At 51.8% G+C, this 106,114-nt stretch overlaps 4 protein-coding genes across 4 annotated transcripts; all 4 read left to right on the top strand.

Annotated features, from left to right (window-relative positions):
- The first annotated feature begins 9,626 nt into the window (after positions 1-9,626).
- On the top strand, positions 9,627-22,019 carry LOC126014052 (cytochrome b-c1 complex subunit 1, mitochondrial). Its single transcript, XM_049777367.1, has 13 exons — positions 9,627-9,740; positions 9,987-10,127; positions 15,730-15,816; positions 16,610-16,739; positions 16,931-17,129; positions 17,928-18,007; positions 19,396-19,511; positions 19,696-19,839; positions 19,928-20,088; positions 20,180-20,265; positions 20,481-20,569; positions 21,343-21,418; positions 21,810-22,019. The coding sequence occupies exons 1-13, from the start codon at positions 9,672-9,674 to the stop codon at positions 21,872-21,874; spliced, it is 1,443 nt and encodes a 480-aa protein (XP_049633324.1). The 5' UTR covers positions 9,627-9,671; the 3' UTR covers positions 21,875-22,019.
- A 4,163-nt stretch (positions 22,020-26,182) lies between these two features.
- On the top strand, positions 26,183-56,895 carry COL7A1 (collagen type VII alpha 1 chain). The gene is made up of 118 exons (XM_049777291.1): positions 26,183-26,267; positions 26,659-26,839; positions 28,314-28,473; positions 28,554-28,647; positions 28,727-28,888; positions 29,046-29,209; positions 29,285-29,414; positions 29,518-29,634; positions 29,707-29,853; positions 29,926-30,042; positions 30,121-30,270; positions 30,354-30,482; positions 31,064-31,207; positions 31,292-31,417; positions 31,496-31,639; positions 32,529-32,642; positions 32,797-32,946; positions 33,247-33,372; positions 33,465-33,611; positions 33,822-33,944; positions 34,211-34,357; positions 34,940-35,074; positions 35,154-35,300; positions 35,377-35,513; positions 35,707-35,827; positions 35,914-36,060; positions 36,145-36,305; positions 36,397-36,432; positions 36,512-36,538; positions 36,613-36,657; positions 36,731-36,784; positions 37,158-37,238; positions 37,332-37,367; positions 37,474-37,509; positions 37,645-37,716; positions 37,814-37,891; positions 38,175-38,201; positions 38,276-38,329; positions 38,441-38,494; positions 38,578-38,637; positions 38,724-38,750; positions 38,938-38,979; positions 39,061-39,096; positions 39,601-39,645; positions 39,918-39,953; positions 40,045-40,080; positions 40,343-40,375; positions 40,513-40,566; positions 40,645-40,704; positions 40,782-40,817; positions 40,914-40,994; positions 41,081-41,116; positions 41,270-41,314; positions 41,758-41,829; positions 42,297-42,332; positions 43,005-43,031; positions 43,231-43,260; positions 43,384-43,464; positions 43,722-43,757; positions 43,835-43,870; positions 43,948-44,028; positions 44,239-44,274; positions 44,599-44,652; positions 44,738-44,782; positions 45,606-45,641; positions 45,765-45,800; positions 45,899-45,994; positions 46,089-46,124; positions 46,204-46,239; positions 46,760-46,807; positions 47,088-47,123; positions 47,209-47,301; positions 47,370-47,570; positions 47,663-47,698; positions 47,773-47,847; positions 47,979-48,047; positions 48,126-48,170; positions 48,294-48,356; positions 48,466-48,510; positions 48,732-48,767; positions 48,866-48,901; positions 49,029-49,073; positions 49,396-49,428; positions 49,503-49,565; positions 49,650-49,685; positions 49,755-49,835; positions 49,936-50,004; positions 50,112-50,147; positions 50,229-50,270; positions 50,367-50,411; positions 50,484-50,528; positions 51,277-51,312; positions 51,399-51,458; positions 51,552-51,659; positions 51,786-51,857; positions 51,966-52,001; positions 52,111-52,170; positions 52,258-52,302; positions 52,484-52,519; positions 52,608-52,643; positions 52,706-52,762; positions 52,869-52,940; positions 53,264-53,335; positions 53,448-53,483; positions 53,649-53,729; positions 53,928-53,981; positions 54,057-54,110; positions 54,185-54,247; positions 54,633-54,695; positions 54,797-54,913; positions 54,996-55,073; positions 55,159-55,212; positions 55,324-55,372; positions 55,689-55,721; positions 55,875-55,964; positions 56,081-56,170; positions 56,253-56,450; positions 56,837-56,895. Exons 1-118 carry the CDS (start codon positions 26,183-26,185, stop codon positions 56,851-56,853), a joined length of 8,751 nt encoding a protein of 2,916 aa, XP_049633248.1. The 3' UTR covers positions 56,854-56,895.
- A 1,125-nt stretch (positions 56,896-58,020) lies between these two features.
- On the top strand, positions 58,021-58,341 carry UCN2 (urocortin 2). Its single transcript, XM_049777434.1, has one exon. The coding sequence runs from the start codon at positions 58,021-58,023 to the stop codon at positions 58,339-58,341; it is 321 nt and encodes a 106-aa protein (XP_049633391.1).
- Positions 58,342-64,218: 5,877 nt separating this feature from the next.
- PFKFB4 (6-phosphofructo-2-kinase/fructose-2,6-biphosphatase 4) lies at positions 64,219-93,529 on the top strand. Its single transcript, XM_049777371.1, has 14 exons — positions 64,219-64,380; positions 70,553-70,669; positions 70,819-70,915; positions 75,251-75,317; positions 78,682-78,756; positions 79,064-79,120; positions 80,008-80,129; positions 85,641-85,848; positions 87,052-87,198; positions 89,956-90,060; positions 92,161-92,290; positions 92,398-92,460; positions 92,780-92,844; positions 93,067-93,529. Exons 1-14 carry the CDS (start codon positions 64,284-64,286, stop codon positions 93,124-93,126), a joined length of 1,410 nt encoding a protein of 469 aa, XP_049633328.1. The 5' UTR covers positions 64,219-64,283; the 3' UTR covers positions 93,127-93,529.
- The last annotated feature ends 12,585 nt before the right edge of the window (positions 93,530-106,114 follow it).

Genomic DNA, 106,114 nt, shown 5'->3' with positions numbered 1-106,114 from the left:
TGAGCTCAAACTCCACCCAAATAGAAAAAAAAAAAAAAAACAACTGAGGTTACTAGAAGTTGAAGGAAACGGAAACTGTTGAATTTTTGCTTAGTATATACGGATTTTCGGGGCCGGAGAGATAGCATGAAGGTAAGGCATTTGCCTTTCATGCAGAAGGTCGATGGTTCGAATCCCGGTATCCCATATGGTCCCCCGTGCCTGCCAAGGGCGATTTCTGAGCATAGAGGCAGGAGTAACCCCTGAGCACTGCCAGGTGTGACCCCAAAAAAAAAAAAAAAAGTATATACGGACTTTCTGTACAAGATCATGAAAATTTTCTGGAAACAGAGGTCATATAAAATTGTAAAGATAGAGGGCTGGAGTATTTAGCAGTAGGGTATTTTTCTTGCATGCAGCCGATCTAGGACAGATGGTAGTTCGAATCCTGGCATCCCATATGGTCCCCAGATCTGCCAGGAATAATTTCTGAACATAGAGCCAGGAATAACGCCTGAGTGCACCGAATGTGACAAAAAAAAAAAAAAAAACCACCAACCAGCCTTCAAACAAAAACCAACCAGATAGGAGTTCCTGAGTGCAGAGCCAGGGACATCAGCCACATATAATGTAAATGCCTTAGCCTCTGTAATACTTCTCTGGCCAGCAATTTCCCATGTATTTATTTATTTGTTTAGCAGAGTCAGGGATGGAAGCCAGGATCTCACACACAATGCAAGTGCTCTGCCAACTAACAACAACCCCAGCCTGTACTTGACCTTTAAGTAAACATTTCCTTTTTGAACACCCTTGAATCTGCCCTTCGCTGTGAGTGAACAACATCACAGCCCTGGTTTCACCTTCCTTCTCTCCTCTGGCAACTTGGGGGGGTGGTGAATGGGGTACCAATAATATTGTGAGCCTAAGCAAGTGGGTAACTGAGGTGTCCTTCACTTAAATAAATTTTTTTGTTTTGAGGCCATACCCAGCGGTGCTCAGAGGTTACTCCGGGCTCTGCACTCAGAAATCACCCCTGAAGAACCGGAGAGAGAGCACAGTGGTAGGGCTTTTGCCTTGCATGTGGCCAACCCACGATGAACCTGGGTTTAATTCCCAGCATCCCACATGATCCCCTCCACCCCCACAGCCTGCCAAGGGCCAGGAGTAACCCCTGAGCACTGCCAGGTTTGGCCCAAAAATCAAAAATGAAAAAAATGAAAAAAAAATTGGGCCCGGAGAGATAGCACAGCGGCATTTGCCTTGCAAGCAGCCGATCCAGGACCAAAGGTGGTTGGTTCAAATCCTGGTGTCCCATATGGTCCCCCGTGCCTGCCAGGAGCTATTTCTGAGCAGACAGCCAGGAGTAACCCCTGAGCAAAGCCGGGTGTGACCCAAAAAACAAAAAAAAAAAAAAAAAATTGCCCCTGGAAGGCTCGAGGAACCATATGGATGCCCGAGATTGAACCCGGTTCATCCCTAGTTGGCCAGGTGCAAGGCAAAAAAACAAAAAACAAACAATCCCCCATAAAAAATTCCTGTGCTATGGATCTCACCAGCCCCTCCCCCACATTTTTTTTTTACATTCCAAGTCTCCCTCCCCCAAATAACCTAAAGTCATGCCAAATAGCACATAAAATCTGAGATAACACTAATATTGTCTAGGAAAAGCAGGAATGACGGGAAAATTACAGATATATATCAAGTGGTGCCGGAGAGATAGCGCAGCAGTAAGGCGTTTGCCAGACAAGCTGCTGATTCAAACAGATGGTGGTTTGAATACTGGCCTCCCATATGTCCCTGTGCCTGCCAGGAGCAACTTCTGAGCGAAGAGCCAGGAATAACCCGAGTGGGATCAGGTGTGACCCAAAAACCAAAAAGAAAGAAAGAGAGAGAGAGAGAGAGAGAGAGAGAGAGAGAGAGAGAGAGAGGGAGAGAGGGAGAGAGAGAGAGGGAGAGAGGGAGAGGGAGAGAGGGAGAGAGGGAGAGAGGGAGAGAGGGAGAGAGGGAGAGAGGAGAGAGGAGAGAGAGAGGAGAGAGAGAGAGAGAGAGAGAGAGAGAGAGAGGAGAGAGAGAGAGGAGAGAGAGGAGAGAGAGAGGAGAGAGAGAGAGGAGAGAGAGAGGAGAGAGAGAGGAGAGAGAGGAGAGAGAGAGGAGAGAGAGAGGAGAGAAAGAGAGGAGAGAGAGGAGAGAGAGGAGAGAGAGAGAGGAGAGAGAGAGAGGAGAGAGAGGGAGGAGAGGGAGGAGAGGGAGGAGAGGGAGGAGAGGGAGGAGAGGGAGGAGAGAGAGAGAGAGAGAGAGAGAGAGAGAGAGAGAGAGAGAGAGAGAGAGATCAAGTGGGTTCTGAGGAAGAAGCTTAGTCATGTTCTCTGGCTCTCTCAGTATCTGTTTCCTGAAAAATAAACACATCTTGCTTTTTAATTTTTTGTCATAAAATTGAATATCTGGGGCCCAGAGAGATAGCACAGCGGCATTTGCCTTGCAAGCAGCCGATCCAGGACCAAAGGTGGTTGGTTCGAATCCCGGTGTCCCATATGGTCCCCCATGCCTGCCAGGAGCTATTTCTGAGCAGACAGCCAGGAGTAACTCCTGAGCACCGCCGGGTGTGGACCAAAAACCAAAAAAAAAAAAAAAAAAATTGAATATCTGGTAATAATATCTGAAGGCAATAGAGACATGGGCCAGGAGGAGCAGTCCATGGTAGGAAACTTGTCACAAATAAGAGTGCAGTTAGGACAGCTAAGGAACCACTATGACAATGATAGCTGGAGATGACAATTCTGGACAAGATCTGGGTGCTGTGCCAGAGAGTTAGCATGAAGGTAGGGTATTTGCCTTGCATGCAAAAGGATGGTGGTTCCAATCCCGGCATCCCATATGGTCCCCCGAGCCTGCCAAGAGCAATTTCTGAGCGTAGAGCCAGGAGTGGCCCCTGAGCGCTGCCGGGTGTGAACCCCCCAAAACAAACAAAAACAAACAAAAAAAAGAACTGGGTGCTGAAAGGAGGTAAAGGGACATACACGATACCCCTTCGGTTACGATATTGCAAACCAGTGTCTAAAAGAAAAAAAGAGAGAAGAAAAAAGTCTGCCACAGAGGAAGATGGGGTAGGGCAGGGGATGGCAGGAGGGAAACTGGGGACATTGGTGATGAAAAATGTGCACTGGGAAAGGGTGTTGGACTCAGTCATGAACAACTTTGCAACTGTGCATCTTATGGTGACTCAATTAGAAAAACTTTTTTTAATTTTTAATTTTTTTATTTTGGGGTCACACCGGGCAGCATTCATGGCTACTCCTGGCTCTGCACTCAGAAATCACTCCTGGCAAGCACGGGGTACCACATGGGATGATGGGGGATTCGAACTACCATCCGTCCTGGATTGGCTGCTTGCAAGGCAAATGCCCTACCACTGTGCATCTCTCTGGCCCCTCAATTAGAAAATGCATTAAAAAATAAAACACCAAAAAGAATTAAAATATAATAAACATATCTTTTATACTGTGCAGCTATAATAAAAATGAATATATCTGGTGGAGAGATGGTTCAAAATTCTGGGGAGACTTGGGGTGAAGGGTGGGGGCAGGATTATATTCCAGGCACAACATAGCCTAGCTCTGGAGTAGAATTTAAACTGGGAGTAAACCCCTAACACTTAGCCAAGAACAGCCTCTGAGTACTGCTGGGTGTGACCCTCCCAAAACAAAGTAGAGAGCCTCTGGATTTCTTGGTCAGGACAAATAAGTTTAGAAGAATCTTTTGGAAAATATAGTTGTTGTTGTTGTTTTTTTAATTTTTAAACTTTATGGGGCCGGTGAGGTGGCATAGAGGTAAGGTGTCTGCCTTGCAAGCGCTAGCCAAGGAAAGACCGCGGTTCGATCCCCGGGCGTCCCATATGGTCCCCCCAAGCCAGGAGTAACCCCTGAGCATCAAACGGGTGTGGCCCGAAAAACCAAAAAAAAACAACAAACCCAAACTTTGTTTATTTATTGATTGGTTGTGTTTTGGACCACGCCTAGCGGCACTTAGGGGTCACTTCTGGTTTCTGCACTCAGAAATCGCCCCTGGCAGGTCTGGGAACCATATGGGACGCCGGGATTTGAACCAGGTCTCTCCTGGGTCAGCTGCATGCAAGGCAAATATCTCAGCGCTGTGTTATCTCTCTGACCCTGTCTTTTTTTTTTTTTAAATTAAAAAACTGATTTATAGGGGCTGGAGAGAGAGCACAGTGGTAGGGTGTTTGCTTTGCAAGCAGTCAATCCAGAATGGATAGTGATTTGAATCCCGGCATTCCATATGGTCCCCAGTGCCTACCAGGAGTGATTTCTGATTGTAGAGCTAGGAGTAACCCCTGAGCACTGCAGGGTGTGTCCCAAAAACAAAACAAAAAAACAGGCGGAGCGGTGGCGCAAGCGGTAAGGTGTCTGCTTTGCTGGCACTAGCCTAAGACGGGACCGTGGTTTGATCCCTCGGTGTCCCATATGGTCCCCCAAGCCAGGAGCAATTTCTGAGTGCATAGACAGGATTAATCCCTGAGCGTCATCGGATGTGGCCTCCCCCAAAAAAACAAACAAACAAACAAAAAACTCCCCCCCAAAAAAAAAACAGATAATAAAAACTGATTTACAAAGGTTGCATTTTGGGCATATATTTCAACATCAATTCCACAACCAATGTCAAATCCCCACACCAGTGTTCCTTTATTCTACAATTTTCCATGCCTCCACCCCTGCACCTTGATAGGAATGCTACAAAATCTGGTGATTTCAGCTTAGATCTCATATTTTCAGAGTTGTTGAGTTTATAGTTTAACTATATCTGCTTTATAATGCATTTTTTTGGAGGGGGTTTGGTTTTTGGGCCACACCCGGTGGTGCTCAGGGGTTACTTCTGGCTGTCTGCTCAGAAATAGCTCTGGCAGGCATGGGGGACCATATGGGACACCAGGATTCGAACCAACCACCTTTGGTCCTGGATCCGGTGCTTGCAAGGCAAACGCCACTGTGCTATCTCTCCGGGCCCTTTATAATGCTTTTTAATCTGCTTTAGCAATACAGGTCTCCTACATCATCAGAATAATCAAAGCCCTGATCCCCATTCCCCAATTACTTCCCTTTCTCATTTTCTTCCTTCTTGTCTTTTTTTTGTTTTTGTTTTTGGGGGGGGTCACATCTGGCAGCGCTCAGAGGTTACTCCTGGCTCCACACTCAGAAATTGCTCCTGGCAGGCTCGGGGTACCATATGGGGTGCTGGGATTCAAACCAATGACCTTCTGCATGAAAGGCAAATGCCAGGGCCCAGAGAGATAGCACAACGGCGTTTGCCTTGCAAGCAGCCGATCCAGGACCAAAGGTGGTTGGTTCGAATCCCAGTGTCCCATATGGTCCCCCGTGCCTGCCAGGAGCTATTTCTGAGCAGACAGCCAGGAGTAACCCCTGAGCATCGCCCGGTGTAGCCCAAAAACCAAAAAAATGCCTTACCTCCATGCTATCTCTCTGGCCCCCTTCCTTCTTGTCTTAGTGGAGTTCTTTTTTTTTTTTTCTCCCCACACCCACCCCATCCCCCTTAGTGGAATTCTTAATTTAGAAAGGTCTGGACACTTAGATCCACACTGCCTTCTAAATCTTGCCTTTTCCAAGCCAAGGAATAGTATTCAGGACCTTGTGCTTAGCCAGTCTTCCTTTTTTTATTGTTGTTGTTGTTGAGAGCCACACAGATTGTGCAGGGATTGGGGTAACTAAGGGCCTCCTGCAGTTTTCAAGGGACCATATTGTGACAATTACCAAACTGGGCTTCCAGCTCTGAGCTCCATTCTTTGCATATTTTTTGTTTGTTTTCTGAGATCATATCTGGTGGTGCTCAGAACTTCTTCCTACCTCTGCACTCAGAAATGACTCTTTTTTTGTTGTTGTTTTTTGTTTTTCTTGGGTCAAACCTGGTGGTGTTCAGGGATTCCTCCTGGCTATGCACTCAGAAATCACTCCTGGCAGGCATGGGGGGCCATATGGTATGCTGGGATTTGAATCACCCTCTGTCCTGGATCAGCTGCGTGCAAGCAAACACCCTACCACTGTGCTATATCTTTCGCCCCAGATCACTCTTTTTAAAAAAATTTTATTTTACTGAAACCATGTGGTTTACAAAGTCCTTCATAGTTGGGTTTCAGACATACAATGAATCAGGGCGACTCCCACCACCAGTTTCAACATCTCTCCACCAATGTTTTCAGAGTGCATCCTCTGTGCTACCACCCTTTGTCCCTACTCTGTACTACCCTACTGCTGTGCTATTGTTCAAGGCTTCCCTATTTTAATTTTTTGGTTTTGGTCACACCCGGCAGCGCTCAGAGGTTACTCCTGGCTCTACGCTCAGAAATCACTCCTGGCAGGCTTGGGGGGATCATATGGGATGCCGGGATTTGAACAATTGTCCTTCTGCATGCAAGGCAAATGCATTACCTCCATGCTATCTCTCCTGCCCTAGGCCTCCCCTATTTTTATCTTTTACATAGGGTACCCCACCTTTTTCATAAAACCTTGGGACACACATTACTTTGTTTTACCTCATATTTTTGCAATCTTCTATAAAATTAGTCTTTGTGTGTGTGTATGTGTGTATGTATGTGTGTGTGTATGTGTGTGAAAGCCACACAGGTTGTGCAGGGATTGGGGCCCCTAAGGGCCTCCTGCACTTTTCAAGGGACCATCTTTTATAAAATTAAGGGACAATAAGGAAGAAAGAATGGGGGCAGGAACCAAATGGTCTCAGGTACACTGGTGGAGAAAAAAAGGACAGAAGAGGTAGGCGGCTGAACTGAACTGGAAGCCATTGAATTATTTAACCCACACTATTCTGCACTTTGTATGAGACTGAGAGCAGTGATGATGATATCTGCAAACTCAGTGATGATGGCAATGTCTGTGTTGATACCCTCACATCAGCTACAGTTCAAGCTCTGTTTGGACATACAGATGATGATGAGGAGGAGGCATCCAGTTTTGAAGGATTTTAACCTTTGTGATTTAGCTTAATTACATGCTAAGCCACTATTTTATGCACTTTATTTAACGTTTTAAAGTTATTGTTGTTAGTTTACAGTTTTTCTTTAGCATTAAATATTGAAAAACATTTAACCTACCGCCTCCTCAATTATTGTAATTGTTCTGGGTATATGTTTTAATTTTTGGAATTTACCATTGGCTGCTGCATTTTCCACCTTGGTTTATACTCAAGTCACTAAGTTTCCCAGTTTTTAGAGTAACATTGGGGGGTCGGCTTATACTCGGGTCAGCTTATATGCGAGTATATGTGGCAATAGGGGAAGGACATATACAACATAGACATTATGTGCAACACAGATAGCGATTAGACAGACACAGTGGTGGTCTACACACACACAGACACTGAAGATAGATCCATAGGTTGGAGTTGAAAAAGTGACCCAGATGGAATGGGTCAAAGCACTTAAAATATATAAAGCTGGTAGGTCATATGGAAAGGTTTTCCAATTCCTAGGGAAATCATCATTCGTGATGGCAAACTTTGCTGAAAAAAGGCTTCTGGGGAAATAAAAGACTTCTGGGTTAGAATATAGAATATTCTTGGGGCCGGAGAGATAGCATGGAGGTAAGGCGTTTGCCTTTCATGCAGGAGGTCATCAGTTCGAATCCCGGCGTCCCATATGGTCCCCTGTGCCTGCCAGGAGCAATTTCTGAGCCTGGAGCCAGGAATAACCCCTGAGCACTGCCGGGTGTGACCCAAAAACCAAAAAAAAAAAAAAAAAAAAAAAAAAAAGAATATAGAATATTCTTTAAACAATCATAATTTTTCAAGTATAGACTACTAAGTAATATGGCGCTCCCTTCGGCAGCATATATACTAAAATTGGAATGATACATAGAATACTAAGTAATGTGTAAGTGAGCACTGTAAAAGAGTCTACACCATGAAGTATCATCTAATGGGTCTTGAGACTTTTTCTAAAAGCAAACCAAAAATGTGGGAATTATTATATAATAGTAAACTAGCTGGAATTGAAAATAACTTGCAACAACATAATTAATGATTGAGCACTGTAGCAAGAGTGTATGGCATGCAGTTGTCTTTTCCAATGGTATCTATGGACATAGACATTAGATCATATTAGCAGGCATAGTCAAATAATAAATAAATATATTAGAATATTTGTCAAAACCTCAAAATGAGTACTGTATTTGGAGTTTAATATAGCACTCTAGTGCGAAACTAGAGCATCCAACTTATATCTCCAAGAACAGCTGTGAATAAAAAGATTAAAAAGTTATTACAGGAGCCAGAGCGGTGGCATAAGTGGTAAGGTATCTGCCTTGTCCATGCTATCTAGGACAGATGGCAATTCAATCCTCCGGCATCCCCTATGGTCCCCCAAGCCAGGAGCGATTTCTGAGGGCATAGCCAGGAGTAACCCCTGAGTGTCACTGGGTGTGGCCCAAACCCCCCCAAAAAAAGTTATTACAGAGAAAAAAAGGTATTACAGGGGTCGAAGAGATAGCACAGGGGTAAGGCATTTTCCTTGCATGCGGCCAACCTGGGACAAACCCGGTTCGATTCCTGGCATCCCATATGGTCCCTCAAGCTTGCCTGGAGCGATTTCTGAGCACAGAGTCAGGAGTAACCCAAGAGCATCGCCAGGTGTGGCCTAAATACCAATTAATCAATCAATAAACTGCTTTAAAAAAGTTATTACAGGGTCGGAGCGGTGGCACAAGTGGTAAGGTGTCTGCCTTGCACGTGCTAGCCTAGGACGGACCGCGGTTCAATCCCCCGTGTCCCATATGGTCCCCCAAGCCAGGAGCGATTTCTGAGTGCATAGTCAGGTGTAAACCTTAAGCATCACAGGGGTGGCCAAAAAACCAAAAAGTTATTACAGACATATTAATATTAAGACACTAAAACATTCTTATAGTGAGAACTGTAGTGGAGCCCATAGCTTCCAAATGCATTCTGCACCTGTGGTTAAAAGCATTAGTACATTATTATAGACCTCTATAAATAAAAAGCAGTTATTTGAATACCTGCTCAATCTAAATAGCTGTATTCATTGCTGCATGTCTCTTCAAGTATAAAAAAGAATATAAGTTGCTGGAGATTTCACAGATGAGGTGGAAAGTTTTGAAACTTTTATTTTTCTTTCTGGTTTTTGGGTCAGACCTGACCCCGTTCAGGGCTTATTCCTGGTGCTAATTTAATCCCAGGAAGTTCAAACTGTAGCACCCCTAAACCGATGAGAGGGGGGCGGGGAGAGGAGGGGGAGAGGAGAGAGAGAGGAGAGAGAGAGGAGAGAGAAAGGAGAGAGAAAAAGGAGAGAGAAAGGAGAGAGAGGAGAGAAAGAAAGGAGAGAAAGGAGAGAGAGATGAGAGAAAGGAGAGAGATGAGAGACAGACATTCGGCCTCCTATCTGTCAAGTAAGAGTGAAGTCAACCCTAGGCCTCCAGCCTCCACCTCCATCCATCCTTCCCTGCCCCTGGTGGACCAAGACAAAAAACACACCAACAGCCGCACGAACCAATACTCCCATCTTCCGCTAGGGGGCGATGACAGACCGCCCCCAGCTTTTCTGCACTGCGCCTGCGCGAAGAGTGCACTGCGCCTGCGCGGAGACGTCGCGGCATTGTCTGCGCGTGCGTGGTTCGGCTTTCGGCCCCAGGACAGAGAAAATGGCGGCCTCCGCTGTGTGTCGGGCTGCAGGAGCCGGGTCGAGGGTATTGCTGCGCACCCGCCGCTCGGTGAGTCTCCGGGCGAGATCGCGGGGCTGTGGAGCGCGGGACTCGGGGGGACGGGGTCCGGGAACGGGCTGTCAGCAGCCCCGGGTGGAGCATGCAAGGGCTGGCGAGGTCAGGCTCAGGGCCGTGGGAAGGTCAAGGCCTGGGGCCTGCACGGGCATCTGTTTTTTGGGGCGCGCTGGGGACGATCCTCCTTCTCGGGGACCCCGAAATCACTCTCAGTCCCGACTGTGTCTCCTGACCCTGCAGCCGGCCCTGCTGAGGACACCCGCCCTGCGCGGGGCCGCCTCCTACGCCCAGGTCCTGCAGAGCTTGCCCGAGACCCAGGTCAGCCTGCTGGACAACGGGCTTCGAGTCGCTTCGGAGCAGACCTCGCAGCCCACCTGCACGGTGAGTCTAGGAAGGCACCTCCATCTTGGGCCCAGGGGTGTGTGTGTGTGTGACCTTGGGCTAGTCCTGGGTGCATTCTGCTGGGCTCATCTCTCACCGCTCGAACCCTGACCCCCTCGGATCCTAGAGTGTTGGGCCAAGGGTGTGTGTGTGTGTGTGTGTGTGTGTGTGTGTGTGCGCCAAGGGTGTGTGTGTGTGTGTGTGTGTGTGTGTGTGTGCGCCAAGGGTGTGTGTGTGTGTGTGTGTGGGCCAAGGGTGTGTGTGTGTGTGTGTGTGTGTGTGTGTGCCAAGGGTGTGTGTGTGTGTGTGAGAGAGATCGACCTTGGGCTAGTCCTCGGTACATTCTGCTGGACTGGTCTCGAGCTGTCCGAACCCTGTCCCCCTCGGCTTCTTCTTGAGGCCAAGAACACAGAGATCCTGTATTCCCTCCTTGACAATGAGGAAAAGTGGGTACAGAGACTTGGAAGTGGTTGCCAGTTTCTTCAGAGTCCCAAAGATAAATTCTGGTTAGACCAGAAGTCCTCACAATTGGGGCCGGAGAGATAGCATGGAGGTAGGGCGTTTGCCTTAGCATATAGAGGGACGGTGGTTCGAATCCCATATGGCATCCCATATGATCCCCCTCTTGAGCCTGCCAGGAGTGATTTCTGAGCGTAGAGCCAGGAGGAACCCCAGAGTGCTGTTGGGTGTGACCCAAAAAAACAAACAAAGAAAAAAGAAGTCCTCATAATTGACTCAGGAATTAAAACAAAACAAACTTCGCGATCAATAAACAGATATAAAAATTTTTTCAGAAGTAATCCTTTTTCAACCTCAGACTGTGTGAGTTAAATGGTTTTATTGATAAACTCAGATTTTTAGGAAGAAACAATGTCCCATTGATATAGCTTGGTACTAAACAACAAGAAATTATAGACATTTGCCTTACTACCAGAAGGTTGTGTAAACAGACACTTAAAGAAGCTTGGTGAACAATGCTGTCTTTTGTGAACCTTCAGGTCGGGATTTTACAGGGCCTGGAGTGATAGTACAGCATGATGTGGTGCCAAAAATAAACCTAGGTTTCCAGGGCCAGAGTAATGGTAGGACATTGCCTAGGACATGCGGCTGACCTGAGATTAATCTGAAGCCTCCCATAATGGCCTGAGTACGGCCAGGTGTGACCCAAACGAAAAAGCAACTGAAAAACCTCCTAATTTTCCAGCATGCAAAACATGGGCTCAGCCCTTCAAACTATCTCTCAGCCCCTCCACGTCTGATTTTTTTTATATACAGTATACATATAAAAAACTTGTTTTGTTTTGGGGCCACACCTGGCATTGCTGAGGACTTACTCCTGGCTCTCTGTGCTAAGGGATCACTCCTGGCAATGCTTAATGTGAAACCAGTGAATTGAACCTAAGTTGGCCATATGCAAAGTAAATGCTACAGCGGCGCAAGGCTGAGAGGGCCCTGTACTGCAAGGCTCACAGGGGCCTGTGGGACCCAACTGCCGAGTAGAGCCTCAAGCCCTCCCAGGGATGCCAACTTATAGGAGAGAAAAGAGAGAAGCGAAACTAAAAACACCTTTTATTCGTCCTGGAATCTGAAGCTTACTACTGCTGACCAGTGGTTTCAGAAAGAGGGAGAAAGAGTTACCTGGAAATTCACCAGCCAGAGGTGGTCGGGGGAGGCCCTGGTACAAAAAGGAAAGACTAGGAAGTAGATATAAACCACACAGCATTTCTCTGATGCTTTATCTCTGCCTGCGCCAACCTCCCTCTCCCCCCATGAGCCAGCAGGCACCGCCCTGGTTATTTTCTCGGGCCCCCTTTCAACAGTCCAAGTTTTTCTTTTTATAGTGGCATGACAAGGGGGCATGTCCGGGGTGTATGTCCAGGTTCAACAGTAATTATACTGGGGGTATTCAAGGGCGTGTCAAAAGCCCAATTGCCATAAAAATGCCTTACTCATTGAGCTATATCTCTGGCCCCTGGTTAAAAAAAATATTGGGGGGAGAGGTTGGACCACACTGGTGGCATTCAGAGATTACGTCTGGCTCAGAAATCGCTCCTGGCAGGCTCTGGGGACCAGATGCCGGGAATTGAACCTGGGTCTGTCTTGGGTCGTCATTGTGCAAGGCAAACGCCCTACCACTGTGTTATCACTCTGGCCCTAAAATATATTTTTATTAGCTATGAATGAATGAAGACTGACTCCTTAGTGTGACAAAATATTCAATGGATACACCAATAGTCTCATTTCTTAATTCTTAGGATAAAGTCACCAGAATAAAAAGCTTTTAGAAAGGAGTAAATAACTCAGTTGCCTACAAAAAAGGGGCAAAGAATCAACTGAATAACCTGTAAGAATTTCATACGGTGACTGGAGATACTCAGTGGGTCAGGCGCTTGCCTTGCGTGTGACTCACTGGGGTCAGTCCCCAGTACCCTATACCTTAGTTTTCTCAGGACTGCCAGGAATGTTTCCTGAGCCAAAACCAGGAGTAGCCCAAACCTCTGTTGGGTGTGGCCCATTGTCCCTCCCCCTCCTTTTCATGTAATGATGGGACCTTGTGAACATGCTAAGGTAGAGATTTCCATAGGTTTGCTTGATAACCAGCTAGAATATAGAGCAGGGGTCTCAAACTTGTGGCCCACGGCCGGCCTTCAAATATCGCATTATTCATGATTAAAAATCGCATTAGTAAGAAAAATATCGCATTAAACATTCGCATACCCCGAGCAGTTTCATTCGGGGTATGCAAATGTTTAATGCAATTTTTTTGTGATTTTTTTTTTCCTTACTAATGCGATTTTTTTTTTTTTTTTTGGGTTTTTGGTTTTTGGGCCACACCCGGCATTGCTCAGGGGTTACTCCTGGCTGTCTGCTCAGAAATGGCTCTTGGCAGGCACAGGGGACCATATGGGACACTGGGATTCGAACCAACCACCTTTGGTCCTGGATAGGCTGCTTGCAAGGCAAACGCCGCTGTGCTATCTCTCCGGGCCCAGTAATGCGATTTTTTATTGCGAATATTCGGTAAGCGAATAATCGCAAATACTTTGCACCTAGCACGGACGTCATTTCTGCTGCTCCTGCCCGCTGTCCCTTGCATTATCGGAGGCCTATGGGAGAGAAGGGAGAGAAGTTTATTACAGAATTAGATTTTGTCATACCTTCATCATGACTTCATCAAAGCCTGTAGTGAAGAGAAAGATTGATGATGAGCACAGACAATTTCAGGAAAAGTGGGAGACGCAATATTTCTTTGTTGAGCACAGGGGCATCCCCACATGTTTTATTTGCTCAGAGAAAGTTGCGGTGCACAAGGAATACAACTTGAAACGCCATTATTCAACTAAACATGCTGAGAAATGTGCAAAATATCAAGGAAATGAGAGTGCCAAGCGGGTTGTCAGTCTTAAAGCATGGCTAATGAGGCAACAAGATTTCTTCAAGAAAGCAACCAAAGAGAATGTTGCATCCGTCAAAGCTAGTTACATGGTTAGTGAGATGATTGCTAAGGCAGGGAATCCATTCACAGAAGGAGAATTTGTTAAAAAAAATGTATGTTACAGGCTGCAAGTATTATCTGTCTGTAAAAGAAAGGTCAGTTTAGCCAAAATCAGCCTTTCTGCCAACACCGTGGCAGAGCGCATTTCTGACATGTCAAGTGACATTTATCATCAACTGTCTGAGAAAGCCAAATGTTTTTTTTTTTTTTTTTTGGTTTTTGGGCCACACCCGGCAACGCTCAGGGGTTACTCCTGGCTATGCGCTCAGAAGTTGCTCCTGGCTTGGGGGACCATATGGGACACCGGGGGATCGAACCGTGGTCCGTCCAAGGCTACTACAGGCAAGGCAGGCGCACCTTACCTTTAGCGCCACCGCCCGGCCCGAAAGCCAAATGTTTTGATGCATACGCTTGACGAGGGCACAGATAAAACAGACACTGCACAACTCACAATTTTATGTCCGTGGTGTTGATTGCAATTTTGAATTGACAGGAGCTGCTCACAATAATTCCAACGCATGGCCAGACCACCGCTAATGAGATATTTCGGCATCTGTGTGATGCCATTGAGAATGCAGGTTTGCCATGGAAGAGGTTTGTTGGAATAATAACCGATGGAGCGCCATCGATGACAGGGAGGGAAAATGGACTGGTGGCACTTGTTCAAAAAAAAAAAAACTTGAAGAGGAGGGTGTAGAGAAGGCCATTGCTCTTCACTGCATTATTCATCAGCAGGCCCTTTGCAATAAATGCTTGCCATGTGAGAATGTGATGCCTGTTGTTGTGAAATGCATCAACCAAATAAGATCCAGGGGCTTAAAGCACAGGAGGTTTTGTGCTTTTTTAGAGGAAAATGGAGTCAGAATATGGAGATGAGCTCTATTTCACCAAGGTATGTTGGCTCAGCAGGAGAAATGTCCTGAAAAGATTTTTTGAGTTGAGAGAAGTGAAAGCCTTCATGGAGAAAGATGGGAATGCTGTTTCTGAGTTGAGTGATCACAAATGGCTCATGGACTTAGCTTTTCTTGTTGACATCACACATAAGCTGAATGTACTAAACAAGATGTTACAAGGCCCGGGGCAGCTTATCAGTACTGCCTATGACAACGTGAGAGCATTCTCCACAAAACTTGTGTTATGGAAATCCCAGCTCTCTCAGACAAACCTTTGCCATTTCCCAGCATGCAAGGAACTTGTGGATGCAGGCATACCATTCAGTGGTGAGAAATATGTCGATGCTATTTTTAAGCTAGAGAAGGAATCTGATCACAGATTTGCAGACTTCAAAAAGCACAGAGCCACTTTCCAAATTTTTGTGGACCCCTTTTCCTTTGATGTGCAAGATGCCCCTCCTGTGCTTCAAATGGAGCTCATTGACCTGCAACGCAACTCTGATCTCAAAGCCAAGTTCAGGGAGATTAGTGGAAAAGCAGACATGCATGGGCAATTTTTGAGAGAATTGCCCCCAGCTTCCCTGAGCTTTCCCGAATGTTCAAGCGCACCAGGTGCCTTTTTGGGAGCACATATTTGTGTGAAGAGTTATTCTCCACATTGAACTTCAGTAAGTCAAAGTACAGGTCTAGACTTAATGATGATCATCTTCAAGCCATACTGAGGGTCTCAACTGCTTCCTCTCTAAAGCCAAATGTGGTTCAGATTTGTGAGAAGAAGCGCTGTCAAGTCTCTGGCAGCAAGGAATAGGCAAAAGATGCCATGTCAGAAGAACTGTTCATGATCTTCATTCAATATTCTATTCATATTCAGAAGAAATAATTAAAACTGTTAATAATGATGTTTGAGGACTTTTTTTGTGTGAAATCCCTTATGCGGCCCTACCTCACCCCGACTTTGCCTCCTGCGGCCCCCAGGTAAATTGAGTTTGAGACCCCTGATATAGAGTTAGAGAGGTGACACCTTGTTAGTCAGTGTTCTGTTGCTCCATGCCTAGGACACATCTGTACCTCCAGTGGAAGGATGGCACAAAGATACTTCTTCTTCCAGAGCCCAGGAGATTCTGCTTGGATCTTGTGCGAGTCACCCAGAATGGGAGAGGAGTGGGGTTCAGGGTGGTTGGTTTGTTACCTTTGTTGGTGACTTCTTATCCAGGTGGGAGTATGGATTGACGTTGGCAGCCGTTGCGAATCTGAAAAGGAAAATGGAGCTGGTTACTTTGTGGAGCATCTGGCTTTCAAGGTGAGCCTCCTGACATATTCCTTTTCCCTAGGAGACAGGACAACTATGCTCTTTGCTAAAATGCAGGTCAAAGAACTTGGCCTCTTAGTCACGGGCTTTAGTTGGGGCAGTCTGGCTGGCATTTCTGGAAGGAGCCACATGGGTTTAGTCTTCTGGGTGATGTAGGGGTGTAGGAGATGTAGAGAGTGTGGCTCCGAAATAGGCATTCCTGTCACTCTAGCTTTGCCAATTTCTCAAGCACAAATTCATATGTGCCCCAGTGTGTAGCAGATGGTACACGTATGCACACCTGGGACCAGGTTTAGGTCCCGGAAAAAGGAGGCCACTAGAGCACATTCATGTGAGTTGTTTCAGGCAAAAGGAAGTGATCTTGCCCAATCCTCTTGATAGAGAGGGAATTCGAGTCTAGACAGACCGTTGAGGAAACAGCCCAGTTATAGCTTTTACCTCTTGGCCCCTCTCCATCCCTATTCTGTTGGCCTCAGTCAGCTCAAATGCTTAATGAGGAGACTCAGAACCTTTCATCTTCAGAATTGCTACCTAGGAATATATCTGTGGTCCAGTTTTGCTGGGACCTTAGCTGTTTATAGTGGTTTTGGGGGACCACTCTCAGTGCTTAGGGGTCACGCTTGACTGTTCAGGTGATCACAGAGGTACTGGCAAGTGAACTTCGGCCTCTTGTTTGTCTGTAAATCATGTGCTCCCTGGCCGTTGTTGGAACCTTAGACTGGGTGGGTGGCTTTCTGGGCCCCCCAAGTGTCTCTCATTGGTCCTTTTGATCATGTGGTTCTAGGGAACAAAGAACCGACCTGGCAATGCCTTGGAAAAAGAGGTAGAAAGCATGGGTGCCCATCTCAATGCTTACAGCACCCGAGAGCACACGGCGTACTATATCAAGGCACTATCCAAGGACCTGCCAAAAGGTAACATTTGGAGGATGGGGCTAGGACCCCAAGGGTGCAGGGATGGGTTCTCAGGAGCCCCTGGTCAGGCCAGAGGATGATGTTATCCTCTATAGGGGCTTAGAGCCAGAGGTGCTAGAGCAGGGTGTGGGGTGGGTTGTGCCATTACCAGTCTCCCGAGGCCCACCTGCTATTGCAAACCTTGCATCCAGCTGTGGAGCTACTGGCGGACATCGTTCAGAACTGCAGTCTAGAAGATTCCCAGATTGAGAAGGAGCGTGACGTGATCTTGCGGGAGCTGCAGGAGAATGATGCCTCTATGCAGAATGTGGTCTTTGACTACCTGCATGCCACTGCCTTTCAGGGCACGCCTCTCGCCCAGGCTGTGGAGGGGCCGAGTGAGAACGTCAGGTGAGGAGTGTGGTGTAGGGAGCCTTTGGGGTTAGGCATTGGTTTGTAATTGTAATGGCTGGTGCCCTGCTGCTCTCTTAATCCCCACATGTGGAGGCATTTTTGTTTTTTTTTGTTTTTGTTTTTGTTTTTGGGCCACACCCGGTGGTGCTCAGGGGTTACTCCTGGCTGTCTGCTCAGAAATAGCTCCTGGCAGGCACGGGGGACCCTATGGGACACCGGGATTCGAACCAACCATCTTTGGTCCTGGATCGGCTGCTTGCAAGGCAAACACTGCTGTGCTATCTCTCCGGGCCCTGGAGGCATTTTTAAAGATGCTATGTGATCTTTTGAATCTTTGTATTTGTTAGGGGGCCATATCTAGCTCCCGTAGCTCTGGGAGCTACTGCTGGCATGGCTCTGTGCTCAGGGCCCACTCCCTGGTAGTGCTGGGGTTGAAACTCAACTATCTGTATACAAAGTACGCACTGTAGACCTCTGAGTCTTTTAAATGCCCATGATTTTCACTCAAATATGGGGCTTTGTTTTAGGCTGTTTCCAGGTGGTTCTGATAACCTGAGGCAGGGAGCTGGCACCTCCATCCAATGCTGCTTTGTCTTCTTGCCCCCTCCCCCCCCCCAAGAATTCAAATGTTACCTGAGAGGACTCACCCTGCCCTCCTGACCCAGAGATGGGAAGGGAACCAGGGTTATGCTAGGCTGTGCTCTCCAAAGAAGTAGTGTCTTTCCTATCTCCTCTGTGCTGCTCTCTGACCCGAATCACACTTGGAGGAGGGGTAAACCTCTGTACGTCTTGCAGGAAGCTGACTCGTGCCGACCTGACTGAGTACCTCGGCAGACACTACAAGGCCCCTCGCATGGTGCTGGCAGCAGCTGGAGGTGAGAGGAGAGGTGGGACCAGCTCCTTGAAACCCTGTGGTGAAGGGCATGCGGAACCTGCCTTGGTCTCCTGGTGCTAAGCATGGGGTTGTTCCCTGCTGAGACCTCTCTTCTGTGTGTGTGACCTGGGCTCACTAGAACCAGTTGTAGTGACCTTGCTGGCATTGGCTCACCAGGTGAGGTAGGAACCTGCGCTGCCACCCATGGTTTGGCCACATGAGGGTGCTGTTCCTCTGCTGTAGTTGGACCTCAGCGGGGGTTCTGGGCTTTCTAGGCCCAATCCTTTATTGGTCCCACCCTTGCTGCAGCCTAGGAAACCCATTTTGCAGGCTTGGGTCACCCAGATGTGTGACACTGACTGTTTGGTGCCTCACCTGAAAGTTCCTTGAACAGAAGGCACAAGAGGGAGGGGGTATTTAACAGGGAGCTCGGGTAGAGGTTGGAAAGAGCCTACATTTGAAAGATACCATTTGGAAAGATCCCCTGCCACATGGTGGCAGCAGACACCAGAAGCGGAAGGGTTGACTAGTTTATAGAGGGCAGGTAGGTATGCATGCCCTGTGTATGGCCTTGGCTGTGGGGAGGCTGATGAGAAGAGCTGTGTTTGTACCCTTGAGGACAGCAAACCTATGATAAGGAGTAGACTGAGCTACTGGTGGGTCAGACTGTGTTGAGTTCAACCAGACTCGCTCAGTGAAGGAAAGAACAGGCTGAGGCACCAGCAGGAATCACAGTGCTCGGCAGCCAGGATGGGAAGGTGTCGTGGATCCCTGCAGACTTCAGATTATAAATGTCCTTAGCTCTCAGGGACCCCCGGGATGAACCAGAGTCCTGCAGTAGCACCTCTCATTTGCCAAGCACCTCAGGAGTAGCAGCTAGGACCTGAGGGGAGAGTAGAGTGACGATGAAAGGCAGGGCAGGTGGCCCAGTTAGTGTCCAGGGAGCTGGGACTGTGCCCTGTGGGAACCTGACCGGTCAAGAACAGCATGCTTCTGCTTGTGGCAGAGGGGTTGGCAGCTAGTCAGTCAGCCTTGCACAGAGTTTGAGACTTCCCCCTCCCCTCTCGATGTTGTGGTTTTCTCATGTTTCCCACAAGACTGGACACAGGGGCACCTCCCCTTAGCCAGTGCCTTAAACTCAGCTGATCTTTTTTTTTGGGGGGGGGATGTCAATTGCTCTGGGCATTGTATCTGTATGTAAAGCATGTGCCGTGCCACTGAACTCTACCTGGCATGCTCAGGACTTCCTCCTTCCTGGATTGTGCTCAGGTGTCACTCTGATAATGCTCAGGGACTTGGCAATTCAAGGGGTGGAAAAGGGTTAGCTAGGTAAGGCCAGCACCTTTACCCCTGTGCTCTGTCTGGACCCTACATCGTGTGTTTTGACAGGAGTGGAGCATCGGGAGCTTTTAGACCTGGCCCAGAAGCACTTCAGCAGCGTCTCCGGTACATACTCAGAGGACGCTGTGCCTGCTGTGACTCCATGCCGTTTCACTGGCAGTGAGGTGAGTGGGCTGGTGGCCAGGCATGGTGGTGTGCTAGGAGGACCCTTCTGTGTGATGCTTGTCCCTAGGACTCCAGTGCTGCCGCCTGGAGGGGCCCACTGCTGCACCACATGCATATGCCTTGCCCCAGACTTTCCTGGTCACCAGGCAGTCTTTCCCTCAGCCTTGTCATGCACTGTTTCAGATCCGCCACCGGGATGATGCCCTGCCTTTGGCTCATGTGGCTATTGCGGTAGAGGGTCCTGGCTGGGCCAACCCTGACAATGTGACTCTCCAAGTGGCCAATGCCATCATAGGCCACTATGACTGTACCTATGGGGGCGGCAAGGTGAGTGCAAGTATTTTGCCTTCAGCAGCAGGGTGCTATGGGTTCAATGTGGACATGGAGCTGTGCTGAGCACCCTTGTCCTTGGCAGCACCTGTCCAGCCCCCTGGCTTCAGTGTCCGTGGCAAATAAGCTGTGCCAGAGTTTCCAGACCTTCAACATCTGCTATGCTGACACTGGCTTGCTGGGTGCACACTTTGTCTGCGACGGCATGAACATCGACGACATGATGTTCTTCTTGCAAGGCCAGTGGTGAGTGCTTAGTACTGCTGGGGGCCTGAGAGACAGAGACACGCTTTAGTATGGGCCCAGTGCCACCATGTCATCCCCTTCTCCGCTTTAGGATGCGTCTTTGCACCAGTGCCACGGAGAGCGAAGTGGTCCGGGGCAAGAACATCCTCAGAAATGCCCTGGTGTCTCAGTTGGATGGTGAGTCCTGTGACTCTGTGGCTCTGTGGGCAGGTGGCAGTGGCAGTTTCATTGGGGTACATTCCTGAGACTAGAAAAGATAACTTTGAGTTAGACCAGGCAGGGTGGACTAGAGCAGCAGCTGGTGTTTGCAGGAGTGGCAGCTGGGGCCAGAGCAAGGTTAGCAGGGGTTCTGGGTAGGCTGTGGACCTGTACGCCTGTCCTCATCCTGATAGGCACGACTCCCGTGTGTGAGGACATCGGACGCAGTCTCCTGACTTATGGCCGTCGCATCCCTCTGGCTGAGTGGGAAAGCCGGATTGCGGTAACACGGGCTTCTGGGGTGTTCTGGAATCTTCACCTGACAAACTTAGAGGGCAAGGAATGCGGCCCAACTGCATAGCGGCAGCCATGTTGCCCTGGCAGCCATAAGGCACAGAGGTGGCATAATGGGAGGGAAGGGCCCAGGCACTTAGGGTTGGGGTCTGGGTGGGATCTGGGAGTCTGCAGCTGGAAAAGACTAACCACCTTGCCTTCTGGGTGAAGGCCCCACATGGTATACACCAGAGGTCCTCAAACTTTTTAAACAGCATAGTTCACTTCCTCCAGTCTGTTGGAGGGCCAGACAATGCTTCTAAGAAAAAAAAAACTGTGAGCAAATTTCTATGCACACCACACTTATCTTATTTTGAAGTAAAAAAAAAGGGGGGGGGTCAAATACAATGTTTAAAACAAAGAACAAATTAAATCAACAAGCCAGTATTTCATTGGGAGCTATGGGCCTGATTTTGATGGGCCATAGTTTGAGGATCCCTGCTGAGACTGCGAGGAGGAGCCGAGAGACAGAAAAAAGAAGGGGAGTTGGAGCATGTGGGCACACATCCCACACGGGCACTGCGGGCCAGGACGAGTCTTCCGCTAAGCGGGACAGGCAGTGGCAACGAAAACACTGGCTGCTGCATAAATGTCCTCAGTGGGCCGCATGTGGCCCGCAGACCCTAGTTTGAGGACTCTTGGTATACACGAAAGTTTTTGGTCCACTAATGTTGGCTGGTGGCTCCCTAGAGGCCCATGACTCACTGTGCCCCTGTTCTGCAGGAGGTGGATGCAAGTATGATCCGCGAGGTCTGCTCCAAGTACTTCTATGATCAGTGTCCTGCAGTGGCGGGATACGGTGAGTGGCCTACAAGCCTGCTCTTTGTCCTCTTTGGACCCCACCCCAGCCAGCATGTTGAGGCCCCCAAGAGTCTGAGCCCAAGAGCCTGGCTGCCAGGGAGTTCTTGCTCAGAAAACTTGTCCCAGCAGCTCCCTGCCTTCCTGCCAAGGTGCCTCCATCAGTGCCCCACTCCCGCCAGGTAACGGATACCTGCACAGGTGGGGTGGGGCTCCAAGGGCAGAGCATGAAGGGACAGGCTCGGCAGCCCTGCGGGAATGTGATCTTCCCTCTTTCCACTCAAAGCCTGTCTTGTACTGCTCTGAGCAGCTCCGAGTTGGGTGTGGCGGGGGGCCAGGTGTCCCTGCACAGGCCAGGGGCCCCACCCTGACGCCCTGCCCTATCCCTACAGGCCCCATTGAGCAGCTTCCAGACTACAACCGGATCCGCAGTGGCATGTTCTGGCTGCGCTTCTAGGCATTCTAGGCAAGAAGCCTCTGTAGGCAAGACGGGGGCCTGGGTTGGTTACCCCTGCTCCCCTCGGAATGAGAAACCACAGCACCTCGGCTCCTCAGACCTATGCTGCAAGGGTCTACACAACAATAAAGCCTTGTGTTAAGAACCGTGTTGTCCTTCTTAGTGTTGAATTGCAATCTCCAGGCAGTGGTTTGGGGTTCAGGGACTCCTGGGTCCTCACTCCCTGAATGCTCTGCCTTCCTGAGGGCTGATTCGGCCTCATCAAGGGGCAAGTGCGGGGGCTGTACCACCAGGCAGGAAGCCTTTGATGCTGCAGGGAACTAAGGCCAGATGTTTTCACTTAGCAAGGGGGTTGCTCTTAGTTCTGAGATGATTTGGTTGTAGGAGAGATCTCGATGGGCACTGTGGGCTCATCCCTAGAACTTGGGCTCAGGAGGGAAATAAATCCCTATCTCGGCACCAAGTAATACCCTCCCGTGGTCCTTGGTCCGCCTGGATGGAGCAGAAGACCTGAGGGCCTCCCTGTCTGTTGATACTCTGGATTCTGGGAGGAGGGTAGCCCGGGGCATAGTGTTCCTATTTGCTTTATAACTGCTGCCTGCACGGGCAGGGCAAGAATCCTTTGCCTTCTTGCTGCTGACTCAGGCTCCAAGAATATCTCTGAGCTCAGTGGGGCCAGAGCCCCCTCCCTTGACTAAAGTCTGTCCCTGACAAGTCCCGAGCTGCTGGCCCCAGCGATCCCTTCCCCATCTCCTGAGGCAGGACCTGTTGGAGCTCAGCTGTCTAGTCAGTCCCTCTGCCACCTTGGACCCTGGTTTTTTAGTTGATGGGCAAAATATAGGTGTAGCCCTTCACCCCTTCCCCCAGCTTTTCCAAGGTCAAGATACCTAAATATCTAGGTAAGGCTGGAAATGAGTCAGTTCTGTGAGGAAGGTGCTTGCTGGCAATTATAGTGTCTTGGGATGTGGGTTGGGGGAACATGGGTTCAGAAGTCCTCATAAGACCCCAACTTCACAGTAACAATAACTAAACCAACATTTTTCAAACAAGGGCCTGTAAGGTATCCTGTGGATCTCCAGGATGATAGCCAAATGTTCTAGTACTAATGTCTAGGGACACTAGAGTAGTATGATGAGATAAGGTCGAAAAAGGGTTGAGAAGCTGGCTAAAAATCTCTACAACAGGGCCCGGAGAGATAACACAGCGGCGATTGCCTTGCAAGCAGCCAATCCAGGACCAAAGGTGGTTGGTTCGAATCCCAGTGCCCCATAAGGTCCCCCGTGCCTGCCAGGAGCTATTTCTGAGCAGACAGCCAGGAGTAACCCCTGAGCACCGCTGGGTGTGACCCAAAAACCAAAAAAAAAAAAAAAAAAAATCTCTACAACTCTCATCTCCTGGAGAGATAGCATGGAAGTAAGGCGTTTGCCTTACATGCAGAAGGACGGTGGTTCGAATCCCGGCATCCCATATGGTCCCCTGAGCCTGCCAGGAGCGATTTCTGAGCACAGAGCCAGGAGGAAAACCCTGAGCGCTGCCGGGTGTGAACCAAAAACCAATATATATAACTCTTCCTCTACCCCAGGGCTATTTACTCATATCTACCGCCTTGTGTTGTCAATTAGGAAATATCTGTTGGTGCTTTCTAGAACCTGCGGCCTTTAGTCATTCACTTACTGACCAGACAGAACACAGCTGTGACGGGCCTGGCTTTGGGTGCTTGTAGAGGGGGTGCAGCAGAAGCCAAGTGTGGCCCTGAATTGAGCTGGAGGATGAGGCCTGCTCATTGCACAACTATGCTGCTCTGGGAGTGCTCTTTGAGCTGTTGGGGATGGGGAGCCTGGCCAGTGCAGCCAGGAATGCACCCCCTTTCTCTGGAGACTTGTGGAAGAAGGCCCGGAAGGTGACACAGTAGTGACAAGAATCCCAAGAGTCCATCCAGGGATCCTTAGGCTGGTTTCTGTGGTACCTGGGGGAGCTGCAATGGCAGAACAGCGATCAAGACTATAGGAAGAGCTGGGATGAGCTGTAGAGGGCATAAGTGGGGGCTGTGAGTTGCGCCCTAGACTGCCTGCTGGGAGGCTGACACCCCTTTCTTTAGGGGAGTTCTGTGGTTCTGATGTGGTTTGTCTGGTACTCCCTGAATGACTGTCCCTACTCCAGTGAGAATGAGTGTAGGTTTTGGGCTTGGCCCATTTCTCATACTGTTGCTGTTCAAGAGGAATTGAAGGTCTTGGGGGCAACTCTGTGTCCCTCCCCTGGAAGTTCACGGTGTGGGGATTGGGGTCTTGGGGAATGGCCAAGAAGACAAGGACCTTTAGGTCTAGGTCCTGTGGGTGATAGGACAAATTCAGGGTAGGGGGCTGTTCTGGAGCTCCAGCCTGTGCTTCTGGACATGGCAGGACACATACCTCAGTGTTATGTGGTTATGACTCTGGCCATAACCAGCCACTCTTTTTTTTTTAACCAGCCACTCTTACGGGACATGGGGTCTGAGAACCATTCCTCCCTTCGCCATGGATTCTCAGGGAAAAGCTATGGGGTCCCCTGGTGGCAGTAATGAGTGCATATGCTCTCTGGTCATCCTAGAATTATTCAGGATTTGGAAGATGTCACCTTGGTGTCAGCCCCTATCATGAATGCACATACACCTGCAAATATATTCTGCCCTGGGAGATGGAGGTGTCTGTTGAGTTCCAGGGATGGAAGTCAGGCCAGTTAAGGGCAGAGTCATACAGCAAAGGCAGTGAAGAGTAAGGCAGGAAAAAAAGGAGGGTTGCACTAACAAGCAGAGTAAGGCAGTAAGGAGGGAAAGGAATGAGAAGGCGATAAAAGAATAAAGAGGTGGAAATTACAAGTAGGGCAGGAGGACAGTGACAAAGAAGGAGGGAACCTCTGGATTTAGGCGGGAGGCTGGGTGGAAGGAGAAGGAGAAGGTCAAGAAAAGTTTAAGCTAGTAAAGCAGAGAAAGATAAACACGGTATGATTTAACTCGTGTGGGTACAAAGAAACAAAAAGGAACTAAACAGAATAACAAACTTAGACCAGGGGACAAATAGTGCTTAGCAGAAAGGTGGGGAGACCAGAGGAATTAAGGGTATGGTGTAAGGACTGCAAGAAGAATTCTAGTTGATGATAGGCTGCATAGACAGGGGACACCTGCCCCATCTGTGAAAGTGGAAACCAGTGTCCTTCCACTCCAAAGGAGAGAAGGGATTCAAGGAAGGGTCTCTGGTGAGTTAGGGGTATACCCCGGAACAGTGCAGATCCACCAGTGGGGACACAGATGGAGCGGGTGGGTTCCTGGGACACAAACTGTCCTTGTGGGTGGTCCCCCTCCACATATGGACAGCCCCCTCCTCCTCCACCCCAGCGTTTCATTTTAGGGCTTGGTAAGGGTGCGGGTAGGCAGGGATGAGCATGGAGACATAAACACGACAGATTCCTCCTGGTCTCGGGAATGCTCCAAGGGGGTGGGGGTGTGGGCATGGCTTGGAAGCCATCCAAGGGTGCCCTGGTTTCCCGGCAATGTCCCCCAAAACTCTTCAGTTGCTAGGGCTGGTGACCTGCAAGGAATTAGAAGGTCCCGGAGACAAGAAAAGTCTGAATCAGAGGAGTGGCCGGCGGGACACTTGGCCCGAGGGCTTGTCTGGGCACCCCTATGGGGAGAGCTGTGAATCATCTCCAGCTGCTCCCTCTCTCCTGCTCCCCACCATCCCGTGTCCTCTTTTCCTTCCCCAAGAACCCTGCCCAGTTCCAGTCTCCAACATGGGCTTTACTTGGTGCTCAGGCAGCCAAGAGAGCTGACCCCGAAGGAGGCAGGACAGGACCCCTCACCCATCTGTCTGCCTGCAGGGAACTTCTGGGGATTCCCAGGACCGATAGATAGATAGATAGAAAGTGGGGGGCTTGGAGGGGCCCTAAAGCAATAGTACAGAGGGTAAGGAAGGAAGGCACTTGCCTTGCTTGGGGGCCCATCAGGTTGGATCCCTGGCATCCCATATGGTCCCCCAAACCTGCCAGGAATGATCCCTGAGCGCACTGAGCGCTCTCCCCCCCCCCAAAAAAAAAGTGGGACTTATATTAAAGTGCATTCAGATCCCAGTGGGGGGCGGCGACCTCTGGGACTGTGGGCGGGGGCGTCTTCCCGGGTCCCCGCCTGCAACTCCGCCTCCCGGGTCCTGGGACTTTTTCTGGGCTGCAGCTGCAGCGGTTTGGAGCAGCTGGAGCCGGGGAGCGCGCAGGCAAGTTCGGGTCCGGGTGGGCGCTGGCGGTGCCTAGGGGGGGATCTGACCAGTCCCCAAACACAGGATGAGACTGCGGCTGCTGGTGGCCGCTCTCTGCGCCGGGATCCTGGCCGAGGCGCCCCCCGCGTGGGCTCAGCCTCCGGACCGAGGTGGGCATGCATGGGCAGCTGGGATGCAACCTCTGCGCCCTATAGCCCACTCCCCAACTTCCCCACCCCGACGCCCCAAACCCTCTGGGCGCGCACCGCCTTGCACCAAGCCGCTTCTGTCCTCTTGGAACCCCAAGTTCCAGGCGTTTCCGCACGCCCTGACACCCCACCCCGCACCGATCCCTCCAGGCCCACTTTATTCCCGGGTCCTCATAAGCGCCGGCGACCTCTCCCCATTCAATGTGCGCAGGATGGGGTGCTCCCAGACCCCCTCTCCCACCCAAGCTGGCTCTGGCCTTCTCCCCTCCACCCTCCCAGGGGGTCCCCCACAGTGGGGCGGGCTGGGCTGGCCTCTCCGATCTCTCCCCCTCGTCTCCCCCATGCGCCCCAGTGACCTGCACTCGCCTTTACGCCGCGGACATCGTGTTCCTGCTCGACGGCTCCTCGTCCATCGGCCGCAGCAATTTCCGCGAGGTGCGCGGCTTTCTGGAGGGGCTGGTGATGCCCTTCTCGGGGGCAGCCAGCGCTCAAGGGGTGCACTTCGCCGCCGTCCAGTACAGCGATGACCCAAGGTCAGTGGAGGGGTCCCCAAGAGCACCGCGTCTCCAGCCTCTGCTGGAGAGGCAGCAATCTATCTACCTCCTAGGTGCAGCCAGACTGGTGCCGAGAGGGGAGTTCTGGCTCACTGGATCATTTGGGAAACTCTATTTCCAGTTTTTTTGAGGAATCTGCATATATATATTTTTTTTAAATAAAGGCTGGACTAGATGGCATTCCCACCAGCAGTTGAATGAGCGTTCCTTTCTCGCCACATCCCCGCCAGCACTGATTGTTCTTGTTCTTTGTGATGTGTGCCAGGCTCTGTGGCGTGAGATGGTACCTCATTGTTGTTTGGATTTGCATCTCCCTGATGGTTAGGGATGTGGAGCATTTTGTTATGTGTCTTTTGGCCATCTGTACTTCTTCTCTGAGGAAGGGTCTGTTTGTTTCTTCTCCCCATTTTTGGAAGGAGTGTGTTCTTGCTTACGGTTCGCTCCCCCCCCCCCCCACCATGTTCCAGTCTCCTGACTCATCTCACCGGAGAGCCTGCCTGTTCGTCAAAATCTACATTCACTCACAACTGGTCCATTCTCCTTCCACGATTAACTGCCAGACATATTGTTCCCCAACCTTCACACACGTCACCAACCACCACCACACCAACACTCCAGACCTTTGAAGGACCCAGCCATAGGCAGGGCAGAAGGTAGACCCCGAGGGCCAGAGGTCTACATTGCGCAACTGACCCAAATTTGATCCCCTAGTACAGAGGCAGAGTAAGCTTTGAGCATCGCCATACACACACACACACACACACACACACACACACACACACACACACACACACACCACTTCTTGAGTGGCTGGCTAACCTCAACACTCTCTCTCTCTCTCTCTCTCTTTCTCTCTCTCTCTCTCCCTCTCTCTTTCTCTCTCTCAGGTTTGGTCCCCTGAGTACCACCAGGAGTAATTCCTGAGTGCAGAACCAGGAGTAACCCCTGAGCATCACTGGGTGTGGCCCCCAAACCCCCCCCAAAAAAAAAGAATGCTCAACTTCTATACCCTATTTTTAATTTTTTTTGGGGGGGAGCCACACCTGGCAGTGCTCAGGGGTTGCTTCTGGCTCTGCACTCAGAAATTACTCCTGGTGGGCTCCATGCTCCATATGGGATGCTGGGAATTGAACCTGGATTCATCCCAGGTGGGCAAACACCCCACTGCTGTGCTATTTCTCCACCCCCTATACCTTATTTTTAAATTTTGGGGGGGCCACGCCTGGCAGTGCTCAGGGGTTGCTCCTGGTTCTGAACTTAGGAATTACCCCTGGTGGGCTCCAGGTACCATAGGGGACGCTGGGGATCGAACTTGTGTGCAAGGCAGCAAGTGACCTATTCACTGTATTATTCCTCTAGCCCTGACCACCTGTACCCCGGAGGGGAGGCTTTCTGGGTACCAGAACCAGGACCCAAGCCGGGTCCCAAGCCACTTATACCCTCTTCTCCACAGGACGGAGTTTGGCTTGGATGCCCTTGGCTCTGGGGTAAACGTGATCCGAGCCATCCGGGAGCTCAGCTACAAGGGGGGCAATACACGCACAGGGGCTGCCATTCGGCATGTGTCAGATGAGATCTTCCTGCCCCAGATGGCCCGGCCTGGCATCCCCAAGGTGATCGCCTTCCCACCCACACCTCTCTAGGAGCGCCCCTGCCCCCAGGCCCCCCTAACCCGAGCCCCTGCCCCCCCCAGGTCTGCATCCTCATCACAGATGGCAGGTCCCAGGACCCCGTGGACTCTGCTGCCCAGAGGCTCAAAGAACAGGGGGTCAAGCTGTTCACGGTGGGTGAGTGCCACGATGGGTGATGGGAGGGCTGGGCTAGGTCACCTGTGGAGCTCAGGGTGCTGATGGGGTGTCCCCTCAGGCATCAAGAACGCTGACCCCGAGGAGCTGAAGCGAGTGGCCTCTCAACCCACCAATGATTTCTTCTTCTTCGTCAACGACTTCAACATCTTGCGGACACTCCTGCCCCTCATTTCCCGGAGAGTTTGCACAACGGCTGGTGGCGTACCAGTCACCCTGCCCCGTGAGTGTCCCCTGCTTGTGTGGCCCTAACACCCCTAACACCTCAATTCCCTGCCTCCACTCCTGGCCCTAGTCCTAGCCATGCACCCTGTGTCCTCTTGATCCTTCATCCCACACTCAATGTTACCCCACCTCCGCCTGCTTCCCTCCTTTCCCAGCCGATGGCTTGCCCTCTGGCCCCCGAGACCTGCTGCTGTCCGAGCCTGGTAGCCAGTCCCTGCGAGTCCAGTGGACGGCAGCCAGTGGCCCTGTGACTGGCTACAAGGTCCAGTACACGCCTCTGACGGGGCTGGGACAGCCTCTGTCCAGCGAGCGACGGGAGGTGAGGACGCCAGGCCCGGCAGCGGATGTGGAGGGACTTGGCTGGGCAAGGTGAGGTGACCTCTGACTTTGGCAGGTGAGCGTCCCAGCTGATAAAACCAGCGTGAGGCTGCAGGGCCTCCGGCCACTGACCGACTACCAAGTGACTGTCGTCGCTCTCTATGCCAACAGCATCGGGGAGGCTGTCAGCGGGACAGCCCGGACCAGTACGCAGCTCTGTTAACCCTGACCCCACCCTCACCCCTCAGCCCCATCTGTCTCACCTCCTCCCTCCTGACCCCACTAATCTGTGGCGAAACCTTCCCTCAGCTGCCCTGGAGGGACCAGAAGTGACCATCCAGAACTCCACATCCCATAGCCTTCTGGTGGCCTGGCAGAGGGTGCCAGGTGCCACTGGCTACCGGGTGATGTGGCGAGCACTCAGCGGTGAGTGAAGTGTGTTAAGGGTTGTAGAGTGCTAAGGCTTAGTCCATTGACCCTTTTGTATGCCCCCCATAGGTGGGCCCACACAGCAGCAGGAACTAGGCCCTGGGCAGCAGTCGTTGTTACTACGTGGCCTCAAACCTGGTACAGACTATGAGGTGACTGTCAGATCCCTGATTGGCTATAGCGAGGGGCCTGGCTCTTCCCTGACAGCCCGCACTGGTAAGGAGGATCTTCAGAGTGGGTGGGTGGACAGAATGCAGCAGCCACTGACATCTCCTGTGTCCTGGGCAGATGCTTCTGTGGAGCAGACCCTCCGTGCAGTCATCCTGGGTCCCACGTCCATCCTCCTTTCCTGGAACTCAGTGCCTGAGGCCCGTGGCTACCGGCTGGAGTGGCAGCTTGAGAGTGGTCAGTGGACCACAGGGAGGTGTGGTGGGCAGGCAAGGTCATAGTTGGTGCCCGCTGAGCGACCCTGCCATCCTGCAGGCTTGGAGCCATCACACAAGGTGGTGCTGTCCCCGGATGTGACTCGCCACCAGCTGGATGGGCTGCAGCCCAACACCAAGTATCGCTTCACGCTCTATACTCTGCTGGAGGGGCGCGAGGTGGCCACACCTGCCACCGTGGTCCCCACTGGTGAGTGCGCTGTGGGGCTGGGCCTTATGATGGGGGAAGCCATGAGGAACCCCATACTTGCTCTCATGCTATTTCTCCCACAGGCCCAGAGCTGCCAGTGGGCCCTGTGACCAATCTACAGGTCACCAAGCTGCCTGGGAGGCGGGTACAAGTGTCCTGGAGTCCGGTTCCTGGTGCCACCGAGTACCGCTTCACTGTGCGCAGTCCCCAGGGTAAGGTAGTAAGGTGGGCGAGCCAGCACCCCACCCACTAATGTTCCATCTCTTTCCAATTCTAGGTTCCTAGGTCTCTCCCTGTTTCTCTGCCCACTTGCCTCCCAAGATGGCCCTGGGTGCATGGGGTCTGTCCACCTACCCACCTCTCTGCTCCCAAAAGCTCACCACAATTACAAGCTCAGTCACTTCCCTCTTATCACCTTAGCTGTGACCATAGTCCATGGCCTCATCCAGTATTGACCTTGTCTCCCCATCACTGTCAGTAACCTGTAACTTACCTCGCTCTCCACTGACCACTGTAACCTCAGATTGCCATTTGTCATTGGCCTTTGTGATCCTGTGTTTTTGCTTCCTTTGCCCCTTTCACCCCATCCTCAACCCTCAGCCCCTCCATCATGCATTGTCTTACTGTCTCTGGCCCTGTCCATGCTCCTGTTGGTGGCTGGCCACCTGGCCTCATCTCTCTCTCTCTCTCCTCTCTCTCTCTCTCTCTCTCTCTCTCTCTCTCTCTCTCTCTCTCTCTCTCTCTCTCTCTCTCTCTCTCTCTCTCTCTCTCATGGTGCCTATCTTGCCCTTAGGTGTTGAACGGACTCAGATGCTTCCTGGGACACAAACATCCTTAGACCTGGATGTTTCTTGGGCTGGGCCTAGCTTTACAGTGCGGGTGTCTGCTCGAGTGGGCACCCGAGAAGGCAGTGCCAGCGTCCTCAACGTCCACCAGGGTAAGTACTGCTGGGAGTTTAGAGGACAGCTTCCTGAGTCACTCCAGACCTGACTTGATCCCTGACTTCTATCTTTTTCTTCAGACCCAGAAACCCCACTTGCCGTCCCAGGGCTGAGGGTCGTGGCATCAGACGCTACCAGAGTGAGGGTGGCCTGGGGCCCCGTGCCTGGAGCCAACAGATTTCGGGTTACCTGGAGGACAAGTGATGGTTCGTTAAGGAGTAATGAAGGGGTTTGGAGGACTGAGGGGACAGGCATGAGCCGGGACAACACTTTCTCTATCTTAGGCCTTGTGTCCAGCCAGATGTTGCCTTCAGATTCCAGCAGCATGGACATAGCGGGGCTCCAGCCTGGAACCTCCTACCAAGTGACTGTGTCAGCCCTGCGAGGGAGAGAAGAGGGGACCCCTGCAGCCATCACGGCTCGAACTGGTTAGGGCCTGGCTCAGCCCCTTGGTTCTTTACCTCTGGTGCCCCTGACTTCTCCCAGGTCCATTCTATCAGACCCATGCTACAGGCCATCCTTCTCTTTAGTCTTCTTACCTCTTCTTTTTTCTTTTCTTTTCTTTTCTTTTCTTCTTTTTCTTTTCTTTTCTTTTCGTTTTGTTTTGTTTTTGGGTCACACCTGGTGGTGCTCAGGGGTTACTTCTTGCTCTGCGCTTAGAAGTCACTCCTGGCAGGCTCAGAGGGGGGTGCATATGGGATGCAGGGATTCGAACCAGGGTCTGTCCTGTGTTGGCTGTGTGCAAGGCAAACACTTTACCACTGTGCTATCGTTCTGGCCCTTCTTGCCTCTAGTTAAACCTCCACCTTCTTTTTTCTTGTGGGAGGCCACACCTTGACTTACCCCTGGTTCAGTGCTCAATGATCACCCTTGGCAGGCTCCAGGGACCATTTGGGGTGCCAGAGGGTTGAGCACAAACAGGCCATGTGCAAGGCAAGTACCAAGTGATCCCTGTCCTAGGAACCACTGTAATTGCTCTTTGGCTCATGTCCCCACCTTTAGATTCCTCTGTCTCCCCACTGAGATATTACCCTTGAATTTCCACCACCTAATTTCTCAGGCACCTCCTACCTTTTGTGCTGAACTGAGACTCATATGTATGCTTTCTCATACTCTGAAAAATAATTCTTTCTTCTCCATTGCATCCTCATATTCCCACAGTTCCTCTGTCATGACCCCTGTCTGACTTATTTACAACTTTGCCTCTCAGATCTCTCCTCCTGTGAGACCCCTGGCCCCTTCCTTAGATGGCCCTGCGTTCTCCATTAGATTCTCCAACTGCTTCCTTCATCAGACTACCATTGCCTCTCCCTGCAGACCCACTGGACTCAGTGAGGACTGTCCACGTCACTCGCACCAGCAGCTCATCTGTCACCATTGCCTGGAACAGGGTTCCGGGTGCTACAGGATACAAGATCTCCTGGCACTCAGATGGTGAGGACCAGGGGTTTTGGACAGGACCAGAGGTTTAGAGGGTTGTAGAGATCAGGTCTGGATGGAATAAGTGCTGGGGTTTCTTATAGGTGCAGTAGGGGATTGGGGCAAAGTTTGTTCCTAGACTTGGAGCTCTCTTCTCCTTTCCCACTCTCAGGCCAAGAGAGATCCCAGTTAGTTTCTGGGGATGCTACAGTGGCTGAATTGGATGGGCTGGAACCAAACACTGAGTACACGGTGCATGTGAGGACACATGTGGCTGGTGTGGACGGAACCCCGGCCTCTGTGGTTGTCAGAACTGGTGAGTGATCGGCTGCCAATCATGTCTCCTAATCTCACCTCCCATCCTGCTGGATCTTTCTACCTGTTCCTGTTGCCCCTCCACTGCTCCAAGCCTCTCCCACACCTACCATCCCCACACTCCCATAGCGTCCCTCAGCCCGCTCTCTGGGCCGCACCATGCTGCACACAAGACATAGGCATCAACCCTGTTCATACTCGCTCCACCTGACCGCCCCAGCTTGAGTCATGCCTCAGTGGCCAGCCTGCTCCTTGCTAGTCTCGCGGTGACCTTTGACCCCTTCTTCTGCTCTGTCCCCAGACCCTGATCCTGTGGGCAGTGTGTCGAAGCTCCAGATTCTTAACGCCTCCAGTGATGTCCTGCGAGTTACTTGGGTGGGGGTCCCTGGAGCCACCGCCTACAGACTGGCCTGGGGCCAGAGCGAGGGTATGTCCTGGTCTTTGTATTCCTGTTTGGGAATACCCCTTCGATCTAGTTAGCCACCCCAATCTCAACTTCCCCTATGTTCTCCTGGCCAGGTGGTCCCATGAATCAGAAGCTACTCCCTGGAAACACGGACTCAGCAGAAATCCAGGGTCTCGAAGGAGGAGTCAGTTACTTTGTGAGAGTGACCGCCCTCATTGGGGACCGTGAAGGCGCACCCGTCTCCATTGTTGTCACCACCCGTAGGTGGAGCTTGGGACTTGTCTTGAATTGGTGACCTGAATAGTGGGGGGATGGAGTTTAGATTTGGAATTAGAAAAGGGACCAGGGATAGGTAGGGAGACCCTGGAGGTGTGTTGGGGTGGGATGGGTGCATTGCAGGTCTGATTTGGGATTGGTGCATGGGTTGTGAGTCATGAAGCAGGCCCCCCTAATACCTTGCTTCTCTCTAGCTCCTGAGGCTCCACCAGCCCTAGGGACCCTTCAAGTCGTGCATCGAGGGGAACATTCACTGAGGTTGTACTGGCAGCTGGTTCCCGGTGCACAAGGATTCCGCCTGCGTTGGCGCCCTGAGGGTGAGAGGTTTCCCAATAGGGGGTTAGGGATGGGAGAAGGAGGGCAGGGCAAAGGGTGTAAGTGAGGTCAATGAGAGTAAACAGGGTCAGACAATGCGGGGGTTCCATGGGGTCAGTTAAGGAGGTGGGTGCAATCGGTAAAGGGCATTAAACTGGGCAGGGTCAGATAGACTACTCCTGTAAGAGGTGGGGGCTACTGAACTGAGTGGGCAGGGGTGGGTGCTCCTCCCACATGCTTCCCACACTCGTTCCAATGCCTGTCTCAGGAGGCCGTGAACAGTCCCGAGTGCTGGGGCCTGAGTTCAACAGCTATGAACTGGACGGGCTGGAGCCAGGTACTCAGTATCACCTGTGGCTGAGTGTCCTCGGGCCAGCTGGCGAGGGGCCTCCCTCAGAAGTGACTGCGTACACTGGTGAGCCCTGGGGTCCCATCTTTGCCTGGTTTGCTTCTTTACCCTGAAGCTTTCTATGTCCCATCCTCCCAAGTAACCCCACTTCCACTTTGACTCTGGGGTGTGGCCACCATCATCTCTTGTTTTTTGTTTTTGTTTTTGGGCCACACCTGGCAATGCTCAGGGGTTACTCCTGGCTGTCTGCTCAGAAATAGCTCCTGGCAGGCACGGGGGACCATATGGGACACCGGGATTCGAACCAACCACCTTTGGTCCTGATCGGCTGCTTGCAAGGCAAATGCCACTGTGCTATCTCTCCTGGCCCCCACCATCATCTCTTACTTTAAGCAACACCCAGCGACGCTCAGAACTCAGACACTCTGCACTCAGAAATCACTCCTGGCAGGCTCGGGAACCCTATGGGATGCTGGGGATTGAACCTGAGTCAGCCTCGCACAAGGCAAATGCTTCTCTGTTGTGTTATTGCTCCTCTATCATCATCTCTATTGGCACTTGCATCCCTAAGATGAACCCGCCCAGGATGTCCTTTGATCTCTTCCCCTTGGGTTTCAGACTCTGACCCTTGGTCTTTTATTTCTTCAGAATCACCTCGGGTCACAAGCCCTCAACTACATGTGGCGGAAAAAGCCATTGATTCAGTGACTCTGGCCTGGACCCCAGTGTCTGGGGCATCCAGCTACATCCTATCCTGGCGGCCCCTCAGAGGCCCTGGCCAAGGTGAGGAAAAGCTGGTGTGGGTGTAATCTGGAAGCCTGGGCTTCATCGAGGCCTGCTGACTGCTTGTTGTCCTCCTCAGAACTGCCTGGGGGCTTGCAGACAGTCCCAGGGACAGCCAGCTCCTACCGGGTGACCCAGCTCCAACCCGGTATCTCCTACAGCTTCTCCCTGACACCCATCCGTGAGGGTGTGCGGGGTCCAGAAGCCTCTGTCACCCAGAACACAGGTCTGGGGACACAGCCAGGGCTGGGCAGGGGGAGCTGGGCAGGCTGAGCCCGCCAGTCACTCTGCCTTTCTTGCAGCATGTGCCCAGGGCCTGCTGGATGTGGCTTTCCTGCTGCATGCCGTGCGCGACAAGGCTCACCGTGCCGGGGCCGTGAGACAAGCCCTGGAGCGCCTGATAGCTGCACTTGGGCCTCTTGGGCCTCAGGGGGTCCAGGTTGGACTTGGGGCAGCTAGCCCCCTAAATTCTCCTTGCCTTTCCCCCTCCAAGGCTTATACCCCCTCCCTGCACTATTGTCCTTGCAGGTTCCCCTCCTCTCCTCCAGTGCTGTCCCCCTAATCGATCGTGTTCAATGACACCCCCAGGCTTCATGTTTCCTCTGCTCAGGCCCCGTGTACCCCCTTCCCAGATTGGCCTCCTGACCTACAACCACCGTGCTGCCCCCCTGTTTCCGCTGAACAGTGACCCCGGAGCCCTGTTGCAGAAGATCCACAACATCCCCTACACTGACTCCAGTGGGAATAATGTGGGTGAGTTACAGCGGTGGACACGGACTTTCGGGGTTTTCAGGAACTTTGGAACCTGGCAGCCCTGAATTCTGATGTGACCTTCCCAGGTGCTGCTGTGACTTCTGCTTATAGAAACCTGTTGGCTCCTGATGCTCCTGGCCGCCGCCGTCATGTGCCAGGGGTGATGGTCCTACTGGTAGACGAGCCCTTGCGTGGTGAAATCGTACATCGTGTCCGAGAAGCCCAGGCCGCTGGTGAGGAGAAGGACTGGGCCTCTGGAACTGGGGTGCACAGCTGGCCCTGGCAGGGCTGTCATGTTGCTGCTGACCCCTTTATAGGGCTCAAAGTGATGATCCTGGGCCTGGCGGGAGCTGACCCAGAGCAGCTGCGCCGCGTAGACTCGGTCCAGACCTTCTTCGCCGTGGATGACGGGCCAAGCTTGGACCAGGCGATCAGTGGTTTGGCAGTCGCTCTGTGTCAGACAGCCACGACCACCCAGGTTTGGAAGAGGCTGGAGGGAGGGCCTTGGTGGTGGGGAAGAGGGTGCTGTGGGATCTTAGGCCTCAAGGTGGTTCTGTCCACAGCCACAGCCAGAGCCAGAGCCTTGCACAGTGCATTGTCCAGCGGTAAGTGTCGGGGTGGGGGTGGGGGGGCACCTCAGGGACTGTCCTTCAGGCTCAAATCTACATGATTGTTTTTCCCCAGGGCCCAAAGGGGGAGGCCGGAGTGATGGTGAGTGGTTCTGGTCGGGGTGGGAAAGGAATTTGAGGTCTCTGCAGCCCAGGCTCATCCATCACCCTTTCTAGGGCCTGAAAGGACAAGCTGGGCTTCCCGGCCCCCCTGGACCCCCGGTGAGTGTCTCCTCATCCCTGACCTCCATACCCTGACTGGCTAGTGGCTGCCTCACCTGTTGTCTCCTCACAGGGCAGGATTGGTGCTCCTGGCCCCCCTGGAAGTGCCACTGCCAAGGGAGAAAGGGTGAGTGAGGTGGCCTCTGAGGTTCCCTAAGACTGCCTAGAAGCTTCTACAGGGTGCTGAGGAAGAAACTCCAAGTCTAGCAGGGGAAAAAGCAGAGCCAGAGTCCCACAGGGTTTCCCAGAAACCTTAGAAAATGGTGGAGCCAAGATGTGAGGAGAATGGGAAGGAGATTGGGGTGTGGGCCTTGGTTGCATCCAAGGCTGCAGGTAGGAAAGGTGTCTCTTCACCGTCTTGGTTCTGAGGATGAAGCTTTGCTGATTAGAGGGGGTCAGTGCTGTCCTCGTGCCCCACTGTTCAGTAGTGTGAGGATGAAGAATCTTCTGGCTCTTCCAGCCAAAAGGGCCTGCCCCAAACTCTCTGCCTCCTCTCCCAGGGAATTCCTGGGCCAGAGGGACCTCCAGGCCGGCCTGGCCACGATGGTACACCTGGCCCCCCTGGCCTCCCTGGCCTAAAGGTGAGCGAGTCTTTTCCTGGCAATCTTGGGGTGGGGTGCTTTGCTGGCTTGTGGGCTAGGCAGAGCCTTCCTGACTCCAGCTTGTATTTTTAGGGCTCCCCCGGATGGCCTGGCCCTCAAGGAGAACCTGTAAGTTGCTTTCTCTTCTTTGCCCCCAGCACCGTCCTTTAGTTCTGATTAAAGGGGGTGTATTGTGGGAAGACTGAGCCTAAGCATCGCCGTGTTTTATTTTCAGGGGGAGCGAGGGCCTCGTGGCCCGAAGGGGGAACCGGTAGGTGACTGGAGATGGGGGGTGCTGAGCAGGGCGGGTATCCCAGACTGCATCCATTCTATAGAGACTCAGGATGGGCTCAAGAATATAGGCTCACACTGAATCTTGTCCTTGTCCTTTGCTCTGTCCTCACAGGGAGAGCCTGGACATGTTTCCGGGAGTGGCGGCCCAGGGATCCCTGGACGGAAAGGGGAACCTGGACCAGCGGTAGGTTCGGGGCTGTGTGATGGGAGGCAAGAGGGCCAGCAGGAGGGGTGCTGAGAATCGAAGTGTGAGGGGCTCATTTCCTTTCTGTCTTCTTCAGGGGGCTCCAGGATCTCGTGGCCCGCCAGGGGATCCAGGACCTCGGGGTCCGCCAGGTTTTCCTGGCACATCTGTGAAGGTGACAGCAAGTCCCTCCATAGTCCCTTCTGGTTTCTCTGAGTCCACATGTCCCCTTGACCCCCACCCAGGCTTTTTAGTTCCAGGAGGTAGTTTAAAGGTCCAGACGAGCATGTGGGAGTCCCAGGTTCAATCCCTGGCGCTGTACCTTCTTTCCAAAAAGTGAAGGAGTTTTCGTTTTGCCCTGACACTTGTAATGCACTTTGACCTCATGCCCTTCTTCCCTGCGGCACCTGGGGAATGGAGGTGCCCTTCAAGTGATGGGATCCTGATCTATCTTCCAGGGTGACAAAGGTGATCGTGGAGAGCGGGTAAGTGAGGGGCAGGGACCCTGGGCCGGTCTTGAGTCTGGCTCCCCAGACACCCTGACTTGCTTCTCTCCTAGGGTCCCCCTGGAACTGGTGTTGGTGACAGTACAGCTGGCGAGCCTGGGCTGCCGGTAGGGAGTCCCACATATCTGCTGGGGACAGTGGGGGCTAAACTCAGGGGTGCGAAGAGGGGACACTAATGGGCCTCATCTTGGGGGCTCACATTCCTGGCTTCTTCTTAGGGTCTTCCTGGAAATCCCGGACCAGCTGGCCATCCTGGAGAGAAAGGAGAAAAGGTAGAACTGAGTTCTGGAGCCATAGTGTGTGTGTGTGGGGTCTTGAGTCCTGGGACAGCCTCCACCATATCTTTCTCCTTCAGGGGGACTGTGAAGATGGAGCCCCAGGCCTCCCCGGTCAGCCTGGAAGTCCAGGGCAGCGAGTAAGTGAGGGGTCTTAGCATCAACCTCTCCCCTGTTTCTGCCTAAATCTACATTCCTGTACCTTCAAACTCATCTTTTCCTGCAGGGACCTCCAGGAGATGCTGGCCCCAAAGTAAGTACCATTTTAGGAGTGGTCATGCAGCAGTTCATCCTGGGATCCCTGTAAGATTTAGGGGGAGCCAGTGGACAGGAGATGGGGTTCCTTCTGGATCAGAGGTTATGACCTCAGAGGATTGGAGAGGAGGAGGGTTTCTTATTTGTGGCTGATGGCCAAGGTCCCTTTCCCTCCAACTCCTTAGGGTGAACGGGGTCTGCCGGGGACCAGAGAGAATGGAGAGAAGGTGAGTGATGTCAGGGATGGGGGCTTTCAGCGCCCCAGTGGGTTTGGTATGGGCTCAGCTTTGACTTGTTTCTCCTATTAGGGTGAACGTGGACCCCCAGGCCCAGTTGGACCCCAGGTGAGCCTGCTGATCCCAGTGCAGCGTCTCCTCCTGGTTTAGACTTCTCGTCTTGAGCCTCACAGCCTCTGCCCCAAGCCTCTCCTCACTAACCCTTCACCTTATTTATTTATTTATTTATTTATTTATTTATTTATTTATTTATTTATTTATTTATTTTTGGTTTTTGGGCCACACCCGGTGATGCTCAGGGGTTACTTCCTGGCTATGTGCTCAAAAATTGCTCCTGGCAGGCTCGGGGGACCATATGGGATGCCAATGATCGAATCTGGGTCCATCTGAGTTGGTTGCATGCAAGGCAAATAAATACCCTACAGCTGTGCTATCGCTCCAGGCCCCACTAACCCTTTAACTTAATCACCCGCTCTGACTATGACCTGTCGATGCCCACTGCCAGACCAGGCTCCATCCTGCCTCTGCACCCCCATCCTCCCTGGCCTGGAGCCCCTTTGGGCCATATTCCTGGGCCACTTCTGTGTCAACAATGCTGCTTCTCTTCCCCAGGGGCTGCCTGGAGTGGCCGGACGTCCTGGAGCCGAAGGTCCTGAAGTGAGTTTGTGGTGGGAACAAGAGTGGGGTTTGGGGCTGGTGAGGTGGCGCTAGAGGTAAGGTGTCTGCCTTGCAAGCGCTAGCCAAGGAAGGACCACAGTTCGATCCCCAGCGTCCCATATGGTCCCCCAAGCCAGGGGCAATTTCTGAGTGCTTAGCCAGGAGTAACTCCTGAGCATCAAACAGGTGTGGCCCGAAAGACAAAAAAAAAAAAAAAGAGTGGGGTTGGTTTGTGGCCCCCAACCCCAGACTCACTCCCCCTCTGCGTGCAGGGCCCACCAGGACCTGCCGGCCACCGAGGAGAGAAGGTGAATACTTGGGGCCTCCCTGGAACCAACAGCATTGGCAGGGGGGGACTTGGGACCTTGGAGCCCTCTCAGGCCTGTTCTTTCTCCACAGGGGGAGCCTGGTCGCCCTGGGGAGCCTGCTGCTGTGGTGAGTGAGAAGGGGGCTGCTCAGCAGAGCTGTGAGAGCCCCTCCTGGGACCCTGCACAGGCCCTATAACTCCATGGTCACACACATGCTGCTTGGGGCCAGATCCTGGGGACCACCATGGGGTATGGGTCAAGAGCTCTGCATGTCTCCTGCCCTGCTTCCAGCAAAAATTGGGGTGCCTCTCCCAAGTTCTCTATAACCCCAGCCCCAGTCATGGCTGAGGTCCCGGCAGCCAAGCTGTGTTTGTCTTGTTTCTTCTCAGGGGCCTGATGGTGCGGGAGCCAAAGGAGAGAAGGTATGTGTGAAGGAAAGGAAGGTTCAAGGCACCATGCGTGATCTTCTCTGGAGAGGCCTAGAGGGCCTGTGGGGTGTGGTAAGAGTACCGGGTTGCTGGAGTCTGGGACTGCTTTGGAAGGTCTCTGTCTCCTCTAGGGAGAATCAGGGACCCCTGGACTCAGAGGACCTGTTGGAGTCAAAGGGGAGCGGGTGAGTGGAGGGGCAGTGCAGGGGTGAGGGGGGTAGGTAGAAGTTATGCCCACTAACCCCTGACCTTCCCACCCAAAGGGCCCACCTGGACCGATGCTTCCTGGAGACCCTGGCCCTAAAGGAGAGCCTGGAGACCGGGTGAGAATATGGGATGGGAACTAGAAAGAGGGGTAGAGAGCCCCAACTAAAGCCCTGCCCTTCCCTGTGCCCCGCAGGGTCCCATTGGCCTCACTGGCAGAGCAGGCCCCCCGGTGAGTACTGTGAGCTCTGGCATAGGCCCAGATTTCTGGGGCCCCCTCCTTCAGAGCCGATGCTCTATGCTGCCTTCTCTTGCCTCTCACACACAGGGGAACTCAGGCCCTCCTGGAGAAAAGGGAGACCCTGGGCGACCTGGCCCCCCAGGACCTGTGGGTCCCCGAGGACGAGATGTAAGCACATGGGGAAGAGGGGGAACAGTGTGGGTACTGGTCTCCTGGCCTTGTCCTGGGCCAGGGCTGATGTTCGTGTCTCACAGGGTGAAGCTGGAGAGAAAGGTGACGAGGGGTCCTCGGTGAGCTCCTTCCCGCTATGATTTCTCACCCTGGCCCTGGAGCCATGGGTCAGAGGTCCCCCAGCCTTCCAACTTTTGCCCTGAGTCATCCAGCTGGTGCCTGGGTCAGCTGACCTCTGCCCATCATGCTCACTGCAGCTCCCCTTTCCCTAGGGTGACCCGGGTCTGCCCGGAAAGACTGGAGAGCGAGGCCTGAGGGTGAGCCCTGGTGGAGTGTTGGGGTGTTGGGGTGTTGGAGAAGGAACCTGTGGCAGAAGGCACAGAAGTGCCAGGATGCTCTTAGGGGGTAAAGATGACAGGACAGTCTGGAGGGAAGCATGACGTGATCAGAAAACTCTGGAGAGGGGCTGAAGAGATAGCACAGTGGTAGAGTGTTTGCCTTGCATATGGCTAACCCGGGACAGACATGGGTTCGATTCCCAGCATCCCATATGGTCCCCTGAGCCTGCCAGGGGCAATTTCTGAGCTCAGAATCATGAGTAACCCCTAAGCGCCGCTGGGTGTGACCCAAAAACAAAAACAAAAAAAAGGAAAACAAAACTGGAGAGATAGTTGGGGTGATGGGGGACCTGCAATGGTGTAGAGGTCTGGGGGTGTTGTAAAACTCTGGGAGGGGCTCTCAGACAAGCTGTTCTTCCCAGGGTGCACCTGGAGTTCGGGGTCCTGTGGGTGAGAAGGGAGACCAGGGAGATCCTGGCGAGGATGGACGAAATGTGAGTCTCAATCTTGAATTCTTTTTATTTTTGGGGTGGGTGGTGGCCACACCCAGGGGTGCTCAGGTATCTTTCCTGTCAGGTTCATAACCACCAAGTTCTAATCTAATCTCACTTTTATTCTATGTAATAGTTTTTGGTTTGGAGGCTGTCCCCAACAGTTCTCAGGAGTACTTCCATCTGAATATTTGGGGGTTGCTCCCAGCAGTGCTTGAGGGATCATGTAGTATTGAACCTGGGTTGAACCTGGGTCTCCTACATGTGAGATGTGTTCCTGCCAATCCAGTTCTCAAACCCTGATTCAGCCAGCCCAGCTTCCAGTGCTGCTTTTTCTTATAACCCTCACATCCTGGGACCCCTTTAACACAACCTCCAAAGCCAAGGGGATCCCCAGGAGTCCTTAGTGTGCTTCCAAAGTGCCTCCAAACCACATTGTATGCTGAATAGCCATGACCCCCTTTCTGCAGGGCAGTCCTGGACCTAAGGGTGACCGTGGGGAACCGGTGAGTAGAGCCAACATTCTGGGGAGCACTGAGATTTCTTTGTCCTCATCTTTTTTTTTTTTTTTTTGGTTTTTGGGCCACACCCGGTGATGCTCAGGGGTTACTCCTGGCTATGCGCTCAGAAGTCGCTCCTGGCTTGGGGGACCATATGGGATGCCGGGGGATCAAACCGTGGTCCGTCCGAGGCTAGCGCAGGCAAGGCAGGCACCTTACCTCTAGCGCCACCGCCCGGCCCCAAAATGGATCACAGGCAGTCAATGCACCAGACTCGATCATTGTTTTTTTTGTTTTTTGTTTTTTGTTTTGGTTTTTGGGCCTCACCCGGCGTTGCACAGGTGTTACTCCTGGCTGTCTGCTCAGAAATAGCTCCTGGCAGGCACGGGGGACCATATGGGACACTGGGATTCGAACCAACCACCTTTGGTCCTGGATCTGCTGCTTGCAAGGCAAACGCCGCTGGGCTATCTCTCCGGGCCTCTTTGTCCTCATCTTTTAGTGCCCAGTCTCTTCAGGGGCCTGAAGGCCTCCTTTGGGGGGCACTGAAGATGACTCCCTAGCCTGACTCACTTTCTTGGGATCAGCCTGGAGGTGGCGCAGGGACTCTGGGGTTGGGGTTGAGCCATGTCTTGGGACCTCAGCATTCCTGTCAACCTTAGTAATTTCCTTTCCCAGGGCCCCCCTGGATCCCCTGGACGGCTGGTAAGGCTTGAGCTTGCTCTGGTCCCCTCATGTCCCTCATAGGCCTCTGTTGGCTCCACAACGTCTCCTCTTCTGCCCTTGGGTTCCCCCTTCTCCACCTCTCCTCGGTAGTTGTCCTGATCCCCTAGCATCTCTCTTCACCACCTCTACTTCCACTCACTGACCCATACTTCCCACTGCCTGTGCCCCCCCCCCCCAGGTCGATTCAGGACCTGGAGCTGGAGAGAAGGTATGGACCTATGGTGGGATATTGCTGTGAACTGGGACAGTTCCCCAATGTCCCCAAGACAGATGTGCCTCGAGCCTGCCTGTGCCCTGTGCTGTTCCCCCAGTCAGCTTCTCTCTGTCATAGGGAGAGCCTGGGGACCGTGGACAAGAGGGTCCTCGTGGACCCAAGGGTGATCCTGGCATGCCTGGTGCCCCTGGAGAGACGGTGAGTGTGGCTGGCCCTGAGGGAAGTGGGGATGGGAGAGCCTGTTATTGATTGGACCCTGGGCCACACCGAGTGACGCTCAAGGGCTACTTCTGGCTTCTGCATTCAGAAATCACTCCTGACAGGCTGGGGGACCACATGGGATGCCGGGAAATGAATCGGGTCCCTTCCGGGTCGGCTGCACGCAAGGCAAATGCCCTACCACTGTGCCATCTCTCTGGCCCCTATTCTGATTTCTTTCTCCCTCTTGTCCTCAGGGCATTGCTGGGCTTCGGGGGGTCCCCGGCCCCCAGGTGAGTGATGCACTGTACCCCAGTCACCTAAGCCCCCTTCACTTGCCCTCTGTCTTATCTGGCTGTGTTTCCTGTAGGGGGACCCTGGTGTTAGAGGCCCAGCAGGAGAGAAGGTGAGGGGCAGGGTTTTTATATGGAGAAATGAGACTGTCAGAAGCTCCACCCCATCTGATCTCTCTGTCTCCTTCAGGGTGATCGAGGCCCCCCTGGGCTAGATGGCCGGAGTGGGCTGGATGGGAAACCGGGAGCCCTCGGCCCCCCTGGGCTGCCGGTGAGTTAGGGTCACTGCCTCGTGGTGCCCCTGTCTTGGCCCCCTTGGGGGGTAATAAGCTCTGGGCTGTGAGATATCTGAGTCTTCTCCCAGAACTTCCTGTGGGGAGCCCCCCTGTGGGCTGCAAGCTCCAGAAGCTTATGGCCCTACATGTGTAGTTCTGTTGGCCCAATGACCACTCCAACTCCTTGACTTGAAGTTTCTCTTCAGGGTACTACAGGCAAAGCAGGGGAACCAGGGAGAGATGTAAGTGATGGGTCCGGGGTCCTGCATGACAGTGGGGGTCAGTACAGCCTCAGTGCCAGGGAGCCGAGCATAGGCTGGTCTCTGGCAGCAGATATTCACAGAGTCCCACTTTCTCACCTGTTCTGCCTTGGGGATTTCAGTACCCCCAAAATTCTGGGGTTCTTCCCTTGATGGATTTAGCAGGGGATCTCTAATATATGGGGTTCTGTACTTGAGGAGACCTCCTATTGGCTTGGTGGGGAAACTCAGGGAGTCCCCTGATTTGTGAGGTATATCCCAGGGAATATCCGGGGCCTTCTTAATCCTAGCAAAGACTTTTCCCAGGGCCTTCCAGGTCTTCGGGGAGAACATGGCCCCACTGGCCCCCCAGGAGCTCCGGTGAGTGGAAGTTTTGGTGGTGGTCCCTGTTCCCTGCCTGACCCTGCCTCAGCCCTGACTTTCACCTGCCGCACTATTCCCACAGGGAAAACCAGGTGAAGATGGCAAGCCTGGGCCAAGTGGAAAAAATGTGAGTGTTCAGCACAAGTGTGGCCTCCTCCCCGCTGGGCCCCACTATGTGTCTAGGGTAGAAAGCTGCACAGACCCTAGCCACTGAGGTGGGCAGTATAGACACATAGGTGGGAGGTCACGTTCAGGGGTGCTTGGAGACCGGCTGCCCCAGACCTCTTCTGTGCTAAGACACAGATGTGGCCACAGAAGAGGGGAGAACCTCCTCATTGGTTCTGACGAATTGCAGCTGCTGGAATAACAATGCCCAGTTTCTCACACACGCGTGGCCACATGTCCCAAGAGCTGGAACTTGCATGCAATCATGACTCATAGGCGGTTATAATCAGCTGCGCCCAGCTGTGCTCTAAGCTTTGCTCTCAGGCACACACTGACCTAGCCAAGAGGTGCCCTGCGTGGACACCCTTACTTCAAGTTGACTTGCTCCCCATCTAGGCATGGAGACATGTTGAGGGAGCCAGAGGCAGAAGGCGGGTGCAGTTAGAGGGAAAGGCAAGCAGTGTACTCCAGCACAAATATGTCACCATGGAGTGATAGCACAGTGGTAGGGTGTTTGCCTTGCATGTGGCTGATCCAAGATGGATTCAGGTTTGATCCCCGGCAGCCCATATGGCCTCCCTAACCTGCCAGGAGTGATTTCTGAGTGCAGAGCCAGGAGTAACCCTTGAGTGCTGCCAGGTATGGCCCTAAAACCAAACCAAAACAAAACAAAACAAATATGTGACCAAACACTGGGATGGGCTAAGCTACACTGCAGGTTCCTAAGGGCTTCAGTGCTGAGGCTGGGCCCTTGGGGCTGTGAGCTGACCTAAATCCCCCTGCAGGGAGAACCTGGTGACCCTGGAGAAGATGGCAGGAAGGTACAGTCCTGATAGGAGTGTGCTTTGGTCCGGTGGGTGGGGGAGCGGAGGGCAGCAGTGGAGAACCTGGGGGGAATCTGGTGACTGGGCCAAAGTGCCATGTCTGATGCCCTGTCTTCCTAGGGAGAGAAGGGAGACATGGGTACCCCTGGAAGAGAAGTGAGTCAAGTCTTTGCATCTCTGAACCTCATCCCAACCCTGTGACCCATTCACCACTCCCCGTACTCTCTGTCTTGATGCTGCTGCTTCCTTCACAGGGTCCCGAAGGCCCCAAGGGTGAGCGTGGGGCTCCTGGTACCCCAGGCTTCCAAGGCCCCCCAGGGCCCTCAGGACAGGTTGGCCCTGCTGGTCAGGTAAGTGCATTTTGGCTTCTTAGCCCTTCAGTGACCCCTGACCCCACCTGGGCACCTCAAACCCTCTCTGAGCTTCTGTCCTACTCTCCTACAGGGGTTTCCTGGCCTCCCTGGAAGTGCAGGCCCCAAGGTAAGTGCCAGTGGTGGCCAGGTGTGGTGGAGGCTGACCAACCCTGAGCTGCTTCATGACTGGTCGTGCTTTTCTTTAGGGTGACCGTGGGGACACTGGACCCAAAGGGGAACAGGTAAGGCTCAACATACCCAGGTGGCCCCCCAAACCATGTCGAGTACCCATACACACCACTAGCTGCTTGTGTCTTGCTATCTTCAGTGTAATGTATCTTCGCTGTTAACTTTGCTGGGTATTGGTGAATCCAAGAACAGTCCCCAGAATGAGAAATTACTTTCCATCCCCTTGTCCCCTTTCGGGGGAAGACCTTGGTAAAATTTATTCGCAGCAAATAATAATTTGACCAGCATGGAGCCCAAAGGGAAGATGGCTGAAAGGAGTTTAGATGCAGGGCCAAGAATAACTAGTGCTTGAAAGGTTATGAGTAGGCCACACACATGTGGTGAATAGGGCATGAATAAAGCTGATGGTTCCTAATGCCTGCCTGTGAGTGAGTGATTTCGCCTTTCACCTGGGCCTGGGACCCGCCGGCTGAATGGGGTTGCAGAGCCACGTGGCCTGGGGTGGCAGAGAGAAATCCTTCACCATCCATCGCCATCCAGCCCCATCGTTAATTATTTGATTCAACACTTCAGGGCCTCCCTGGAGAGCGTGGCCTGAGAGGAGAGCCTGGGAGTGTGGCGGTGAGCATCTTGGCCTTGTTCACTTGCCTTGGGGTCCCTTCTCTCTGCCCTTCTCTTTGCCATTGGATCCCACAATTCTGTATGCTCAGTCCTGATCCTACTGGGGGTTCCTGTAGCTTACAACTGGGGGGATCTGGGTGATGAGAACACTTCTGGGAGTGCACCCAGGGCCCTGGAGCTACCCTCTCTAAAGGCTGAAGGTCGTTTAGGGGGGAGGCGTGGTGTGAGCAGAGGCAGGGGCTTCTCCTCTGTGGCAGCCCTCAGCCAACTTGTGTTCCAGAATGTGGAGCGCTTGCTGGAAAATGTTGGCATCAAGGTAGGTGATTTGGGGGTTGGGGGGCTGGTGGGATATGGGCCAGGGCATGGGACTGTATTAACAGGTCGTGCCCCTGACCCCTTAGGCCTCTGCCCTGCGGGAGATCATGGAGAACTGGAGTGACCTGCGAAGTGGCCCCAAGGGAGACCCTGGCGATCGGGGAGCCCCAGGCAAGGAGGTATGTGGGGCTGTGGGTTTTGTGGGTTATGTGGTTGTGCCCCAGCATTCACTCACCTGTTCTTCCAGGGTCCCATTGGCTTTCCTGGAGACCGCGGACTCAAGGGAGAGCGTGGGGACCCCGGCCCTCAGGGCCCACCTGGCTTGGCTCTTGGGGAGAGGGGTCCCCCTGGATCTCCGGGCCTTGCCGGCGAGCCTGGAAAACCTGGCATCCCTGGGCTCCCAGGCCAAGCTGGGGCTGCGGGGGAGGCAGGGAGACCCGGAGAGCGGGTGAGTCTGAAGGCTGGGCAAGAGAGCAGGAGTGGGGCCAGGGGTGCTGGGTACCCCACGGACATATCTTACCCCCACTATTTGGCCTTCAGGGTGAACGAGGAGAGAAGGGAGAACGAGGAGAAGAGGTGAGCTGAGGGGCTTTCCTAAGGACAGCCTGAGTCCTGGCCAAACAGATACCCCATTTTCTTCTTCTCTGCAGGGCAGAGCCGGCCCCCCAGGACCCCCTGGTCCCCCTGGACCTAAGGTGATTGCTGCAACCCCTCCTGGCCCATTGGTCTTCTAGAGAGATAGTCTCAGAAACTTCATGTGGTGCCCAGGACCTAGTCTAGTGTCTGGGACCCTCGTTTTAGGGGGATCCTCCATGAATCTATGCCAGACATACCCACATGCACCTTGTGCCTGTAGGTGGCTGTGGATGAAGCAGGCTCTGGACTCTCTAGAGAGCCAGGACTCCCTGGATTCAAGGGTGCTAAGGTCAGTATGGGTGGGCCTGGACATCACCCCCCCCCATATGGTGGTGCTTGGGCCTCATTGGACTTGTTTTCCCTACAGGGGGAGCCTGGCAGTGAAGGCGACCGAGGCCCCAAAGGCGACAGAGTGAGAACTACCTGCCCTATCCCCTCCCTGGGGCCTGGCCCGGGGTGCATTTATGTTGCACATACGGTAACTGGGGACTCACATACAGTGACTGGGGACTCAGGGGTGACACTTTGCTTTCAGGGAGCCCCAGGACTCAAGGGAGATCAGGGAGAACCTGGACAGAGGGGTCATGCTGGTGCCCCGGTGAGTCTGTGCCCCAGGGTGTGGCTGTCCGGCATGGGCTGCCTGGGACCCCTGGGAGGGAAGCTGGGAGGGGACAAGGGGCAATATGGCTTTATTATCTTCTCTGCAGGGCCTTCCAGGAGAGCGCGGTGTGGCTGGACCTGAAGGGAAGCCAGTGAGTGGTGTGGGGAGCGGCCCACAGCAGACTCTGTGGGGTGTCTGTGTGTCCAGGTGGGGTGCCGGCGATAGTGTGTGTGTTTGATGTCAGTGCACCCATCTGTGTTCCCACCAGGGGCTGTCTTGGGCTTCAGAGGATCTGTACCTGGGAGGGTGGGTTTGTGCAAGGGAGCCCAAGTGACCTAGGTTTGAGATTCAGCACTCCCCTTTTCTATTCAGGGTCTGCAAGGTCCAAGGGGGGGCCCTGGCCCAGCGGTGAGTACCCCAAGGTTCTCGGACCCACTGTGGGCAGTGATGCTTATGTTTCCCCAATAGGGTGGACTGACTCCCCCTTACCAGACTCTCTCCAACAGGGTGGCCACGGAGACCCTGGACCAGCTGGGGCCCCTGTGAGTGAGGGGTGCGCCACCTGGTGGTGAGGGCTGGTCCGGGTTCCATGACCCAATGGGAAGTTTGTTAACCCAGCCCAGATGGTGAACTCTGACCTCTGCCTCCTTCTGTTGACTCTTTCTCTAGGGACTTGCTGGTCCTGCTGGACCCCAGGGACCTTCTGGTCTGAAGGTGGGTATAGGCTTGTGTGGGCGGTCAGGTGTGTATGTGTGGTTGCATGCACAGGTGTCTCGAGTGAGTTTTTGTCAAATTTGGACAAACGTGTATCTGTTGGTATATATGGATGTTAGTTGTATGTGTCAGGTGTGTGGTTGGGTGTAGAAGGAGGAGTTGCTTCTTCAAAGCCAGAATTCCTCAGCCAGCTTCTCATGGCATCACAGCCTTGCTCTGAGGCTGGCATCTGAGGGCCCCATGCACCTGGGCTCTGCTTGTGGCTGGGTGCTGAGGGGACTCTTGCCTGTCTGTGTGTCATACATTCTCTGGGTTTTGACAGGGGGAGCCTGGAGAGACGGGACCACCAGGACGGGTGAGTGGCCCCGCTCGTGGATTGGAATCTCTGGAGCCAGAGAGGCCGGCACTATCTTCACCCTTTTTCTGCAGGGCCTGCCTGGGCCTACTGGTGCTGTTGGGCTTCCTGGACCACCTGGTCCTTCCGGCCTTGTGGTGAGTCCCACAAGAGGCCCTTGTCCTCCATGTTCCCTCTATCCCTGCTCCCACATTCCCTAATGTCAAACTTGTCTCCCTCAGGGTCCCCAGGGGCCTCCAGGTTTGCCTGGACAAGTGGTGAGTCCTCAGGTCAGGGCCTGGTGGGGACAGACATAACGGGCGGCTGCTGATAGCCTCTCCTCTCAGGGGGAGACAGGGAAACCAGGAGCCCCAGGTCGTGATGGCACCGGTGGAAAGGATGGAGAGAGAGGAGCCCCAGGCGTGCCGGTGTGTTCTGTGGGGAGCTCAGGGTGGGCCAGTTTTGGGGTGCTGTGCCCAACACTGAGGGTTACATCTAGGCAGCACTCCTCAAGCTGTTCTACCTTAGGGGTCACCGGGTCTGCCCGGCCCTGTCGGACCTAAAGGAGAGCCTGGACCCATGGGCACCCCTGGACAGGTGAGCTTTAGTCCCAACACCCACTTCTAGAGAAGCACCCCTTCCCCCACAGCTGAGGGTGGCTGACAGACTGAGGAGACAGCTGACTTTCTGGATATTCCCCACAGGCTATGGTTGGGCTTCCTGGAGCCAAGGGAGAGAAGGTAAGTGAGTGTGTGGGAGGGCTTGGAGGGGCCCAGTGGTGGGTATGGCCAGGAATAGTACTCACCCCATTTTCTGGTCAGGGAGCCCCTGGAGAATTTGCTGGACATCTACTGGGAGAGCCGGTGAGTGTGCATCCACCTCAGAGCCATTCCTGCTTCCTGTCTGAGTCTTAGTTCTGGGATCCTCACCCCCTTGTTTCTCTGAACCCCTCTCTGCAGGGAGCCAAAGGGGACCGTGGCCTGCCAGGACCTCGAGGCGAGAAGGTGAGGTGGGCTTGAGCACCGGACAAGGAAGGATGTTCAGGCTCCAGAGCCCCCACAAATCTTTCTGTGCAGGGTGAAGCCGGCCATGCAGGGGAACCTGGAGACCCTGGGGAAGATGTGAGTTGAGATCTGGGTAGATCTGAGCATAGATGGAAGGATCATTCCTAGGCCCAGCAGACAGTGAACCGCACTCTGATCCAAGCCCAGCAGGGACTTAATTCCCTCTATTGTGGCTAGACTGATCTCTGTGCCCCTCCTGTCCATGTCTCAGCTCTTTTTTATTGTTTTGTTTTGGTTTTGGTTTTGGGTCACACCCGGTGGTGCTCAGGGGTTACCCCAACTCTGCGCTCAGAAATTGATCCTGGCTTAGAGGAACCATATGGGATGCTGGGGATCTAACCCACATCTGTCCTGGGTCAGCCATGTGCAAGGCAAACATCCTACCACTGTGCTACCACTCCAGCCCCATGTCTCATCTCTGAGGGGACTCCCTGAGACTCCACTAGCAGGATGTGGGGGACTCTGGGTGTCTGAGTCTCATGTGCACTGCTGCTCCTTTGCTGGTGCCTCTTTGTCTGTGTGGGGGGCTTCCTTGCATGGTTGTGTCTGAGTGTCTGATTCCACAGTCCCAATGGCAGTCCCTCGGGTTCATGTCCAGGCCATGCCCCATGGGATTATGGCCTTGCCCAGAACCCCATCCATGAGCCTGTGGCCCCTGCCCGGCCTTCACAAGACCTGGGGCTGAGCTGCAGGGTGCCAGTCCCTTGTACTGGTTCTCTGCTGCCCCGAATCTATGTTCCCAGGAGTCATTTAGGGTCTCCGATTCCCAGATGCACTGCTTAAAGCTCTTACTTTCCACTTTTAGGGTCAGAAAGGAGCTCCAGGACTCAAAGGGTACAAGGTATGTGTGGGCCCCAGTTCTCTATGGGGGTTGGTCTTAGTCCACAAGACTCTCTGAGCCTGATCTTGCTCTTCTTTGTCTTTAAGGGTGACCCAGGAGTCGGGGTTCAGGGCCCCCCTGGGCCAATCGGTTCACCAGGTCTGAAGGTGAGTCTGAGAATAACAGCAGAGGGGCCTCGGGAGTGGGTAATAAAGTGTGTTTGAGGGTGCTGGACCATATCTTCCTTGGCTCTGTTCTAGGGGGATTCAGGCCCTGCTGGGCCCCCTGGGCCTCCTGGAGTTGCTGGGTTCCCTGGTCAGATGGGCCCTCGGGGAGAGACGGGCCAGCCAGGCCCCAGTGGAGAACGGGTAAGGGTGCTGGGCATAGGGGGGTCCCTGACCAGAGCACAGGAGACAAAGAAGGTGGGCATCGAGTCTTGTAGGGTAGATATTCCCCAAGTCACTCTTGGCCTCTATTATCCCACTTCCTGGCAGGGACTGGCCGGCCTTCCAGGGCGAGAAGGATCCCCTGGTGCTTTGGGCCCACCAGGACCCCCAGGGCCAGTGGTGAGTAGCAACCCTGTGCCATGGGGTGGCCCTGTGTGCTGACATTCTAGGTGTGGGCTGCTGTGTACCCCTGAGGGACACAGAACCTGTTTCTCATTCTGTCCACAGGGAGCCCCTGGGGCCTCTGGACCCAGAGGAGACAAGGTAGGTGGGACAATGTTGGGGTCCCCTCATTACCCTTGTTACTCCTCCAGTCTCACTGATTACTCTTTAACCCCTCACATCTCTTCCCTGGTGTCCTATTGATTTCCAGGGAGACCCTGGAGTGGGGCTACCTGGACCCAGAGGCGAGCGTGGAGAGCCGGGTGCCCGGGTATGTCTTTCCTGCCCTGTAGCCAATGGCCTTTACCCTGTTCTCTTGGCTTCCACTTTCAACTCAGTGACTTCATGTTCCACCCAGGGTGAAGATGGCCGGCCTGGCCAGGAGGGACCCCGAGGACTTGCGGTGGGTGCTTTTGGGGAGCATAGGGTGTGGTTCAGTCCCTGGCTGCTGCCTCCGTGCTCCCCTCAGACCGGTCTCCTCCATGGCCATCACCCCCTTGGGCCCTCTCAGTTCTCCCCTGCCCCTTGTGCCCCCTCACACTCCCTCAAGTTCCCTCACTCCTGGCTTTTTTCTCATCATCCAGGGGCTCCCAGGTGGCCGAGGAGAGCGTGGGGAGAAGGTACAATGGAGGGGAAGGTCCCTGGTGTGTGGGGCAAGGGTTTGGGGCTTCTTCCTCTGGGTGACCTTGCTTTATTCCCACCCAACAGGGTGAAGCTGGAATTGTGGGACTAAAGGGTGAAAAGGTGAGTATGACATGGGGGGGGGGGTGATGGGAGCTGCCTCTCACTGACGATTGTCCACTCAGGGTGACTCAGCCGTGATTGTGGGACCACCGGGACTCCCGGGTGCCAAGGGGAACACGGTGAGTGGGGCTGGACCGGTACAGGCTGGGGTGGTTGGTGTGAGAGCTCAGACTTCAAAGAGCACGACACCCCAGTCCTAACCCGGTTCCTCTGACCCTACCTCAGGGAGAACGTGGGCCTCGGGGTCAAGATGGTGACAAAGGTCCCCGAGGAGAGAGTGGGGACCCTGGAGAAAAGGTACAAAGAAGAGTGTGGGATGGGGGGCTCTTAATGAGCTTGAGGGGTGTCTGAGAGGATGGGGACTCTCCGGGGGGCAGTGAGGACTCAGGGGACACCCTGGGAACCGGAAGGGGATCCCTGGGTGTTGGGGGCACTCTGGGTAGGGTTAGGGGTCCATCGGTATGAAGCAGGGACAGGGATGGGTCCTGAGATGAGACGGAGCTGGAGCTTTGTCCTGGCAGGGCTGAGCCTCTGGGGCAATGGGTGGGAGCAGCCCTGTTACCTAGGGGCCCAGCTCTTCACTTTTCCTGGTTCTTATTGTCCCACCCCCTTCCCCCCAGGGCGCCAAGGGAGAGCCTGGTGACAAGGGCTCAGCTGGTTCACATGGAGCTCGGGGACTCACAGGACTGAAGGCAAGCAGAGCCTTGTGGGGGCCCCTCTAGTTCATGACTATGGGCCACTTGGGTGCTCAAAAGCATCCTGTGTAGCAGTGGCTGAGGACCCTCCTCCATGTGCTTTCTACAGGGCGAGTCTGGTGCAGCGGGGATTCCTGGGGATCCGGTAAGATGCTTTTGCTCCCCCAGGCACCCCGTTCCCACATGATACCTCATAGAGGTCCAGGGCTCCTATGACCCCAGGCTGGCCCCAAGCCCTGTCCTCCCACCAGCCTGGATTTTCATCCCCATCAGTTATTTGGAGTGACCTCACACTGACTTCTATCCCCAGGGACCCCCAGGAAGGGATGGGACCCCAGGCATACGAGGAAACAAAGGAGATATTGGCTTCATGGGCCCCCGGGGCCTCAAGGTCAGTGAACCTCCTCCAAGTCTCTTCCTCCTTCTGAAGGGCCTGATGTTGAGGCAATCTGGGATTGGGTTGGGGTATCCAGGATTGAAACAGGGTGTGAGGGCAGAGGTGGGAGGTGTCAGAGGCTTAGAGAACTGGCCTCGATTATCAGGGGTGAGAGGAGATTTCTGGAACCTTCCCCCTGATTTTTCCCCTCAGGGTGAACGAGGGATCAAGGGAGCCTGCGGCATGGATGGAGAGAAGGGAGATAAGGTAAGAGGGGCAGGGGCTATGATGTGGGTTCTGGGGGCCAGGGCCCGAGGCTGACCCCTGTGTGTGTGCCTGCAGGGAGAAGCAGGTATCCCCGGTCGCCAGGGGCTGGCAGGACGCAAAGGAGACACAGTAAGTGGATAACCTTCCTAGAATCAGGACGGGGGCACAGAGGCCCAGTTCTCATGTCTTCTTCTCTTGTCTAGGGCGAGCCAGGAATGCCGGGGCAGTTGGGAGCCCCTGGGAAGGAGGGTCTGATCGGTCCCAAGGTATGGGGCTCCATGCATAGCGGGAGTAGGAGGGGCTAAGGGAGCCCCGATTAAGGGCACTGGAAGGCTGGTGCTGATGGGAAGGTTATAGATATATTGGGGTCATGGTGGGGATTTTTGATTAAGGGATGGGAGGGGGAAATGACAGGGATACATGACTTGGAGCTAAGGGGCTACAGTGGGGGTCAGTGTCTGAGTTTGGGGTCAATGAAAAGGGAATAAATGTAGTGGGGTAAAGGGTGCTACAGTGGAACGGGGTACCTAGGGCTCACAGCAGGCTGAGGTCTGGGCAGGTAGAGCTTGGCTGGTGGAAGGTCATAGCCACTGACCTCAGGGTGCTGTGGGAGGCCATAGCAAAGGATCTCATTCTGCTTTCTGTTCTCAGGGGGACCGAGGCTTCGATGGCCAGCCTGGACCCAAGGGGGATCAGGGCGAGAAAGGGGAGCGGGTACGTCAGGCCAAGTTACAGGAACTGGAGGTTATCATGCCTTTCCAAAACGGTTCCATCTTTCAGGGCTCTGACCACTAACCCTGACCTCTCTCCCCCAGGGTCCCCCAGGAATTGGGGGCTTCCCAGGTCCTCGGGGCAATGACGGCTCTAGTGGTCCCCCTGGGCCACCAGGCACTGTGGGTCCCAAAGGCCCCGAAGGACTTCAGGGCCAGAAGGTAAGTTAAGGGGCTTCTGACCGGAACTCTGAACCTACAGTTCCTGCTCACAGACTCTGACCTGCTTGTTTGCACCCCATAGGGCGAGCGGGGTCCACCTGGAGAGAGTGTGGTGGGAGCCCCCGGGGCTCCTGGAATCCCTGGAGAGAGAGGGGAACAGGTGAGTGGGGATTCCTGGTGTAGGGTCAGAGTGGGGTGACTGTGGGTATCTGCTCTCACAGTCTGGCCTCATGCTTTGCACACAGGGGCGCCCAGGGCCCATAGGCCCCCGGGGAGAGAAGGGAGCCATGTCACTGACGGTGAGTGAGTGTGGGCTGGGGCAGGCTGGGCCTTGACACCCGTGTCCCTCCCTGAGTCCTGTGTCCCCCAGACTGGCCCCCTCATGACCCCCTGTGGGTTTGTGCTCCCAGGAGGATGACATCCGGGCCTTTGTGCGTCAGGAGATGAGTCAGCATTGTGGTGAGTGGACCCATGCCCAAAGATGGGGGCAGACAGGGTCCCCAGAATCTGTAGGGGTCAACAATCATGGGTGGACAGAAGGATGGGCACGGGTACCTTGGACAGACATAGTGACAGGCCCCACAGGCAGCTATGGAAGACCACATTTTGTGCAGGGGAGGGGAGCACAGAGTTCCCCCACCCAGCTTGGCAAGGGTGGGGCCTGATAGACCTGAGGACCATCTCATTGTCTCCATCTGTCTCTGTCTGTGCATTCTTTCTCTGTGTGTCTCTCTCTGGCGTCATCTCTCCCTGCCCCTCGGCCCCGTCCCTCCAGCCTGCCAGGGCCAGTATATTGCATCTGGATCAAGTGAGTCGTTTTCTGGAACGTTCTACTCTCAGAACTTTCCTCCGCATCCCACACCTCCCCTGGTGGGCCCATTCCTTGTGTCCCCTCGGTAGGGCCTGGGCTGGGGTGACCGCTGTGATGAGCCCAAAACCTGGGTCCTGCTCCTTGCTTCAGGACCCCTCCCTAGCTATGCCGCAGACACAGCCGCCAGCCCCCAACTCCACGCCGTGCCTGTTCTTCGAGTGTCACCTGTTGAGGAGGAAGGTGAGGAGAGTGTGGATGGACACACAGCGGGCAGGAGCGCAGGAACATCCGCACAGAGGGTGTTTGGCCGGTATCCTGGTGGCTGCTGTCAGTCAGTGAAACCTCCCTGTGCTCAGGCCAAGGCCCCCCTGAAGATGATGAAGATGAGTACACTGAGTATTCGGTGGAGGACTACAAGGACCCAAGCCCTGCTTGGGATGGTGAGGGTGAGCACGGGGTCTGGACCCCGGGGGTGGGGGGTCAGGGCAGTGAGCTGACCCTACTCATAGCTTCACCCTCCGGGTCCAGACCCCTGCTCTCTCCCGATGGACGAGGGCTCCTGTACGGCCTACACCTTGCGCTGGTATCATCGGGTGGGGGTCAGCGGCCCCAACGCCTGTCACCCTTTCGTCTACGGTGGCTGCGGAGGGAACGCCAACAGCTTTGGGACCCGTGAAGCCTGTGAGCGCCGCTGTCTTCCCCACGTGGTCCAGAATCAGGAAACAGGTATGGGAGGAACCTCCATTTGGTCACTGAGCTCTTCCAGCCCCCATCCTTGGTAAGGAACCCTTGCCTGGGCCCCCTGGAATAGATCCTCTAAAACAAAGGGTTGGTTAAGCAAAGAGAAACAACTGTGGGTTGAGACTGGAGCGGTGGTACAAGCAGTAGGGAGTTTGCCTTGCACGCGCTAACCTAGAATGGACTGAAGTTCCCGGCGTCCCATATGGTCCCCGAAGCCAGGAGCGATTTCTGAGTGCATAGCCAGGAGTAACCCCTGCGTGTCACCCGATGTGGCCCCCCCCAAAAAAGAAACAACTGTGGGGTCTCCACCATGGTCCCCTCAAAGGCCTGAATCTGGTTCTCCTTCTTGAGGTCCTACCCTCTGACCCCAGGTGCTGCCCGGAGCTGAGACATGACGCTGAGCAGGAGTTCGTGTCCCCCATGGAACCGTCTCAGCAGGACCCTACTGTTTCCCTTTGGTGCTAGAGGCCTGCGTGCACGAGAGCACGCACGTGCCTGTCCGTCATTTCAGTGACTTGGTCCCTGGGTCTCGCCTTCCCCCCTGAGGACAAACCCCCATTGTGGCTGCTGCCCCCCCGGCAGATGACTCAGCGCAGGGGTAGCTGTGGGCCCCGCGGGTGTGGTCTCATCCTACCCGCTCTGGACCCCAGCCAGTGATGACGTGGTGCTGACTGGGGGGGCATTAAAGCTGCTGTTTTAAAAGGCTCCTGTTGTAACTGCCTGGGGACATGGGGTTTTGGGGGACAAGGGGAGGTCATCACTATATGGTAGGGGTGCAGGGTCCCTCTGCCCCATGACCCTCATTCCCCAACTGGTTCCCAGAAAGGAGTAGATGGTGTGTGTGTGTGTGTGTGTGTGTGTGTGTGTGTGTGTGGTGTGTGGTGGGGAACGCTGAAATGAGTCCCCACGGCCCCCAGGAAGGGTGAATCATAGGTGGGGTCTGCCTCATGCTAGGAATCATACCCAAGGGTGTGAGGGGGATAAATGAACCTTGAAGGCTCAGGGTTACCCCAGAACAGTGTAACTGGCAGTCCTGCTGCCCTGGAGACTTGGAGCCTTTCGGTCGGTGCAGGCTGAGACTGGTAGGATTGGGGTTGGATGGGATGGGCAGTGCCTTGGGTGAGGGAATGTAGAACTCCTGGGTTATTGGAGTCTCTGGTTTTCCATGTTTCTCCACCTGGCTGGGACTTTACCCATGCTTTCTCTCTGACTTGGATTTCTCCAGTCTCCCTCTTTGGGCCCACCACCCCCAACTCATTCATCTTTCTTCTCTCCCTGTGTACAAATGTCCATCACTTTCTGTCTCTGTCTTGTTTTCTGTCTCACTCTTTCTGTCCCTCTGACCCTTCTCTGGCTCTGTGTTGATGTTCTGTCTCTCTCTGGTCTCATCAGTTCTCCTGTCTTTGTTTTTCTCTGTTCCTGATCTGGCTTCCCTAACCTCCATGCTGTGATTCCGTCTGTTTTTCTGCTCTGCCCGTCTCACTTTGTCTGGGAGCCAGAGCAGAGCAGAGCCTCTACCCTAAGCCTTTTTTTCTCCTCACAGCCTCACCTCATGATGACCAAGTGGACTCTACTGATGCTGATGGTCCTGACCTTGGTCAGAAACCCCCTTATCCCAGCGACCCCTGTCCCAGCCTTCCAGCATGTCCCTCAGGACTTTTCCCAGGGCACTCCCTACCCTGTGATCTCAAAGAGCCCCTCCAGTTCGCTGTGGGATCACCCCCAGCCCGGCCCCCGCCCTGGCTCCCACATCACCCTCTCTCTGGACGTTCCCATGGGTCTCCTGCAGATCTTACTGGAACAGGCACGGGCCAGGGCTGTTCGAGAACAGGCTGCTGCCAACGCTCAGATCCTGGCCCATGTGGGCCGCCGCTAAGCCTCATGGAGGCTGCCTATGCTGGGCAACCCCAGACAGGAAGACCTTGATGACAGCAGCCAAGCTGGACATGGGGACACAATTCTGCCTCTGGATACACAGCCATGGGACTCAGGCCATGTGTCCTCATACGCTTAGAGTTTGGACAGCCTGGACAATGCCCTGTGGGGCTGCCATCAAGCAGAGCACCCCACAGCAGACACACTCTGCCTGGAAATTTGGATACAGCCGTGGAAGGTCCCTGTCATATGGCGTCTTGCCTTGTCTGGGTGCCCTGCAGTCGCAGAGCATTGGGCCGCTGCTACCACCTGTGGTTTCTATCATGCCACTGTCAGGGACGTCAATATAGGAGCCCCACATGGAAGCCGAGACGAAGACCAGGCCTGCAGGTCACCACTAGGGGACATGCTGCTGCAGGCCATATGTTCCTGAGGCCTCTTTGGCTACTATTGGTCACACCTGGGAAGCTTCACCTGTATGATGCTTATGTGTGTGTCTGTGTCTGACACTGCATGAGCACAGAGGGGGCTGCAAGGGGGTGGGACACATAGATATTTATCCCCCATAGCCTGAATGAAGAAGCTTTGGCATGAAGTCAGACTCTGTCCTCCCCTCCCTTGACCCCTTGGTCCTTGGATGCAAGGGACAGAGGGGGGCAACCCAACTCTGCCTCACACTCATGGGATTGTCCGGAGCAAAGAAACTCACGCCCTCCTCTGCTAAGTGGAGAGATGCCACTAGGCTTCCTGAGAGCATCATACACGTTGTGTACCTGAGGTTCCTGTCTGCAGGAAGTGCTAAATAAAAGGGGTGGTTTGAGACTGGGGTGGAGGAGAATCCACTCAGCCATGGACACAGGAGGGGAGTCCTAGTGAGCTGGCTGCCCCTCTCCCCCCAATCTCACTGCCCCGCTGCTTCATGTGGACAGTCAGTTTTGCCTTCTCTTGCCCTCCAGCTGAGCTGGAGTCTGTGGACAGGTCCTCCAGGCAATGTGGACGTCAGGTGGGAGGGACTCCCTTGCTATAGAGACATAACCTAGGCAGGACTCCTGTTGCCCAAGGTGGGGGCACTGCAGAGATCTCTCAACATTAGTAGCCTTGGGGGGCGGGCCGGAGGCGGGCCGGGGAGGCGGGTGCTGTGGGCTGGGGCTCCTGTGAGTCCGGAGGGCGGGGCTGCCCTCCAAGCTGCAGGGGGCGGCAGACAAGGCCAGTCCCAGTGCAGGATGGACAGAGGCCCGGAAGGAGGCAGCTCTCTGACAGACCGGGGTTCGGGGAGCAGGAGGCAGGGTAGGAATGACCTGCTTGGAGAGGTGGGAGAGTGGGCAAGAGATCTGGATATAGTGGGGTTAGTAGTGGAGGGGCTGGGAGGGTGGTGAAATGGTCTCTCCAGGTAGAGGGGTGCTAGGGGAACAAGCGTCTGTCAGTGGCCCAGAAGAGGGGGAGCACCGCTGCCTTGCAGGGCAGAGGGGGCTGGGCCAAGGGAGAACTATAAATAGCATCTCCCTTCAGCCAGGGGGGAGGGACCGTCAGCTGGAGCTGGCCAGGCCCTCCTTGCTGCCCTTTGCTGGCCTCCTAGGGGTCATAATAAACCAGGCCCCCCATGAGGGTCACACAAGCTTGAGGAGGTCCAGAGGCTCATTTGGGACGTTTTTTCCTTCCTCCAACATTCTAGGGCATCTACTGTGTGTTTGGGGCCAGTCCTGAGTTGCTCTCAGCATCTAGCCTGTGCTCTGTCCTGTTGGTGAACCGAACCCCTCTGGGTTTCATCTGGGAATTCACAGCTGCTCTTGGGGTCCTTTGAGCCACTTCTGTGGACCCTTGGCCAAGCTAGGATCCCTACGGGCTCATAGCTGGCTACATAACCAAAGTTGGAAGCTCATCCTCTCGTCAAACTTCAGGTCTTGAGAGAGAACAAGGGAAGGTGCCTTATGAGCAGAGGAAGCTGCTGGAACTCCCAGGGGCAACATAAGGGGAGAAGAGGAACTGGGTGTGCCAAGGACAGGCACAGGGTTTGTTGGGCTACGTGCTTTCTTGGGCCGCCATGTGGATCTTTTTCCGGTTTGGTTTCATTTTGAGTAACATCTGGTGATGCTCAAGGGTGGGAATTACTCCTGGCAATGCTCGGGGACCAAATGGGATGCTGGGGATCAAATCTGGGTTGGCTGCATGCAAGGCAAGTACCCTATTCGGCGTTGTACTATCGCTCAGGCCCCGGCCATGTGGATCTTAGTAGTAAGCAACGAGTTCTCTATGTGTTATACTTCCTGGGAACAGTTTGGTGACTGGAAAGAGTTTGACGATCAAGGATAAAGCACGCAGCTGGGAGCCAGTGATTCTGAAAGGGGGTGCAATGGTTAGCACTCCTTGCTTCTCTTGTTCCTGAGAAGTGTCAAGATTGTCTTGCTCAGCTCAAGTAGCACTGTGAGCCTACATACTGAGCAGGATCTGTTCACCCTCGAGTGTATGCTGCCATGATTAGGCCCAAGCTAGCCAGAGACTCATCAAGCATGTTTCCCCTCACCCGGGAAAGCCAGCCCATTTTGGGGGTGACCCCAAATAGTGAAAAAGTCTCAGAGTCAGTTCTGTCTGGCAGGAAGGGAGCAGGAAGCCAGGACAGCATTTCTGTAATGGGAACAAGCAAGTGACTAATATGGAGGTGAGAGGTACAGTGGAAAGGGGCACTGGGTTTAGGAGGCTGAGAATTGAGCTTTTTACCCTGCATTGTAGACAGATCTGTCTCCCCCTTCCTCAGTTTCAGATCAGAGAATTGGGGTTATAGGAGCAGAGAAGGGGAGTTTGTGATAGCTGTGTAGTCTGGCCTTCTGGAGGGACCCACACTCCTCTGTGGTTTGCCTGTGATTGACTCTCTTCTACTTGCATAAATGGAAATTCCTGAGAAGTGCGACTTTGATTAGCTGGATGCAGGGATGATTTCCTGAAAAGGCCCTGGCTGTTTCCACTCATAGGCTTGATTAACTGCACCAGAGTGGTAGATTCCTGTCGGTGCCAGAGGAAGATAGAGTGTGATTAGGGTTTGAGTATGCAATGACCAAATCTGTGGCCAGTGCTTTACCTACCCAAGGCAGAAGTGGACAGAGGGCTGACTATGTGGGAATGAATAAATGGCAAGAGCAGTTGGAAATAGGTGGTGGGTACAAACTGGATGGGTGTGAACTGACTATGAGTATGTTCAGAGCTGCTGGGTATGAAGGGATGGAGGGAAAGGTGTGAACACTGCAGAGTGAGGATGAGAAAAGAAGTGTATAGCTTTGTCTAGGCTGCCCCCTCATGCCATGTGGCAATTAAAGCTGATTTGAGGGAACATCAAGATGGTTCCAGCATGTAGACTAACTATTTTGATTTATATGTTTTGGGAAGTTTCATTTGGGTCACACCCAGCAGTGCTCAGGGGCCACTCCTGGCTCTGTGGGGCTATGTGATGCGATGCTTGGAGAACCATATGTGATGCTGGGATTTGAACCATGGGTCACAGCCACAGCTGCTGCATCCTAGGCAATTGCCTACTAAACCTTTGTGCTATCTCTCTGGTCCCTGAACCTTTATTTCTTATCAAATGGCACCTGTGGGCGTGGCCCTGGTGCCATGCTAGGCAGTCACTGGGAGTAAATTACAGTGCTTTATCAAGGGGTGTGGTGGAAGATAGGCCATCAAGAAGATTGTGTGACCCGGATTCAGCAGTGTGGAAGGGGGCTGGGCCGAGAGTACAGGAGGCTTGCAGAGTAGGCTGAGGAGAAAGTGAGTTGGACATTCTTGAACTTCTGGATTTTTTCTTTTTTTTTCTTTTCTTTTTTTTTTTTTTTTTTTTTTTTTGGTTTTTGGGCCACACCTGGCGATGCTCAGGGGTTACTCCTGGCTGTCTGCTCAGAAATAGCTCCTGGCAGGCACAGGGGACCATATGGGACACCGGGATTCGAACCAGCCACCTTTGGTCCTGGATTGGCTGCTTGCAAGGCAAACACCCCGCTGTGCTATCTCTCCGGGGCCCGAACTTCTGGATTTTTTCCTAGATCCTTGCCATCATTGCATTTTCAGAGACAAGAGGAAGATGAATATTCTGATAAATTTTAACAGTAATGTGCTTCCGAATGACTTTTTGAAATAGATATTTAATCTTTGCCCAAATCTTCTAAGATTGAGGATGTGCACATTTCATTTTCCTCATAAATACAGAGGCTCATTTAAATATGTATGAACACATATGATTTAAAATATCAGTAACAGGGGTCAGAGAGATAGCATGGAGGTAAGTCGTTTGCCTTGTATGCAGATAGATGGCAGTTTGAATCCTGGCATCCCATATGGTCCCTCATGCCTGCCAGGAGTGACTTCTGAGCGCAGAGCCAGGAGTAACCCTGAGCACAGACAGGTCTATCCCCCCAAAAAAGTGATACCTGAGTTTGAGCCCAACACCTTGGCACCTAGAATAAACAAACAAATACATAAATTTAATTGGAGGACATGAAACCTTGGAAGGTAAAATGATACTATCAGAACTTGAATTTCTGGCTAGCTTGGGTCTACTCATGGGCTACAAAAGCACAGGGAATTGGCAATGAGCTCCCCAGCAGCCACAGGAAAGAGAAAAACACAATCAATTATGAAATTTGTTCTAAGTCCCTCTGAGATTGCGGAGCAATTTTTAGTCTGCTAGAGAGAAGCCAGAAACTTTTGTGAGCCAGGAAATGTCTCAGGGCCGGGTGCCAACTAGCGGTTTAGGGCAGGAGGCTTTTAAGGGTGTGGTAATTAACAACAGAGAAATTAGAATTTTTGCACGGGCCCCCTGCTAATCCTAGCCAACCATGCACTGCGGCTCATGTAGGCCCTGACCCCAAAATATGCAACGCCCCCAAAAATATGCAAACCCTACCCCCACCCTCCTGGGGGACCCTGAGATCTGAGTGAGAAAGAAATCTCGGGCTAAGTGCCATGGGGGAGAAGGGGACCCGGCCACAGCGTTCAGGGAAAGGCCTGGTGCGGTTCAATTCGTCTATTTATTTAGTTATTTATCTATCTATCTATCTATCTATTTATATATTTATTTATTTTGGTTTTGGGATCCCACCCGGCAGTGCTCAGGGGTTACTCCTGGCTCTATCTATCTATCTATCTATCTATCTATCTATCTATCTATCTATCTATCTATCTATCTATCTATCAATATCTATATCTATCTATCTATCTATCTATCAATCAATCAATATCTATATCTATCTATCTATCTATTTTGGTTTTGGGATCCCACCCGGCAGTGCTCAGGGGTTACTCCTGGCTCTATCTATCTATCTATCTATCTATCTATCTATCTATCTATCTATCTATCTATCTATCAATATCTATATCTATCTATCTATCTATCTATCAATCAATCAATATCTATATCTATCTATCTATCTATCTATCTATCTATCTATCTATCTATCTATCTATCTATCTATCTATCTATCTATCTATCTATCTATCTATCTATCTATCTATCTATCTATCTATCTATCTATCTATCTATCTATCTATTTTGGTTTTGGGATCCCACCCGGCAGTGCTCAGGGGTTACTCCTGGCTCTATGCTCAGAAATGGCTCCTGGCAGGTACAAGGGACCATATGGGATGCGGGGATTCGAACCACCGTCCTTCTGCATGCAAGGCGCACGCCCTACTTCCGTGCTGTCTGGAGAGCATCTTTCAGGCCGGGCTGCATCCCTAACGCCGCCCCCAGGACCGCGCCTTGTGGTCCAAAGGAGGGGAGGCGCACTGCGCACGCGCACCGGGCGGGGCGTGGCCTTCTCCGCCAGGGGCGTGGCCTGCCGGGAGCTCGGTGGTGTCATCGCGGTGGGCGTGGCGGGGGCGTGGCCTTCCGCGGCCCTAGCTGGCCCGGGTGCTGCTGAGTCCCCAAGCCGCGCAGTCGGACTCCAACGGGCTCCCGGGATGGCGTCCCCCCGGGAACTGACTCAGAACCCCTTAAAGAAGATCTGGATGCCTTACAGCAATGGGCGGCCCGCCATGCACGCCTGCCCGCGCGGTGGTGAGCCGGGGATCGCGGGGTGCAGGGTTGCAGCCCAGGCCACCACCTACCTACCTACCTGGGCAAGGGAGCTGTCATGGGGTGCTCAGGTGTGACAGGTGGGACGATCGGGACCTGCGGGAGCTGCTGGAATTTGGGGGGTGAAGCCAGCAGGAGCAGGCAGAGGCCGGGAATAGGGGTGGCAGGCCAGGGGCGGGGATTGGCACGGTGGCAGGCGCCTGGGTTTGGTGGGTTTGCTGGGTCTGACCACCATCACCTCTTGCAGGCCACGCCTCCTGCACACCCCACTTTCTCCAGCACCTCAAATCTCACTGCCCTGGCAGCCCTCAGCTCTAACCCCCCTTTGCACCAGGCCAGAGAGCTCCTGCTAGGATCTGGCTCAAGGCTGCCTGCCCCTAGGGGGAAATGAATGTCTTGCATCTCTTCTGCCCAGGGATACCCAAAAGCCCCCAGAGATGGGCAAGTCTTCCAGGGCCCATCACCCCTGGTCTTCACCACCCCCCTAAGCAACTCCAGACCTCCAGACAGCATTTGGGGAAGGAGCTCAGGGAAGTGCAGCAGTGGCCTGCAGACAGAACACGGTGCCATTTGGGCCTGTCTTGGTGCCTGAGGCGCAGCAGCATCTGGATGGGGGGGCTGTGGGTGTGTTTTGGTTTGGTTTTGGTTTTTTTGGTTTTTGGGTCACACCCGGCAGTGTGACCAGGGTTCCTCCTGGCTCTACACTAGGGAGGAATCTAAGCTAGGGAGTTCGAAATAGCAAGGAGACCCCAGTGGAAGAAATGATCAAGGGCTGTCACTCTTTCTTGGAGTCCTGGAGGGCTGATTTTTCCTTGACTTTCTGCTTCTCCCTAAAAGACTGTCTCCTTCTATGAACAGGCAAAAGAATGAGCATGATGGTTGTTAAGAAGCTATTGGAATATCCTGAGTGGTGCAGTTGTGGATGTGTAGAAAACCAGATGGGCTCTCTGAGCTCTGCATGGGTCTGATAAGGCAGAAGAGAATATTCAGTGCTCAGGTGCTTGAAGCCCAGCCTGGGGCCATGGCTTGGCATTGGAGTAGGATTTGTGTGTATCTCTTGCCACACCAGTAGATCCTGATGGGTGTGACTTGGCTTCAACTCTACCTTATGGTGTTGGGTCCTGGCAACCTAAGTGACTTTTGTAATTTTTGTCATTTTGTAACTTCAGTGACTTTTGAAATTTCCTCTCACCCCCCACTTTGCTTCTTGTTCCACCCAAGTGGGGATTTGAAACACCAACTCTGACCCAATCCTGCTTGGAGACTGCTGAGCCCCAGAGGGGAGGGACTTGCCCAGGTCTCAAAGTCCCCAGGGCAGGTCCTGTGTTGCTTCTTTTTTTTCAGGGAGAACTCTGTTTGTTTTTGTGGTTTCTTTTTATAGGTGCAGCATGCACAGGGACTGTCAGCCCTAATGTTTCTGGCAGGCCTGGTGGTGACTTGGTGGTGGGGGGCCACATCTGGCAGTGTGGGGGGAGAAGGGGTACATCGGTGCTGGGGAACAAACTCAAAAGTCTTATACCTGGACCTGGAGAGATAGCACAGCTGTGTTTGCCTTGCAAGCAGCCGATCCAGGACCAAAGGTGGTTGGTTCGAATCCCGGTGTCCCATATGGTCCCCCGTGCCTGCCAGGAGCTATTTCTGAGCAGACAGCCAGGAGGAACCCCTGAGCACCGCCGGGTGTGGCCCAAAAACCAAAAAACCAAAAAAAAAAAAAAAAAAAAAAAAAGAAAGAAAACAGAGTATTTGTCTTAAAAACAGCTGACTGGGTTCTGATCCCTGGCACTGTACTGACTGGATTCTGACCCCAAACACCACCAGGGGTCACTTCTACATGTAGAGCCAGGAATAGGCCCTGAGCTCCAGTGGGAGTATCCTTCCCAATACAAACAAAAACAAAATTACAAATAAATGAAATGTGACTCTTACCTGAGCAGAGGGGACTTGTTTTTTTCATACTCTTTGATAACGCTATGTGTAAGATATGGGTTGACTCAGCACAAGAAGGCTTCCTGGAGGAGTTGGCACTCAAGAGGCCAAAGATGAATCCAGAAACTAGTGTAGGGTTTGGGTCCTGGGCAGAGTCTTGCTATTGGCAGTGGGAATGAAAAAGCAGTGCGGGTCACATTTGTTGTCTGCACACACCTCCAAGCCAGGACTAGTGTCTGTGCAGGTTTTATATTTTTTGTTTTTGTTTTTTTTTGGGGGGGGTTTTGGGTCACACCCAGCAGTGCTCAGGGGTTACTCCTAGCTCTACACTCAGAAATCGCTCCTGGCAGGCTCAGGGGATCATATGGGATGCCGGGATTTGAACCACCGTCCTTCTGCATGCAAGGCAAATGCCTTACCTCTATGCTATCTCTTAGGGCTTGTCTGTGCAGTTTTAGCCTGGGTACATAGACTAGTTGACTTGGTTGGAGAACCACAGAACAGGACAGGTGAGAGGATGGAAGATAGATGACCACTGGTGACTTGAATTTAGGACTCTGGAGAGAGAGAGGAGGACCCAGGATCGCAGTGGGTCAGTGCTCAGGGATCACTCCTGTTGGGGCTTGGAGGACCATATGGGAAGCTAAAGATCGAACTCATGTCAGCCACATGCAAGGCAAGTGCTCTACCCACTGTACTACCTCTCAGGCCCCTGGTTTGTTTTTAGGGGTTTGGGGTAATGAGTTTATTTTTATCTGTGTGTCGCACCAAGGATTTTATCCTTGCAAAGTTGTTCCAGTCCTAGGCTGCTCTATCTGAAAGAGTCCTTCCTGGTAAGCCTTGCTCACAGAAGCAGTCAGGAGGCAGTTTTGGAACCCATTCCAGGGATTTGTGGCAGCCCCCAGTATGGCACTACCAGTAAGCACCCTGCAGCATCATTGTCACTTGTCCTAGGCCCCTAAGTCTTAGAGCAAACAGACAGGAACAGCTTATGCAATCCACTGTGATTTCCTTCCTCATATGTGTAGTGTCCTAAGCGGGTGTGTTGCAGTTCCGTTACTCCATATCAGGGAGGCCCAGAGCTGTGGTTGCAATGAAATGCCCCTCGCCGTGTCTAGCTGAAGCTTGTTTCGGGATTCCCTCCGGTGTTGGTCTCTGCTTGCAGTTTTCCTGTTGTGGGGCCCTTCCTGTGTTTAATTACCATAAGCAGAGCTGTTGTGCAGGTACTTGTACTTTGCTTGCGGTTTGGGGGCCTTTCCTCGGAAGTTTATCTCGAAGTCCAGAGGTAATGGGTCATTTATCGCCCTGCTGTTGTGCCCAGCCCTGGTGTGGACTTCTGGCCCACTCTGGAGTGCATGTGGGCCCAGGGTATATAGCTACCCAGTGCAGTGAGAAGGGCCAGGATGTCTCTGGAAGATGGAAAACATGATGGTGGATGTTTTGACTTTAGGGGGCAGTGAGAAGGGGTGCATGCAGATCCACACTGATCTAGGGGTTGGCTCTAAGAGCGCTGGCCCTCGGGTGCAGGTAAGGCCTTATTAACTTAATTTTTTCTTGCCTTGACTACTGCTGAAGTTTTCCTGCAAGTTTCTTTACTTTTTTTTTTTTTTTTTTGGTTTTTGGGCCACACCCTGTGACGCTCAGGGGTTACTCCTGGCTATGCGCTCAGAAGTTGCTCCTGGCTTCTTGGGGGACCATATGGGATGCCGGGGGATCGAACCGCGGTCCGTCCTAGGCTAGCGCAGGCAAGGCAGGCACCTTACCTCCAGCGCCACCGCCCGGCCAAGTTTCTTTACTTTTGCACCCTGTCAGCTTACTTTTGTCCTGGCGATCCCCACCTTCCTTTGGGTCTGAGCAAAGTCCGTGATCAAGAGCCATGACAAGCAGGTTTCTTTGATTCCATGTTGGGCCTCTCTGGAGACACAGGCACCTCTGTACCCCTAGTCTAGAAGACACAGGTGCTGAGGGACTGGCAGAGAATGAAGCCTTCGGGAAGTGCAGTGGTTCTGTCATGGAGACATTCAGACATGAGTGACATTGTCCAAGCCCTATGCACTCCAATTCCATTGAGGAAGACAAGCTGAAGGACAGGGCGCACAGTCGGCTTAAGGAGGCCACCAGGGCACTGCAGGGGCGAGGCCAGAGCCCAACCTCTGCCCATCTGTACTTCTCTGTGGTTTCACCTGGCCCGTGGCCTGCAGATAGTGAAAGGGGCACTTCTGAACCCTGAACCCCAGATGCTCCCCCAAGTCTGGCTATCTGCTGCCTCAGCATCTGTCCCAGCAGGCCAAGACCTTTTCCACCACCAGCCTCGCCCGTGCAGCTGTTCTGGTTGTCACTCTGACCTAGCGACTCTGGTTGCAGGGTGATGTCAGAAGGGTGCATCTATGGTTGCAGCTCTGATGGCCCCCTCTCTCTGTGTAGGTTTCAGATTCCCCCCCTGGTCCCCCTCCTCCTGCCCTTAATGTTTGAGCACCCCCTCCCTGCCAGGCCTAGGAGCCTGAATGGCTGGAGGCTGCAAAGCTGACCCAGGCGATATTCAGAGGGCAGAAACATTGGTGAGAGGATGGGGATGGAGGGTAGGGGGCAGCAGGTGGGTGGGCAAAGAATACATCGAAGAAATAGCATTTGTGCAGGGCTTGAAGTAAAGAGATTCACCAGGGAGGGTGAGCAGCAGCAGGCCGTAGGTGCCACAGCTGCGAATGGCTGTTGGGTGGCTGAGTTCCTGGAGGCCAGGCTGGCCCTGACTAACCTCTGGCCTTTGGCTCTGTCCTCCAGGTACCAGAGTCCCAGCAGTGCGTAGCCTGGGACGTGATGTAGTTTGATCCAACTCTGGCTGCTGGTCTTGCAGGGTCAGGCTTTCATCTAGACAGGCCTCTGCGAGGAGGGGGTTCCAATGGGGGTACCCAGGGAGTGATATGATGAGGCTGGAATTATCTCACTGTCAGTCCTGTGGCCCCACTGTAATTGGAGGCAGTACCCTGAGAGGGGTTATAGTCCTTGTTTGATGCTATGGTTTTTTTGGGGGGATCATGTTTTTTTTAGTGAAGGGAGGTATAATATACATATATATGTGTGTATATATATGTATCTATATACATATATATTTTTTTCTTTTTGGTTCTTGGGTCACACCCGGCAGTGCTCAGGGGCTACTCCTGGCTCTCAGAAATTGCTCCCGGCAGGCTTGGGGGACCATATGGGATGTCAGGATTCGAACCACCATCCTTCTGCATGCAAGGCAAATGCCCTACTGCTGTGCTATCTCCAGCCCAGGGAGGTATATTTTATTAAATAAAACTTAGAGAAAGAGGAGGCTGGAGAGATATAGCACAGCTGTAGGGTGTTTGCCTTGCACACAACCGACCCAGGACCAACAGTGGTTCAAATCCCTGCATCTTATATGGTTCCCTGTGCCTGCCAGGAGAGATTTCTGAGCGCAGAGCCAGGAGTAACCCCTGAGCACTGCCGGGTGTGACCCAAAAACCAAAAATAAAGTAAAAAAACTTAGAGAAAGATATGGGAAAGGGGAGAAGGAAAGGAGTCCATGTTCAAGAGAGAACATGAGTTTGAAACATAGAGACAAGCATAGAGACAAGCCAGTGAGGGACCAGAGCAATAGTATCCTGGGTATGGATGGCATTTGCCTTAGTTAACTGCAGCTGGCCCAAGTTTAATCTACAGCACCTCTTAAGATATCCTGCCAGAATGGGCCTGCCAGGATTGATTCCTTAGCACAGTCAGGATTAAGCCCTGAGCATCATCAGTTATGTCTCAAAAAAAAAACATAATAATAATAATAATAAATAAATAAAAGAAGAGAGACAAACAAATGAGATACATGTTTATTTATTTTTTTACTTATTTTTGGTTTTGGGTCACACCTGTTGGTGCTCAGAAATTACTCCTGGCTCTGCACTCAGAAGTTGCTCCTGGCAGGCTCAGGGAACCATATGGGATGCCTAGATTCGAACCAGAGTCCGTCCTGTGTTGGCTACATGCAAGGCCTTACCACTGTGCTATCGCTCTGGCCCCCTGAGATTATATGTTTAAAGGAGAATACAGACTTGAATAGCAAGCCTTTTTTTAAAGGCTACTTTATTGTGAGAATTACCTTTAGTGGTGTTGAGGTGGCCATGTGGTGGTACCCAGGACCTTGCCCGAGGCTGTGCTCTACACAGGATTTCCAGCCAAACCCAGCCTAACCTGTGTTCTTCTTTCCTTCCAGTCTGTATGACCAACTGTCCCACGCTCATTGTCATGGTGGGCCTGCCTGCCCGGGGCAAGACCTACATCTCTAAGAAGCTCACTCGCTATCTGAACTGGATTGGTGTGCCCACAAGGGGTGAGCCAGGGCCCTGGCTTTTGGAGGAGGGATGAGCCGGGTTTTGGAGGAGCAGGGAGGAGAGGAGAGAGGGCAGGACTTGGGGCAACGCTTGCGGTTGGATCTGGGGTAGGTGGCTGCGTGGAAACGGAGGCTTTTCTTTCCCACAGAATTCAACGTGGGCCAGTACCGCCGGGACATGGTCAAGACCTACAAATCTTTTGAATTTTTTCTCCCAGACAATGAAGAGGGCTTGAAAATTCGGAAGTAAGTGTGTGTGTGTGAAGAGGGTCCTAGATATATGTGAGTGTATTTGTGTGTATATTTTTGAAGAAGGTCCCAATATATGTGAATATGTTTGTATGTATATTTATGGAGAAAGTTTTTATTTTTTATTTTATTTTGTTTTTTTTTTTTTGTGTGTGTGTTTTTGGTTTTTGGGTCACACCCAGCAGTGCTCAGGGGTTACTCTGTGCTTAGAAATCACTCCTGCGGGGCCGGGCGGTGGCGCTGGAGGTAAGGTGCCTGCCTTGCCTGCGCTAGCCTAGGACGGACCGAGGTTCGATCCCCCGGCGTCCCATATGGTCCCCCAAGAAGCCAGGAGCAACTTCTGAGCGCATAGCCAGGAGTAACCCCTGAGCGTCACAGGGTGTGGCCCAAAAACCAAAAAAAAAAAAAAAAAAACAGAAATCACTCCTGGCAGGCTCGGCGGACCATATTGGATGCTGGGATTTGAACCACTGTCCTTCTGCAGGCAAGGCAAATGCCTTACCTCCATGCTATCCATGGAGGATTTTAAAGTATGTGATTAGTGTGTGTTTGTGTGTGTATATCTGTTTGTTGTGTGTTTATGGAGAAGGTCCCGCAGCACACATGTAAGATAACGCCTGAGCCCAGGCCTTCTCCTGTTTGATTTTTCAAGATGAGGTAGGGATGGGGTGTGGAGGGTTGGGGTCAGGTGGGATGGCTCTTTCTCATTAGCCTGTCCAGCCCTAGTGTCCATGACACTTGGAACAGCATCCTGAGGTGGGGACGGAGGGGTCTTGGAGAGATGAAGGTGGCTTGGCCAGCACAGGGTGGGATGCAGAGGCTCTAATGGCCTCTGAGAGGGCAGAGGCCAAAGTGAGTGCAGAAAGAGGACTCAGGGAGGACTCATATCCTGACACCTGCTCGGGTGTGGAATGGGGATCTTTCCTCAGTCCAGGATCACCGTCTCCTGTCCATTTGAAGGATTCTTGGCAAATGGTCTTGTATGGGGTAGGCTTTGGCATTGCTTTAAGTGACTGTTGGGAACTGACTCACTCTCCCTGTTGTTGAGGAAGTGAATGTTTGCGTGATCCAGAGCTGAAGAAAGTGTTTCCTCTAGTGAAACCGAGTTCCTCACTGCACGTTGCAGCTGTGGCCTTGCTGTGGCCACCAGAGAGATAATTCAGAGGACAGAAATGCACACTTTATGGGGAGGGGAGGGCTCTGGATTCAATCTTGGTACTCCTGGCATTGTCATGAGGGACCCTCTGAGCACCCTACTGAGAGGAAAACCCTCTGTTGTGGCCCCAAAACAAAGAAGACTCATCAGCTTCATGTATCTGACCCATTGTGGCTGGCCATTGGCCTAATCAAGTTCAAAATTAATCAAGATTAGAAGCCGCTGGGCCACAGAAGGTGTCTGCACACCAGGCTACCTTCCCCTTTCTCTTGTCACTCGAGGTAGGATTCCCACCCCTGGATCAAGTGCCTGGATCCACTGGTCCTTCAGTGGATCAAAAGGACAAGTTCAGATTGTAATAAGGGAAGCTGAGGGACAATCAGGCCTCAAAGGCCCAATTTTGGGTCAGACTCCAGACTCGAGTTTGGTTTTTATAAGTCAAATAAATGGGAAGAGACTGGGGCCGGAGCAGTGGTGCAAGCGGTGTCTGCCCTGTGCATGCTAGTTTAGGACGGACCACGGTTCGATCCCCCGGCGTCCCATCTGGTCCCCCAAACCAAGAGCGATTTCTGAGTGCATAGCTAGGAGTAACCCAAATGTCACCAGGTATAGCCCAAAAATTAAAAAAAAAAAAAAAAAAAAGGAAGCAGTCTACTGAATGCTTGACAACCCCATCCCCGTTCCAGAGATGAGGAGACAGAGACTTGGGAATCTCATAAATTACTTCAGAGAACCGGTACTTGAATCGAAACTTACCTACCAGTAAAAACTCTTTTGGTTTTTGGGCCACACCCCGGTAACGCTCAGGGGTTACTCCTGGCTATGTGCTCAGAAGTTGCCCCTGGCTTGGGGGACCATATGGGACACCGGGGGATCGAACCGCGGTCCGTCCAAGGCTAGCGCAGGCAAGGCAGGCACCTTACCTTTAGCGCCACCGCCCGGCCCCTAAAAACTCTTTTGATGGGGAGAGGGACTACACTCAATTGTACTCAGGGATCATTACTAGCTGGGCTCAGGGGACCATAAACAATACCTGTAATCAAATCTAGGTCAGTTAACTGAGTGCAAGGTAGGCATCTTATCTAAGGACTGTCTCTCTGGTCCCTTCTTATATTTTTTATTTATTTACTTATTTATTTATTTATTTATTTACTGATTAATTGACTGATTGGTTGTTGGGCTACATCCAGTGGGACTCAAGGATCTCTCCTGGCTCTGCATTCAGAAATCACCCCTGGCAGTCTAGGGGACCATATGGGTGCCGGGAATTGAACTGGGTCAATTTTGCATGCAAGGCAAAAGCCCTACCACTGTGCTATCTCTCTGGCCCTCTGGTCCCCCCTTAAATGGTTCTTTTGTGGGCCCGGAGAGATAGCACAGCGGCGTTTGCCTTGCAAGCAGCCAATCCAGGACCAAAGGTGGTTGGTTCGAATCCCGGTGTCCCATATGGTCCCCTGTGCCTGCCAGGAGCTATTTCTGAGCAGACAGCCAGGAGTAACCCCTGAGCACCGCCAGGTGTGGCCCAAAAAAAAACCAAAAAAAAAAAAAAATGGTTCTTTTGTTTGTTTTTTGGGCCACACCCGGTGGCTCTCAGGAGTTACTCCTGGCTCTGCATTCAGAAATTGCTCTTGGCAGGTTTGGGGGATTATATTGGATGCCAGGGATCGAACCTGGGTCTATCCCAGATCAGTGATGTGCAAGGCAAACACCCTATCACTGTGCTATCGCTCTGGCTCCTTAAAATAGCTCTTTTTGACCTGACACATAGCTCAAAGGACTGAAGCACATGCCTCTTGTGAGAGAGCCCGGGTTCAACTCCCAGCATCACATGGATGATTCCCCATGCACCTCCAGAACTGTCACTCCAGCACAGGGCTGGGAGAAACCTCTGAATACTATAGGTCCCAAAATCAAGGGGAATAAAGAGCACCATTTTTAGTACTTTTTTTTTTTTTTTTTTGGTTTTTGGGTCACACCTGGCAGTGCTCAGGGGTTCCTCCTGGCTCTATGCTCAGAAATTGCTCCTGGCAGGCTCGGGGACCATATGGGATGCCGGGATTCGAACCACCATCCTCCTGCATGCAAGGCAAACATCTTACCTTCATGCTATCTCTCCGGCCCCCATTTTTAGTACTTTTAGGGGGAGACATGTAGTAGACTTGTAGGAGACTCAATGTATGGCCAGTCAGTAGACTGCATTTACATGTGATGAGATGAAAAGGGGGTAGTATGAAAATTGTTTTGAAAAATATTTGCAGAAGGGGCCGGAGAGATAGCATGGAGATAAGGAGTTTGCCTTGCATGCAGAAGGTCAGTGGTTCAAATCCTGGCATCCCATATGGTCCCCCGAGCCTGCCAGGAGCGATTTCTGAGCGTAGAGCCAGGAGGAACCCCTGAGCACTGCCGGGTGTGACCCCAAAGCCAAAAAAAAAAAAAAAAAGAGGGCCCGGAGAGATAGCACAGCGGTGTTTGCCTTGCAAGCAGCCAATCCAGGACCAAAGGTGGTTGGTTTGAATCCCAGTGTCCCATATGGTCCCCCATGCCTGCCAGGAGCTATTTCTGAGCAGACAGCCAGGAGTAACCCCTGAGCACTGCGGGTGTGACCAAAAAAAAAAAAGAAAATTGTTTTGAAAAATATTTGCAGAAGGAGCCAGAGAGATAGCATGGAGGAAAGGCATTTGCCTTGCATGCTGAAGGTCGGTGGTTTGAATCTTGGCATCCCATATGGTCCCCCGAACCTTCCAGAGCGATTTCTTTTTTTTTTTTTTTTTTTTTTCAGGCCACACCCGTTTGATGCTCAGGGATTATTCCTGGCTAAGCGCTCAGAAATTGCCCCTGGCTTGGGGGAACCATATGGGATGCCGGGGGAATGAACCGTGGTCCTTTCCTTGGCTAGCGCTTGCAAGGCAGGCACCTTACCTCTAGCGCCACCTTGCCGGCCCCTCCAGGAGCGATTTCTGAGCGTAGAGCCAGGAGTAACCCCTGAGCACTGCTGGGTGTGACCCAACCCCCCCTCAAATATTTGCAGTGACCCAGGGCACATACAGGAGGAGAGTTAAACACCCCCAAGAAAAGACAGACCCTGGTAAAAGTATGGGTTTGGGCTGTCCTTTTTAAGTCCAGAGTAGAATGCACCCCACCCATGCCAGGCACTAACCCTGTTCTCTTTCCTGAAGGCAGTGTGCTCTGGCAGCCCTCTGTGATGTCCGGCGGTTCCTTAGTGAGGAGGGAGGACATGTGGCGGTGAGTGTGACACCTTCAGTGACACCTGGGGGAGGCATGAGGGAGGCCACATAAGTCTCCCCTTGCTGTGGAAGGGAAGGTTGTGTGTGGTCCAGGTAGGAGCTCTGGATGCCAGCCTGGGGAAGGAAGACTTCACTGGCTTGTAGGAAGAACAGAGACTGGATGTGGAAACGAAAACATTTTCCTCTGGATTGTGATCTCTGTTGACCCGAAAGAACTTTATTTTGGTTTCTGGGCCACACTCAGTGATCCTCAGGAGTTACTCCTGGCTATATACTCAGAAATCCTGGCTTGGGGGAACCATATGGGATGCCGGGGATCAAACTGCAGTCCGTCCTAGGTCAGCCGCTTGCAAAGCAAATGCTCTACCGCTGGACCACTGCTCTGGCCCCCCAAAGAACTTGTTACCTGATTGTAACCTGATTGGTTAGACAATGCAGTCTCTCCAAATGTGAGGAGAATGAATCCTGCTGTTTCAGGCATCACAGGATGGACAGAACTGAGCAAGGGAGATAGGGAGGGAAATTCGCTACGTTGGAGTATTTTTCCCTTTGGAAGTTGACTCTGGTTAGTCTCTGGCCCTAGCTCCATCTTGACCAGGTCTCTGACACAGCCATGAAATTGGAAATTTCCTCTTGTTCTTTCACAGGCTGAATGTCCTGCCTTGCTGCCTTGGGTTCTGTCCTCAATGGCCTGGCTTAGTTAAGAGTACATCCCCTGGACTATTCCTGAGAAAAGAACCTGAGTCTTGAGTCTGAAAAGTGTGTGTGTGTGTGTGTGTGTGTGTGTGTGTGTGTGTGTGTGTGTCCTAAAAGCCTTGTGTTTTTTTTTTTGGCCACACCCGGAGGCGTTCCAGGGGTTACTCCTGGTTCTGCGCTCAAAAATTACTTCTGCAGGCTTGGGAGATCATATGGGATGCCAGGGATTGATCCCGGATCCATCACCTCAGCCAGTCATATGCAAGGCAAAGTGCCCTATCACTGTGCTATCATTTCAGCCCCCTAAATGCCTTTTATTTATTTTCCTTTCTTTTTTGTTTTGGGGTCACACCCAACAGTGCTCAGGGCTTATTCTTGTCTCTGCAGTCAGGGTTCACTTCTGGTGGACTCAGGAGACCATATAGGGTGCTGGGGATTGAACTCATGTGCCAGGCATGTGTCCTACGACCAGGCAAGTGCCCCACCTTCTGTACTATATAGCTCCAGTCCAATTACCTTTCTGTTTTGTTTTGGTTTTCGGATTTTGGGTCACCCTCCTGGCAGGCTCGGGGAACCATATGCGATGCCGGGTTCGAACCACCGTCCTTCTGCATGCAAAGCAAATGCCTTAGCTCCATGCTATCTCTTCAGCCCCACCTTTCTGTTCTTTTCTTTATCCTCACCTCTGACACTTAGGTAGAATTAGAAATAGGAAGTGCCATTCCCATAAGAATTTCCTTCTGGGACTCCATCACCTTTGGTTTCTCACAGGATTATAGAGAAGCCATTTGTCTTTCTTTCTTTTTTTTTTTTTTTTTTTTTTGGTTTTTGGGCCACACCCTGTGACGCTCAGGGGTTACTCCTGGCTATGCGCTCAGAAGTTGCTCCTGGCTTCTTGGGGGACCATATGGGAGCCGGGGGATCGAACCGCGGTCCGTCCTAGGCTAGTGCAGGCAAGGCAGGCACCTTACCTCTAGCGCCACCGCCCGGGCCCCCCCCCCCCCCCCCCCCCCCCCGCCATCTGTCTTTCTTATTCACTCATCAAACATCCTCTTATGGGTGAGGCTGGGAGTGCCTTGTACTCCTTCCTCTGTTAGAGCTTTAGGGTCTTAGGGTCATGTTCTTGGGTAGGTCTCCTCTTTTTTGTCAGGCTGGGCTGGCACCTGCCGTGACTTACTTTCTACTAAAAGGGTTCTGTTTTTGTTTGTTTGTTTGTTTGTTTGTTTTTGGGTCACATCCAAAAATGGTGATGCTCAGGGGTTACTCCTGTCGGCGCTCAGAAATTACTCCTGACTCAGGGGACCATGTGGGATGCAGGGATCGAACTGAGATCCATCCATCCATCCATCCATCCATCCATCCATCCATCCATCCATCCATCCATCCATTCATCCATCCATCGCATGCAAGGCAAATGCCCTATCACTACGCTATTGTTCCAGTCCCAAGAGAGAAATTATTTTTATTTATATTTTTTTGTGGTGCAGAGTATTGAATTCAAGGATTCACATATTTCTACCACATCCCTGGCCCTTGCAGTCTTTTGTGTGTGTATGTGGGGGGAATATAGGGGGTCTTTTGAACCATACCAAGAAGAGCTCACGGATCATTCCTGACAGAAATTGTAAGACCGTGTGTGATGCTAGGGAGTGTACCTGGGCCAGCTGCATACAAACCAAGTTTTTTTCTTACAGTACTGTCACTCTGCTCCCCTTAATGCAGTTTTATTGATTGATTGATTTTTGGTTTTTGGGCCACACCCAGTGATGCTCAGGGGTTACTCCTGGCTGTGTGCTCAGAAATTGCTCCTGGCGGGGCCGGGCGGTGGCGCTGGAGGTAAGGTGCCTGCCTTACAAGCGCTAGCCAAGGAATGGACAGCGGTTCGATTCCCCCGGCGTCCCATATGGTTCCCCCAAGCCAGGGGCGATTTCTGAGCACATAGCCAGGAGTAACCCCTGAGCGTCAAACGGGTGTGGCCCAAAAACCAAAAAAAAAAAAGAAATTGCTCCTGGCTTGGGAGATCATTTGGAACAACGAGGATCGAATCACGGTCTGTCTTAGGTTAGTGCATTCAAGGTAAATGCCCTACTGCTTGTGCCACCACACCAGCCCCCTGAATGCAGTTTTAAAAGGCAATGCTCGGGGGCCAGATAGCACAGTGGTAAGGCATTTGCCTTGCATGCAGGATGACAGTGGTTCAAATCCTGGCATCACATATGGTCCCCCAAGCCTGCCGGGGGCAATTTCTGAGTGTAGAGCCAGGAGTAGCCCTTGAGCGCTGCCGGGTGTCACCAAAACAACAACAACAACAACAACAAAAGGCAATGCTCGGGCTAGAGAGATAGCATAGGAGTAGGGGGCTTTGCATGAAGCCAACCCAGGTTCACTCCCCAGCAGCAGTGATAGGAATGATCCAGTGCTGAGCACAGCCATGTGTGGCCTCAAAACAGAACAAAACAAAGGCAACACCTCTAAGTGCTGTTGGATATGCTGGAGAGTGTCCTGGGTTTGTTCAAACCTGATACCACAGGAGGAGCCCCATTGGGTTGGAATGCTTTGGAGCTTTTCATTGCAACCGAGCCCCTGATCTCCATCCCATCCCTCTGCAGTCTGTTGTTTCAGATTCTCTGTCCTTGCTGGCCCAGTTAACATTGGTTTGGTTCTAGGTTTTTGATGCAACAAATACCACCCGTGAACGGAGAGCAACCATCTTTAATTTTGGAGAACAGAATGGATACAAGGTAAGGTTTCCCTTTCCCCTTGGTTCATCTTTTGGGTTGGCTGCCATGCATTCTGGTTCCCCAGAGCAGGTATTTCAGCCCCCTTTGCTCCAAAACTCTCTAACTCGTGAGAGGTTTGGGGTGAAGGGGACTGCTTTGGAACTCTCTTTGTAAGGAGATGGGAGGCTGGGTGGGAGAGTCCTAGCTAGGATGATGCGTGCTAGAGTCCATGCATCCTGGGCTTGCCCACTCCCAGATAAAGGGCTCAGTGGAGCTGGACCCAAGGCCTAATATGTCACATGTCTGTGCCCCCACCCCCATGCTACAGACTTTCTTTGTTGAGTCCATCTGTGTGGATCCGGAGGTCATAGCTGCCAACATCGTGGTGAGTTAACATTTTTGCTGTCCTTCCCTTAGTTTTGGGCCTTTGTTGGGAGAAAGTTCTAGAAGGCTGAGCCAGGGGTGCCTGAGGACCTCATGTAAGGATCCCTTGTGTGCATTCATCCTTGCTCCTTTCTCTTTCTTCCTTCCTCATCCTTCCCTGAAAGTGTAAGAGGATCTTTGCTCCCTGGGATGGACATGGTAGGAGTGGGTGTGGGTTTATATTTTAGAAGGGAGTAATTCACCCCCCTCTCCTACAGTCCCCATTTATCTATGAATACATATCTGGGTTTGGGGAGTAGCTTCTAAGCTTCTTGCCCATTTGGCTTCACCTAATTTTATTTGGGGGGCAAGCACACCTGATGATGTTCAAGGATTACTCCTGGCTCTATGCTCAGGCACAACTCCTGGTGGTGATTAGGGGACTATATGGGATGCCAGAGGCCACTGGTTTGGCCACATGCAAGACAGACACCTTACCTACTGTACTGTCTCTCTCGCCCTGACAAAGATGGGGGACCTCTAATCTCAGGGTACCTTCTTTTTTTTTTTTTTTTTTTGTGGTTTTTGGGTCACACCCGGCAGTGCTCAGGGGTTATTCCTGACTCCATGCTCAGAAATTGCTTCTGGCAGGCACGGGGGACCATATGGGACACCAGGATTCAAACCGATGACCTCCTGCATGAAAGGCAAACACCTTACCTTCATGCTATCTCTCTGGCCCCTCAGGGTGCCTTCTTAGCGTGAGTTGGGAAGAGCCCAAGAACCCCTGGACTCTAACTAATAACACCTGGCTTGGTCGCCAGCACCCTTCAGCCCAGCATGTCCCCCAGTGTTTTCCTGTTCTCAGACCAGCCTGACCTCCAAACTGACATGTCCTTCCTCTGACAGCAAGTGAAGCTAGGAAGCCCTGACTATGTCAACCGTGACAGTGACGAGGCCACTGAGGATTTCATGCGGCGTATTGAGTGTTACGAGAACTCATATGAGTCGCTGGATGAGGACTTGGACAGGTAAGTTAGGCGGCATCATCCCTGCAAGCATGGCGGGTGGGCAATGGGGCTCCTGCTTGGCTGCAATTCATTTTTTTGTTTTGTTTTTGGATCACACCCAGAGATATTCAGGGGTTAGTTACTACTGGCTCTGCGCTCAGAAATCTCTCCTGGCAGGCTTGGGGGACCCTGTGGGATGCTGGGATTCAGTCAAACACCCTCTTTGACTATCTCTTTGGCCCCTACAAGTTTAATTTTTTTTTTTTTTTTTTGGTTTTTGGGCCACACCCGGCGGTGCTCAGGGGTTACTCCTGGCTGTCTGCTCAGAAATAGCTCCTGGCAGGCACGGGGGACCATATGGGACACCGGGATTCGAACCAACCACCTTTGGTCCTGGATCGGCTGCTTGCAAGGCAAACGCCGCTGTGCTATCTCTCCGGGCCCACAAGTTTAATTTTTAAGCAGCGAGTTTTTATAAGGGGTAAAGCCAGTTATAGATATTGAGAAGAATGTTTACAATTACAAAGCACAGTTTAACAGTAAACAATACATTAAGCTATGGATGTGAGCCCTAAGATTCTGAGTTACAAAGAAAAAGTTCACAACTCTGGGCAACTCTTAGCAAAATAACTTCAGATGCAAAATAAGGGTTATTAAGAAGTAGAAAACGGGGCCGGGAAGGTGGCGCTAGAGGTAAGGTGTAGAGGTAAGGTAGGATGGACCGAGGTTCAATCCCCCGGTGTCCCATATGGTCCCCCCAAGCCAGGGGCGATTTCTGAGCACATAGCCAGGAGTAACCCCTGAGCGTCAAACGGGTGTGGCCCAAAAACCAAAAAAAAAAAAAAAAAAAAAAAAAAGAAGTAGAAAAGGATCTAGGAACACAATCTTCACTGGGTTGAGCTCTATTTTAGAGGTTAAGTGAAAGAAAGAGCTAAATCCACTAAGGTGGAGTTCCCATTTTTCTGGGAAGTGTCAGTAGCCCAGGATCTGGCTGCGCCCTTGATTTCCATAAACTGAGGCTGCAAGGACACATTTGAAAAAGAAAAAATAATTGTCTTTGATTTTGGTGCTAAATATTATGCAGAAAAGGGGCTCTCTAGTAATCTTCGGTGCTAGAATTTCTGAGCCAGATAATTTGATTGAGGCCATATTTTGGGTTTTTTTTTGGGTCACTCCTGGCTGCACACTTAGAATTCGCTCCTGGCAGGCTCAGTGGACCATATGGGATGCTGGGATTTGAACCACCTTCGTCCTTCTGCATGCAAGGCAAACACTCTACCTCCACGCTATCTCTCTAGCCCAAATTTTTTTTTTTTGAGTGAGGCCATATTTCGGCCTGAGGTTTTATAAGGGAGAGATAGCCAAATATGACAAAATGTGATGTCGATACCATGGCATGACTTTATCTCTTCGGGAATTCCTCAACTATTTACGCATGAGAATCATCCATAGCGGGCCGTTAGAGGAACCCCGTGGGGGTTATTTCAGTTCTCCACACCAGAAAAATCTGGGGATACATCTGGTGGGCCTCCTGAGTTTTCCTTAAATGGAAATGTCTATGCATGGCATGGCATTACACCCCCTTTTTTTTTGGTCACACCCGGTTACTCCTGGCTCTGCACTCAGGAAGTCACTCCCGGCAGGCTCAGGCTTTGTGTATAGAAATCACTTCTGGCTTCTGGCGGGGCTTGGGGGTGTCAGGGGTCAAACTTGGGTTGTCAGCTTGCAAGGTCAGAGCCCTATGTGCTGTACTATCTCTCTAGTTCTGTTTTGTTGATGTTGTTTTGTTTTGGGGCTACACCTGGCAGTGCTGGTTTTGTGCATAGGGATTACTTCTGGAGTGCTTGGGGGGGACCATAGAGGGTATCCCAGATTGAATCTGGGTCTGCTGCATGCAAGGCAAGTTGTATTATTGCTCTGGACCCTGACATATTAGACATGCAGCATTATAATAGGTTCAGGTGGATAATTTAATGATTTGCATTTGTATGTGATATAATATGAATACTGTAATAAATTTATTTTCTATCTGGTCCTGGAAACCTTTTTGGGGGGCCATACCCAGCAGCGCTTAGGAGTTATTCCTGGCTCTGTGCTCAGAAATTCTCTCCTGGCAGACTTGGGGACCAGATGGGATGCCAGGAATAGAATCTGGGTCTGTCCTGGGTCAGCCGCATGCAAAGCAAATGCCCTACAACTGTGCTATCGCTCCTGGTCTTAGAAAGATTTTTACATTTGCAGCACAGCCTGCTGTCTCTGGGCCCTGTGCTGTGCACTATATCTTTGTGACTTATTTGTGAATATTTGTCTGATTTTTTTTTTTTAGTCTGTGGTATCTGGGATGGAATTCAGAGCTTTCCACGTGAAAGGCTATTCCTCTTTTGTTGAGCTACATCTCCAAGCCCCTTGTTCTTCTTCACCCATTTCTGTATCCTCAATTCTTTCTCTTTGCTACCACCCGTATATTCTCAATATCTGTGATTTTTTTTTGCTTTTTGTTTGTTTGTTTGTTAGTTTGTTTTGGGCCACACCTGGCAGCACGAAGTGGTTACTCCTGGCTCAGAAATCACTCCTGGCAGTCTCAGGGGACCATATGGGATGCTGGGGATCAAACCTGGGTCTGTGGTGGGTGGGCCTCATGCAGTGCAAACTCCCTACCGCTGTGCTATCTATCACTCCAGCCCCTGGATTTTTTTGTTTGTTTGTTTTTGTTTTTGGGTCACACCCGGCTGTGCTCAGGGGTTACTCCTGGCTGTCTGCTCAGAAATAGCTCCTGACAGGCATGGGGGACCATATGGGACACCAAGATTCGAACCAACCACCTTTGGTCCTGGATCAGCTGCTTGCAAGGCAAACGCCGCTGTGCTATCTCTCCGGGCCCCCAGCCCCTGAATTTTGTGTTTGCATCCTACCATATAATGAAACCATATGATCTTTGTTTTCTTCATCTAGCATATTTCACTTAGCATAAAATCCTGAGGTTCTTCTACATGGTCACAAGTACTAAGGCATGCACTGTGTATTTTTTGTTTGCTTTGTATTGAGGCCTCACTCAGAGGTGCTCAGGGATTGCTCCCAGCATGATGCTCATTGCGTGGAACCAAGAGGTATTGGTGTGAGATCTTAGCTCTGTGAGATGTCTCCTTGACCCTGCAGTATGCTTTTTGTGAAGAGAGGGGTGCTAAACCCCTTCTTTGAACAGGGCTGTGGCTCTTGTGGCCTCCTGCTGGAATGATAGGTACCACCACAGGGAGTGGCTGGAGCAAGACCTTCAGGCCCTTCAGAGGCTCTTAGCCCAGGTGCCTGCAATAGGCTATTCTGCCACTGTCCTGTAAAAGAAACATAGGCAGCATGTAAATAAATGGGTGTGACTGGGTGCCATAAAACTTTGTTTACCTAAGATCTATCTGCTTTTGACCTGCTGGCTAGTTTGCCAGCTCCTGTCAACCCGCCTCAATGGGGATGGCAGTTGAGCAGCTGACAGTGTGACTCCTTGTCAAAGTCTTACAGCCCTTATACATCAGTGGAGAGACACAGGAACTAGGGAATTGTGCAACAGTAAGGGAAAAGGCTGGACTATATAAAAACTTGTTTTCTTTTTGTTTGTTTTGGGTTTTGGGTCACACCCGGCAGCGCTCAGGGGTTACTCCTGGCTCTATTAGCTCAGAAATTGCTCCTGGCAGGCTTGGGGGACCATATTGGATGCCGGGATTCGAACCACCATCCTTCTGTATGCAAGGCAAACGCCCTACCTCCATGCCATCTCTCTGGCCCCAGAAACCAGAATCTTTAACTAGAGAAACCGGACACCAACAACAGCACATGTGCGAAAAAATTTCACTGGGACCACAGAGAATGACTCAGGGGGTTGGGCAACCTAGTATGCCTGGAACCCAGAGTCAGTCTTATGCCAGAAGACTTCAGGGATAAGGTTTCCTTGTATTTAGGCCAAGGTTTTTTTTCTCTCCATTTTCCTCATATTTTGCTGGACCTATGCAAACAACAATAATTGCCACTCTCACACAGTTATTACTGTATTTATTTAACTTAAAAAAAAGAAGAGCTTACTAAACTTTCTGCTGATGCTTTAATGAATTAATTCATTGTGATTCAATAATTTTCAAAAATATTCTTTCCTGTGCTGGAGAGATAGCATGGAGGTAAGGCATTTGCCTTTCATGCAGAAGGTCATTGGTTTGAATCCCGGCATCCCATATTGTCCCCCATGCCTGCCAGGGGCAATTTCTATTCTTTCCTTTTTCTTCCATCTCTTTAGTTTTTCTTTCAGTTTTCTATTTTTTTAAATCATGTTGCTTTTGGTCTTCCTAAAAGAAATGTATTATTATCAGTTATGTCAATTATGTAATGCATTTTCTTTAAAAAAAAAAATAGAAAGAAATCGCTCCTGGCTTGGGGGACCTTATGGAATGCCAGGAGTTCGAACTGCAGTCTGTCCTAGGTTAGCACAGGCAAGGCAAACACCCTATTGCGAATGCCACCACTCCGGCCCCAGAGGGATGGGACTGTTTCTGAGTCTGAGTTCTCTTCCTCCAGGCCCCCAGCACAGGCACAAATCACTTGGATTTAAAGGGCCCCTCTCCTTGGTTTCTCTGTTTTTTAAATCTCTGGGGGAAACCATTTCTCTCCCTATCTCTTCTTTCTCATTCAGAGGACAGCAGCTCTCCTGTTGGATTGGTCAGTAATGGTGGCTTCTTTTTTACTGGAGGTTTCAGTGTGACATCCCTGACACTGAGAGCCCTGCTCCAGATAGTGAGAACCTAAATGGGAACATCCCGGTGACCCCCAGGATGAACCCGAGGGGCTGGAGAGATAGCACAGTGGTAGGGCATTTGCCTTGCATGCGGCCAACCCAGGACAGGCAGTGGTTCAAATCCCAGCATCCTATGTGGTCTCCTGAGCCTGCCAGGGTCAATTTCTGAGCACAGAGCCACAAGTAATCCCTGAGTGCCACTGGATGTGATCCAAAAACAAACAAACAAAAAAAAAGCAAACAGAGTGAACCAGAGCACAAAGGCAGAGAGACCTTGCCTTCTCTGCTGCACCATACACTACACACAGCAGTAAAGACATGGTGTTCTTGGGACCGGAGCGATAGCACAGTAGTAGGGCATTTGCCTTGCATGCAGCTGACCCAGGACGGACCTGGTTTGATCCCCAGTGTCCCATACAGTCCTCCAAGCCATGATTTCTGAGCACAGACCCAGGAGTAACCCCTGAACACATCTGGGTGTGGCACTCCCCCCCCCCAAAGATACATGATGTTCTTCAAACTGACATCTGCCTTTGACTTTTCCTGACTTTTAGAGTCACCTTTTAGAAGAATGGTAAGTGTGCACCCCTCGCTGCGGGGGACGGGTGTTTGGAGACCCAGCTGCTTCGTGCCCCTTCATCTCTTGGGTACCAGCAGTCTGTGTTTTGTCAGGCAGCCTAGTGATGGGAGATGTGAGGTCCTGCAGCTGTCTCCTCTGCCACATCCCAATGACTGCCTCTCTCTGCCTTCTCTCCCGGAAGGGACCTGTCCTACATCAAGATCATGGACGTGGGGCAGAGCTACGTGGTGAACCGGGTGGCTGACCACATCCAGAGCCGCATCGTGTATTACCTCATGAACATTCATGTGACTCCCCGGTCCATCTACCTCTGTCGTCATGGGGAGAGCGAGCTCAACCTCAAGGGCCGGATCGGTGGGGACCCAGGACTATCCCCCCGGGGCAGGGAGGTCAGTGTGCATGCGTGTGTATGTGTGTGTGTGTGTGTGTATGTGTGTGTGTGTGTGTATGAACTGGCACCTGTACTGTGGTGTACATAATTGGTTCTCTGCATGTGTGTGTGCTAGCACTGGGCTTCCAGCTCTCATAGCTGATGGTCGTTAGGGTGGAGGAGCTTCATTCAGTCTAAAGTATTACCTCTTTTTTCTGTGGGGGGAGGTTTGAGCCACTCCCAGATGTGCTCAGGGGTTGCTCCTGGCTCTGCAGTCAGAAATCATTCCTGGGCCCGGAGAGATAGCACAGTGGCATTTGCCTTGCAAGCAGCCGATCCAGGACCAAAGGTGGTTGGTTCGAATCCCGGTGTCCCATATGGTCCCCCGTGCCTGCCAGGAGCAATTTCTGAGCAGACAGCCAGGAGTAACCCCTGAGCAACGCCGGGTATGGCCCAAAAACCAAAAAAAAAAAAAAGAAAAGAAATTATTCCTGACTTGGGGGACCATATGGGATGCCAGAATTAGAACCCAGGTCCATCCTGAGTTAGCCACATGCCAGGCAAACGCCCTACCACTGTGCTGTCTAGACTATCATGTAGGGAAGGTCACCAGTTTCAAGCAAATGCCTAGAACTCTGACTTCTGTAGGAGTTGTCACCCACTGAACCCCTCTTCTGAGATGGGGGTAGGAAGCTGCCCTTCTGGTAGTGGCCTGAGTCTCTGAAGTATAGCTGAGTATCCAGAGACACTCAGGAGAGAGACTCAAGCTTCAGTGGAGAGGTGTAGCAGGGAGTGAGAGACTGTCGCAATGGACCAGGGGCATTTCCTCTGGAGCTGTGGCTGATGAGGTGGATGAGACCCCACCACCATGCCATTTGTGGGAATAGGTGTCTTTGAAAGAATCTCCCAGGTTAGATGTTCACTCACCTGTGTTCTCTGAGGCTAAATCTTTCCCCCACTGGTCCTATGAGATCCTCAGAAGTTGGTTCAGGGCCTAAGGATCTGAATTTTTTGTTTGTTTGTTTGTTTTGGGGCCACACCTGGTGATGCTCGGGGGTTAGTCCTGGCTGTGTGCTCAGAAATCACTCCTGGCTTGGGGGACTATATGGGACGCTGGGGATTGAACCCAGGTCTATCCTGGGTCAGCCGCATGCAAGGCAAGTGGCCTACCACTGCCCTATCGCTCTGGCCCCTGTCTGAATTTTCTTATGCTGTGTTTTAGTTTGCCAAGAGTCTGGCACAGTTCATCAGTGATCAGAACATAAAGGATCTGAAGGTCTGGACGAGCCAGATGAAGAGAACCATTCAAACAGCTGAGGCCCTGGGGGTGCCGTACGAGCAGTGGAAGGTCCTCAACGAGATCGATGCGGTACTTACCTTCTCTTTCCTCACTCCTGCCCCCAGACTCCTGGGCACAGAGGATTTTGGGCCACATCTGGTCAGACAGAAGGTTAACTTCTGGTTCTGTATTCAAGAATTACTCCTGGCAGTGCTCCGGGAACCATATGGGATGCCAGGAATCAATACTAGGTCACTATATGCAAGGCTGGTGCCCTATCTGCTGTACTATATCGCTCTACATCCTGTTCTGGGGTTTTGATTTTTCCCTTTTCTTTGGCATTAACTACCCTGACCTGTATTCATCTCTCTTTATAGTCCTGTTGGCTAACACTTGTCCACATACTGATGGTTATAATCAAGATGGTAAACCGGTGGTTTTCAAACTTTCTATACCTATAGATGAGCACTGATCCTGGAGCAGCGTATGAAAAATACTGATCTATGGGGCCGGAGAGATAGCATGGAGGTAGGGTGTTTGCCTTGCATGCAGAAGGATGGCGGTTCAAATCTCGGCATCCTATGTGGTCCCCCGAGCCTCCCAGGAGTGATTTCTGAGCATAGAGCCAGGAGTAAGTAACCCCTGAGTGCTGCCAGGTGTGACCCAAAAACCAAAAAAAAAAAAAATACTGTTCTAAACTAATTAGAATTAATTTTGATGATCAGACGTAGGCCTTAAATCTGATCTTTTCCTGCATCTAATTCAGTGACCTCTCTCTTTTTCCTTTTGGTTTAATAACCATTTTTGGTGTTTGTTTACACAACCAGCAGTGCTCAGGGCTTATTCCTGGCTCTGCATTCAGGGGTATCAGGGACCATATATTTGGAGTTGGTGATTGAACCCTGGTCAGCTGCTCTACTGGCCCAATTTGACCTTTTTCATTTTGTTTATTCGTTTGGACCACATTCAGAGGTTCTCGGGTTACTCCTGGCTCTGTGCTCAGAATTGGATCCTGGCAGGCTCAGGGGACCATCTGGGATGCCGGAGATTGAATCTGGGTTGACCACGTACAAGGCAAACACCCTTCCCACTGTGCTATTGCTCCAGCCCATCAGTGATTGTTTTTGATGGTGCTCGGGGGAACATATGTATGATGCTGATGATTGAACCTGGGTCAACCACGTGCAAGGCAAGTGTCCAACCTGTTGTACTCTCTCACCAGTCTCCCCTGTTAATTTGTAATTGAGTGTTGGACATTTTGTACAAAGAGTATGAGATCGTTTCATGTTCTGGTTAATATTCTCTATCTCCAGAGCAGTTGGGGCAGATTATCTAGTTAAGTCAAGGATAGAACTGTTTCAAAGGTACATTTTGATATTTGTAGAGATTTCTCAATGTTTAGGTTCTCTTTCTAATGGCTTGTGTGTGAGAGTGTGTGTGTGTGTGTGTGTGTGTGTGAGAGAGAGAGAGAGAGAGAGAGAGAACTCTGATCACAGTTGTGATCAGGAGCCACTTCTGGTGATAAAGTGCTGCTCGGGACATTGGGGACACTAGGGCAACCCCGATGATTCTTGGGGTGACAAGGGCTCTATACCTATGGTACTTGAAGAGGCATAAGGTGCCAGGGACTGAATCCAAGATCTTGCACATTCAAAGCATTTGAGCTGTCTCCCTTTATATAAGAGCTTGGATTTTAAGGTTCTGATGGAAAACCTTAAGGGCCTCAAACTTCTATTCTATTCTATCCAAGATTGCTGACATTTTTTCCAAGCTTCTGCCAAGCCATCTGCTTCCCCAATTCTCATCTCCCTCCCAGCCCTAAGGTTCTTTAAATATAACTGATGGGGCCAGAGATAGAACTGTGGGTAAGGAGCTTGCCTTGAATCCCCCTCACCCTTATTCAATCCCTGACACTGTATATGGTCTCTAACATTGCTTCCAAAGTGAGGTGATTTCCCTTTGTCTTGTTGACTTGCCTTTACTCTCTGATCATCAGTGATGATGAGTGAGCCCCTTTTCATGTGCCATATGCATGAAGGTTTACTCTAGAGTCTCACTTGCTCCAAGATCATGTCCTCTCCATCTTCAAGAACTCTGCCTGGAGAATTCTGTAAGAATATCAAATAGGGGGGCCAGAATGATAGCATAGTGTGGTAAGACAGTTATTTTGCATGCAGCCGATCCAGGACAGACCCAGGTTCGATCTCCAGCATTCTATATGGTCTCCCTAGCCTGACAGTAGCAATTTCTTTCTTTTTTTGGTTTTTGGGTCACACCCGGCAGCGCTCAGGGGTTACTCCTGGCTCTGCACTCAGAAAATGCTCCATTACTTCTGGCAGGTTTGGGGTACCAGATGGGATGCCGGGGATTGAACCCAGGCTGGCTGCGTGCAAGGCAAATGCCCTACCTACTGGTATGATATCACTCCGGAACCCAACCACCTATCTTGTTTTTAAGGGGTAAAAGGGATTATGGATTGAGAATGAGAAAGATTTTTTTTTTGTTTTTTGGATTTTTGTTTGTTTGTTTTTTGGGTCACACCCAGTAGCACTCAGGGGTTCCTCCTGGCTCTAAGCTCAGAAATCGCTCCTGGCAGGCTCGGGGGACCATATGGGATGCCAGGATTCGAACCTTCATCCTTCTGCATACAAGGCAAACGCCTTACCTCCATGCTATTAATCTGGCCCCTGAGAAAAATGTTTTAAAGGCTTTCTGATATCAGTTCAGTGTTTCCCAGATGGATGGCTCAGTTCCAGACTGGGAGAGTTTGGGGAGGAGGAAGGGAGTTCCTTGGTGTTGCCCTGTCCTGCTGGGAGGTGTGACAATGACAACCTGGTGTCTCTCTAGGGTGTGTGCGAGGAAATGACTTATGAGGAAATTCAGGACCATTATCCACTGGAATTTGCCCTGCGGGACCAGGACAAGTACCGGTACCGGTACCCTAAAGGGGAGGTAAGCAAAGCGCCTCATCCCTACCCACTGAAAGGGTCTGGTCTGTGAGACTCTGTGGAGGTAGCATGGACTGCAGGGGGGAGGTGGGAAGGGCGCTAGCCTTAGAGAGAGGCCAGCCGGGGCATATCTTTATCATTTCCTGGCTCCATGACTGGCCATAGGCCTCTCCTCAGAGTGGGTGGACTGTGCTGTGCACCTACAGCTCCCTATGCCCCCCCCACCACAGTGTCATAGGGTGCTGCTCTCTTCCCCGTGGCTGTAAGCAACACCCCAACCCTGAAACCAGATCCGGGGAGACCTCCAGAGAGTCCTGGCCACCACAGGTCACTCCCATGTTCTCCCTTCCTGAAGACTGGCTTTCTTCTGCCTTAGCCCAGGCCTAGGTCAGAAGGAGAGGCCCCTTGATTCAAGTGTCTCCTTCAGAGAGAGAGAGAGAGAGAGAGAGAGAGAGGGAGGGAGGGAGGGAGGGAGGGAAGGGGAAGTGGGAGGGAGGAAGAGAAAGTGGGAGGGAGGGAAGGAGGAAGGAAGGAAGGAAGGAAGGAAGGAAGGAAGGAAGGAAGGAAGGAAGGAAGGAAGGAGGGAGGGAGGGAGGGAGGGAGGGAGGGAGGAAGGAAGGAAGGAAGGAAGGAAGGAAGGAAGGAAGGAAGGAAGGAAAAGAAAGGAAGGAAGGAAAAGAAAGGAAGGAAAGAAGGAGAAGGGAGGGAGGGTGAGAGGGAAATCAGCTTCTTTTTTTTGTTTTATTTTTTTGGGCCACACCCAGAGGCACTCAGGGGTTACTGATGGCTCTGTGCTCAGGTTTGGGGGACCATACGAGATGCTGAGAATCGAACCCGGGTCTGTCCTGGGTCAGCCATGTGCAAGGCTATGCTATCACTCAGGCTTGGAAATTAGTCCTGGGCTCTAGCAACGCTGACAGGGACTTTGGTTACCAGGGTCTCTCAGAGTCCTCAGAACTCTCAGGGGCCACCCCAGTTGATGTCATAGGACTCCCAGTTAAGGCCTGTGGCAATTTCAGTCCAAGTATTGTTGTGTTTTTTATTTCTAATTTGGGGAGGAAATGTTGGGTCATACCCAGTGGTGCTTAGGCGTGGTGCCATATCCAGGGCCAGGGATCAAACCAGAACTTCTGAGAGGTTTTTTGTTGATCTGTTTTATTTCTGGGCCACACCTAGGGATGCTCAGGACTCATTCCTGGCCCTGCACTCAGCAATTACTCCTGACAAGGCTCAGAAGACCATATGTGATGCTGGCAATCAAACCTGGGCCAACTGTGTACAAAGCAAACACCCTACCTGTTACTATCGCTCTGGTCTAAGACTTTTGTTTTCATTTTTAGTTTGGGGTTGCTTTTTGTTTGTTTTGTTTTTAGTTTACACCCAATGATGCTCAGGAGTTGCTCCTAGCTCCGCACATAGGAATCACTCCTGGTGGGGTTTGTGGGACCATATAGGATGCTGGGGATTGAACCCAGGTTGGCCATATGCAAGGCAAGTGCCAGCCCACTGTACTTTCTCTTTGGCCCTGGACTTTTCGTGTTTGAAGGGCTGCTTGGTCTCCTGGTGAAAATCCAGAAATGCAGCATATGAGAAGCTGGAGTCACAAATCAGAAGATGTTTGAGTACCCAGAGAAGAGAGCCAGGGTGGAGCATTCCAAGGGGCAGGGTTTGGAGCCACAATAAAAACCTGCAGCCTTGGGGAAGATCTGGGGTTTCGTTTGCTCCCCTGAGGCCTACATTATCCTGAGCTAGAAGAGATAGAAGTCTTTGTACTCCATATGGGTTGCCAGATTCTGAATTCTAGCAGTTGAGGTTCTAGGAAGGTCCCCTGGGGAGGACATAGAGGAGATCCCACAGGGGCCCCTGATCCCTGAGGCTCAGCTGCCAGATCCCTGGGTTAGGGCAGGTGACCTCTTTTCCACGTTGCCAACCCTTACTATGCCAGCTTCCCTCTGGCCTGGTCTTTCCCTGGAGCAGCCCTGAGCTCTCCACATCCTTTACAAGCAGAGGCCCAGCCACCACCTCCCAGTACAGTGAAGCGTTTGGGTATAACGCCCTCACCCCTAGCTTGCCATCTTGAAGGATGCCCTCATTTGCCTTGTAGTCCTATGAGGACCTGGTGCAGCGGTTGGAGCCAGTCATCATGGAGCTGGAGAGGCAGGAGAATGTTCTGGTCATCTGCCACCAGGCCGTGATGCGCTGCCTCCTGGCCTACTTTCTCGACAAGGCAGCAGGTGCGGGCCCACCCCTGGGAAGTGGGGGCGATGTGTGAGAGGGGGGAGAGGGAGACTATCAGCTGGACAGCCCTGGGCATGCCAGCCTGCCCCATCTGTGTCCACAGAGGAGCTCCCCTACCTCAGGTGTCCACTGCACACGGTCTTGAAGCTCACCCCCGTGGCCTACGGTAAGGTCCCCTGGCCTTTGCTTCCCACCTTGCCTCCCTCTTTCCCTTTCCCTGCTGGTTCTCAGATGGCCCTGAACCCCTGATTGGGCATCTGGGTCCTTAGGGTGACCCTGCTTGGATGTGTGGGCACCTCGTGAGGCTATGTTGGGGCACAGGATACCACAGGCCCTTGTCACAAGGCTCCCCAGAGCTGCCTGAGGAGGGACCCTTCCTGCTCTGTTTCATAGTCCCCCAAGTCCCTCCTGAGAAAAGCTCCCCTGTTTTGTGGCTACAGCTGCCTTTCAACTGGAGAAACAGATTCATCTTTTTCCTCTGGCAGGTTGTAAAGTTGAATCCATTTACCTGAACGTGGTGGCTGTGAACACACACCGAGATAAGCCACAGGTATCAACTGGGTCACAGCAGCTGGGGGGCTGATTTCTTTGTTCAGGGTGAGGCTATGGCTCTGTGTGTTGCCCTGCTCCCACACTTTGGAGGAAGGTCGATGTCTGGTGGGCTGTGCAGGAACTCGTGAGCGAGGCTGAACCCCAACAGCAGGTGTGATGAGGTTTGCGAGGAGCAGGGGCGTCCGCCTCGACACCTGTCTCATTTTTCCCCCTTATGCAGAACGTGGACATCTCAAGGCCCCCCGAGGAAGCCCTGGTCACGGTCCCTGCTCACCAGTGATTGCATCTCAGACGTCACATCAGGCGAGAGCACTCATCTGTTGACACGTTTATGCCATGTGACAGTCACTGTGAAGGAGCCTCAGAGCCACAAGCGCCTGGTGGCCCCAGGAAAACACCTCAGATCATCTGCTTCTTCACTGACAATCAGCAGGGGAGGCCCATCTGGTGCTCAAACTGGGGCAAAAAGGCAGCAGCCAGACTGCGATGGGGGTCAGCCATGGTGATGGCAACTCTCTCTGTCTTGCTGTCTGAATTGGCTTTGGGGAAGGGAACCCTAAAATGTGGAAGTCAAAGCACTTGCTAAGCTTGGGGCAAGTCTGGAGAGCTGGACCGTCTCCCACTCCCCACTCCCTCACCCCTTGCCAGCTGCTGACAGTGCAATACTGACTGACTGAGCCCAGATTCTCAGGAAAGTCAGCGCCCCCTCCTGGGAGGCACAGCAACACACAGGAGATGGAGCTTGGAGATTGTCAGCAGCCTGTCATGCTTATGGGGCTCCCCTTCCTGGCTGCTGTCAGGGTGAGAACTTGCCTGCTTTTGTATAAGTGGTCTCGCCTCCATGCTTGAGGGAGCTGCATCTCCCCGCTTGGTTGCAACCACATAACTACCTGGTTTTGCCCAGGAAGCACCTTGAGTGGAGAAGTAAGACAATCCTGGCACCCAGTCCTGTGATCTCACCCTGAGGGACAGGGCAGGGGAAAGGCCTGGACCCGGAGCAGGAGGTGGGATGTTCCCGGCCTCCTGGATTCATCAGCTGAGGTGCCACTGAAAACACCTCAGAGCTGGCCCTGTCGTACCCCGGAGTTCTCTGGTGCCCCAAGAGGTCCTGGAGCTGTGGCTTTGAGCAAGTGCTGCAGACCAGTAGTTGGGGCTGTGTAAGGAAGCACCAAATGGTCAGATCTTCAGAAATCCAACTCTGTCCTGTGGGGGATAGTGCCTGCCATCTTGCAACCCCCCACCCCATCCCAGTTGGCCTCTGTGAGTAGACTCTATTCATATTTACCTCCTGTCAGAGCCCATGCCCTTAAACTCAGGGCCTTGAGAAGAAGCCTTTGCTTCTGTTCCCCCCAGGTCTGGATGACTTTTGGTCACCTGGACATGTTTGCCATTGGCCATCTTGAGGCCCTTCGCCCAGTGAGTCCATGTTCCAGGACTTTGAGCCTTCTCTGGGCCTGAGGAAAGCTAGTACCTGCTGGATAGAGGCAGAGGGGAATTGGGCTTCCAGCAGGGTGGGCACAGCCTCCCTGCCCTGTGTACCCCACCTCTGTCTGGTGGACTTCAGTCCCTGTGCAGGCTTCCTGCTCCCCTGAAATGGGTGGCATTGAGTCTCAGCCACACCCACACTGTGCCCTGCACTCTTTGCAATAAATACCTTAATGTATGACCTAAGGTTGTAGCTGTGGACTTGCTCTCTGTGAGGTGTGCTTTCCAGCACCTTTTTTCCACCACCAGATGGTCTCATCAGTCTGTGTTGGGGTCCGTAGTCTGAGCCCCAGCCTGTCTCTCTGTGGAAAGGAAACAGCCTTGAGTTGGGCTGAGCCCTTGACCTGGCCCTTGACCTTGCTTGACCTTGCTCTAGGGGTGACCCAGGATGTTGGTCTTCACCCCTGAGCAAGAGATGGTTGTTGGGGCTGGAGCTATAGTACAGCATGTCAGGTGTTTGCCTTGCACCCATCTGATGGTTTGATCTCTAGCATCCCATATGCTCCCCCAAACCTGCCAGGAGTGACTCCTGAGCACTGAGTCAGGACTAACCCCTGAACAACACTGGGTATGACCCAAAACCTCCAAAAACAACAACAACAACAAAATCAACAAAAAGGAAGTAGTTGGGGAGGAGATCCACTAAGGGGATAATGTATGATTCTCTGGAAACAAGGGCTTCAAATGTTGGCATCCTGGGGGAGGGCAATCAGGCCCCAAGTAAAGGCTGGAGGGGTTAGGGGTGATGCTTGGCATTCACTGTCATCTCAATCTGAACTGCTGACCTACATCTCCCATCCAGGCCTCAGTGATGGGTGTTAGAAAATTACTATTAGTTGGGGCCAGAGAAATAACACCGTGATAGGACATTTTTATACACAGCCAACCCGAGAATGACCTGAGTTCAATCCCAAGCAACCCATATGGTCCCTCGAGCCTGTCAGGAGCAATTTCTGAGGGCAGAGCCAGGTGTAATCCCTGAGCACCACCAGGTGTGACCCAAAAACAAACACCCCCCCCCAAAAAAAAGAAAGCCCAAACAAACAGAAAATTCACATTAGCAGAATGAAGAATATGACTGACTTGGAAAGTTGGTTTATATTTCTCTAGGCCAAGGAGGCGCAGACACCTAAGCAGAAAAGAACTTTTTCACAGCAAGATTCTGGGAACTAACCAACTGGGTAGGCTTTTATCAGCTCCCAGCTATAGAGGGGGGAGTGCTGTCCAACTAACCAGACTTTAGTTTGCTGCCTGGGTTTATGAAGCAAGCTGGGGAAGAGAGATTCATCAGGATTAAAAGCTCCTTCTGGTTGGAGTTGAAGCAATAGGTAGCACAGTGGGTAGGGTGTTTGCCTTGCACATGGCGGACCTGGGTTCAATCTCCGGCATCTCATATGGTCTCCCAAGCCTGTGAGGAGTGATTGCTGAGCACAGAGCCAGGAGTAAACCTTGAGCACCACCAATGTGCTCCAAAACAGAACAGAAAACCACTTTACATTTGCATTTGTAAACCCCTGGTTATGACCCTACCCCTAGTGCATTCCCTCCACCACCCCCCCCAAAAAAAAAGGCCTGATTCAGTTACCCACCTAAATGGGTTGGGGATGGGCCTGGGGATGAGAGAGTTGTATTTATTTATTTTATTTTTTATTTTTGTTTTGGTTTTTGGGCCACACCCGGCAGTGCTCAGGGGTTACTCCTGGCTGTCTGCTCAGAAATAGCTCCTGGCAGGCACGGGGGACCATATGGGACACCGGGATTCGAACCAACCACCTTTGGTCCTGGATCGGCTGCTTGCAAGGCTAACGCCGTTATGCTACGCTGCTGTGCTATCTCTCCGGGCCCGAGAGAGTTGTATTTAAAGGGGTCTTTTTTCCTTGTCTGTCACAGCCACACAGATGGCAAAAGCCACATTCCATGCCAAAAGCCCCTGGCATGTGTCCTCAGAAAATTCAATAGAAGTATAACGTAAGGATGGGAGGTGGCTCAGTGGCTGGAACACATGCTCTACATGCAGGAGGCCTGACTTCTCTCCCTGCCACATGGCCCCCTAAGCACCAAGCTGGCAGTAGTTTCTGAGCAAAACTAGGTGTGGCACCCAAACCCAAACCAAACAAGAATGGCATAAATAACTTAATAAACCAATAAGAGGACTAACACTGGAAATGGACTGCAGAGGAGGCCTCCGTGGACAGGATTAGCTGGGCCTGGCATCATGCCCGTCTGTGCCAAGCCCAGTGTGTCAGGCAGACAGGCTGCTCAGGTCCTGGGGGCATTTGAAGTCTCTCACAGCCTTGGCTCAAGCCATCATGGTACATGATGGGAAAACAGGGAGAAAGCCTCTTGGAGGGAAAGGCAGCTCTGCTGGATTCTGCTGGTTACCAGCTGAAATATTTCCTGGTGGAAAAAGGTTCACGAATAAATAGCTTCATAGTCCCAGTCTCTGGAGACTGAGTTCCTGGGTGACCTTCAGGCCTTGGGGACTTCCTTGTACTTTTTTTTTTTTTTTGAAGGTGTAGAAGATTTTTAGAAAGCAAAAACTAAAGGAATGAACTCAAACACTGTTAGTTTTTCTTGAGACATGTTTTTCTGAAGACATGGCACAGTGGATAAGGCACTTGCTTTTCATAGGGCTGATCCAGGTTCAATTTCCAGCAACCGTATGGTCCCCAACCACACTGCAAGGGGATAATTCCTGAGTTTAAAGCCAGGAGTAATCTCTGAGCATTGCTGAGTATGAACCCCACCAATTTTTTTTTAATTGCTATTCAATATTCTCCCTAACCTAGAAAGAACAATTAGATTATTGTTATGTTGAGGGGTCTGAGAGATAGCACAGAAGTAGGGCGTTTGCCTGGCACACGGCCAACCCAGGACCGACTCTGGTTCTATTCCCAGTATCTCATATGGTCCCCTGAGCCTGCCAGGAGCAATTTCTGAGCACAGAATCAGGAGTAAATGCTGAGAGCCATTGGATTTGGCCCAAAAACAAAAAAAAAGAAAGAAAGAAAAAAAAAAAAGATACTTGGAGAGAAAGAAATATGGTTGTAGGAGCCAAGAAGATGACTTAAAGGACTGAGTTCTGCATGCAGAAGTTCTGGGTTCGGTCTCTAGCCCCCCCAGCACTGGCCCAGGACTAATGTCTGTGTGTGGCTCTGAAACAATCAAACAAGAGTTATTCCTGAAGCTAGAGCAATAGTACAGAAGGTAGGGCATTTGCCTTGCACACAGCAGACCCAGGTTCAATTCCCAGCATCACATATGGGATGTTCAGGTCCCCTGAACCTGCCAGGGATGGTTCCTGAGCACTGCCAGGTGTGGCCCAAACCTCCCTGCAAAAAAACAAGAGAAGAGTTACCCCTCAGAAACAACAACAAAAAAAGAGAAACTGTTGCAAAGACATGAGTTTCAGCCACATTTGAACTATAATTATACAGAATATGTAAATATGATACACCTAATTCAATCTATAATTATCACCTGCAATGTGGAATGTTACCATATTTGGTTTAAACCAGCCATTACTCATCGCCTAAGATTGAGCATATTATAATTTAAAGAGAAGGATTTCATTAAAAGTGAAAAATGGTTTTGTAGCACAGCAGTGGCAGTTCATAGCTCCAGCATAGGGCATGTGCCAGCAGAAACCTGTGCTGACTTTTTTCTCCTAAAAATATTTTTTCCCTTTTATTTAAATGCCGTGATTACAAAGTTGTTCTTGAGTGAGTTTCATCTTCGAATGTACACCCTCCTTCACCAATGAGCATTTCCCATCACCAATGTCCCGTTTCTCTTCCACTCTCCTCCCCCCCCCACCTCTGGGATAAGGCATTTTACTTCTCTCTCCTTCTCCCTTTCTTCCTTCTCCCTCTCCCTCTTTTCCCCTTTTAGATATTGTGTTTGCGGGAGAGATAGCACAGTGGTGTTTGCCTTGCAAGTAGCCGATCCAGGACCAAAGGTGGTTGGTTCAAATCCCGGTGTCCCATATGGTCCCCCGTGCCTGCCAGGAGCTATTTCTGAGCAGACAGCCAGGAGTAACCCCTGAGCACCGCCGGGTGTGACCCCAAAAAAAAAAAAAAAGATATTGTGTTTGCACTATGGTTAATAAGTGCATATCACTTTATCTCCACTCAACACCCAGTACTGTCCAAAGCTATCAGTTCTAACTGATTATCAAAGTGGACCCTCCTTTACCCTAACTGCATTTTTTTTTGTTTGTTTGTTTTTGTTTTTTGGGCCACACCCGGTGACACTCAAGGGTTACTCCTGGCTACGAGCTCAGAAGTCACTCCTGGCTTGGGGGACCATATGGGACGCCGGGGGATCGAACCGAGGTCCATCCAAGGCTAGCGCAGGCAAGGCAGGCACCTTACCTCTAGCGCCACCGTCTGGCCCCCCCCTAACTGCATTTTTTTGGTTTGATTTTTGGGTCACACCTGGCAGCACTCAGGGGTTACTACTGGCTCTATGATCAGAAATCGCTCCTGACAGGCTCAGGGTACCATATGGGATGTTGAGATTCGAACTACCGTCCTTTTGCATGCAAGGCAAACGCCTTACCTCCATGCTATCTCTCCGGCCCCCCTAACTGCTTTTTTGGGTGGGGTGGGGGCATACCTGGTAGTGCTCGGGTTAGTCCTGGCTCTGTGCTCAGTCATTCCTAGTGGTGCTTGGGGAACCATATGGGGTGCTGGGAATCAGACCTGGGTTAGGTACGTGCAAAGCAAGTGTCCTACCCACTGTAATAATGCTCTGGCCTAATCTGAACTGCTTTGACAGGACCTTTCTTTTTTTTTTTTTTTTTTTTTTTGGTTTTTGGGCCACACCCGTTTGACGCTCAGGGGTTACTCCTGGCTATGTGCTCAGAAATCGCCCCTGGCTTGGGGGGACCATATGGGACGCCGGGGGATCGAACCGCGGTCCTTCCTTGGCTAGCGCTTGCAAGGCAGACACCTTACCTCCAGCGCCACCTACCCGGCCCCGACAGGACCTTTCTAAAGGACACCCTCCTCTGCTCTACCACTGGAGGATCCTGGCTTTGTGAGCAAATCTTACCTGGAAAAAAAGTGAAAGATCGGTGCAAGGTTTCTTCGCCGTTATCTTGGCTGGGTATTTGTGAATCCAAGAACAGTCCCCAGAATGAGAAATTACTTCCCATCCCCTTGTCCCCTTTCGGGGGAAGACCTTGGTAATATTTATCCGCAGCAAGTAATAATCCACACAGACAAGAACGATAGGGTTTAAAAGATCGGGCAAGGAGAGCCAGAGAATCCTCCTGCAGCCAGCAGCTTTTCACAGAAGGACCCCTCACTCCTGTCCCTCAAGCTATTTATTGCCAACTCCACAGCGCCCCACCTGGAAGGGTTAGGTGGGGCAAAAGTCACAGAACAATCCTAAGGAAACACTTTTATATACAATTCCAAGAATCATCTTATGGAAACTTTTTCATATGCTACAGATCGGGGCCGGGCGGTGGCGCTAGAGGTAAGGTACCTGCCTTGCCTGTGCTAGCCTTGGACGGACCGAGGTTCGATCCCCCGGCGTCCCATATGGTCCCCCAAGCCAGGAGCAACTTCTGAGCGCATAGCCAGGAGTAACCCCTGAGCGTTACCGGGTGTGGCCCAAAAACAAAACAAAAAAAAAAGTGAAAGATCTGGGTAATAGACATAGTACAGAGGGCAGGGCACTTGCCTTGCACTCAGCTGGCCTAAGTTTTATCCCAAGCACCCCATATGGTCCCCACAAGCCTGCCAGGAGTGATCCCTGAACTCAGAGCTAGAAGTAAGTCCCAAGCACTTCCAGGGGTGATGTAAAGGAGGCTGGTTAAGTTGGATCTTGGGCAAGTAGAGAGTTTACAGATTCAAAAACTATCCACAAGCCACTTTTTTTGGGGGGAGTGGGCCACATCCAGTGGTGCTCAGGGGTGCCTCCTGGCTCTGCATTCACTCCTAGAAGTCTTGAGGAACCATGTGGGATGTCTGGGATTGAAGCCAGGTCCCTCCTGGGTCAACAGTGTACAATGCAAACACCCTACTGCTTGTGCTATCACCACAAACCACTTTGGGAGGAATAACTCCAACAACCCTTATTGTAGGTGGGGATGGGGTATTTATAATGTATCTCAGCCAATCAGGTTAGGAGGAAAACAGGAAAAGAAGAAAAACAGGGTAAGTGTTTAAGGGAGAAACAAGATGTATGCTGTCTAGGAAGAAAAACAAGATGTTTGCTGTGAAACAAGATGTATGCTGTCTAGGAAGAAAAACAAGATGTTTGCTGTTAGGCTCTGTGTGTTTAGCTACATCTCCCCCTTTAGTGTTTGCTAAACACAAAACTTTGAGATGGGCTAGAGGAAATTCTGCTCTCCACAAGAGGCAGGATCCCAGAATCAGTAGTACCGACAGCATGGGTGAGCAGAACCATTATATCCAAAGCAGAGCTTTTTGCAAAGTGATTTAACAAAAAGGCTATTATTTTGCATAGGTGAAATAAAAGCTGGGATAAAATCTTAACCTAGGTTTAGCTTAGAGCAAGGTAGCCTTTCCCAGGAAGCATTAGGTCATATTTTTCAGCTGCAGGCTTCAGACCAGTCTTTTTGTTTGTTTCTTTGTTTTGTTTCTGGGCCACACCCGGTGATGCTCAGGGGTTACTCCTGGCTCTGCATTCAGAAATCTCTCCTGGCAGGCTCAGGGGATCATATAGAATGCCAGAAATCAAAACCGGGTCTATCTCAGGTTGGCTGCATGCCTACCATGGTGCTATCACTCCAGCCCCATTCAGGCCAGTCTGTTAGGTATCCTAATCCCAGAAAATCCTTCTTCTAGGTTTTGTGAAAAACAAAGTCTCCCTTTTCCCCATTTTCTTACAGCTAGAGGCTGTCATTTTAAGACATCACAAGGGACTCTTGCATGTCTCATGTTATTGCCAGTGTGGCCCAAAGCCTGCCCCAGTTCCATCTAAGCCCCTTGGTGGGACCCATCTTTTAGGATATATGGCCAATCTTTTTTTTTTTTTTTTTTTTTTTAATATGGCCAATCTTAAGTCAAGCCAATAGGCCACAGGGTTTAGGACTCATCTGCAATGTTTGAATTTTGGAGTTCCTAGACCTAGTGGATTGGAACTCATTTCTTTAAGACATCTGGGGCCGAAGCGATGGTGCAAGTGGTAAGGCGTCTGCCTTGCCTGCAAAAGCCTGGAATGGACCACGGTTCAATCCCCCAGCTTCCCATATGGTCCCCCAAGCCAGGAACGATTTCTGACCACATAGCCAGTAGCCCATAAGTGTCACTGAGTGTGGCCCAAAAAACAAAACAAACAAGAATTGACTACAAACATAAATATGACCACCATACATACACAGATGTGCACACATATGCAGTTGATCACTTTTCTACAGCTGTTATTCTGACCCATCTAAGTGATAGGGATGAAACTAGTAGAGAGTTTATAGATTCAAAAATCATTCACGAGTCACTTAGAGGGGAATAACTCTTAACCATTTATTGTAGGTGGGGATGGGATATTTATAATGTGTATCAGCCAATCAAGTTGGGAGGAAAACAGGAAAAGGAGAAAAACAGGATAATTGTTTTATTTAAGGGAAAAACAGAACATTAATTCTCTTTAAGGGAAATAGGATGTAATGGTCAGTCTATGAAGAAAAACAGGATGTTTGCTCTGTTAATCTTGGTGTATTTATCTACAGTGTGTCCCCAAAAACCAAAATCTAAAAAAGAGATCGGCACCACAGTCAGGTTTCTGTTCATACTCCAGTGTCTCAGTTGTACACAGTGAGAGGGGCTTATCCCGTCTTCCAATCTATTTTGGTGTGAGGGGTCTGATGACTTAGTAACTCTGATCATTCAGGGGACCTAACAAATCCTACTCCATTGGGATACACACCACTATCTTCTGACAACACAGAACTGCAGCTTGGTCCTTGTCACTGAGGTACTGGCATCTGCATGGAAATTAAGGAGCCATTTTCATGATCATGTCCCCAGTTCGCATCGCTGCACCACAAAAAACCCGCCATCTGCACCACAAAAAACCCGCCATCTGAGGTTTGTTAAGTGTGTGCTTGAGCCCTTTCCTCCCACCTGTCCATTGTAGAGCTGAGGGTCTCTGGGAAGAGAGCTGCTGCAGATGCACCAAATGAGGTTGCACTGAAGCAGGAGGCACATCAAACTTGCCTAGTTTGGACTTCAAGCAGCCATAGCCCAACTGATCCTGCACACAGCTTTTCAGCCTCCAGAATGGAACACAAAACCTTTCTGTGGTTAAAGCAGTCCAGACAACACAGCACTGGCCAACTGAAACCATGACCAAGTGTGCAAGTCTGACCCTCTAATGTGCACCACAGCAAAAGGTATGAATGCCACAGTCAGGCAGGTGTGAAACTCTGTCATAATAACAATGAAGGGGGGTGGCTGAGGAATTTTAAAAACCATCACATTGGGCCCAGAGAGATAGCACAGCGGCGTTTGCCTTGCAAAGCAGCCGATCCAGGACCAAAGGTGGTTGGTTCGAATCCTGGTGTCCCATATGGTCCCCCGTGCCTGCCAGGAGCTATTTCTGAGCAGACAGCAAGAAATAACCCCTGAGCACTGTCGGGTGTGGCCCCCCCCCCCCCCAAAAAAAAAAAAACACATCATATTGCCCTTCCTTTTACAATGAAATCTACCTCTTGTTTTCTCAAGGCTCCATCCTGTGTTAAAAGGAAATGTAAATAAAAAGACCAAAAAAAAAAAAAGGGATAAAATTAGCTGCTTGTACCGTTTCTGTAACCTAGCTTTGCTATAGACAAAACTGCAGCCATGACAGGCTTCAGATATGTGGCAGAAGGGAGTAGGCCAGAACATCTAGTTCCAGGAACATCAAGGACATGTACTAGGACAGTTAGATAAACTAGCAACACCTGGGGACGTTAAAAGAGTGATAAACCTTACATAACAGCACACCAAGATTGTGGGTTCCCAGTGGTCGCCCAAGCCCCTCCTCCTACTTCAGCCAACCAGTTTGTTTATTTATTTATTGGTTTTTGGGTCATACTCAGTGACACTCAGGGGTTACTCTTGGCTATATGCTCAGAAGTCGCCCCTGGCTTGGGATCATATAGGACACTGGGGGATCAACTGCCGTCTGTCTTAGGTTAGTGCGTGCAAGGCAAACACCCTATCGCCTGTGCCACTACTCCAGCCCCTCAGCCAACCAGTTTAAACCTGGCTGATGCAACATGTACTAAGCACCTACAGTTTTACTTCTAGCTTGAAGCCCTAGCAGTCCTATAAAAAGGGCTTGTGGGCCCGGAGAGATAGCACAGCGGCGTTTGCCTTGCAAGCAGCCGATCCAGGACCAAAGGTGGTTGGTTCGAATCCCAGTGTCCATTATGGTCCCCCGTGCCTGCCAGGAGCTATTTCTGAGCAGACAGCCAGGAGTAACCCCTGAGCACCGCCGGGTGTGGCCCAAAAACCAAAAAAAAAAAAGGGCTTGCAAGTCCCATCTGGGTTGGCACCATCTAGAAGAGGTGTGGCCCCAGCATGCTGCTAACTGAATAAACTCCCTTGCTCATTGCATTACTGCCATCTCTGCTGGTCTTTGTGGGTTGTATCTCGAGTCAGGAGCTAAGACTCATTTTCTCAAAAGTCTACCTCCTGTGTTTTTCAGGAAATAAACAAAATAGCTGTTTCAAACTCTTCTTTCTGCTCGCATAAATATTTAATGACACAAAGGGATGGGAGGTTGCTTAGAGTCCAGCTCCTGCCTTTCTTGCTCTCCGGACTGAAACAAAGAAAGATCTTTCCCTTCGGCAGAAGCCAGTGTGACAGTGTTTGGTTCTCTGTTGCACTGGGCAGCAGGCCCTTGCTTGGCTTCCATCCCAGAGTCTCGGGAAGATTAATTCATCAGTACAAATAAATGTTGGGGAGTTGGAGTGATAGCTTGAGGAACTGGAACACATGCTTTGCTTATAGGAGGCCTGCTTCCACCCCTGCATTGTATTACTGATGACTTAAGTGCGGTGGGGAGAAAAGAGGTGGCAGTCTGGAGAAGGGTTTCTACTGCTTTCCTTTTAATATAGTTCATCATCTGGGAAGTGTCTGAGCAGTTTAAAGCAGATTAACCTCTGAGGCCGGAGTGATAGCACAGTGGTAGGGAATTTGCCTTGCACGTGGCCAACCCGACATGGACCCAGGTTTGATTCCCAGCATCCCACATGGTCCCCCGAGCCTGCCAGGAGTGATTTCTGAGTGGTTTCCGTACTGAATAAAAAAGACCAATCTGGCAAACAACTCGCTCTTGATACCAGAAGATTGCCAGTATACCTATGTTTCACCTTTGCCCTCTGGATTATTTCATGCAGTAATTCTGCTTTAGACTTGTTCACCTGGGGTTGGAGATACAGCTGTGGAGGGGATTTTACACACAAGTATGACAGTGCAAATAGTTACAACAGCTAACTTCTAGATGGCAAGTAAGAATAGCAGGCTAGGAGCCGGAGAGATAGCATGGAGGTAAGGTGTTTGCCTTGCACGCAGAAGGACAGTGGTTTGAATCCTGGCATCCCATATGGTGCCCTGAGCCTGTCAGGAGTGATTTCTGAGCTTAGAGCCAGGAGTAACCCCTGAGTGCTGCCGGGTGTGACTCAAAAACCAAAAAAAAAAAAAAAAAGAATAGCATGCTAGGTGTCAGAGATACAGCATGGCAAAGCATGACAAGTGAAGTGCTTGCCCTGACCTGGTTTGGTCCCCATGAGCTCATATGGCACTCCTGAGTTCCTCCAAAAGTAATCCCTAAACACAGAGCCAGGGGTAAACTCTAAGCACCACCTGTTGTGGCCCCAAACCAAAAGAAACAAAAAGAATAGCCCGCCTAACACTGTCTTCAGTGTCACAGCTCTTTATGTACAGGAGACAACAGCAACTTCTGTCTAGGACAATGGACCCCAGCATCTGCCCTAGAGCAGCCCCTATAAGAGGCAGTTTTCGGGCCCGGAGAGGTAGCACAGTGGTGTTTGCCTTGCAAGCAGTTGATCCAGAACCTAAGGTGGTTGGTTCGAATCCCAGTGTCCCATATGGTCCCCCGTGCCTGCCAGGAGCTATTTCTGAGCAGACAGCCAGGAGTAACTCCTGAGCACCGCCGGGTGTGACCCAAAAACCAAAAAAAAAAAAAAAAAGAGGCAGTTTTCACCAATGCTCTCCATGTTAGAAGGAAATGTAAGTTTAGAACTAACTGCTTGTTCTGCTTCTGTAACCTAGCTTTGCTATAGACATAATTGCAGCCATGACAGGCCTCAGATATGTGGCAGAAGGGACTAGGTCAGAAGAGCCAGCTTCAGGAACTTCAAGGGCATATACCATGTACCTACAAGCCCCTGAGTGCTGCCGGGTGTGGCCCCAAAACAAAACAAAACAAAAAAGAACTAGTTCACATGTTTGTGGGTGGGTAGCCTGATTTCAATACCAAATGAAAGGAAAAAGAAAAGAAATTCTGGCAAATGCACACTTACTGATAAATTCAGACTGATCTTTTTTTTTTTTTTTTTTTTTTGGTTTTTGGGCCACACCCGTTTGACGCTCAGGGGTTACTCCTGGCTATGTGCTCAGAAATCGCCCCTGGCTTGGGTGGACCATATGGGACGCCGGGGGATCGAACCGCGGTCCTTCCTTGGCTAGCGCTTGCAAGGCAGACACCTTTACCTCCAGCGCCACCTACCCGGCCCCCAGACTGATCTTAATTTGTTCTTTTTTCCCCCTTTTTCACACATGCAAAGCATATGCTCTACTGCT

Source organism: Suncus etruscus, chromosome 7 (assembly GCF_024139225.1).
Source record: "Suncus etruscus isolate mSunEtr1 chromosome 7, mSunEtr1.pri.cur, whole genome shotgun sequence".
Taxonomy (NCBI): domain Eukaryota; kingdom Metazoa; phylum Chordata; class Mammalia; order Eulipotyphla; family Soricidae; genus Suncus; species Suncus etruscus.
This window is presented reverse-complemented; position numbering and strand designations above follow the sequence as displayed.

Excerpts from the sequence above, each read along its gene's own strand:
- UCN2 (XM_049777434.1), top strand. The coding sequence starts at position 58,021 with ATGACCAAGTGGACTCTACTGATGCTGATGGTCCTGACCTTGGTCAGA.
- PFKFB4 (XM_049777371.1), top strand. The coding sequence starts at position 64,284 with ATGGCGTCCCCCCGGGAACTGACTCAGAACCCCTTAAAGAAGATCTGG. Across the intron at positions 78,757-79,063 it reads GAGAACAGAATGGATACAAG|ACTTTCTTTGTTGAGTCCAT; the intron begins GTAAGGTTTCCC and ends CCCATGCTACAG. Across the intron at positions 92,291-92,397 it reads CTTTCTCGACAAGGCAGCAG|AGGAGCTCCCCTACCTCAGG; the intron begins GTGCGGGCCCAC and ends CTGTGTCCACAG.
- COL7A1 (XM_049777291.1), top strand. The coding sequence starts at position 26,183 with ATGAGACTGCGGCTGCTGGTGGCCGCTCTCTGCGCCGGGATCCTGGCC. Across the intron at positions 38,638-38,723 it reads CTGGAAGTCCAGGGCAGCGA|GGACCTCCAGGAGATGCTGG; the intron begins GTAAGTGAGGGG and ends CTTTTCCTGCAG. Across the intron at positions 51,459-51,551 it reads TCGGTTCACCAGGTCTGAAG|GGGGATTCAGGCCCTGCTGG; the intron begins GTGAGTCTGAGA and ends GCTCTGTTCTAG.
- LOC126014052 (XM_049777367.1), top strand. The coding sequence starts at position 9,672 with ATGGCGGCCTCCGCTGTGTGTCGGGCTGCAGGAGCCGGGTCGAGGGTA. Across the intron at positions 16,740-16,930 it reads ATCCAAGGACCTGCCAAAAG|CTGTGGAGCTACTGGCGGAC; the intron begins GTAACATTTGGA and ends CCTTGCATCCAG. Across the intron at positions 21,419-21,809 it reads TCCTGCAGTGGCGGGATACG|GCCCCATTGAGCAGCTTCCA; the intron begins GTGAGTGGCCTA and ends CTATCCCTACAG.